General features: G+C 35.0%; 20 protein-coding genes across 37 annotated transcripts; 10 read left to right on the top strand and 10 right to left on the bottom strand.

Annotated features, from left to right (window-relative positions):
- Window positions 1-11,089: 11,089 nt before the first annotated feature.
- On the bottom strand, window positions 11,090-15,229 carry LOC118032300 (protein NLP2). 3 transcript variants are annotated; one of them, XM_035036976.2, is made up of 6 exons: window positions 14,880-15,229; window positions 14,623-14,660; window positions 13,687-14,540; window positions 13,374-13,421; window positions 12,316-13,279; window positions 11,090-12,053 (listed from the first exon to the last, which is right to left on the bottom strand). In XM_035036976.2, the coding sequence occupies exons 3-6, from the start codon at window positions 14,515-14,517 to the stop codon at window positions 11,167-11,169; spliced, it is 2,730 nt and encodes a 909-aa protein (XP_034892867.1). In that variant the 5' UTR covers window positions 14,518-14,540; window positions 14,623-14,660; window positions 14,880-15,229; the 3' UTR covers window positions 11,090-11,166. The 3 variants fall into 3 exon arrangements, with proteins under 3 accessions (XP_034892867.1, XP_034892866.1, XP_034892865.1); XM_035036975.2 differs by lacking the exon at window positions 14,623-14,660; XM_035036974.2 differs by having other exon boundaries at window positions 13,687-14,660; window positions 14,880-15,227.
- Window positions 15,230-21,744: 6,515 nt separating this feature from the next.
- LOC118032301 (zinc finger protein ZAT3) lies at window positions 21,745-23,273 on the bottom strand. Its single transcript, XM_035036977.2, has one exon. The coding sequence runs from the start codon at window positions 22,696-22,698 to the stop codon at window positions 21,745-21,747; it is 954 nt and encodes a 317-aa protein (XP_034892868.1). The 5' UTR covers window positions 22,699-23,273.
- A 240-nt stretch (window positions 23,274-23,513) lies between these two features.
- LOC118032303 (uncharacterized) lies at window positions 23,514-26,446 on the bottom strand. The gene is made up of 4 exons (XM_035036978.2): window positions 26,293-26,446; window positions 24,691-25,345; window positions 24,512-24,595; window positions 23,514-23,850 (listed from the first exon to the last, which is right to left on the bottom strand). The coding sequence occupies exons 2-4, from the start codon at window positions 25,343-25,345 to the stop codon at window positions 23,753-23,755; spliced, it is 837 nt and encodes a 278-aa protein (XP_034892869.1). The 5' UTR covers window positions 26,293-26,446; the 3' UTR covers window positions 23,514-23,752.
- Window positions 26,447-27,619: 1,173 nt separating this feature from the next.
- On the bottom strand, window positions 27,620-31,253 carry LOC118032304 (ubiquitin domain-containing protein DSK2a). Its single transcript, XM_035036979.2, has 8 exons — window positions 30,759-31,253; window positions 29,543-30,340; window positions 29,028-29,239; window positions 28,831-28,944; window positions 28,634-28,689; window positions 28,438-28,466; window positions 28,215-28,304; window positions 27,620-28,126 (listed from the first exon to the last, which is right to left on the bottom strand). The coding sequence occupies exons 1-8, from the start codon at window positions 31,006-31,008 to the stop codon at window positions 27,978-27,980; spliced, it is 1,698 nt and encodes a 565-aa protein (XP_034892870.1). The 5' UTR covers window positions 31,009-31,253; the 3' UTR covers window positions 27,620-27,977.
- Window positions 31,254-33,049: 1,796 nt separating this feature from the next.
- LOC118032305 (U-box domain-containing protein 15) lies at window positions 33,050-36,842 on the bottom strand. Its single transcript, XM_035036980.2, has 4 exons — window positions 36,028-36,842; window positions 35,793-35,909; window positions 34,558-34,983; window positions 33,050-34,391 (listed from the first exon to the last, which is right to left on the bottom strand). Exons 1-4 carry the CDS (start codon window positions 36,361-36,363, stop codon window positions 33,336-33,338), a joined length of 1,935 nt encoding a protein of 644 aa, XP_034892871.1. The 5' UTR covers window positions 36,364-36,842; the 3' UTR covers window positions 33,050-33,335.
- Window positions 36,843-39,215: 2,373 nt separating this feature from the next.
- LOC118032306 (G2/mitotic-specific cyclin-2) lies at window positions 39,216-42,722 on the top strand. The gene is made up of 11 exons (XM_035036982.2): window positions 39,216-39,343; window positions 39,525-39,589; window positions 39,675-39,810; window positions 39,992-40,037; window positions 40,139-40,252; window positions 40,347-40,466; window positions 41,270-41,359; window positions 41,629-41,850; window positions 41,939-42,037; window positions 42,143-42,321; window positions 42,408-42,722. The coding sequence occupies exons 2-11, from the start codon at window positions 39,535-39,537 to the stop codon at window positions 42,547-42,549; spliced, it is 1,203 nt and encodes a 400-aa protein (XP_034892873.1). The 5' UTR covers window positions 39,216-39,343; window positions 39,525-39,534; the 3' UTR covers window positions 42,550-42,722.
- A 778-nt stretch (window positions 42,723-43,500) lies between these two features.
- LOC118032307 (uncharacterized) lies at window positions 43,501-45,936 on the bottom strand. The gene is made up of 10 exons (XM_035036983.2): window positions 45,773-45,936; window positions 45,600-45,658; window positions 45,472-45,512; window positions 45,342-45,373; window positions 45,178-45,206; window positions 44,643-44,679; window positions 44,322-44,378; window positions 44,008-44,084; window positions 43,841-43,914; window positions 43,501-43,758 (listed from the first exon to the last, which is right to left on the bottom strand). The coding sequence occupies exons 1-10, from the start codon at window positions 45,854-45,856 to the stop codon at window positions 43,739-43,741; spliced, it is 510 nt and encodes a 169-aa protein (XP_034892874.1). The 5' UTR covers window positions 45,857-45,936; the 3' UTR covers window positions 43,501-43,738.
- Window positions 45,937-46,407: 471 nt separating this feature from the next.
- On the top strand, window positions 46,408-51,762 carry LOC118032309 (protein LAZ1). 4 transcript variants are annotated; one of them, XR_004684639.2, is made up of 9 exons: window positions 46,411-46,594; window positions 46,693-46,914; window positions 47,014-47,070; window positions 47,216-47,324; window positions 48,262-48,446; window positions 48,552-48,640; window positions 48,961-49,222; window positions 50,603-50,766; window positions 51,023-51,164. XR_004684639.2 is itself a non-coding variant. In XM_035036987.2 (9 exons), exons 2-9 carry the CDS (start codon window positions 46,723-46,725, stop codon window positions 51,380-51,382), a joined length of 1,506 nt encoding a protein of 501 aa, XP_034892878.1. In that variant the 5' UTR covers window positions 46,442-46,594; window positions 46,693-46,722; the 3' UTR covers window positions 51,383-51,762. The 4 variants fall into 4 exon arrangements, 3 of the variants coding, with proteins under 3 accessions (XP_073267472.1, XP_073267473.1, XP_034892878.1); XM_035036987.2 differs by having other exon boundaries at window positions 46,442-46,594; window positions 50,515-50,766; window positions 51,023-51,762; XM_073411371.1 differs by lacking the exon at window positions 51,023-51,164 and having other exon boundaries at window positions 46,408-46,594; window positions 50,492-50,723.
- Window positions 51,763-52,854: 1,092 nt separating this feature from the next.
- On the bottom strand, window positions 52,855-55,664 carry LOC118032312 (uncharacterized). The gene is made up of 6 exons (XM_035036989.2): window positions 55,530-55,664; window positions 55,359-55,439; window positions 54,023-54,151; window positions 53,738-53,800; window positions 53,421-53,545; window positions 52,855-53,190 (listed from the first exon to the last, which is right to left on the bottom strand). Exons 1-6 carry the CDS (start codon window positions 55,620-55,622, stop codon window positions 52,998-53,000), a joined length of 684 nt encoding a protein of 227 aa, XP_034892880.1. The 5' UTR covers window positions 55,623-55,664; the 3' UTR covers window positions 52,855-52,997.
- Window positions 55,665-55,880: 216 nt separating this feature from the next.
- On the top strand, window positions 55,881-60,793 carry LOC118032308 (SEC1 family transport protein SLY1). Of its 5 annotated transcripts, XR_012170737.1 has the most exons (4): window positions 55,881-56,039; window positions 56,314-58,156; window positions 58,691-58,959; window positions 59,046-59,186. XR_012170737.1 is itself a non-coding variant. In XM_073411370.1 (3 exons), exons 1-2 carry the CDS (start codon window positions 56,009-56,011, stop codon window positions 58,149-58,151), a joined length of 1,869 nt encoding a protein of 622 aa, XP_073267471.1. In that variant the 5' UTR covers window positions 55,881-56,008; the 3' UTR covers window positions 58,152-58,156; window positions 60,655-60,793. The 5 variants fall into 5 exon arrangements, 4 of the variants coding, with proteins under 4 accessions (XP_073267471.1, XP_034892877.1, XP_034892876.1 ...); XM_073411370.1 differs by lacking the exons at window positions 58,691-58,959; window positions 59,046-59,186 and adding an exon at window positions 60,655-60,793; XM_035036986.2 differs by having other exon boundaries at window positions 58,732-59,186.
- Window positions 59,586-62,128, top strand: LOC118032311 (isocitrate dehydrogenase [NAD] regulatory subunit 1, mitochondrial). The gene is made up of 4 exons (XM_035036988.2): window positions 59,586-60,254; window positions 60,655-60,894; window positions 61,341-61,419; window positions 61,607-62,128. The coding sequence occupies exons 1-4, from the start codon at window positions 59,733-59,735 to the stop codon at window positions 61,879-61,881; spliced, it is 1,116 nt and encodes a 371-aa protein (XP_034892879.1). The 5' UTR covers window positions 59,586-59,732; the 3' UTR covers window positions 61,882-62,128.
- Window positions 62,129-69,236: 7,108 nt separating this feature from the next.
- Window positions 69,237-70,679, top strand: LOC118032339 (CEN-like protein 2). The gene is made up of 4 exons (XM_035037018.2): window positions 69,237-69,513; window positions 69,649-69,710; window positions 70,024-70,064; window positions 70,189-70,679. Exons 1-4 carry the CDS (start codon window positions 69,313-69,315, stop codon window positions 70,404-70,406), a joined length of 522 nt encoding a protein of 173 aa, XP_034892909.1. The 5' UTR covers window positions 69,237-69,312; the 3' UTR covers window positions 70,407-70,679.
- A 2,829-nt stretch (window positions 70,680-73,508) lies between these two features.
- On the bottom strand, window positions 73,509-77,759 carry LOC118032267 (cytochrome c1-2, heme protein, mitochondrial). Its single transcript, XM_035036912.2, has 8 exons — window positions 77,591-77,759; window positions 76,446-76,523; window positions 75,946-76,166; window positions 75,060-75,339; window positions 74,890-74,961; window positions 74,140-74,256; window positions 73,959-74,024; window positions 73,509-73,875 (listed from the first exon to the last, which is right to left on the bottom strand). The coding sequence occupies exons 2-8, from the start codon at window positions 76,503-76,505 to the stop codon at window positions 73,759-73,761; spliced, it is 933 nt and encodes a 310-aa protein (XP_034892803.1). The 5' UTR covers window positions 76,506-76,523; window positions 77,591-77,759; the 3' UTR covers window positions 73,509-73,758.
- A 1,337-nt stretch (window positions 77,760-79,096) lies between these two features.
- On the top strand, window positions 79,097-81,876 carry LOC118032341 (uncharacterized). Of its 2 annotated transcripts, none has more exons than XM_035037020.2 (5): window positions 79,097-79,242; window positions 80,150-80,406; window positions 80,494-80,705; window positions 80,878-81,145; window positions 81,253-81,876. In XM_035037020.2, the coding sequence occupies exons 1-5, from the start codon at window positions 79,149-79,151 to the stop codon at window positions 81,550-81,552; spliced, it is 1,131 nt and encodes a 376-aa protein (XP_034892911.1). In that variant the 5' UTR covers window positions 79,097-79,148; the 3' UTR covers window positions 81,553-81,876. The 2 variants fall into 2 exon arrangements, with proteins under 2 accessions (XP_034892911.1, XP_073267414.1); XM_073411313.1 differs by lacking the exon at window positions 79,097-79,242 and adding an exon at window positions 79,494-79,614.
- Window positions 81,877-83,830: 1,954 nt separating this feature from the next.
- Window positions 83,831-86,246, top strand: LOC118032340 (uncharacterized). Its single transcript, XM_035037019.2, has 5 exons — window positions 83,831-84,075; window positions 84,231-84,439; window positions 84,891-85,102; window positions 85,198-85,459; window positions 85,789-86,246. The coding sequence occupies exons 1-5, from the start codon at window positions 84,000-84,002 to the stop codon at window positions 86,110-86,112; spliced, it is 1,083 nt and encodes a 360-aa protein (XP_034892910.1). The 5' UTR covers window positions 83,831-83,999; the 3' UTR covers window positions 86,113-86,246.
- A 4,137-nt stretch (window positions 86,247-90,383) lies between these two features.
- On the top strand, window positions 90,384-94,034 carry LOC118032314 (ABSCISIC ACID-INSENSITIVE 5-like protein 1). 3 transcript variants are annotated; one of them, XM_035036996.2, is made up of 5 exons: window positions 90,384-90,610; window positions 91,700-92,666; window positions 93,160-93,231; window positions 93,374-93,403; window positions 93,543-94,034. In XM_035036996.2, the coding sequence occupies exons 2-5, from the start codon at window positions 91,794-91,796 to the stop codon at window positions 93,627-93,629; spliced, it is 1,062 nt and encodes a 353-aa protein (XP_034892887.1). In that variant the 5' UTR covers window positions 90,384-90,610; window positions 91,700-91,793; the 3' UTR covers window positions 93,630-94,034. The 3 variants fall into 3 exon arrangements, with proteins under 3 accessions (XP_034892887.1, XP_034892888.1, XP_073267619.1); XM_035036997.2 differs by having other exon boundaries at window positions 90,384-90,621; window positions 93,543-94,033; XM_073411518.1 differs by lacking the exons at window positions 93,160-93,231; window positions 93,374-93,403; window positions 93,543-94,034 and adding an exon at window positions 93,018-93,074 and having other exon boundaries at window positions 90,384-90,621.
- Window positions 94,035-95,064: 1,030 nt separating this feature from the next.
- On the top strand, window positions 95,065-103,320 carry LOC118032266 (uncharacterized). Of its 3 annotated transcripts, none has more exons than XM_035036911.2 (16): window positions 95,065-95,200; window positions 95,628-95,850; window positions 96,315-96,555; window positions 96,780-97,057; window positions 97,347-97,514; window positions 97,629-98,393; window positions 98,511-98,605; window positions 99,027-99,089; window positions 99,179-99,267; window positions 99,370-99,435; window positions 99,681-100,301; window positions 100,406-100,474; window positions 100,661-100,731; window positions 100,817-100,874; window positions 101,964-102,231; window positions 102,464-103,320. In XM_035036911.2, the coding sequence occupies exons 2-16, from the start codon at window positions 95,630-95,632 to the stop codon at window positions 103,072-103,074; spliced, it is 3,684 nt and encodes a 1,227-aa protein (XP_034892802.1). In that variant the 5' UTR covers window positions 95,065-95,200; window positions 95,628-95,629; the 3' UTR covers window positions 103,075-103,320. The 3 variants fall into 3 exon arrangements, with proteins under 3 accessions (XP_034892802.1, XP_034892801.1, XP_034892800.1); XM_035036910.2 differs by having other exon boundaries at window positions 95,077-95,200; window positions 95,605-95,850; window positions 96,315-96,549; XM_035036909.2 differs by having other exon boundaries at window positions 95,077-95,200; window positions 95,605-95,850.
- Window positions 103,321-107,879: 4,559 nt separating this feature from the next.
- LOC118032337 (transcription factor TGA9) lies at window positions 107,880-115,605 on the bottom strand. Of its 2 annotated transcripts, none has more exons than XM_035037012.2 (13): window positions 115,024-115,605; window positions 114,724-114,892; window positions 114,551-114,642; window positions 114,102-114,187; window positions 113,533-113,790; window positions 112,802-112,840; window positions 112,638-112,697; window positions 112,468-112,545; window positions 112,320-112,368; window positions 111,164-111,435; window positions 110,491-110,712; window positions 108,405-108,547; window positions 107,880-108,119 (listed from the first exon to the last, which is right to left on the bottom strand). In XM_035037012.2, the coding sequence occupies exons 2-13, from the start codon at window positions 114,831-114,833 to the stop codon at window positions 108,032-108,034; spliced, it is 1,497 nt and encodes a 498-aa protein (XP_034892903.1). In that variant the 5' UTR covers window positions 114,834-114,892; window positions 115,024-115,605; the 3' UTR covers window positions 107,880-108,031. The 2 variants fall into 2 exon arrangements, with proteins under 2 accessions (XP_034892903.1, XP_034892904.1); XM_035037013.2 differs by having other exon boundaries at window positions 114,105-114,187; window positions 115,024-115,602.
- Window positions 115,606-123,398: 7,793 nt separating this feature from the next.
- LOC118032338 (F-box/LRR-repeat protein At1g67190) lies at window positions 123,399-125,662 on the bottom strand. The gene is made up of 2 exons (XM_035037016.2): window positions 125,503-125,662; window positions 123,399-124,853 (listed from the first exon to the last, which is right to left on the bottom strand). Exon 2 carries the CDS (start codon window positions 124,848-124,850, stop codon window positions 123,591-123,593), a length of 1,260 nt encoding a protein of 419 aa, XP_034892907.1. The 5' UTR covers window positions 124,851-124,853; window positions 125,503-125,662; the 3' UTR covers window positions 123,399-123,590.
- Window positions 125,663-126,773: 1,111 nt separating this feature from the next.
- Window positions 126,774-134,273, top strand: LOC118032342 (cell division protein FtsZ homolog 2-1, chloroplastic). 3 transcript variants are annotated; one of them, XM_035037023.2, is made up of 8 exons: window positions 126,774-127,170; window positions 127,692-128,441; window positions 129,236-129,535; window positions 130,493-130,583; window positions 131,842-131,966; window positions 132,803-132,895; window positions 133,846-133,902; window positions 133,986-134,273. In XM_035037023.2, the coding sequence occupies exons 2-8, from the start codon at window positions 127,803-127,805 to the stop codon at window positions 134,103-134,105; spliced, it is 1,425 nt and encodes a 474-aa protein (XP_034892914.1). In that variant the 5' UTR covers window positions 126,774-127,170; window positions 127,692-127,802; the 3' UTR covers window positions 134,106-134,273. The 3 variants fall into 3 exon arrangements, with proteins under 3 accessions (XP_034892914.1, XP_034892915.1, XP_034892912.1); XM_035037024.2 differs by having other exon boundaries at window positions 126,775-127,170; window positions 134,021-134,273; XM_035037021.2 differs by having other exon boundaries at window positions 126,776-127,170; window positions 133,977-134,273.
- The last annotated feature ends 2,256 nt before the right edge of the window (window positions 134,274-136,529 follow it).

Here is a 136,529-nt window from a genome sequence, read left to right as displayed (position 1 = left end):
AGTATCAATGGACGTTGTACTTTGTTAGGTAATATTCGAGGATGCGGATATTCGAGGAATAATTCCGCACAGATTCCATCCAAAAGAGTTTGCTCCTGCGCGCAGAGGCAGTGGGAGGAATAATTTACTCGGAAAAGAAATCAATAATGGAGACCTCTCTTAACAATATCGTTAGGTAGGATACCCTACCTTCCTTCTTATCACTGTCCACACCATTTTCAAACCAGCTTTATTTTCCTGCTCAGATCAACAGTGCTGAATATCCAATGATTTTATATTTTAGCTTTTCCTTCTAACATTAATTTTACATTTGAAATGATATATGTAGAGTACTGGATTGTGCATTCTCCTTAATTTATCACTCCATGTTTTGAGGTCTAAGAATCCTTTTATAATTCATCCTATGAACAAACACCGAGCTGTCCACGTTCAATTCCCCGGGGACGAATATATATGTTAAAATAAACTGTGCTGATCAACTAATCAATCAACTAGAGGAGGACCACTTCCATTTATGTATATATATATTATTAATTTTTTTATAGTGTGTTATTTTTATTTATTTATTTTAGTTTTATTGATGCTTTTTGATATAATTTAAATAAAGAAAGTTTATTTAATTGATGACACAATAGTTATTGGATTTGTTTTTGAAAAAAAAGTACTAGTAATATCTAAATATTTTAATAGAGAAATAATACGGATGTGCGGAATAGCACGGCATCATCCTAATCTCTCAACCACACCATCGTCTTTAGTCTTCTGTCTTCTGCGGTCCTGCTCTTGTTTTTGTAGCTCCACCAGCTTGATGGTTCCCTTTTTTCATTTATAAATATCGTCTTCTCTAAAACAGAAACGTCTAATCACTACGCGCGCGCCATTGGCCTTTGGCTATATACTGGATCAAAAGAATTCTCCAGTTAAAAAGTGATTGTTGAGAGTCTTTCAGTCTTGTTGGAACACGTGTGAGATGCTGCCTTGAAGGAAGATTGAAGTCAAGATAATGTCCTGTTTTTGTGTTTTTCAAATTTGAATTCAAATAGCAAATTGTGTGCTATTTTTTCGTAATTTCATTTCAATAAATCTCTCAGTGTAGTTGAGAGTTTAATTTTGATTATAATTCATGTTTTGTAAGCCTATATATTAGGCATTTCCATTTTGAATAACATTAAGCAAATACAATTCATCAATTCTGCTCATTATTGCAAGTCTTCAATTTCTTCAAATTTCGCATTTTCCAGAATTTAATCCAAACAGTAACTGTTATAAACAGTTACTGTTCAGATCATCAAATTTCAACAGTGATATCAGAGCAAAATTCCTACGGGACTGAGGGTGATTTTACTGAGTGAAACACGAGAGATTGTGAGTGTAAAACACTTGGGGGGTTGAGAGAAACACTGAGAGTTAACTTCTAAGAAATCAATGGCTTCATCATCCTCTGCACATTCACACTCTTCGGTTCCAATTTTTGATGGTGAGCACTATCACATTTGGGCTGTCAAAATGAGGTTTTTCCTGCGATCCCAAGGTTTATGGAACATTGTGGAGACGGATGCTGATCCATATCCACTACGTGCAAATCCAACTTTAGCTCAAATAAGGGCTCATGAAGAAGAAAAATTGAAGAAAGACAAGGCTATTACATGTTTGCATTCTGGAATTGCAAACCACATTTTCACCAAGATTATGAATCTTGAGACACCAAAACAGATTTGGGGACAAAACTTCAAGTTGAATTTGAAGGCAGCAATCGAGTCAAAACAGTCAAACTCCTTGCATTAAAGAGAGAATTTGAGCTAATGAAGATGAAGGACAATGAAAATGTCAAGTCCTATTCCGGCAGATTGATGAACACTGTCAACCAAATGAGACTCCTTGGGGAGACATTTGAAGATCATAAGATAGTGGAGAAGCTTATGATGTCAATTCCAGAAAGATTTGAGGCTAAAATCTCTGCAATAGAAGAGTCTTGTGATTTGCAAACTCTATCTATTGCAGAGTTAATCAGCAAGCTTCAAATTCAGGAGCAAAGGGTTCAAATGAGAGATAATGAAGCTGTTGAAGGAGCATTTCAAGCAAGCTTTAAAGGGAAAAAATCTGGAATTTTTCCCAAGAAAAAATTTCAGTACTGGGTAAATCAAACCTGTCAAAAGGTAAAGCTATTGTCCCTACCAGTAGACATTTTTCTCCTTGTTCTTATTGTAAGAGAACAAATCACGCAGAGGCTAACTGCTGGTTCAAAGGCAAAACTCTCATTCACTGTGATTTTTGCAAGAGAAATGGCCATAGTGAAAAGTTTTGCAGGCTGAAGAAGAAACAGCCGCAGCAAGGATTTCAGCAGCAAGCAAATGTATCTGAAGAAGACAAGGACCCTAAAGAAACTGAGGAGCAGCTATTCATGGCCTTGCAGACCAGTACCATCTCCAAGAAGAACACTTGGCTTATTGACAGTGGCTGCACCAGCCACATGACAAAAGCATTTGTCAATTTTTTCCTCAATTGATCGATCAATAAAAGCCAAAAAATTAAATTGGGAAATGGTGACTTTGTGCAAGCTAAAGGAAGAGGCACTGTCACAGTCAACACTTCAAGAGGTACAAAAACTATCAAAAATGTCCTCTTCATTCCTGAGTTAGATCAAAATTTGTTGAGTGTTCCTCAAATGCTTAGGAATGGTTATGAAGTAACCTTTAAGGATAATTGCTGCTTCATTGTTGACACAAAGGATTCTGCTGTAGCAAAGATAAAAATGGATGGAAATAGTTTTTATCTTGATTTAAATGTCATTGAAGGTCATGCATTAAGTGCAAATTCTGATATGAGTGTTGTTTGGCACAAGAGGTTTGGGCACTACAATTTCGATTCTTTGAAATTGTTGCATGACAGATGCATGATAGAGGGGATGCCTGCCATTTCTGAATGTGCACATTTGTGTGAAGGTTGTGAGTTGGGGAAGCACCATAGGGTTTCATTCCCTCGTGCAACAACCAATAGAGCAAAATCAAGGCTGGAATTGGTCCATTCTGACATTTGTGGACCAATGAGGACAACCTCCTTGAACAATAACTTTTACTTTATTTTGTTCATTGATGACCATAGCAGAATGATTTGGATCCAGTTTCTGGAAAACAAGTCTCAAGCACTATCAAAGTTCAAGAGTTTCAAAAGCATGGTTGAAACACAAAGTGGACAAAGAATTAAGGTGCTGAGAACCGACAATGGTGGAGAATATACTTCAAGGGATTTCCAGAATTTTTGCCTTCAAACTGGAATTGTGCACCAGTTGACAGTGCCCTATTCTCCTCAGCAGAATGGTGTCTCGGAGAGGAAGAATAGGACAATCATGGAAATGTCAAGGTGCATGATGTTTGAGAAGAGGTTGCCTAAGTTTCTATGGGCAGAGGCAGTAAACACCTCAGTTTACTTGCTAAACAGGCTTCCCACAAAGTCTGTCAATGGAAAAACACCCATAGAAGCTTGGTCAGGAAGAAAGCCAACTGCCAACCATCTAAGGGTGTTTGGTTCTTTGTGTTATTTTCATGTGCCCACTGTCAAAAGAGGGAAGCTAGATGAAACAGCAGTCAAGGGAATTTTTTGTGGGATATTCAACTGAATCCAAAGGTTACAGGATTTACAACCTGAATGAGTCCAAAATTTCAGATCAGTAGAGACGTGCACTTTGATGAAATTGCATGCTGGAATTGGGACTTGAAGGAGGTGGATCAGAAGAGCACAATCCTTGATGCTGCAGCAGGAAAAACAAGCACTGAAACTGAGTTTGATGTTGATGGAACTTCAGATGCAGATGTTCTTAAAGTTAGGCCCCTAGCTGAGATATATGAGAGGTGTAACTTGGTGCATGCCGAGCCAACAAGCTATGCTAAAGCAGCAAAGGATGCAGCTTGGATAGAAGCCATGAAATCAGAAATTGATTCCATTGAAAGGAATCAAACCTGGAGCTTGACAGTGCTGCCTCACAACAAGAAAGAAATTGGTGTTAAGTGGGTATTCAGGACTAAATTCAATCCTGATGGTTCTGTATTTAAACACAAAGCTAGATTGGTGGTCAAAGGATTTGCACAAGTGGCTGGGGTTGATTATGGGGACACATTTGCCCCAGTTGCTAGGCATGATACAATTCGGCTCCTTCTTGCAATTGCTGGTCAACTTGGATGGAAGGTATACCATTTAGATGTTAAATCAGCTTTTTTAAATGGTATATTAGTTGAAGACATATATGTGCAGCAACCCGAAGGATTCAAAGTGGCAGGCCATGAGCATAAGGTGTACAAGCTACACAAAGCTCTTTATGGCTTGAAACAAGCCCCAAGGGCTTGGTATAGTAGGATTGATTCCTATTTAATCCAATTGGGGTTTAGAAGGAGTGAAAATGAAGCTACATTGTACTTAAAGAAAGAAGGAGATGAAGTGCAGTTAGTAATTTCACTTTATGTAGATGACATGTTGGTGACTGGAAGCAATACTTCATTGCTGGCAAAGTTCAAAAAGGAAATGGAGGATGTATTTGAAATGAGTGACTTGGGGATGATGAATTATTTTCTTGGAATGGAGATACAACAAAGACAACTTAGGGATTTTTTTGTCACAAAAGAAGTATGCTATTGATTGTGCTTAAAAGGTTCAAACTGGAATCATGCAAAGAAGTAGCTACACCTTTGGCACAAAATGAAAGAATTTCGAAGAATGATGGTGAGAAGCTAGAAGATCCTTCTGTTTTTAGAAGCTTGGTGGGCAGTTTGCTATACTTGACAGCAACTAGACCAGACTTGATGTTCCCTGCTGGTTTGCTGTCAAGATTCATGAGTTCACCTAGTAGTGTTCACATGGGAGTGGCTAAAAGAGTACTGAAATACATCAAAGGCACAGCTGACTTAGGCCTAAGGTACTCAAAAACAGGAGGAGTATGCTTGATTGGCTATGCAGATAGTGATTGGGCTGGAAGTGTTGATGATATGAAGAGTACTTCTGGTTATGTTTTTAGCATTGGTTCAGGTGCAATTTGCTGGAATGCAAGGAAGCAAGATGTGGTTGCTCAATCGACAGCAGAGGCTGAGTACATCTCCATGGCAGCTGCTGCAAATCAGGCTATATGGTTGAGCAAAGTTTTGGCAGATTTGGGTCATAAGCAAAGCTCACCAACCGAGCTTTATTGTGACAACAAGTCAGCAATAGCAATTGCACAAAATCCAGTCCAGCATGGGAGAACAAAGCACATTAATGTCAAGTTTCATGCATTGAGGGAAGCTGAGAAGAATTTGTTCATCAAAATTCTTCACTGTCCAACTGAAGTCCAATTGGCAGATTTAATGACTAAAGGACTTCCAAGATCAAGGTTGGAGATGCTTAGGATGAAGCTAGGAATGTTCAAGGCAAGTCTCAAGGAGGAGTGTTGGAACACGTGTGAGATGCTGCCTTGAAGGAAGATTGAAGTCAAGATAATGTCCTGTTTTTGTGTTTTTCAAATTTGAATTCAAATAGCAAATTGTGTGCTATTTTTTCGTAATTTCATTTCAATAAATCTCTCAGTGTAGTTGAGAGTTTAATTTTGATTATAATTCATGTTTTGTAAGCCTATATATTAGGCATTTCCATTTTGAATAACATTAAGCAAATACAATTCATCAATTCTGCTCATTATTGCAAGTCTTCAATTTCTTCAAATTTCGCATTTTCCAGAATTTAATCCAAACAGTAACTGTTATAAACAGTTACTGTTCAGATCATCAAATTTCAACAAGTCTTAATTCACCATTGGATTTCAAGTGCATTAATGGCTATGAAAAGAACATTCTTATCTTATCCAAATTCTGTTGTTGTTCATTACATTAAGCATTTACAAAGCAAATTCAGTAATTAAAGAATATCAGTATTCCTCTTTTAATCATTTTCATTCCTGGCAGGTTGCTAGTGGCATGTTGCTGCTTTGCTTGAGCAGAACAGCAGGTACTTGAGCAAGAGCACTTACTGCCAGAACTTCTAGACTTAGGTGGAGAGTTTGAATGCTTTAAATTGTCAATCATCTTGAATGATGATGAAGGAGATTGAAATGAAAATTTTGAAGAGCATAGTTCAGGGAAGGCTGAAGAGAAAGATTCAATCTGAATGGAACCCTCAACACCTTGGGCCGAGGCAATCATCTTTTGGAGTTTTCTTAAGGAGTGGTCAGCCTTCTTGATCTTCCGAGAAGGCCATCGTGTGATACCGTGTTGCCTGCATATCGTTTTTAGAGTTTTAGGGTAGGGAAAACGGCAATTAGAGCAAACAGTGTAAGCACCTTGTTGTCTGTATAGCTTAATCCTAACACACACACGCACAGCAGGGTCTGATAACTGATGACAGCAACGTAGATGAAACAAATGAAACAGTTTTTAAGGTTTCGAATGGTTACATCTTTCATTGAAATGCTAGAGGTTACTTGTAATAAGAGGTATAATGAAATGTAAGGGCTTCTCCATTTCTTCTCATCTCATTGACTATTATCATAATTCTTGTGTGATAATCAGAAATAGATTTCAATGACTTCATTTGCAATAATTTAAATTTACCTCGTAAAGGTTGGAGACGGATCTTCTTGATTCTGTCAGCACCTTTAAAGGCTTGGCTCAAATATGGCGAGCGCACAATCCAATCGTCATCTACCTCTAGGCGCGTAGGCTGAGAGTGGGCTACAGTGTTGTACTTTCAAGCAGCGCGTGTTGTCCACCTCTTGCTCCGATGAATCTAATTTTTGCACCTTTGAGTTTGGATTGATGAACCCTACATGATGGAATGATCAAAATAGGTTTTGGACCACTTTGAAAAAATAGGTGTATCCTAACAATGCCTCTGTTTTTGTTAAGAACAAGGCTTTGATTTCAATTGTTGGTGGGAGAGACCACTGATGGTAGCTTTGAAACACGCAGAGGGGATAAAACACACTGTTTTATTTCAACAACAAGAAGCTTACAAAATAAACAAAAGCTCTTTAAACACATCTTCTTTTTCTCTCTAGTGTTTCTCTCTTATATCTCCCACACACAATAACATAAACTTAGCAGCTTAATTATACACAAATTGAAAGTAAAAAAAAAAAAATCAAATTTCAAGTTTGAGCATACATAGTTGGTGGTGGTGTGAATGTGGTGGCGATTTTTGAAGGCGGCTGGCGATGGCTGTAGGCAGTGACTGCAAGTGGTGGTTGTCCCCTTTGACTTTCTTAAATTGAGTTTAAATATTCAACACAAGCCTATTTATAGGCATTAAGTCCTATAAAATCAAGGAATTAAACTAATTAAATCCTATATAATTAAGGAATTAAACTATTTAAAGAAAATCTCAATCTAACAAGGATAAGGAATTAAACTATTTAAAGAAAATCTCAATCTAACAAGGATTCTAATAAACTAGTTTATTATAAATCCTTCTTCATCAAGGAATCTTGTATCAACTAGGATTCCTCCTTTAACTACTATTAATTGAAACTCCTACAAACTTTATATCCTGCTAGCCTAAATTCTAGTTGATATTGAATTTCAATAGCAAGTCCCTGAAACCCCAGTTTGGTTTCAAGTCTAGCCGGCTTTTTTCTTCTCCAAAAATGGCTGACTCTGAAGACAACTTCCTCTCGCAAATTCTGGCCAAATTGTGGAGGTTCTAGCTGACTTTGGAGCTCACTCACTGTTTTGTGAATTTGGGATATAACCTTTTGATTCAAGGCACGTAATCCTGCTTCATTGCAAGTTCTTTTTAATATCAAATTTGACTTTTCTACTGTTAAAGCATTTCCATTACTCGCAGCAAGAACCAATTAGACTAGGAATAAAAAGACATAGGAATACAGAATTCATAAAAAGTACTGTTAAAAAAGAATGCTAGTTGTAAAGTTATTTTCTGAATAAAAATCTCCTGCTAAAAAATCTCCAAAGTGATTTACAACATTTAGAAATTTTTTAAAAAAATGTCAAATTAAAAGTGGATTTCATTTATTTTTAGAGTTAACTTTGTTGAAAATTATTCTCCAACAACAAAAGTATATTAACTTGTTTAAAACAAATTTAATGTCATTGGAAAAATTCATTGTCCAAGCTGAAAGAGGTAAACCAGTAATCTCAACCCAGCAAAAGTAGTTAATAGCCATTTCCAAAGCACTCCAAGGAGCTTGAGAAGCAGGTACTTGAACAAGAACTCTTGCTGCCATTAATGCTAGTCTCAGGTGCGGAGTTTGAGTGCTTGAATTGTCAATCATCTTGAATGATGAAGAACGAGATTGACATGAAAATTTTGGAGAGCTTATTCGAGAGAAGGCAGAATAGAAAGATTAAATATGAATGGAATCCTTAGCATCTAGGATTGATTCGATGACCTTTTGGAGATTTCTTAAAGAGTGGTCAACGCCTTCTTGATCTTTCGAGAAGGCTATCATATGACGCCTTGTTGTCTGCATATCCTTTTGAGAGTCGTAGGTAGGCTGACATTAGAACAAACAGTGTAAGCACCCTGTTGTCTATATAGCTTAATTAACCCTAACACTCACAGCAGGAACTGATCACTGAAGACAGCAAACATAGACGGACGAACAAATGAAACAGTGTTTTTATTATATTACGCTCCAAAGAGAAAAGGTCCAGGTCCTCAAGTCCACGGGATTAAAGCTTTATTTGTTGTTGTGACTTTGTAAAAAGTACAACAGCCCCATCAGCACCTGGTTCCTGGCACGCATTCAGTGCTACGTCTAGTTAATCAAAGATTAATTTGAGTGTAGAATTCCCATTTGTTATACTTTATAGAGAAAGGAAATCGTGCTACTCACATTTATCCTTTTCAAAGTAAGATGCAGTTAAAAAAAATGACATGATTATATATGAATATGTAATGTTTTGAAATTAATAAGATAGGAAATTACAACAAAGCCTTTGGAGGCTTAAAGAGTAAGTATATTTAAATGAGGGGTATAGTTGTAATTGGATAAATAGTTGATATATAAATACAAAAAAAAAAAAAAAAGAGATCTGAAAATTTTGAGAGAGAATCGGCAGGAGAGAAGGGAGGAAGAAGAAGAAGAGAAAAGAGGGGAAAATAAGGGAAAAAGGAAAGGAGTTGAGGAAATAAGTTAAAAAGGTAAGATTTAGGTTGTTTAATGTGTATAATATGTTAATTAAGCTTTAATTTCAGTTTTGATGAATGTTCGGGTTTTGAGAATTTGTGTTTTGGTTTAAATTGATGAATTAAATTGAATGTTAGGGGTTGATTGTTGTGTTTAATTGATGATTTAGTTGATTATGGAAGATTGTGATGATTTTGAGTTATGAATTGTGTAAATGGTGAAATTTGAGTGAGAAATCAGGGGAGAACAGTGGGTTCCTGTTAAAATTCTGGAATGGAGGTTGAAGATGACAAAAATTCAATTTGGTCCCTCAATTTGTGAAAATTACAGTTTAGTCCCCGAACTTTGGAAAATTACAAATTAGTCCTTGGAGCATATTCCGAGATTCTGAACAGAATAACATATGAATTATGGGTAGAATTACTGTATAGATAAGAGAATTTAACACTTTCAATTTGGTCCTCCAATTTAACAAAAATTACAATTTGACCCTAAAAATTTGGTAAAATTCCAGAATGGTCCCTAGAGCATAATGATACATCCTGGACATAATTGAGGATTAATTAAGGTCATAATTTCAGTATATTCATGGATTTATGACAAATTTCAGTGTGGTCCTCCATTAGATGAAAATTACAATTTGGCCTTAAAAATATGGAAAAATTCCAGATTAGTCCCTAGCTATAATATTAGCTTTTTCAGATTATTTTGATGAATAATTAAGGGTTATTTAGTGAATTATTACCAATTTTATTAGTTGTTTTTATTATGGATTAGATTTCGGAGAAACCGTTAGATTTTGGGTTTTTGAAAAAATTAACTAGTTAGTTCAAAAACATATAGGGTTACGGTATATACCCTTAACTAATTGTATTAAATAGGTTAAATGTTCTTTTGAGTCGTTTTTGAATATATCTCCTTTGTATTCAGATAATCCTGATATTCTACCGGCAGGACGTCAGTAGGATTTCCTTCGGTTTCAGCTTGTGAGTGCTGTTTGCTTTTGAGTCAGGTGAGTAGATAATTTTCCATATGCATGAGAAATAATATAAATATTTGATTTGTTAATATGAATTGAATCATGCTTCTTGATAATATATATGCTGATTATTATCCTTGTTATGATAAAGCATGATCAATTATTGAATTTGAATTCTTGATATAAACCAACATATATTTTGAATTGACTTCTGAATTGATAGCTCCTCATTTGATTGATGTAATGAGTTGAGCTTTGAGATATGAATATGTTTGTTTGATTACGATTATGAACCTATGGTATGTCAGTCAGAATACTCATGCTAACAGGGTAGTGTTAGTCTTTGTGCACATCGTATTTGAACCCTAGTTGGTCGGGGGAGTCACCAACCTGTGTGGACTGATCATCCCACAGTACGGAGCCTCATGCTAATTGCATTTTGATTTTCTGACGAACTTTACCATATAATTTTCTTGTTATGACCTATTTGAGAAACCTTTCTATAAGAACCTAGAGCCATATTTGTATATATAATTCTCATTGTTATATTACCTCGTTTGTGTATATTGAACGTTATCTACTCACTGAGTTGTTGAACTCACCCCCCTCATTATTTATCCTTTTCAGGCTTATAGCTTGATAACAGGTCACTTTTGTTGAATCTTCTGAACCTGCTTTTTGGTTGTAATTTGTACATTTCTTTTTGTCAAGTTAGTGCTCCAAAACTATGAATATATATGAACTCTTGTATTAAGACAATCGAATTATGTTATAAAATTTGTTTTATTGTTACTACTGCGTTGAACAACTCTGATTGAGTTTTGAAGGATAAGTTTGTATGTAAGTTTGGGTTCGTATAGGTTTGGAACCTTGGAGGGGAACCTTGCCTATGTGCCGGTCATGGATCTGGGATTCGGGTCGTGAGAAAGTATAATCTTGTTTATTCCTCATGGATGGCTTGTTTTTCTTAGTAAGACTTTCCAACAGAATAGAAATCTCAGAAAACACTTCTACGTGCTATGTCGTAAGTCCAAACCAATCATGTATGTGGTAGAGACTAGCAAGAAAATCAATGGAAGCCTTAGAATGAACATCGGAAACCACATGGAGAAGGATATTTGTGAAGGGATATCTTGATCGTGTTTCTTTGACAGATTCTGTGTATCTCTTTGCACTCCTCAAGATCACTATCACAAGTCAAACGAACCCAATCCCCATCATCATCCATGTACTTGAGACCAATGCATGTGAAATCATCTATCTCGAAACGCATACCAATCTCTTGTTGCAAGTCTGTTACACCCGACTTTGGTTGCAAGCAAAACCTAACCTTTTCTACTCCATAAATGGCTTTGACTCCGAAGACACCTCCTTCTCGTAAACTCTGGCCAAAACGTGGAGGACTTTCTAGCTCACTTAGATGAACATGATCACTGACTGTCCTTGTTTTGTGAATTTGTGATCTTACAATAAAGTCCGGTCCACCTTGGTCATTCAAGGAATGCAATTCTGCTAATTCACTACTGCAAGTCCTCTTAGAAATCCCATTCGAGGTTTCTGCAAGTAAAGAGCCATTTCCATTGCTTGAGCCAGTTATGGCGGTGGCAGCATGCTGTTGTGCTCGTCCAGAACAGCAGTTACTTGAACAAGAGCTCCTACTACACGGAGAAGAATGGGATTTCGAGGCAATGCCAGAAGGGCAAGAATCATCAGGTGGAGAGTCCAAGTGCTTTGAATTATCAATACTCCTGAATGATGAATAAGAAGTATGACTTGAAAGTTTTGGAGAGCTCAGTCCTGGGAAGGCTGGATAGAAAGATTCATTTTGGACGGCACCCTTGTCACCCTGGACTGTATCCATCACCTGCTGGAGTTTTCGCAAGGAATGGTCAACCATCTTGATCTTTCGAGAAGGCCATCGTTTGATACCGTGATGTCTGCATATCCTTTTCAGAGTAGTCGAGCAAACTGCAATTAGAACAAATTGTGTGAGCACACCATTGATTAGCTAACAATTGATATTTTAAGAAAGCGAACTAGCTGAACAAAGGAAAATGATGATACAGGTTTAGGAAGATTAAGATCAAGTTGGTCTCCAGCAAATGTTCGTCTGTGTAATGATAATCATCTAATCTAATAGAGGAGGCCTCAAATCCAACATTGAAATGCTACTCATTAATTACTTCAAATATAAACATGTGGTTTCAGTTGAGATAGGACATTTTCATACCGCCGAGGCTTTGAGCAGCATCATTGAGGCTACCGGCAAAGTATTGTTGAAGAACTCCCAAGCTGATTGTCTGAATCTCTCTCTTGGTGCGTCTCTTCTTACTTGTTTTTGTGCTACCTAACAAGCAACGTCCGCCAAAAGCAGAAGAAACTCCATCACCCTCGATACTGCTATTAGGTCTAGGATTTTGCTGAAGTTGACCCAACTCTGAAATTTCTTGCTTATTGTCTAACTCCTCCTCGGAGTCGTCCCCATGAGTTATCATCTTGAGCTCTTCTTTAGGTTCTTTGGGATAGTCCCATGTGATGCAGCAACTTTTACCCTTCTTTTGGGCCTCCACCATGCGGGCAATCCAAGATGATTTGTCGGGTGGAGCTTCTTTCGAAGGTGATGATACAAAACTCTTATTTTCTTCTATATCAAGCTCCTTGTCCATGACAACTTGTAGACTCCTGCAAACCTGTTTTATGGAAACTGGCAATAAATCCCACATCTCCTTTTTCTCTTCGGTATCTTGGCAATCTTTTGGCAAGAATAACTCCAACACAAATTCAACGAATCCGGTAGAAATGCTTCTCAGGGGAATCGCTATGGCAGCATGAAGACCAAATATCTTAGCATGGTGAGCTAAAGGATAATCTTTCTTGCTGAAGGAAGTCATATCATTCGTGAAACATTGCCTTTGTGTTGTGAATGCTCTCCCCACAATCCCTTGTCCTAGGAAAAGGTATTGCTCAAAACTCGCCATGTGAAAACCTGAAAAACCTCTGTCGGCTAAAAAGCAAGCAGAATCCACAGTGGAAATACAAGAGCTAAACCTCTCGGGAAACTGCTGGCGTCCACTTTTACCTTGGCGGCTACATAAGGCCCATGTTAGAGCCAAGGGCAATCTATATGTCTTGCAGACAGATTTCACAATATCTGAAATCTCAGGCACCGCAGCTTGATTTAATCGATTGCAAGTCTGTGATGAAAGGAACACAATTGTGATCTTGGTTATGAATGCTAAAATTTCAGAAACCTTGAGTCTGTCTTTAAAATGTCTAGTATCTACGTACCTCCGCACCAGGAGAGCAGAAGTCTTCAGAACTTCTTAGATCAACAGCCTGCAAATCAACATGCATATAAAGACCAAAAAACGAGGAAAGTTCTCTGCTTATTTCACAGGCTTGAAGAAATTGATAGCCATTGTTACTTTTGAAAGGCATTCGATCATTAAAAAATCTGAAAGTTAAATGCAAGTCAAGGGATATGAAATGAAAGAAACATGAAGCCTATATGCAACTAACATAAAATAATATAACAACAGTCTCATTGTAAAACTTGATAGCTAATTGAAACCTTTGCAAGATACGTAGGAAACGAATAAACCTGGAGTGCTTTGCAGATGTCTTCTAGTTCTGGACGATAGCTTATCTTCTGAATGGTAGTCGCAATCTCAACTATGCCCAAGCAAGTCTCGCTGCCTTGTTTGAAAAGTGGGAGTGCAAGAGACCCTCTAATGTTATGTTGTATTGCATGATCTTTATGTGGATATTCTTCACTTCTGAAGAGACGTACGTCAGGAGTCCACTCAGGCAGCTTCTCCAAGAAAACCCGACAGGGGAACCCTACAGGACTTCTTGCATCCTCTTCTGCTTGGAAATGATAGGCAGTTGAAACCTTTCTATAACTTGCAAGGCTCTTGCAACTCGGATTGACAGAGTATGGCTGATCAATAGTAGCAAGGACTCTTTTCCCTTCTTTCTCCATGGGTAGCCAAATCTGGATACGAATATCTCTATCTTGTATACGATTTTTCAAGCATCCAAGGGCTTGCATTACTCTCTCCTTCACGGAACATGAATTCCCAGGATTTACTCTCTGCACCATCTGCCATTCGAAACCCGATCCAGCAGCTTCTACTCGACAGCTTTTGGGGTGCGACAAAGGTGTGGAAGTCTCCACAGAATCTCCATCCTGAAGTTCAGTCTGAACAAGTTCCGTGCTGTTTTGATAATCTAGTGGTGGATTTCCATGGCAATGCCTTTTTGTTTCTTCTTGATAGTCCTGCTGGTTTGAGGCAATGCTCAAATTAGGAGTCCCCATAACAGGAATATATAGTGAAGAGTCGTGTAGAACATTAGAGGTGGAGAGACCTTGCTGCAGAAAGTTGAACCCTCCATCCTTCTCAAACCACCCTTGATACAAGATTTCATCCATGAAATCCCAGTTCGTGACATTTCCTGAGAAAATATCCAATGTAGAATTAGGGGTAGAGGAACTATGGTCATCCATATAGTCAACTTGCTTGGAACTTGCACCAACCGAAGCTTATATATACTCCAAATTAGGAATGTTTCAACCTGAAACACAGAAGTACAACTCAAAAACATGAACAAAAGGAGAAAAATCCAGGATTACCACGTACTTTACGGTAAAACTGTACTCTGAAATGCATTTCAAAGCAAATCATAAACTAACATGCTTTGTTTCTATGAAAACTAACAGGATTGGACCGTCATCTATGATAAGCCATGTATTAAAATAACAGAAGAGAAACATGAAGCAAGAAAGAAACTCACTTTCTGAAGACTCTTGATTCAGATAGGCCAGATTCTCCAGTCGGTGTACCATGCCTTGCTGAAAGCAGAGAGCTGTGAACCTTTATCAAACTCAAGAGCAGCTGCAGTACAAAAATAACCAAGACTGTTTTCTGGGTGAAACTAGCTTCTGTTTCTCTTGTTAGACATCATGCATCCCCGAATTTGGTAGATGAGAGGGCTACTATATATATCTTCTAGTTTTTTACACAGGGTACTGCTATGGTTTCACAAACAGAAGATTGGGTACTCAACAAAAAAGGGACGTTGTACAACAGTATCAATGGACGTTGTACTTTGTTAGGTAATATTCTATAACCCACGGAAGTGATCAGATGTGGATATTCGAGGAATAATTCCGCACTGATTGCATACAAAAGAGTTTGCTCCTGCGCGCAGAGGCAGTGGGAGGAATAATTTACTCGGAAAAGAAATCAATAATGGAGACCTCTCTTAACGATATTCTCAAGTAAAAAAATAGATTGGAGTCCATCAATCGTTAGGTAGGATACCCTACCTTCCTTCTTATCACTGTGCACGCCATTTTCAGACCAGCTTTATTTTCCTGCTCAGATCAACAGTACTGAATATCCAATGATTTTATATTTTAGCTTTTCCTTCTAACATTAATTTTACTTTTGAAATGATATATTTAGAGTACTGGATTGTACATTCCCCTTAATTTATCTCCATGTTTTGAGGTCTAAGAATCCTTTTATAATTTATCCTATGAACAAACACCAAGCTGTCCACGTTCACTTCCCCGGGGACGAATATATATCTTAAAATATATACTGTGCTGATCAACTAATCAATCAACCAGAGGAGGACCACTTCCATTTATATATATTCTAGTTACATGACCCGCGATACCACGGGTTAATTTTTTTTAATATAAAAAAAATTAAAATTTAATTAAAAGTATTAGGTCTTTCTGCAAAGTTATACCCAAGAGTCTTGGATTTGGTTGTAGCGCTTGACCCTGGAGTAATATTATAATATTAATAATAATATTAAACTTACATGCCTTAAGTTTAAATGAGTCTGGTTGCAACACTGGACCCAAAAGCATTGGATGTGGGTCTGGTTATAAGGTCGTGTCATAAAAGCGTGATAATTAAATAGATAATTAAAAAAAAAAAATCAATAGGAAGAAAAAAAAACTAATGAAGAAAAAGAAAAAAATCTGAATTAACTGGATTAACCCTTCAAACCAAGTTAACCCGTCAAACCTGAGATCCGCATCATGAAAGTTTGATAGCTAAATAGGAAAAAAAAAATTGACGGGTTTACCCAGAATTAATGTGGTTAACCCGTCAAACCAGGGATCCGTATCATGAAAGTTTGATAACTAAATAGGAAAAAAAATTGACGGGTTTACCCAGAATTAATGTAGTTAACCCGTCAAACCAAGTTAACATGTCAAGCCCGGGATACGTGTCATGAAAGTCTGATAATTAAATAAAAAAAAATTTAACATTAACAAACTAAACTAAACGAAAAAATTAATTAAAAAGAAAAACAATTCCGGGGTAACCTGTCAAACCAGGTTAAGCCATCAAACCCGGAATCCGTATCATGAAAGTTTGATAACTAAATAGAAAAAATAAATTGATGGGTTTACCCAAAATTAACTGAGTTAACCCGTCAAACCAAGTTAACCCGTCAAGGCCAGGATACGTGTCATGAAAGTCATAATTAAATAGAAAGAAATTTAACATTAACAAACTAAACTAAATGAAAAAAATTAATTAAAAAAAAAAACAATTCTGGGTTAACCAGTTAAACCAAGTTAAGCCATCAAACCTGGGAATTATGAAAGTCTAATATCTAAATAATAAAAAAGACAAAAAATTAGTATATGTTATAATATAATATAATAATTATAATTATAATATAATAATTATAATAATATAATATATTAATGATAGGAAAAGTTAAAAAGGCGTGGGAAAGCTACAATACTTTGCCCACGCCTTTTAAATTATTACTTAATATATATAGCTTATCATCATATTCAATGCATCCAGTGACCTGAGTAACCACAATAGCCAAAGCAAAACCATTTGCATATATTATTAATTTATCTGGAAAACTAGAATCCTCTTTTTTTTTTTCTTTTGTTTTATAGGTGGAGTAGAGAAAGAGTGCTAGATTCCAGTTTAAAACAAAATTTATTATTAGGAAAGATATTGGCCATTAAAACAATTGATTTTTATGTTAAAAGATTTCATATGATGAGAGGGTTAATATTAGGTGTTCTTTTTAATCTTGAAAATGCCTAAAAAAAACATATTTGGACTCGGAAAGATTTTTAATTTTTGGTTTTGGGTCCTTTTTGAATTTTTATTTTTTTAGGTCATGAATTGGTTTAATAAGATTTCTAGAATGTTTACTAGGTATTTTTGGTCAATTATGGGTTGAAAATATATTTTTATATTAAAAAATAAAAAACAACCTTTGTCTTTCTGGCCACACTAGTGGTTGAATTATTGAATTTTCAGATGACACGTTATTTTTTTATTCCAAGCAACTAGAACGAACACAACATCGTCCACCCCTATTAAACTGAAAACTATATATTAAAGGCCTGCACGAGGGCCTTTTCTTGATTGGGCCAAGCGCAGGCCCACCAGCACTTAGCCTCATTGTGTTTTTTTTTTTTTCAAAGTTTTTATTTTTTATATTAATGGTTTTTCTATATGTTTTATTTAAAATAATTTTAAAATTTATGTTTTAATTAATATCACTTCTTTATGATTTTTTTTTGGATTTTTTAGCCTTTGTTAAATAACAATTGTTTTTTAATTATATTATGTGTGTTTAATTTTTTTCATAGGTTATTATGATTCATCTGTAATTTTTTTGTATATTTTATATAGATTAAATATTTATTTTTTATAATATTTTTAATATGTGCAACCCTGCATGGTATTTATTTTTCCTTTTATTTTAAATTTTATGTGTGTTTTAATCTTTTTTTCAAATTGGTTTTCATATACAAATTCATTAAACACAACGAAGTAAATGACTCATATTGCAATATTAAATATCTTAATTTACATTACTCTCTTAATTTTTCTAATTATGTTTTTATTTATCATTAATAATTTCTTTTTCATTTACTTATACAATGGTTTGTGATTTATTTAATTAGATATATGCATAATGTTTTCAATTTATATTTATAATTTTTTTATGAAAAAAAGGCGTTGAAAAATTCTATATATTTATGTTTTTTTTTTTTGAAAGAAGTTGACTTATTAAAAGGATTGATCATGTATTGGCGTGTTATTTTTATAATTTTTTATAGTGTGTTATTTTTTTATTTATTTTAGTTTTTATTGATGTTTTTTATATAATTTAAATAAAGCAAGTTTATTTAATTGATGACACCATAATTATTGGATTTTTTTTTGAAAAAAAAAGTACTGATAATATCTAAATATTTTAATAGAGAAATAATACGAATGCGGGCATCAATCTAATTTATTAACTATACATTGTCCGTTTGTTTTTGCATTTCAAAAATGTTTTTAAAAATTTAAATTTTTTATTTTTTTATTTACTTCAAATTAATATATTTTTAGTATTTTTAAATATTTTAATATACTAATATTAAAAATAATTTTTAAAAAATAAAAAAATATATTATTAACATATAATTTAATACGTAAAATTATTAAAAAGTAATCGTAACCACAAGAGTTATTCTTCTGTCTTCTGCGGTCCTGCTCTTGTTTTTGTAGCCCCCACCAGCTTGATGGCTTCCTTTTTTTCATTTATAAATATCGTCTTCTCAAAAGCAGAAACTTCTAATCACTACGCGCGCGCTATTGGCCTTTGGCTATATATTGGATCAAAAGAATTCTCCAGTTAAAAAGTGATTGTTGAGAGTGTTTCAGTCTTAATTCACCATTGGATTTCAAGTGCATTAATGGCTATGAAAAGAACATGCTTATCTTATCCAAAGTCTATTGTTGTTCATCACATTAAGCATTTACAAAGCAAATTCAGCAATTAAAGAATATCAGGATTCCTCTTTTAATCATTTTCATTCCTCGGTGACTTCTTTTTCTGAAGTCAAACTTCAAAAGTTTCGAACAAACTCATGATTTTGTAGCATATACGTTCAGTGTCCAAACTCCAGACCAGTCATGTCACGCAGATACAAGACATTAGAAAGTAAGAACTAGAAACCAATCATGGGATTAGACCGAACCTCAGCAACCAAATGCAGTAAGAGAATAGTGAAGGGATATCTTGATTGTGATGCTTTGAGAGGATCTACTGTGTCTCTCTTTGCACTCCTCAAGGTCACCATCACAGGTCTAGCGACCTCACTAACATCATCATCCACATACCTGAGATCAGTGCCATTGAAAATCATCTATCTTGAAACGCTTGCCATTTTCTCGTTGCAAGTCCCTGAAATCCCAGTTTGGTTTCAAGCCTAGCAGGACCTTTTCTTCTCCGAAAATGGCTGACTTCTGAAGACACCTTCCTCTCGCATACTCTGGCCAAATTGTGCAGGTTCTTGCTGAATTTGGAGCTCACGCACTGTTTTGTGAATCTGGGATATAACCTTTTGATTCAAGGCACATAATTCTGATTCTGCAAGTTTTTATAACACCAAATTTGAGTTTTCTATTGCTCGATCCTGGCAGGTTGCTAGTGGCATGCGCTGGTTTGCTTGAGCAGAACAGCAGGTACTTGAACAAGAGCACTTACTGCCAGAACTTCTAGACTTAGGTGGAGAGTTTGAATGCTTTAAATTGTCCATCATCTTGAATGATGATGAAGGAGATTGAAATGAAAATTTTGGAGAGCTTAGTTCAGGGAAGGCTGAATAGAAAGATTCAATCTGAATGGAACCCTCAACACCTTGGGCCGAGTCAATCATCTTTTGGAGTTTTCTTAAGGAGTGGTCAGCCTTCTTGATCTTTCGAGAAGGCCATCGTGTGATACCGTGTTGCCTGCATATCCTTTTTAGAGTTTTAGGGTAGGGAAAACGGCAATTAGAGCAAACAGTGTAAGCACCTTGTTGTCTGTATAGCTTAATCCTAACACACACACACACACAGCAGGGTCTGATAACTGATGACAGCAACGTAGATGAAACAAATGAAACAGTTTTAAGGTTTCTAATGGTTACATCTTTCATTGAAATGCTAGATGTTACTTGTAATAATAGGTATAATGAAATGTGTGATTTCAGTTGTAATAAGCGATTTGTTTACCACCACTGCTTTGAGCATCATCTTGAAGGCTTTATGCAAAATATTGTCGAATAACTTGCAGGATGATTTTCTGCATCTCTTTCTTGGTCTGTCTCTTCTTAAATTTTCCTCTGCCTAATGAGCGACGTCTACCAAAAAACAGAAAAAACTCCATGACCCTCAATATTGCTTTTGGGTCTAGAATATTTTTGAAGCTGACCCAACTCTGAAAGTAGTTGCTTATGGTCTAATTCCACCTGAGAGTCATCCTAATCAATTATCACCTTGAACTCTTATTTAGGTTTTTGTGCAGAGTTCCATGTAACAGCCACTTTTTCCCCCTTTTTTTGGGCCTCCACCATATGGGCAGTCCAAGATGATTCGTCTTGTGGAGGAGATGATGCAAAACTCTGATTTTCTCCTGTATTAAGTCTTCCATCAGAAGCAGCTATGATTTTCCAGTTCGGTTCTTCCTTGAGCTCCTTGTCCATGACAAATTCTAAGCTCCAGCAAGCCTATTGTATAGCAATGGGCAATATCTCCCACATTCAGTTTTGTTCTTCAATGTCATGGAAATCCTTTGGAGAGAATAACTCCAACACAAATTCGGTACGTATAAATGCTTTGGAGGGGAATCACTATGGCAGCACGCTAACCAAATATCATAGCATGGTGAGCTGGATGATAATTTGTCTTTGCTGAAAGCAGTTTTATACATCTCAAAACATTTTTTTTTGTATTTTGAATGCTCTGCCCACTAATCATTGGCCTAGGAATAGCTTATAAAAGCACTGCAGCTTTGTTATGATACTCTAATTTATCAATTTCGTTGCGATCCTTGTGTTTTATCCTTCTGATATACACTTTTTGGTGTCCGTAGAGATCCTTAGAAGCTAGCGCAGATAAGTGGGTTTGCTCTTCACGTTATATATAGGTAGTCATTCAGAGAGACTATGAGAAATAAATTTCTTATATATGAACTTCAGGCTGCATGTTTCGTGCACTCGTCTTCATATCTATCACTTACAAGCTAAATGTTCAGGCAACTAACAAATATTGGGCTGTCCGCAAATCCAGATGCCACGTACCAAGTGTTAAACTGTACAGTGCTGGTCAACAACTAACCTGACCACTTGTATATGTTGCTGCTCATCATCGGAATCAATACGACGATGGTCAGTCTGGTGTCTTTGTTTTCTAAAGCATGACCTAATAACTAATTACCTCTAAAAAAACTCGCATATTTTAACAGGAAATCAGTTGCCATTTGTAAAATAAATAGATTATATGCACATGAAACTTCAAGGGGAGGATCTACCTGAGGGAGGGAGGGAGGGGAACATGGTTCGTCAGTGTTTCCATAATCAGTTCTCGTGGTTAAATAAATCTTCATTTGTGTTCTATAAAAATTATGGATTGAATTCCGAAAAATACTATTGATAAGCAGTAGTGAAGAGTTTTTGCATACTTGTAAGTGCATACATATAACGCCTCCCAAATTTGGGGCAGCAGCATCAATGATACAGATTACTAGTATATCCTAATTAAGCTAAGGTTACAAGTCAGTTACATACCAAATTTTTAGTGAAAGAACCCTTACAAGGAAAGAACCCAGATCATGACTTCCTTCAGAGGCACAATCTCAAGTCCAAAGTCAGACCTGATGAATAAGAGGAGGATGATTCATCTTCCATTGGGGCAGGCAAATTGAGGTCCAACCCACAACCTTCCTTTGCTGTAAGAAAATGAAGTCCTTGATTCATGGATGATGAGTTCTCTTCGCCTTTCTCCCAATGGCACCTCATGTGTCCACCTAGTGCCTGTCCACTGGAAAACATCCTCAAGCAAATACTGCACTTGTGCCCTAACACCAACAATGCCTTGCTGTTATCATCCACGTTCTCCTTCACATCACCACTCCCACTATGATCCTCGACAACCTCACAACCATCACTCCTTGTTAATGCAAAGCAACCCTTCACATTCTTATGACTTGCCCTATGACCCCCTAGTGCCTGGTGTGACCCAAAAACCTTCCTGCAACTTGAGCACTCGAAACGAGTACAGTTCACTTGATCATGATCTTGAACTTGATGAGAACTACTAGCACCAACCCCGCCGCCAAAATCATTACATTCCAACATTGCTGCACCATCACTATCAGCCAACATTAACAAACAAGAAGCCACCTCATGATCCTCTGCAGTCATCATGTCTTCCCAGTTAGTAGGACTAACAATACTTACTGGCTGAATAGGCGAAACAGGCCTACGATAATTGGGAGGTGGATTAATGCCACGCCATTGTCTTTCAGGGTGACATCTCATGTGACCAAAGAGTGCTTTCCATGACCAAAACTTCTTGCCACACTCACTACAAGGTCTTGTGATCTTTGGTGCAGAAGGGTCAGGTTTACTGTAATATTTTGGCCTACATATTGTACTAGAAGGAAGCAAACTTGGTTCAATCTTGATCAGCCTAGTCCTTTTTTTACGTGGGTTTTGATGGTGGTATGTGGTAGGGATTGAAGAAGATGATGGAAGGCAGAAATCAGGGTCGGGATCAGTATTATGGTCTGTCATCACTGTTTGAGAAGTAAGGGTTATGGAGATTGAACGAGAAAGAGGAAGAAAGAAAGATTACAAAAAATGTAACGACAGGAGAAGAGGTTGCTTATGTAGATGTAATGGCAGTTAAAGGCAGTTAATACAATGTGAGGAAGTGGCGGTTTCTATGTGTTTTGTTTGTTGTAGTTATCCACAAGGTGCTTGAAACATGGTGACTCTTTGTTAGCACTAATCAAACTGCCTAACCCACACTAATCTCTCACGTTGAGATTATGGCCATAAAAAGGATTTTCTGCTAATTAATCTAACACTAGAATACCAGTAATTTACTCTTGGAAAAATTGCGTTTGTCTCCAATTGAGGCTAATTATTGGTGATTTCTGTTGTGTTTGGAGGGTGGAGGTGGGAAAATGTGGGTGATGCTACGCAAGTTGAACCCCCTTTAATTATTAAAAATATAATATTGAATATTAAAAAATAATTTCATTTTAGAAACTTAAGCCAGCATTAATTTTCTAATAATATTTGCCGAGTTTTTTGACATATAAATGGGGAATCTCACGTAGTTTAGATTTTGAATTAAAATGATGTCTTTTGAACATTCCCCAACCCCTGCCCCCCCCCCCCAAGTACAGATCTCCCCAACATTAGACCACATAGGTTTACAAAGTAAGGTGGAATAATTAGCCATTAACAGTTGGACACAATAATTCAACAGAAGTAATTTAGCGATTAACTTCTGCAAAAGGATATGAATTCCCATCCATATGTTTAGATACTTGTGAATAGAACATTGCTGTTAGAATTGGATTGGAATTGGAAGGCAGGGAGAAACAAAAACAAACAATTAAGATGAACATTACTAAACATTATATTACAACACGGTTAGAATTCAGTACTCTCAATAGATTTTGGAGCTAGAGATTGAAGTATGGCTGATGCTGCCAGAGCAATATTACAGCAAATGTCGACAGCCACTGCAGTAGAGTCAAAATAAGTGCAGACGGGTCCTTTTTCACCCATCTTTAGTCAAAGAGTATATAACACAGTAAGGTATTCCAACATCCTCTTATTTCTCTGACTGGCTTTGATGAGTTGAGGGTGCTTTAAAATTCTTCAATGATTTCCCCAAGACATTTAATATTGCAACACGTTGCAACTCCTTTGCTGTAAAAGTTGGGAATGAATTAGAGTGATGTATTGGCCTCCAATAATCTCAAAATAGTGAAAGAGACTAGAATTTATCAAGCATGAACAGACATCATAGTTAGCAACAAATGCCTATTTTAATGGGACCGAGAAAAAGTAGAATTGAAAGTTGAAACAGTTATGGACCTCAGAATAGGTAATGGCACCACCTGTTACAACTTGTGCAGTTACTGTGAAGAAGACATGGCTGGCAAATATAATATGACAATGCGCAGAAAACTTGCTCAAAACTAAAGCAAAGCACACAATCCTACAATAGCATAACTAATGGTAAATTATGGAATTAAGTGTAAAATTTGACAGTCACAAAAGCATAATGAAACTCTAGAGAAGATATAGTTGGCAATCGGGCAACGAGTTCAAGAGGTAAATTATATAATGGTCTTCAAAATTAGAGAGATTTTGCTATCCATTTCGAATCTCATTGTGCAACTCATGCAACACAATGCCTATGCAGGCCACATTCATTTACATGTGGTGCTCATTAAGCCCACCTCAAACATGCAGACTCCCCAAATCATATCCATATTACAGTTTATGAGGGTTGTGTTTGACCTTACCTTACCATACACACATTCAAAGGAAAACAAAAGGCACACAGAACGGAAATTCATGTTACCTTCCTCCAGTGAAAGTTGAATTGATCTCTTTTCCAACTCAATTGCGTGTCTGCTAAGCTCAACTGAGGAAACTGACCGAAGCTCTGCAGCAGGGAAAAAAAAAACATTGAGAGAGAAAGGAAATCAATGCTTAGCAGTGGTTAAATAGATTATCTCAATTTGAAACTCCAAGACTTACTCTGGGCATATTCCTCTTGATCAGATTCATCCAATTTCTTCAATAAAATCTGCAATTGACAATACCGCTCTTCCCAATGCATATTTTTATCTGCCATAAGATTAGATGTAGGGACAGTGGAACCAACAGGATGACAACTAGATTCTGCTGGTGCAAACCTTATGCTAGACTGTCCAAGAGGAAGAGGAACTGAAGGTTTTCCAAATGAACTTATAGGGGGAGCCACAGGCATAGGTGCCAAAGCTTGAAAGGAAGAGACTGTTGGCTCATTTATCTGGGAGGGTTTTGGTTGAACAGTCTCCTCATGATGACCAAGCTTGCCTGTTTCTGCTTCAGATTTCCTGCGGACATAAACAAGATGAGAATTTGGAGCACCACTAGTTGAAGATTCATATCGGAGAACTGGAGGGTTCATCAGGCCCTCAGACGATGGTCTCTTGGCTCCAGAAACCTTAAAGCTGTTCATAGTCTGTCCTCTGTCCTTTGATAATGGAGAATTTCCAACAGATTTGGGAATTCTATTTTCATTCTGCACATCTCTTAATGCTGTCTTCTTTAAAACAAGTGGGAATTGCTTATCGTGTGTGGACAAGTTAGTATCAGTATTGCTGAGCCCATACTCACTAAATTTTGAATCTATCGTTTGTTGAACCATCTGAAGTAAAGACAAACGTGAGAGATTCAGAACTTAACTATACAAGAAGTCTAATGATCAGAAACCTTTGGAAACTAAAACTAATAAATGATACAAGCCAAACACAATGAAAGAATTCATTGTGTTAAGTATAATCACCCATGCAAGTTAAATAAAGGACAGAAGCTTCAGATTTCTTAACACTAAGTCAATGAACATCGAACCCAAGAAAGCAGATCCAACAAATACAAGTTCTTTTTCTTTTTTAATTCTGATTGAATGACCATTTCCTGAACACTCATCCAATATACTTACTATAAACAAAGCCATAAGGCAGCATTTTCCTTTTGCATTAGATTCACAAGTAAATCCTAACAAATCATGTAACTCAAAAGAAAAAAAGAAATTGACATATCCTTCTTCATTATCTAGAGCACACTATATACATATCACCTTGAAATTTCTACTTAACAGCCACATTACACAATTAGGGCATTTATTAAGCATAATCAGAAAAAGCTGAGCTCAAAATAACTTAACATTACAGCAACAACAATACCAACAACCAAATCAAGAGAATCCCGCAGGTAATAACCAAATAAACTCAATAATTCCTATTCCTCTTACATAAAACCTTAATCTTTGAGCAACATTGAAGATAAATCAAGCAGAAGTGGCAAAAAAACAGAAACCCAGAATATTAAATACAGCAATTTTGAAACATGGGTTCTGTTTATCACCTAGAGAAACAAGACCCATCAAATAAAAATGCAAAATTTACAATAATAACCTAGTTTACACGTAGTTACAAAAATTGATCCATTTTGCTTAAAATTTCACCATTAATCTCCAAAAACAAAAAAACTTCACAGAAAACAAATAAATGAGAGATTAAGAGTAATATACTAAGGAGAAAAGGGGTTAGTGAAAATTTGGAATTCAAATCAGAGAGGGGAAGGCATTATTACCTTAGCTCATCGAAACGCAGTGTGAGAAAGCGAGTGAAAGACAGAAAGAGAGGGGTTTCAAAAGCCAAAGAAGCTTTGGCTCTAAAAAAATAGTTAAGAGATTTATTATTTAGCTCTCTAACGTTTTAGTATCTCATTTTAACCACAGTAGGTTTGGCTATTTATGTTTTGTCCCAACTTTGAGTTCTCTTTTTTTTCCATAAAGTACCCCGAAGCTACTTCAATTTTTAGAATTTGGTCCAGCACTTCCTCTTAAGAGCCTTTTAGTGGGACCGAAAAACAACTAAAAGGTGATTAATTTGTGCTATAAAGTTGTTTTTCTATTCTTTTTATTGATTAATCTGTTTATTATGGGGACTTGTCAAGGATTTGTACACATTTCCAATGAAGACACATTCACATGATTATTTGTTTCCCTTTAGGAAGTGTAAAATTGAGACTTGGGGCATTTACTATTGGATATATTTCGATATTGCTATAAAGGAATATAGAATAATGAGGATTGAAAAATCAAGATTAGAGCTAGTGAGGTGAAGGAGCATTGGCGCTTTTTATTAGACTCTGTTTTAGCAACTGAATTTTTATGCCATGAGTTTGATTCTTGAGGTAACTGAAGTTAATCTTAATTGAGGAATTAGAACTGCAAAACCACCACCAAACTAGTGCATGTGTTAGGATTCCATGAAGCCTAGGCTTGCTGAAATGGAGAATCCAGTAGAGTGCCTCAAATTGCTTCTGCTTCCATGGTCATCATATACGATAATACTCCTCTGTTTTCCGTGCTGAGTTTTACAGTTGACTCTTGAGGGAATGCCAACCCTGGCTGCTCTTAATTTCCTCGTATGGCTCACACTGGTTCAAGTTCAATGTTCATGTCTTAATGTTCCACCAGCCGCATAGCAGAGAGTATTATTTCCAACACAAATACCTTGATGAGGTATTTAGCTTTGAAATGTTCCCAGCTATCCCTCCTTATTTCAAGAAAATATAGGTCGCCACTTATCTCTAGACCTTGTCACAGGCCTACCCGTTTCGAAGCTCGTGAAGCTTGGACATCTGATAAACTTAAGCCACAAAGCGTTCTGCTTTACACAAGCCCACGGCCACGGGTTTAAGCTTGTACATCAACACTTCTTACCACAAGTTACACATGAGGAAGCTAGGCATGCACCAGACGGGCCACCTCATGGAATCTACGAAGGCACAGCTCTAGAATGCACTCAACTTACCGACAAAGCTTTCAAAGCAAGCAAGTTATGGCATGGCTTGACAAAAGAGAAACGGTAAACATAAACAAAATCTAAAAACTAGGAGGAAAATGATCACCTCACAGTTTAATCCAACAATGGTATTCTTAATGGCCAAATGAAAAAGATCATAGATCAACCAAGTAATTTGAGCTGTAAAATACATCCACTGTCGATCATTAATAAAATTTTCTACATTGAGAAAGGAGGTTTCGAAGAAACTGAAGAAGAGGGAAGAGAAGAAAAGGTGGATCAAATGCAGTTGCCATATGAAAGAATACCAATTTGTACATTTTTTTTATTTTTTTTCTACTTTTGCGTCCTAGCAGCGGCAATTCTGCTATAGTCGGTTTTCAGAGACTTAAACATGGAAAAATATGAACCCTTGCTCAGAAAGATCCCTTCTTTCATTTCCAAGGTTTTGCTTTCAAAAACAACTCATTGGCCAAGATTCCCCAGAAGTCGCTCTACTGCTGCGTGTACATTTCCAGCTGTAGCCCGCAATGCCCTGATATTCTCTTGGGTATCAAAGAAACCCATTTCTTGTAGTTGTGATAGTTGAGTTGCATAGAGTTCTTCTGGGGGTACTACAAAAGCAACAAAAATTTCAGTGACGTTGAGTAATCGCCATGAGGTAATATTACATAAATAGAAAAAAGGTGGAAAGAAACTAACCATCGGGTTGGTTAGGTACTAATAAGCTGCCTGCTCCCAGACCACCAAACATGTTCATCAACATGTCCAGCCCAGTATTATTTGGTGTTCCTGTTAATTCAAGAAAACTTTAGCATAATCTTAATAAGGGAAACAGACAAATCTGCCAAGGTCATAGAAGCGCTCATGAAATGCTTAAGAAAATTCTAAATGCATTCACTAGATTTCTTGCTTCCTTGGGTACCTGTAGGGGCGCCAGGCTGTGCTGATTCCCTGAAAGTGAACAAATACAGGATAAGCAATGACTAAATAGAGATCTGATTTTGTCGAGCAATGGAAGCATAAATTATAGGTCCTTTAATGATCTCAACACTAATATAATTATAGGCAAATAAGATTTCAGCCATGGAAAATAACCAAAAACAAATGTCCTCGCTTACTGAGTAGCCTGCTGTCGAAGCTGCGGAAGAAGTGACTGTTGTAAAGTTAGCATTTGCTGTTGCAAATAGAGGAGTAACAAAGGGTCAAAGGCAGAAAAGAAATTTAACCTAATGCAGCAAATATCGCGCATATATATATATATAGAGAGAGAGAGGGGGGGGGTTATTCCATGTTTGGACTGCTCAAAGTAGCATACCTGCATTGTTTCAGGAGAAGTTAATTGGCGAAGAAGCTCAGGATTTTGCATCATCTCTCTCAACTGAGGATTTGAATCAACCATGCCACGTAGTTGGGGATTAAAGTTGAGCATCTAAAATTCAAAAGCAAATTGTCAAAACTGAACCCAGACAATGAATATCATATAAGCTAAAACCCTTTCGATAACAATAGTACCTGGTTCATATATTCAGGATTGGAGAGTAGGCTTTGCATCATCTGTGATACAGCTGGATTTTGCAACAACTGAGTCATTTGATTCGAATCAGGCATGCTATTGAACAAATTGTCCATTCCTGGGAGACCAAGCCCTCCCAGACCCAAACCACCAAGACCTGATGCCCTCCCAGCAGGATTTGGCCTTGCAGTAGAGTTTGTCTGGGTTCCTCCTAGCAATTCACCATTTTAAACATCAAGAATAATTCAATTATCATTTAAAAACAGTAACTTTACAAGAGTTTCTTCCAGCAAAGTGCAATTCAAGATATTCAAGATCAACTAAATAAATGTGCAAGTGCAAGAATTCCTCGAGACAAGGAACTACGTTTCTCAACCTAAAAGTTTCACAGGCATCTAAATATGATTATCATTTCTCTGTTAGAACTTCCTGAATTGGATCTCAGAGTATGACTTTCGAGCAAAAAAAAAGATATCTAGATGATTTTCCAGAAGCAAAGAGGTGTGAAGCTCACCAGCAGCATTGTTCCAAGGGTTGGGCAGAGGGTTTGTATTAGGAGCAGCAAGCCCTGTCATTGTTTCAGAACCAGTGGCTGAAGGGTTGTTTGAAGCATCCCTGACTTGAGTCCCACCTTGGTTCCCCAGTAGGGTTGCAAATGGATTTGATCCCAAATCATTGCCAGCATTTCCACCCATTGTTGTGGCATTTAAAAATGGTTCTTGAACATTTTCATACATTCTCCGGAGCATGTTAAATCCTTCAGGAGTTGATTCAATATTACTCATAGCCCTGTCAGTGTGTCGCATCATCTCACGCATGAGCTCAGGGTTTCTAGCAGATTCTAATGTCTGTCTAAGAATGCTTGGATCATTAAGAACATGTGCAAGCTCAGGGTTTCGGTCCATAATCTCACGCATCTGAGGATTGCTCATCATCATGGACCGTATTAACTCAGGGTTATTCATCAGGCTCTGCATAGCAGGTGCATTCATTATTTCCCTCATCATGTCGGGATTCTGAGCCAGCCGTTGCTGTACTTGTTCCAATTCAGGAAGCCCATCTCCAAATAGACCAGATGGGCTGCCACCGCCTAGCGAGCCAAGTCCAGGGAACAAAGATGCCCCAATACCAGCACCCCCAAGTCCAAAGGCCCTACCTTCATTGGAACCAACACCCCGTGTAACCCCTGTTGTAGTATCAGGATTTTCAGGGTTAGCAGCAGCGACAGGAGCAGGAGCAGGAGCAGGAGCAGGAGTTGATGGAGCAGGGGAAAAACCACGAACCATATGAATGGTGTGATCAGCTTGCAGACCTTCAGCAAAAGTAAAGAACAAACAATTTAATCGTCAACCCTAGGATATGGAGAAGCAATTGCATTAGGATGTTCACTACTTTAATAACTAAATCATTTTTCAATTCATCATGGAAAAATTATCAGTCAGAAAATAAAAATACCCAAATCTTTAATTTTCTAATCAAGCAAATCAATCAATAGGAGGCTCTTATCATCATCATCTAGCAATTAAACAGATAGAAGCACTGCCGCATTTTTCTTTTCTTTCCCCTTTTAATGTAAATCAACCACACAAGGACGAAAAATCCTACCTTTTTCTTTTCAAAATTCTTGCCCATTCATTATCAGACCCAACAATTGCTAAGAGTCCCATTTCTCACTCAAAAATATATAAAACAAAAAAAAAAACGATAATACAAGAAAGAAATGAACTCACCATAGCTATGGAGGGTCTGGTCATCCTTCAAAATCCGACCTTTATAAATCAACCTCTGCTGATCAGGTGGGACATCACAATTTTGAGCCAAGAGAGATTTGAAAACCCCAACCGTTGATTCCAAGCTCGTCCTCACAGTAAATTTTGTACCATTAGAGCACCGAATATTAATCACCACAGCACCCTCCTCTCCCTTCCCTTGCTGTTCATTACTCACTTTTGACTCGCTCGAATCGCCAGCAGCTCCCATATTATTGTTATACAGAATAATCAATCAAAAACCCTAACCCTACAATCAATCAATTAATTTTCTTTTAAGAAAAAAAAAAAAAAGGAGTGCGATTCCGTTTCTGTGTAATGTGAGATCGAAGTAAGAGAAATCAAAGAGGAATTGGAAATCAGAGTAATTGAAATCAAAGTAAATTGGGAAGGGCGGAGAGGGAGATGGGGCGATCGAGGGTTTCGAGTTGTTATGGGGTTTTTTTTATATAATAAATGTAGAATGTTCTTTTCTTTTGCAGGAAGTTTACTGTTTTTTATACTTGTTATATGTAGGTATATACACATACGTATTTGCTTTATTGCTGCTACGAAGGGGCTTTATTCCGTTTTATAAAATCCGGCTCGCGTAGTCTATCGACCCGATACTTGGTAAGGCTGAGGTTTTATAACGTGTGTTTGGCTTGAAAGTCTGGTAATTTTTTTCTAAAAATACATCCCTCTTAAAACATAAACTATACCTTACAAAAACAAAAAATACAATCCTTTTATGTCGGTTCCACCAAAATAAACCAACCACACCTTTAAACCAAACACCTCTTATCAAGTTAAAGCCAACCTTATAAATCTATAATTTAATTTATCATGTTAAAACTTATATAATGAACAATGCAATTCTAACTTTTTTTAAAAAAATAAATTTTTAAACAATAATTCAAATCAATTTAAATTAATACTTTAAATTTTTAATTTTTTTTAACATGAATATTTAAACTAGCTTGTGTACATTTTAATTAATCTTTTAAATTTTAAAATTAATAATTATATAAGTCTCAATTATTTAATATTAAATTCAATTATGAAATCATGGGCCGGGGGTTTATAAATATAGTTTGGTTTTTATTTGGACTTATAATTAATCGGGTCTAAATAATGATTCAATCGAAACCTTGTTAGAAGCTTACTTTTTTTTCCGATATGGTGAACAACAAATAGTCGCGTAAAATATCCATCTAGATAATGATTACTGGGATAACTCAAAAATCTAATCGATATTTACTATATGATTTTGACCATATCAATCCATCCTTGCAATAAATTAAACCAAAGCAATCCCTCTACTCCTAATTCTGTCATGTATAAACCTGTTCATCTGTCATCCTCGTTTAAGTTTGATCAACCCAATAAATTGATAGTTTTTAGTCGACCTAAACGAAGATGATGGAAGGAGCGGTTTATACTCATCAAAATTAGAAGTGAAGGAGTTGATTTGGACAGATTTATTATAAAGAAGTTGATTTGATCATAATCATATAGCAGATGGCATCTTTTTTTCTTTCTTTTTTCTACTATGATTTACGGATCTGATAATAAATTTGAGGTGCGATTTCTTACATATAAAAGAACACTACTCACAAAAATAGATTTGGTCTAATACTATATTTGAATTATCCAAATTTGAATAAGGGTTGGAAGCTTCAATAAGAAGAAGATCAAAGGAGTGTGATTCTTTACAGTCTTCTTCTTCTTGATCAGGAACCATTATAGCCATGGAACTTGAGGAGTAACATTGTCTGCGACAGCTTTCAGAGCTTCTTCTTGATGAAGAACCATTAGCCTGGTAGCTTCTTTTGAGGAGTAACCTCCTTCTAGCTTGCAGGTAGCCGTCCTCTACGAATTAATGATAATTTATCACCAAAAAGAAGAGGTAACTATTGAATGCCGAATTCCTTATGGAGGGGGAGAGGGAGATTTCTTTGGAGAAAAATAAAATACGAGACCAGTTATACATGCAAATATACAGGGAAGAGAGCACACATCCGGCAGGGTTTAGCCCAATTAAAGCAGGAATATGAATTCCTTTCTGTGTTAGGATTTTGAGATTTTATAGTCTGCTCTAAATATTTTGACAGGCATGGGTATGCATGTATCCATAATATCAGCATTTTTTTTTATCTTACGTTAAAGATTAACCTGGAATCCTAGTTACAGCTTAGCACGGGTTATATAATTAATTTATGGAGTAGCCAGACATCAACTGAATCAACAAACAAGTACCAAACGAGTTGTCTCTCATTTGTCAGATAAAAAAGCTTTGTTAAAATTACTAGATGGGCAGCCATTTATTTGCTTTTGGCAGCCTTTTATAAACATTTCTATCATCACCAGAATTGTAAGAATTTCTTACGCTGGTGTATTCACAGTACATACACAGTCCTACATAATGGTGCAAAAAAAAAACCATATTGGGTGCTGGACACACAGAAAAAGGTTGTGCTATATACCCTCATACACACAAGCAGGCATCTCTCTATAGGAAGCTAGATATGATCGATCTATTAATTTGCTGCAAGAATTTCATGGAATGTGTCCGTACTTACTCATATGCTGTAATATAGAATTTGCTTTCCTTTGAGCCCTGTTGGTTCCACTTTTTGTAAGCTCTACCAAATGTTCATACACACCATACTGAAGTGCTGCTAGGATGATGGATGAATTGTGCAACCCCAGCTGGAGAAGGACCGATAGGGCGCATTCCTTGTTCTTGGGAGTCCCGTTTCTTATGATATCAACAAGGGTTTTGATGAAAGATAGTTTGCCGATTTCATTTCTCCCTTCAGGATGTGATGCAAGGAGTAAAAATATGGAGAGGGCTTCATCGATCATGCCAAGGTTTTTCTCCTCGAGCAAATGGAGCAGTGCTGGTATGATACCTGCTTTAATGGCCCTGGACTTGTTGGTTTGGTTCAAAGACAAGTTGAAGAGTGCAGTTGCAGCATCCTTTTTACCTCGTATAGTCCCATTCTGCAAAAGGTGTACCAAGGGACGGATTCCATTCGAAGCTCCTATTAGAACTTTGTTCTCATCAAGCATTGACAAGCTAAACAAAGCTGCAGCAGAGTTTTCTCTAGCTTCATTTGTTCCATGCTGCAAAATTTCAACTATAGCAGGAATTGCCCCCTCTCTGGCTACAAGTATTTTGTTTGTTTCATCAATTGACAAGTTCAAAAGAGCTGTTACAGTGTGTTCTTGAATGTTGGGGTCTTGATAGGACAAGAGCTGAACCAACGGAGGAATCCCTCCATAGTTGGCAATCAAAATTCTGTTGTCTGGGTTCTCCTTTGCAAGCATACGGATCTTCTTGATGGCCTCTCGTCGCACTTCAAACTCACTGGAGGACAGATTTTGAACCAAGGAAGAGATTTCCTCTTTAAGCTCAGCAGAAATGCCATCAGAGCCTAAACAAGCATCCTTCTTGTGCAGTTCATAGTTATTTTTCTCACACCATTCCTGTATAAGATTCCTGAGTGCAAAATTCGATGCTAGAGACAAATGACCCAAAGTTTGACCAGTCTTCGGGCAGGTTCGATGATTAGAATTTAGCCACTTCTGTATGCTCTCTCTTTCATAAGTCTTTTGAAACAAAAGAAAAATCTGGTTCAGCTTCCATATAATAGTTACTGGAATATTTAAAATTTCTACTTCAGTTTCTGTAGCCTTAAAACTTTCTTAAAAAACTTGTTTATTCAACGGTGACATGTCTGATCAAAAGGATCTTAGTCGTTTAATGTGAGATTACCTGCCCAGTTGCCACAATGACAGGATCCACCATGATCTCCAGAGTAATTGGGCATAGGAATTCATGAGGGATAAGCAAAGACCGACACCTCTGAAGGCTTTTCGAAGAAAAAGGGCCATCAAGAACAACGGCTTCATCAACCCCAGCAATCTGTTTGAATTTTCCCAAAAGGTCTTTAATTTGCTGGATGCTTTCAGCATTCTGAACTCCTCTCTCGTTAACTAGTTTCCTGACTGCTACTTCTTCTGCTTTCAAGTCTGGAACAGCATGCAGCTCTAACTTGATGGCCAGTCTCTCTAGGATTGCATTGTCTGCATTTCTGTCATCCTTTTTAGAAAATACAACCATCATATCCATTGCCAGTTCTATATCCTGGGTGTCGGATCGCTTCTTTGCTCTTTTAAGTTGCATCCGTGTTAGCTCAACCTGAATCACATCAATAGCACAATCACACATGTAAAACTGGAGATGTGATTCAATTGGAATTTCAACAAACAGCTCAAAATGTATTTCTCAATTATCAATAACAAAGTCCAATTTTCTACGAAAAGTTTCTACTCCTTGAATCACAACATCTGCATTGTTATGTGAAAGATGAAAGCGGTTATACCGTTTGGCAACATAATAGACGATTCACCCGACAACTTCTGATAATGCTTTGAAACAGAACCGTTAACAACTGTCACAAACCCACGATTGCGAAAGGGACATGAGACTACATGATATTTTACATAAGCAACATGGCATGCCTATGCAAGGACATCGCTAAAATCAATCTGGTAGTAAATCATCATGACTCCTTTAGAAGATGAGAACAAAATCGGTTGTTCACCCCATCTTCTGTCAAAGGAGGCTACTAGACTCATGCAATATTACTCTGCATAACTCGGTGCCAAAGCTCGATTCACAACGATTATTTCACAATCGAAATATGGGCCAAAAGGCCAGTGCTCCATAAATATGTACCCTTTTTCCTTTTTGACATCAAAAATGAAATGACAGAAGGGAGAACTAAATTTTGAGCATTCCTAGCTTCCCATTTCAGATTCAATCACAAAATTTGAAGTATGCGACAAGATTTAGAACTGTGAAAAAAGAAACCATAACCATAGTCTGCCAAATCTTTCTCTGAACTGTAGCCCTCACCAAATGGGGACTTAACTAATTACTCCAGAATCCTCAAGAAACACCAAGGCAAAAGGGGAAAAAAAGACAAGAAGGAGAAGTAGACTTACTTGCTCTTTAACTTCAACTGAGATCCCTATCTCATCATAGGGCAAATCATCCAAAGCCTGATTTAATTTTTCATAGACAGCGTGAAAGCTACTCATCACTGCTTCACTCTCCATTGCCTAATTGAGTTAAACACAATCCATAAACACTTTTTGATCACCCACAACAAGAAACACAAATCCACTAGGAAAAACCAAGAGAGAGACAAGAATGCAAAAGACAAAAATGAACACTGACCAGATAAATCTTGCTTCCACAGCTACATTTCTTCAACAACTTCTTAGCAGCCAAAAGGGCCTTCTTGAAATTATCCAAACTAGTTTTCAAACCCTCACTAGGAACCAATTTATAATTACCAATCTCCTTTATCTCCTCCAAAAGAGGAAGTAGTAGCTTCAATCTCCTCACCAAGTTCAAGCACTCCTTTCTTTGTGTCCTCCTGTACCCCACATACAATCCAACGGCCTCAATCACATCCATCATTTCCACCACAACATCAACTTCACCTCCACCATTGGATGAACTTGACACGCCTGCCTTCTCTCCTCTTTCCATCACTCTCTGCCTCTCCATTTCTCGCTAGCCACACAAGCTAAGCTTAATGTCCTAAAGGGGATCCTTAACTTTCTAAATATATCTTAAATCAATCAACCCAGTTACTGAAAAACACACTCATATTAGTATAATAAACACGGATTGATCCGGGGAAAAAAATACAAATATGTCAATCAACACATGGCTGGAACCAAAAACAGATGCATAGATTCCTCAAGAAAAGAATGCAAGAAACAGAAGCAGCTAGCTAGGGAGCTTGAAACAAGGATTAATGCTTTGGAAATTTGCAAAGATACAGTTAAATCTAGGAAGATATACGCGTGTATGTTCATGTGCTATGTCTATATCCAATCTGTATGGCCTGTTAATGTTACTGTGAGTTACATGCACGAGAGAGCCTACATTACATGCTTTGATTTTTTCGGCGGCCCTTTGGCAAGGTTATTTAACCGAGCCGGTTTGGTAGGTTAAACCCCGATCTAATTTATATAATTTAAATTGACTAATAATTTAATTAAAATATAATTAAAAAATTGCTTATTATTTTTTTAAAAAAATTAAAATTATATCATTTTAACCTTCTTAAATCTGAGATTAACCCGCTCGAGCCTTGCACAAGATCTGGATCTGGAATGAGTTTTTTTTCTTTTACGTAAACACGCCCAACATATAAGGGGTTTTTCTTGTTTTAATGATTCTCTATTGTTTTTTCTTATTTCAGCCATTAATCATAGGATGGTTTGTTTGAGTTTCTTTATGTTACATTACATCCATTTAGAATGACGACATAGGAACTGATCACGTGTTTTTCTAACACATGAACAAAGAATCATTAATAAATTGCAGTAAGAGATTAAGCTATAGCATCACCAGAAAAGATTTAAGGATTTATTTCATTGTGATGTTTTATTATACCAATATATCCGCTGAAATAACTTATTCTCTAAATAGGTTATGTTAATTAACAATTAAATCTTGTGAGTTTTCTTGGAATGGGATTAACATACACAGACGTGTTTCTTAGGGTTGCAGAGACTTATAAAATAAAAGTAAACGAGTTACTGTGAGGGTAATTTATGAAGTTTATATATTAATGAAATTATATAATTCAAATTGCGAATAAAATGCATGAGGAGCTGACGCGGTTTTAAGACAAGGAGACGCGTTTTCACGTGCGACTTTTTATCTGATGTGTGGATCCAAGGATCCCTCCCCACTTTGTTTTTTTGTTTTTTTTTTTTTTTCCCCGGATGGGTCCCCTTTTTTAATCGCCTTTTGTATGATTTTCAAGGAAAGAACATTAAGTGGATTTGAAGGTGAAAAATATCTTGATTAAAGGATCAAGGATTGAGAATATATATCTTTTGTTATATAAATTTAAAGATATTTGATAGCTTTTAAAAAAGAAGCAAGCCTCCTTAATGCTTTAGGATTATATTTATTTATTTATATATATATATATATATATATATATATATATATATAATGAGTCCATTTATAATCTTTATAAGGTAATAAGAAAGTACTGTTACGTGAATAAATATTGAACAACGTCAAGCTCACATAATATATCACTGAGATGTGAGAACTAGACTCATAAAGCTTGCTTGAGACTATACAGAGATTTATACAATCTGCAAAGAGGAGAAGGGTAGTGGGGGTGAACAAAGCCTTGTGGTTGATATATAGAGACCTTCTCCTCTAACCTGTCTTGTAGGAAAGCATTATGTATATCTATTTGTTTAAGCGTCCATTGCATGGAGACAACCAAGGACAAGACTATATGAATGGTCAGATGTTTGATTTTGTATCCCCGGCGGCAGCCCACAATGCTGACATTAGGAGGAAGAGCAACCAGGGACCATGTTCCTTTGTGTAAAAGAGCATCAAACTCGTCGTTCATTGATTATGGATGATGAAATAAAATTCATGTTCAAATTTCAAAGATTATGGATGGTATTGTCTATAAAGATAGGCAGACGAAAGACTTTCTGAAGTCTTTTTTATTCATTTACATAATATTTTAAAAATGAGTTAGTTGAATTTATATGACTCATTGAAATCAAAATTAAAAACAAGTAAAAGATTTAATTGGATTTGTTGGAGGGTACTAACAAAACTGAGTGTTAATTCCTATTTTTTATTGAATCAATATCGCTGAATAAAAAAAGGGAGAAGGGTAATATAATTCAAGAAACATAGTAAGGATCATCTATATCACGGGTGGCAAATTTAATTATCTAATTTAAGGTAATTTGGGATCATCGTAAGGAACACTAATTCAACAACAACAACAAAATAAAATAAAATTGGAAGCACAAACACTCCAGGAGGGCAAATAATGTTGGAAGTCCTGTTGAACTGTCATCGGGGGGTAGACTCTTGATGAGTGCCAGCTCAAGTTGCCTGCTGCTGCCATCTTTTGCTCAATTAATTGTTTGTTTTTTTGTATCGATTTTGTCTCTTAAGGTATGATCACAACTCTTAACTAAATCTTTATATCCATGTCTTTATCATAAATTCCATCTGAGTTGTACTTTTTTATAAGAAAATAACTTTGTTTTGCAGGAAACTTAATATTTTCTATTAATAAATCTTAATAGAATAAATCCAAATTGCTTGATATAAAATAGATTTGTATTATTTCATTGATATCACTCTAAATATTTGAGTTCCGTTAAAAATAATAATAATAATAAAAATAGAAATGTTGTAATCCAACGGTCACTACTTACTTGGGAAGCTTCCACGAATTAGGAGCGGACCTGGGCTTTTTTTTTTAATGCTTAGAAACTGCCCGCTCCAATTATGGCCCAAAGATTCCTTATTTTAACCGTTGACAGACCAACGTAACTTTTCATCTTATTATAATCCAACGGTCACTTCTTACTAGCCGTTATTTTCAAAACTCTTTCCTTTTTGTTCTTCTAGACCCCGGAGCTCAGAGAGAGAGAGCGAGTTTCTCTTTCTTGTTCTTGCTTGGAGATTGGAATTAAAGGTGAATAAGATTAAATACATGCCCTTTGATCCAGTTTGATCCAATGCTGAACTGGGTTTTTTTTGCTTCTTGCAGTTTAGTATCATAAAATCTTTGGTTTTCTTTACTATATGGTGGATCATGAATGTGTTTTGATTTTCTATGATTTTTAAAGGGATTTTTCTTTTATTGTTGATTCCAGTTTCTTGAAGATGGGTGGATCAAACGAGAACAATCCTGGTCTCTTTGTACCTTTAAACCTTCAAGGTAACTTGGCAATATTGCTTGTCTTTCTTGCAGCTTTTCAGTTGAAGTATTTATTTATTTAGATCAATCTTTCTTGGTCTTGTAGAGGGACCAAGAATGAGGGGTTCGAAGTTTGTGAAGGACATGGGGCTGAATCAAAGGAGGGCATTAGCCAGCATCAATCAGAACGTTGTTGGGGCTGCTCACTTCCCATGTGTGGTCAACAAGAGAGATAGCTCAGAGTAACTCCTATAACATCAACTTCATTTTTATTGGATTTATTTCCTTAATTGAAACAACTATGTCATCACACCTGTTTATCTGAGTTGTATTATGCGTAGGAAACAAAAAATATGTGAAAAGAACTCAGTATTTGTTATGCTTTCCAAAGTTGCAAGTAATTCACTTAAATTTTTTGTTTAGGGAGATGGCAGCAGAAATGGTCAGCAACAAGCAACAATGCTATGAAGTAAATTTATATAGTTTTAATTATTTCTTAAGCAAATTGAATTGATGTTTCGGTGAAAACATGAAATTGACTTGAACTGTTGGGATTGATCATGATATCAGGAGACTAGGAAATCTAAAGACTGTTCAGTAATAGAAGTGGAAGAGTATGATGATGCTGCGATACCGATGTTTGTGAAGCACACAGAGGCTATGCTAGATGAAATTGATAGGATGGTATATCTTTTTATCAAGCCTAAACATTCAAATAAGATTTTTAAGTGCGCGTGGGCTAAAGGAAACTATCACTAACTCCATTGAATTTTCGTAGGAGGTTGAAATGGAGGATGCAGAGGACTCAATTGTGGATATTGACTGTGGCGATTTGAAAGATACATTGGCAGTTGTTGAGTATATAGATGACATATATGCCTACTACAAGAAAACTGAGGTAATCGAATCTGCATTAGGAATTCATTCCTTATACTTGTTCGCAGCTTTTGTACATTGAGACTACCTTGTGTTAGTCTCAATGTTGAGTAAAAATGCCATCAATCTAAAATGTCACTAGAGTTGATTGTATCAGCAATAAAAGATGGGATTTATTAGCCTCAATGTGTGATGGGCATAATTGTATGAAGACAATACACAGAAAAAGAAAAACCTTTCAACTCATAGGATTTACTTTTACGAAGCTCATGTGTGTTGGATGATCCTTTGCATATGTTCCAAATGAAGTAAAAGGTTTTTCTTTTATCTGGATCCAAAGCAGCATTAAGCTTGAATTAGCTACTGAAAGTACTAGTCAATTTACTAGTGAGGTTTGTATAGTAGAAACATCACACACGTGTGTGCAATGACTTTGATTAGATATGCTATGAGTCTAATCCATTTGTTGATTTATTCAACAATGGTTCTTTCTAACTGTGGAAAGTAACATCTGATTGATTAGTCATGATTGATATCCACGCTAGAAATATGTAACTGATGAGTCATTCTGTATTGGTATTACTTTGTTTCTTAACAAATGCATCTAAGGCTTATTTGTTTTTTCTTGAATTTTTGAAAGATGTGGATTCTTGAGAAAAAAAGACGAAATTTTAATTAAAATTCTATTGTGATACCACTTGATTTCCAAAAGGCTAAGTATCCTTTCGGCATGAATTTCCTCCAAAACAAGTAGCTCATTGGATGCAGCAATCTTCTGTGGGACATGGATCAATCTTGTTTATTGAATATTATTCATTTATGCAGAGCTCTGGCTGTGTCTCTCCAACTTACATGGATCGTCAATTTGACATCAACGAGAAGATGAGGGCCATCCTTATCGACTGGCTTATTGAGGTATATTCCTCTGACATTGTGTTGTTTCTTTGAAGGAAAATGTTGGAATTCACTTTTTGATTCGTTTAACAGCACTTCTGTGGACAGAATTTTCCGTGGAAATTGAAACAATTGCCATATGTTTAACCAGTATCCTTAATGACAATTCACCATCTTACTAATTCACCATCTAATGCTACATCAAATAGAAACAGCTAGTCCATCTCTAATTTTTGGTTTTCAAACCTTGTCATCCTTTATCTAATAAAAGAAGTCTGGTTGTTCAATAGGTCCACTACAAATTTGAGCTTATGGACGAGACATTGTTCTTAGCCATCAATCTTATTGACCGATTCTTGGAGCGTTGCACAGTGGTCAGAAAGAAACTTCAACTTGTTGGTGTGACAGCAATGCTATTAGCATGCAAGTATGAGGAGGTCTCAGTCCCACTCGTGGAAGATTTTGTGCTGATATCAGACAACGCTTACACAAGGATAGAAGTCCTCGATATGGTATTTTTTCTTCGTAGTCATTACTTGCCTTCTCCCTTTCCATCAGTGGCATTTAAAAAAAAAAAACTATTTTTAATGTTTCTTGTAGGAGAAACTAATGGTGAACACTTTACAATTCAAAATGTCTGTGCCAACCCCTTATATGTTCATGAAGAGATTCCTCAAGGCAGCTCTATCTGACAAGAAGGTAACTCACTAGTGATGGTTTTTATCGAATTAGAAGTTCTTGGGGAAAAACAAATTCAACTTTAAAATTATTGATGTGTAATGGCTTTACTCATGAATTGAACAGCTTGAGCTTCTCTCCTTCTTCATAATTGAGGTGTGCCTAGTTGAGTACGAGATGCTTAGGTTCCCCCCATCTTTACTAGCTGCTGCAGCGATTTACACTGCTCAGTGTAGTCTGTACCAGTTTAAGCAGTGGTCTAAAACCAGCGAGTGGCACACCAGCTACACAGAAGATCAGCTTTTGTGAGTATTTTGCATCATTGATTACTACCTCAACTTTGTAACCAGACTAATTCTCCTACTGATGAATTGCTCTTACATGCCGGTAGGGAATGCTCAAGAATGATGGTTAGTTTCCATCAGAAAGCTGGATATGGGAAACTCACTGGAGTTCATAGGAAGTACAGCACATCCAAGTTTGGTTATGCAGCAAAAGCTGAACCAGCCCTATTTCTCTTAGGGGGGCTCTGAACGCCTATTTGAGGAGTTCTTTCTGCTTGCAACTGAGAAACAACTCGAGTCTCTCTTCGTTCATATATATACATACTTTTGTATATTACCGGTCCAATATCGTACCTCTAATTCGCAAGTTGTGGGTTTGAATGACAGAAAAATTTGGTTATTTCTTTCTTGTGGGGTGAAAAGTTGCACTGTTCATTTTAACTAGTACAGCTCTGTTTATAACTAGATAAAAGATAGCTTATCTAATTTTTCCACGGTCGACAAAAACATATTTAGTCGTAGCGATAAAAATAAAGCTATAAAATAAATTATATTTTTAAAATGGCTTTTAAAATAAATTTATATCCTTTTAAAATTTAAAAGACACGAGAATATGTTATCTTTGTTCCCATTTCTCTTCTGTCTCGACATAAAATAAATTTATATTATTTTAGAATCGGAAAAATTAACATAAGACATGTCTCTTATGTCTCTCGACATAGCAACCTAAGAGTGTATCCTTGTGGATTTCTTAACGTTATGAGTTTTTCATTTAAAAATCCTTCCCTAACTACCAGGTTCGTGAAAATTACGAAATAAATCGTTTTTTTCCTATCATAAATATATAAAACAAGATGGTAGTCGTCTCTCAAAAACTCTCAAGATACCATTGATCACAAACAAACTCTAAATTTCTAGCAGAACTATAATCCTTTGCTGATACATCTTCTTAGATCCCCATTGCATGATTTCAATAACATAAATTTGAACGAAAAATATTGGCTCTTCTGTAGAAAGAAAGAACGGTAAAAAAGAGCACTATCCACAGTCTACACAGGCTCTTCTGTAGAAGCCAATCATGCCACGGGTAACAATGAGCTTAAAAAACACAAGGCCAGTTGGGGTTTGGATTCTGGAGAGCATCTTCTCACATGTTTCAGTTATTGGACTATAATTTTGCATGGCTCCTAGTCAAAGCTGTGACAATGAAATAGCTATCATGGCAACGTTATTATCAACATATGTACTTTCAACTATTATCATACATAAGAATAAAACTGACAATGGCCTCGTCCCAAAAATAAACACCAGGGAAGAAAATTTTAGTGCCCAAGACCACAATGTTTTACATTGTTAAAGAACATGCAGTCCTGCTCATCAATCATTATTAACTTGGAAGTATGAACGGGCATGGAAGTTTTGAGCACTGCTGGTGATTTCATATTCTACAATTTGCAGCTGCACGACAGAGAAATAACCTTAACAAATTGCACCATGATATCAAGTAGTTTATGTTGATATTGAATTGGTTTTTACTTACTACAGTACACCAACTGATTGAAATCAAGAGTAACTCTGCCTTGCTTTGTTGTATCAAATGAATTAAAAAGATTCCTGCAGCAAAAGAAATGACAAATTATCTGTAAGAGCTTAATGTAGACTATTCGATCTAAAGAATGCATCATAAATGATCAAGGGGACACACACCGAGCAGACTGTACAAAGATGCAGAGACATATGAAGTCATCTAGATGAATTTTTCCATTCTTCTTTTGGTCAAAGCTCTGAGCAACAAAGGGCAGATTTCACATTTCAGCACTTGTAACAAGATCAAGAGAATGGCAGGAATACGTTCCCCACTGATAGGGTTATCAAACAAAAGTAAATTAAATATACAATTCCATATACAACCATGCTACATAACATCAAGCCAGATCTTTAAAGAATGAAGGTTGCATATAATATCTGTGACATAATTTTATGATCTCACCCATAATATAGGAGAGAGAAAAGGCCTTTACCTCACAAACTGTGTAAAAAGAAGGAGAGTCCAATGAGAAACCAATCTTCACCAATCCCTGCAACAAGTTTGAGTCATGAGAAACCAGATAATCAAGAAACGAAGAGGAGAATAGAAACTGAAGAAACCCATGTACTCTATTTCAAGTATATCTCATGAAACAAGAACAATCTAAACAGAAGCATGGAGATTATGATTAGGTAAACTATATAATAAATGTAGGAATATATTTTCCATAAGACATATTGTGCCAAGAATCATGGGCAGCATTTAAAAGTATATTTATTCAGTCGCAGCTAAATAACATTCTTCAAAAAACTACCTTGTAGACATCATCAGGAACAAGATATCCAAGGCCCCTGTAACAATAAGATAGAAGCAAAGACCAGTTACTTATTTTAACACAAGCAAATCCAACCTTTTCCAATTTAGGAAAAGAGAGACAGGAAAAAAATGTAGAGTTCAAGCACTTGCTCATCATTGCAGATATTAGCATTGACTCAAACACAACATTTCAAAAGCTCAGATTTTGTAAAGCCAAACAAACTCAAAGCTGAAAACAGTCCATGAATCCAGAAGATTTTATTGCTAAACAATGCCCTCACACCAACCAAATACCAGAACCAATGACTAACCATACTAAAATGACTAGAGAACCAAATGATAATCACATTTCATTTCAGCCTCTACCAAAGCTAACATTCATCATTAATGTGGAAACAAAGATAGCTATCTTATCTATTCCTATTTTAATGCTTTTATATGGCTAGACTACATCAAACCATGAAAACAGTTTAAAAGGCAGGAGACAAAACAATCAAAGTCTACTTTCTAGCAGAAAAGCCACTAAAATTTACCTCTCGAGATCCGAGAAAGCTTGTTGAACCTGCAAAGAACACGAGTGCAAAACTCAAATACAGACATCACAAGAGTATTTCATAATTAGCTAGATAAGAACATAACGCACAAAAATATAGCCTTTTACTTCTTGAAATGGACAATTCATGATGAAAGCACAAACCTTTAAAAGGAACTTATTAAGCCCAACAAATTCTGCATTTAGAAAAAGAAAGACATTTGACAAATCAGGAAAAAATAAACAAAACCCAATTCAAAATTCTAAAACTTGAAGCCGAAAAAGTGAAATTCACCATCAAAACTCATAGTTCCATTCCTATCAAAATCATACATCCTACAACACAAAAATTGAATAACTTTGTTAAATCAATTGATTTGTATTAAAAGAGAGATTAAAGAAGAGAGTCGGGAAGTGGGTTACCTGATCATTTGCTGGACAACAGAGAGAGGGAATTCAAGATTACCAACAGCAAGGGCACTCTGATTATCATTAATAATAAGATGGTTAATTAATTAAGTTGATCAAAGAGTTAACCTTTTTAAGCTACAAAAAAGAAGAAGAGAAACAGAAGACAGAGGGAGAAGGAGAATGACCTTGAGCTGAGTTGCAGTGATGTTTCCAGTTTTCTCAGAGTCAACTCGCTCGAACCATTCTCTCAGCATACTCGTGTTCTCCATTTTCCTAGCTGCCTGCAACTGGAATAGCTATTGCTATTCCTTGAATTTGTCCTCAACTTAAAAAGTTTTGGGCAAACCTCAATATCGTCCCTAAGATATTACCAGAATCACAACTTCATTTGAAATCGAAAGACTCTTTTTAGATAAGTCACTAATATGTATGGTTTTATTTTATTTAATTGTTATTTTGAGATAAAAGAAATTAATATAGTTCGGATAAAAAAGATTATTTTTATTTTAAAAAATAAAAATTTATTTTAGATTTATTTTAGATATTTATCTTCATCATTTTAATTAATTGTAATTTTATTTCATTTATATTTATCATTTTTATCTTAAAACACTAACGTTGAAACAAAAACTATATATAATCAAATCACATTTGTTTATTAAATGATTTAATCGTAAGTATTCAAATAAGTCTCATTTTTATTTTAATTGCAAATTATGATAAAGATTTTTGAAGAAAAACTATATAAAGATATCACCTGCTCCTAAAATGGAAACAACAAAAATATTCACTGGCAAGTGAATTGTTATAATCATTAATCAGAAATATATTGTAGTAGGGACCAAAGTAGCTGAATGGCTGCGATTTTTTTTTATGAAAGTCTTTCCTCCCTACACCATAATGTAGTGAATTAAAATCCTTCTTTGTCGCGGAGCAGAATCATTTCGCCTAACTCCCACTCACCCCTCCAATTTCCTTGCCTTGTTCAATTCATTTTGGACTCAGCTGTAAGTAAATTATTTTCAACTTTCATTGATTTGGATTCTCTATTACGATTGATGAATGAGTTGATTAGAAATTTAATTCAAAATCTCATCTTTTTTAGATTGATTATGGATATTGGGAAATTCAAATTATGCTGTATGATATTTCGCATTTGAGAGAGAAGCAGGCGATGAAGTATTTACAGGAGCTCATAGTTTATTATCTTTTGACATTCTCAATTCCCTTATGGGATACTTTGATTGCTGGTGCTTTTGTACTTGTAACCTTGTCTTCGTCTTTCTACCTCTTGTTCGAGCATCTTTCCGCGTACAGGAATCCTGAGGTGACTATTTGTTTCCTTGTTTGATTGCCCTGCTTTCGGTTTTGAATGAGTTTGCTGATATTTGTTGGTTGACTGTTTGACACTCTTTTTACCTCTCAGGAGCAGAAGTTTTTGATCGGGGTTATCCTTATGGTTCCTTGCTATGCTGTAGAATCGGTGAGTAAGTGATTGTTCTGCTTGATTGAGGTTTATTCTGTGAAAATTTTGAATTTTGAATGATGGGTTGTTTGAGTTTTTGAATTTTGAGAGGTGGATGGAAGTTTTTTTTTTTTTTTTTTCTAACTTGGGTTATTTTGAATAGTTTGTTTCATTGCTGGACCCGTCAATTAGTGTTGATATCGAAATACTGCGGGATTGCTATGAATCATTTGCTATGTATTGCTTTGGAAGATACCTTGTTGCTTGCTTAGGTATGTTTCTTACTAAAAGTTGTGTGTGCAATGAAGGGTTTTATCCGAAATTCAGTTTAATTCATCTCGTATAATTTTGTCATTTCCTAGATTCTGTAGCGGTAGTTCTTTGAAGTTGTTTACTAATTCTGGATGGTCTGATATATTCCTCTTCATGGAATTGACATTTCCATGCTTTTGTCCATGAATCCTCTTATGGAAGTCAGAATCTTGGGGTTTTTTTAGCAGCCGAAGACAGTTTCCTTCTATGGTTTGTAGTCAAGCTTTTTGGTCCTAAGGCCCCAGATGGTCATGATGGAGTTTTCTTGAATACAAGCTGCCATGAAACAAAAAAAAAAACTTGTTGAACATGGCTTATGTATTTGTTCCTGTTCTGACAATTTCAAGGGTGTGCTAGTTTCTTTTGAAATGTGCAAAAATTAAAACATGTGCCCATGTATTTAAATAATCTATGGGTAAAGTGATATAAGATGTGAAATTGGCAAGTTTGGCTGGAAGAAATTCTCTGGCATTGTTATTATGATGTATTGGATTCATTTGTTCATGCTTCTTCCGTACACATTCAGAGAAATATGTGAACATAGTCAAATACATTCTACATTGCACGTGTGGTAATGCACGTCTGGCTGGGTGCCATTCTAGTTTGAAATGTCATCTTACAGCATTTATGTCAAATTGCAAGCTATAATCATGTTTATAAGTGGATGTTTTGTTCTATATAAAGAAGTAAAAGTTTGATCTAGTTGCTGTATGATTTTTAGTATTGTTTATTAACAAGACATACTGGTCTTCTATGATTTTATAGTTTTGTATTTATACATATGGATGAGGTATTTTCCTATGGTTTTATTTAATTATTTTCCTGATTTCATTTTGTTTATTCTTCTGGTGTTGATATTGTTATTGATAGTTGTTTTCTTTTGTCTACTTCTTAAAGGTGGGGAAGAAAGAACTATTGAGTTTTTGGAAAGAGAAGGTCGCTCAAGTTCTAAGGCACCCCTTTTAGAACATAATCACGAAAGGGGAATTATAAAACACCCTTTTCCAATGAATTATATCTTTAAACCATGGAAGCTTGGTCAGTGGTTTTACCAAGTTGTAAAGTTCGGTATTGTTCAATATGTATGTTTTCTTTTGAGAAGTTCTATGTTTTGCAGCTCTTTTTACATTTCCCAATTCCAGCATTCTTGGATTGGAAAAGATTATGATCTGTATCTTTTTTGGCAGATGTTAATAAAGTCTTTGACAGCAGTTTTAGCAGTACTTCTTGAAGCCTTTGGTGTATATTGTGAAGGAGATTTTAAATTGAGATGCGGGTAAAGCTGATCTTGATTTTTACATTTGTGGTCCATTGCTTCTTTTCTTTATTGAAACTTGAACCTTTTGTTTTCTGTAAAGGTTTTCATGGGAATGATTGAGGTTGAGAATTATCATCCTTATGCCAATGTACCTGTTGGTTCATAGTTTAATTGCATATTCTTTAAAATGGTCATTCCATGTGGACTCGTTGTCTTATCTGCGAGTGTGTATATAATGATTCCTACTTCTAAACTGGCCCAATTGATGTGTACTCTTTTTTAACACATATCTCTTGTCAAAAATCACTGAATACCTTAGCATTCCCCTGGTTTTGTAGGTATCCTTACATGGCGGTGGTTCTAAATTTCAGTCAATCTTGGGCTTTGTACTGTTTGGTGCAATTTTATGCTGCCACAAAGGATGAACTGGCTCACATAAAACCTTTATACAAGTTCCTGACGTTTAAATCAATTGTATTTTTGACTTGGTGGCAAGGAGTGGCAATTGCTCTTCTCTACTCTCTTGGTTTATTCAAAAGTCCTATAGCTCAAGGCTTGCAATTGAAGTCAAGTATCCAAGACTTCATCATTTGTATAGAGGTAGATAGCTTCCATTCCATAGTATCTCCTTTTCTGTTCTGTTCCATACGTATATTATTCTTGCTCTTGGTGGTGCAAGATAATCTGTTGCCGTAAGTGAATAGGTTAATGTCTTGGGTGAATCAAAATTCTGAACTACTTAAATGCCACCAGGTTTTTTTCATGGACAAGTCAAGATTTTATCACAAGATAAATGCAAAAGTTATGTAATTCCAACTTGAGTGTTGGAATTCTTATGACAGAGCAAAAGCAAGATTTTGTTTTTCAATAAAACATCCCTGCATGTTCGTGTGCCTTCTATTATTTGTGGATGGTTATATGAGAAAATTAAGCATTCTGGGAACTGGAAATGCTTGTCTAGTTGCTTCTCCAGAGAGGAAACTATGGCATGTTGCTGATTGATGAGCTTTAGGGCAAGGGTCAAGTAAAAAGTAAATTGGCAGTGTTCTGCAATTTAGGGCCAGTGCAGCCTGTCTCAAGTTGTTGAAATAAGGGGATGCAGTGAGGAGAGGAGCAGATAATGGTCGTAGATGTCGCAGTTCAGAAGGAGGGTGGTAAGGAGTTGGATGCAGTGCCCTTGGGCTTTAGCTTAAGTGGTGAAGGGCAGAGGAAGAGTTTGAATAAAGTAGACTTGAGCCTAATCTTATCATTCAAGAAAAAGGACAAAATAAAAGGTGTTCAAGTGGATGTACTGTTTGGTTGCTCATGTAGCATATCTAGGATGTCATTTCTCAAGGACTTAGCAATCTGAAATGCTGGACACATCAACTTTGCATTATTTGGCAGGGCCAGACTGATAATTTCTGTTATATGGCTGTTTAAACTTGCTTATAGAATTTTTTATGGGGCAATTCGTTTTGTTTTGTTGTTCTGGGGATTTCTGCCTTGTCATTTGCTTTAGAACTACGTGAAAAAAATATGTTATTCTACTAGTATGGGTGTTCTGCAGTAGGTTTAGCGATGGAATAGATGAGAGGCATCTGATACAAAGTTACAGTGATTATTCACCGAGACATGCTGGTGAACTTTGCCATTTGGCCTCCTGTTTAATGGTTATGGTGTAATCAAATTTATGAACTATGGTTGGTCCTGTGTCTTTCACTGCAATGTGCTACATATGTGTTAATGGTTAAATTTGATTGGTGAAGTTTTCTTGTAGCTATTGTTACAATATTCCTGGGGAGTGCAACAGTCACCAATGTCTAGATCTCTTCAATAAAGTTTATAGCTGCCTTTTTTTTTCTCATTCAAAATATTGAAGTTTAACAGGTCAATGTATCCATCCAGCACAGATGGGCATTGCTTCTATTGTTCATCTGTATGTGTTCCCTGCCAAGCCTTATGAGCTAATGGGAGACCGATTTCCTGGAAGTGTTGCAGTTCTTGGAGATTATGTATCTGTTGATTGCCCCATAGATCCTGATGAGGTTAGAGACAGTGAGCGGCCAACAAAGTTACGCCTTCCTCAACCCGACATTGATGTTAGGAGTGGAATGACCATAAAAGAAAGTGTACGAGATGTTGTCGTTGGTGGTGGTGGATTTGTAAGTTTCTTTCATTTAGCTTATAATAAGAATGCAATTGGAGTATAGCTGTGCAGTCACTAACCTGAAACTTTATTGATACTGTAAACAGTCTAGTAATAAATTAAACTGAAGGCCAGTCAATGTCCATATGTGAAAATGTGATAAAATTACAGTGTAAAACACAAATCTGGAAATGTGCACTGTTAATTTGGTTTGGTGAAGCACGTGACATCACATTTATCTCCTGCTGAATCAGCTGTTGCCTCCCATGCAGATTGTGAATGATGTGAGGTTCACAGTAAACCAAGCAGTGGAGCCTGTGGAGAAGGGAATTATAAAGTTCAACGAGAAACTGCATAGAATTTCTCAAAATATGAAGCAGCACAACAAAGACAAGAGAAGAACAAAGGATGATAGTTGCATAGCAACATCTTCACCCACACGGAGGGTCATTCGTGGAATTGATGACCCTCTTTTAAATGGGAGCTTCAGTGACACTGGGTTAGCAAGGGGGAAGAAGCACCACCGCAGGAAATCAGGATATATCAGTGGAGAAAGCGGGGGAGAAAGTAGCAGCGATCAAAGCTATGGTGCATATCAGGTCAGGGGTCGTAGATGGGTCACTAAAGATTAGAGTCCTTTTTCTTTATTCCATTTTTTACGGAAACAAATTCAGGGGTATCAGATCAGGGGTCAAAGAACAACCGGAGGAAACTCAAGTCAAAAAGATGTCTTGTCCTGGCACCCCAATCACATGAGCTGTTAATTTTCTCCGATGGGATGGTTTTTGGCTGACATGCATGAGAACATCTCAAATTTTCATCTGAATCCATCTTTACATCAACTGTAAGATCCTTCATGATGGGGTTGCTAGGCATGTATCACATATTTGGTTTTCGAAATGTTGTATTAAAGTTTTAAAAGCCCTGATTGTGAAAACCAACACAGCTATTGAGTTACTTTAACGTTTTACTGTTGTTAAATTAACGTTTATGTACTTCAATATTTGGACTTCACGTGCTGTTTTACTTAATGGCCATAAAAGATGAGAGATCATCTATCATTTAGTCTGCCTGTTCCATCACGAAGAAATGATTAAAAAAAACCCAGCAATGCATGACTACGACTCCATGCGTTGTTTATTCCTTGTACGTGTAGCTCCTCCACCAATCAAGCTCCCGAATCGGCGAAATCTCAACCACCAGGTCATTACACAAAACCTTGAACAATAGGTCCACCACCAAAAACGTGAAATTAAAACTCAACAGAGCCACCACCTTGTATGTCCTTATCGATCCCATGCAAGGCTCACCCATCAAATATCTTACCATCTAATTGGGACTCCAACTAGGGTCTTGCTTAATGGAAGGCTTCATTGGCTTAGTTGGATTCGCATGCATTATAAACTTCCCGTTATTCTCTCTTTTCATCTTGCAGATGATCGATTGCAAGTAGTCCCAAAACCTAATGGTTGTGGCTCCAATGGGTGTGGCTATCAACTTGTTATTCTAGGAGATTGTCTTCTGCAACATCATTGTGCAACCAAGGAGAATTTGAGTTATGGTTATGGAATATGGAGTGGTGGAGTCTTGGGTCAAGAAGTACAACATGGGAGCTTACTTGCCAAGGGGTTTGGAACAAGATAAATCATTCAAGGTTTCTAAGTTCTATTTGAACAGCGGATTTGTTAAAGTTTTATGCTTGTTGAAGAACGGTGAGATGTTGTTGGAGTATGAATGCAGAGCTCTCTTCTGTCCCAAAGCATGGGACGTTCAAGGATCTTATGTATCATGGGGTGCCAGGGTTATATGAAGCAGTTCTTCATGCTGGGAACCTCCGTTGGATTGACTCAGTTACTGAGACTTGGTGTGCAGAAAAACAAGGAAGAGTTTGCTTCTCATAAACTCTGTTTACTCTGTTCTTTTTGTTATTGCTGCAGTCCTTGTGTCTGTTTGGAACTGTGTTATTGTGTGAAATCACAAATATGTGACCCAAGCTTCGGTGCTTGCCAATTATACCATCAGTTTGGTGTTGGCCAATATACTGCAAACCATTTCATTTATGGCAAAATCCTCTACCTATCAAGTATATTTTATCCAAAACACATTGAAACAGAATGGATCTTTTATTAAGCAGAGTATGCTACTGCTCATCAGAAGAATCATTGTTGCTTCAGGGGATATTTTTCAAGTCTAAACAAAATCAAATCACTGAAGTCTCAAACCACATCACTCAACATGAGTTGCAAATTATTCTACCGGCCTAAGTTCTCCAGTAACCAGTGCAAATTTCCGGTGCTGAGACAAGACAGAAGGGACCTTGACTGCTTGAATTATTGATGCCAAGTCATTAGAGGACGACTCTGTGTTTTGCTTGGTTGCATTTAGTACTGTTTGCAAGATTTGCAAGGGGTCACCATGGCTCACAATCAAGACGGCACACCTGCACAGCAATTGATAATTAAAACAAAGCCTTTACAGCCAATGCCAACGTTCACATTAAAATGCAACTTGAAAAAGAATGGGTTTCTTTTATATGTTCCCAGAAACGTTCAATATTTCCTAAAAACACTTTGATGGATTATAAGGTGATAATACTGAGGATACTAAAACTGTTTCCTCATTTTCTGGATCATACTTTTCATAATACCATAGAAACATGGACATGCTTACCCTTGAAATTCTGACTCGATAATTGCCAGAGCACTTGCAAGTCTAGTAGCGACATCATTAACACTTTCTCCACCTTCTGGTCGTGTGAATGGATCTTTCTCATCAAGTGCCCATATCTCAGCATACTGTCGATTGAGAAAGAAAAAAGGTAAGCCTCAATTGCTAGGGTGAAGGGCTGTGCTTCTTTGGCTTAGATGGTGTGGGTTATTGAGTGAGACCATTGTTGCAGTGAGTGCTCCATCTTACCATATACATGTACAAAAGACCCTTAATCTAGTAGCCTTATGGCAAGAAAAAAAAATCCACGAATGTGTTACCTTATCATGTGAAAAAAGTTCAAATGAAGGACCAAAATAGCGTTCTCGAAGATCTCCCATCATCTGCCAAGTAGCATTTACTTTATAATGAGTATGAGGAATAACAACAAACACACAAGAAAAAACTCATTATATTTAATTGACTGAACACAGGTTTCTGATAGAAAAGAGACCAGAAGTTCAGCAGATTATTTTCTTCAGATGTACAACACTTTTCAAGCACTTCGGTGCAGCAGATAAGTAGATGCACTAAATAAAGAATGCTCATTGGGTTAGGTAACTCACTTTACATTGAGGACCTTCAAAAGGAAGATTCAAAACAGATGCAACAACTTTGGCAGTGTGGCTTGTTCTTGCAAATGGAGAGTAGCAGATGCGAACACTTTCAAGTGGTATGTTTCTCTCTTTCAATTCCTGCACAGATTATACAGTTAGCTGGATATGCAGCGGACTCTTAAATTTGCTGAAGGGGGGAATCAACAACTGTAGTTAAAGAAAGCCAATTACTAAGGGATAAAAAAGAGTTCCATCAAGCCATTAGCAATTGCAGCTTTCTCCTCACGTATACCGCCAACCTTGATATCATTGGCAAAAGGAATTCACAAAATCATAAACAAAGTTATTTGATGCTCAGCATGATATGCCCTTGTATGCTACCAAGTGCCAACTCCCCACCCAGAGGCTCCAATCTCATTTTCCATATTGTTCAGTCTTTACTTTCTCCTTGTTTATTGAAAACCTTTTGTCAACCCATCCTCTATAACAACATCAAGCATTTTAAAAAATTGGCTTTTCAAATTCTTTCCTTAAACTCTCTCACACGTCAATTATCTCTACAACAACATCCTAGAAATCTTTCATTTTTGGTCTCTTTGTCATCCACAAATGCTTCCAACAAAGTGATACCACAGCCTATCCAAATTCAGAATACCATCATTTTCCAATGTACCCCATTCTTGCATAATTCTTAGAGTGATATTCCCAGCTGACATGCATACGTTTATATTCTCTTGCAAATAGTAATTGATTGTCCACCCTCAAAAAAACTCCTACAGGAAACAACTACTTTCTTCCCATAATCTCTTGTCAATTTTAAGACACGCCAAACTTTGATTTCTTTGGTCCTTTTATGTCTTTACAGTACAAAGTTCGCAAAAGTGTTGGGTAGTGCTCAAACAGGGATAGAAAGCAAGTTGAAGTACATAATTTTGAAAACTCACATAATCAACTCAGCTATTCCATCTCGTCCCAAGGTCTGGCATCTTCAAAAGTTTTGAATATTCAAACCATCATCAGAAACCTGAACTTCTTAGTTTTTCTAAAGGACCTTCCATGCTTTGCTGCTTATGAAATTGAAAAACCTCAAGTCATAGACTATAACATCCTAAACCTCTCTAACTCTAGGAATTCAAGGATTTGTCCGAAAAGGTGTCAATTTTTTTCAAAATACAATCAGAACTGCCCTTTTATTTTGTGAATTACGATGCCCATAAAATTAGAACAAAGCCTAAGAACCAGCTAGTCTATGCAAATAGAATACATAGGAACAGCAGATAAGAAGGATAAAACATGAAAGATGTTATCTTTTTGAAAAATGCAATCTTCACACTGAAATACACACCTTAAGGAACAATTCTCCAGCCAACTGTGCCTGACCAACACCTTCATCTGCTAATTGGTATTCTTCCTTGATCCCATTTTCCTGTTATAAAATCACCCACTGGTTATAAACAAGCATTGAAACAGGTTTAGGAATAAAAGGTAGAGTTTTTAAAAAGATAGGTAGTAACACCATAGAGGAAACAATGAGACCCTTTTCATTAGGAATGCTCTTTCCATGCCTTAAAACCCAATATTTGTTTCTCAAAAACATTTTTTTTTCCATAGCCAGAATCTCTCTCTCTTCTCCTCCACACTCCCCTCCCTCTTCTTCTGCCTGTTTCTAAAAATCGGGCAGATGACCACATATTTAATGCTTCATGTCAATGACGTGGCAGTTCCTCATTGGTCAGCTCCAGTAATAGTCAACCAAAGTCAAGAAAATGAATTCTAAACATATGACGTGTTATAATTCTATCGGATAATCAAGATCACACTATAATGAAGCCGACGTCATTGAATCCAACATATATAGCCAAACCCCTGATCTCACCATTTTAGACAGGGAAGCTAACAATGAAGGGATAAATTGAAGAGAGAGAGACTAGAGAGTGACAAATTTACACTCCGAGATTTCACTAAGTTCAGATTTTTTTTCTTTTTCCTACTGTTATGGCTCTCAATCTGCGTCAAAAACAGACAGGTCAGTGCCTTTTCTCCCTCTCTCTTTGGATCTCTTGTGGAATGAAGCAATAACCCATTTTTTATTACCTAGTTTTAAGCCCAAATAACCTCTTAAGTTCATTCCTTTTTGCTTAATTTCGTGTATTTAGTGAGTAAGTTTTGATTTTGATGTGAACCCATTTTCTGTTATTTAGATTTGATCCCAAATTACACTTACAAGTTTTTTTCCTTTTTTTTTAATCTGATGTGTTTTTTGATCAAGTTTTGTAATTTCATTTTTTTGGGGGCTGCAGAATGTATAATCCGGATGCTAAATCTGAACCAACCTTTGAATGCAACTGGTACTGCTAATGAAGAGATTTACAAGATCTTGATCTATGATAAATTTTGTCAAAATATATTATCTCCATTGATTCATGTCAAGGATCTGAGAAAACATGGGGTTACTCTTTATTTCCTTATTGACAAGGATCGAAAGCCTGTCCATGATGTCCCTGCTGTGTACTTTGTTCAACCAAGTCAAGTTAATGTTCAGAGGATTGTTGCTGATGCGTCACGCTCGCTTTATGATAGCTTGCACCTTAATTTTTCTTCATCTATTCCTCGTCCGCTTCTTGAGGATCTTGCATCCGGGACATTGAATTCGGAGTCCATAGATAAGATTTTGAAGGTGCATGACCAGTATTTGGAGTTTGTGACTTTGGAGCATAACTTGTTTTCGTTGGCGCAGAAGTCTTGTTATGTTCAGTTGAATGATCCATCTGCTGGTGATAGAGAGATTGAGGAGATTGTTGAGAAGGTTGCTAGTGGGTTATTTTGTGTGTTGGCAACACTCGCTGTTGTGCCAGTTATTAGGTGTCCAAGTGGAGGGCCAGCAGAGATGGTGGCGTCGGTGTTAGATCAGAAGTTGAGAGATCATTTATTGTCAAAGAACAATTTGTTTACAGAAGGTGGGGGTTTTGCGAGCTCATTTCAGAGGCCAGTTTTGTGTATATTTGATCGAAATTTTGAATTGTCAGTTGGAATACAACATGATTTTAGGTATCTTCCTCTTGTTCATGATGTTCTTGGCTTGAGGCTTAACAGGTTGAGTGTGCCAGGGGAAAAGGGTGGGATGAGGTCATATGAATTGGATAGTTCTGATCCATTTTGGGTGGCAAATGGGTCCCTGGAGTTTCCTGAAGTTGCAGTGGAAATTGAGACTCAATTGAACAAGTATAAGAAGGATGTTGATGAGCTTAATAGGAGGACTGGAGGAACTGATGGGGCTGAGTTTGAGGGGACGGACTTGATTGGGAACACCAAGCATTTGATGAATGCTGTGAACTCTCTGCCTGAATTGACAGAGCGGAAGCAGGTGATTGATAAGCACACAAACATTGCAACTGTTTTGTTGGGTGAGATCAAGGAGAGGTCTCTTGATTCCTATGCAAAAAAAGAGGATGACATGATGGTCAGAGGAGGGATTGATCGGAATGAACTTTTGGGTGTGCTTAGAGGGAAAGGAACCAAGATGGATAAGCTCAGATTTGCAATCATTTACCTTATATGTTCTGAAAGTATTAATCCGTCAGAAGTGGAAGCCATTGAAACTTCTCTAAGGGAGTCTGAGGTTGATACTTGTGCATTCCAGTATGTGAAGAAAATGAAGTCCTTAAATGTGTCATTGGCATCATCAAATTCTGCCAGTCGAAGTAACATTGTTGATTGGGCTGAAAAACTTTATGGGCAGTCAATTAGCGCTGTGACAGCTGGTGTGAAGAATTTATTATCTAGTGATAGGCAGCTGGCATTAACGAGGATTGTGGAAGCTTTGATGGAGGGGAGGCCAAATCCTGATGTGGATTCTTACCTTGTGTTTGATCCTCGAGCTCCCAAGTCAGGCTCTGGGACCAGTGGCAGCCATCTGAAAGGGCCATTTAAAGAAGCTATAGTGTTTATGATCGGTGGTGGTAATTATATGGAGTATGGAAGCTTGCAAGAATTTGCACAGCGTCAGCAGCCTGTCAAGCATGTTATATATGGAACAACAGAAATCCTCACTGGAATTGAGTTCGTTGAGCAGCTTACAGTGTTGGGGCAGAAGATGGGATTGGGTAGTACTGTGGCTTCTCCTGCTCCAACCCTCTAGTTCAGGTATTTTTGTATATGCATTATAAGGCCAGTTGTTTCATGGTTGATGCGTGAAAAAAAGGAGCTTCGAATGTTGATTCAGCATGAATGGATTGTTGGCAGAAAAGGTTTTGAAGCTGGTTAATAGCTGAGAATTAGGTTTTCGTATTTCTTGGGTATAACGCTATATGGAGGCTTTTTCAAATAGAACTCTGACTTTCTTTGACACTGAAAGGATCCCTTTTATGTTCATTATATTGAGAGATGGTATCCGCCATTAAAAAACGTTTTCTGAGCTTCATTGAAGTTAATCTTTGTATGGTTAGAAAAAGAATATTTCATTTCTTCTTTCGAAAATGTGATTGCTAGAGAATTATTTGTTAGTTTTAATCCGTACATTGTATGCATGACCGTTCAATTATTTCAACCTTTGTGAGATGAAGAATTGAGTGCTTGATAATCGCCTGTGGAGGCGATCTATCAGGATGCCTATGGTTTTGCCGTCATTGTCTTTTAATCCACCCTTCCTTTTATCTGATCTGTTTTTTGATGAGTTAGGCATCAGACGTTGGCATTTCCTTGTCATTGTTCATTATCAGGCTGCAAAACATTGGAAGAAATAGCTACTGGTGACAGCTAGGGGTGGGTGCTCATTGTATATTTCATCATCTTCTGAAGTCGACTGTTTGAGTTTGAGGATCACCGAATTTACGTACTCTGTTCCGAGTAATATCCTGGTTCCGATGCAGAATGATAAACCAAACTGCTATATTCAGGGTGCCAAGTGAGCTCTATAATTGCCCTAATCATCGTCGTAGCCTTAAAAGGTTCAAATATCCCATCACCTTCCAAGAGAAATTGTTGAGAGGGAAGCTTTCCAAATTAAGAACTCCTGATGTGATGTAATTTACAGGCAATTACGATGCAGATTGGTCGACCAAAGACAAGGCAGCAGGTAAACGGTTTTATAGGTGTCAGCTTCTCTAGCTGTTGATGAACCTTTGAAGGCCCGAAGCTGATTTTAGCTGACCTTAGTTGAGTTATATTATGCTGAGAGATTTCTTTTCTGAGCCTTTCAATATGAGATGGTCCAAAAATGTTCAAAAATCAAAATCCCTAAGAAATATTTCATAAGTCATTACAGGGCAATAAAATAAAATAAACATGTGATAATATTTATTCATAAATCTGAGTTCCTATTTTATTATTATTTATTGAGTAAAAATCTAAATATTCATAATAGCAAAGTAGTTAAACAAAAACATGCCCCAAATCTTTCCTACATTTATTGACAACAGCATCCTTTATCAATATTTATATTTATTAGATGGAAAATATTAACAAATATTCTCCGAAGGACCTAACCGAAAATTTTCAAAACATTTGATATCTGATTGATAGTCTTTTGTTTTAGACTCTAACTGAGAATAAATATATACAATAGGGACTACAATTAAGCTTTCCGCAACATCTTCACTTTCCTCTTCCTTTCTATTCTAGTCTCCTCGATTACCAAATTACGCGCTCTTTTCTCCCTCTCCTTTGATGGCCTCCTAGCCCTAATTTCCAAAAATCAAACGCAAAAAATCCATAAGCCTCCATGGCTCGCCGGTCTTTCTCCCTCCTCAAAGCCCTAACCAAACCCACCACCTCCTTCTCTCTAACCCCCATCCCAACTTCCCGGTCCGTTACCTACATGCCGCGACCCGGAGACGGAACACCACGCGCAGTCACCCTCATCCCCGGAGACGGAATCGGGCCTTTAGTCACCAACGCAGTAGAACAAGTAATGCAAGCGATGCACGCACCGGTTTACTTCGAGAAATACGAAGTCCACGGCGACATGAATCGCATTCCGGCAGAAGTTATCGAATCGATTAAGAAAAACAAAGTTTGTCTGAAAGGAGGATTGAGGACTCCGGTCGGTGGTGGTGTCAGCTCGCTGAATGTTTCGTTAAGGAAGGAATTGGATTTGTATGCTTCGCTGGTGAATTGTTTTAATTTGCCAGGGTTACCTACACGGCACGAAAATGTTGATATTGTTGTTATTAGAGAGAATACTGAAGGGGAATACGCTGGGCTTGAGCATGAAGTGGTTCCTGGTGTTGTTGAAAGCCTTAAAGTAATCAACCTTTATTGTTTGTTTGACTTAGTGAATTGTTCTGTTGTTTATTGTGTTTATCATTAGTTAATGATTTGCTAATTGTTTTGTTAATAATCATGATCATTGAATATTTGTGACCCACTAAAGGGACATGTTGATTTGATGGATGGGATTTTCCCGGAAGTGATTCCGGGAAGAACCTAAACTAGTATTATTCTATCGCCCCCCATGAACAATAGTTTCTCTTGTGATAATTATGTTTTGCATATTCAAGTTCGAGTTTTAGGTAGATTGAAATCTTATAAAACTGATTTGACGATTGTTTGTTTCATTTTGAATAATTACTTTTTGTTGTTTGTGATTTGTTCCTTTTTTTATATATATAATGGTGTGTTGATGGTGACGAATATGTTTTTAGGTGATAACGAAGTTTTGCTCGGAGAGAATTGCGAAATATGCATTTGAGTATGCGTATTTGAATAATAGGAAGACAGTGACGGCAGTGCATAAGGCAAATATTATGAAACTTGCAGATGGATTGTTTTTGGAGTCTTGCAGAGAGGTTGCGAAGAAATATCCGAGTATAAAGTATACTGAGATTATTGTGGATAATTGCTGTATGCAGCTGGTTTCGAAACCTGAGCAATTTGATGTGATGGTTAGTGATTTTTTGAAAACTTTTGTTCATTATTGTTTGAATTGATGTCTATGGAGGATATTATTCATTATTAGTTGATTTCTATGTATTTATGGTGTTGGTATGCAACCTCAGTTTTGACGTGTTGGAACAAGGCTGTTGTTCAGCAGCAGGTCTCTCGGTAGCATTTGCTGTCGTGAGAGAATTATCAATTCATATGGTTAGGAAAGAAATTGTCTTGTGATTAAATGTAGCACCCTATTTAATAATACAAGGATGCTAAAACCATGGTGTAAACTAATTGAGAATTGGACTTGCAGTTTTTGTCTTTTCATGTCTCCTCACTGAGCTTCTTGCAGTGGCTACTGTCTGCAATCAATAGTCTTGTGCATGCTTGATTGTCAACTGTTTAGCTCTTTTGACTTTAGACCTTTTCACTAATGAAAGCTCTGTTATTTTCTGTACAGGTTACTCCTAATCTCTATGGCAATCTTGTGGCAAATACAGCTGCTGGTATAGCTGGAGGCACTGGTGTCATGCCAGGAGGTATGAATTTGGTTAAAGTTGTAATTATGCAAAAGACTTTTCCCTACCTTCTTTATTGGAGTTATCAGTTAAGGAATCCTGAATCTTGAAGCTTGTTAGGGGCTTGATTGTTTCACGTCCTTTGTACCTTTTCTGTTATTATTAGCTCTATAAGCTTGCCTTATAAAAAAAAAATTGGCCACTACAGGTAATGTGGGAGCTGATTATGCTGTTTTTGAGCAAGGTGCTTCTGCTGGAAACGTGGGAAAAGAAAAAATGGTAGAACTAAAGAAGGCAAATCCAGTGGCCTTGCTCCTCTCGTCCGCCATGATGCTGAGACACCTTCAGTTTCCTTCATTTGCTGATAGACTTGAGACTGCAGTGAAGCATGTAATATCTGAGGGGAAGTGTCGAACCAAAGACCTTGGTGGAGACAGCACCACACAAGAGGTGGTTGATGCTGTCATTGCTAATCTGGACTGATCCGTACCAGGAATTCTGCCCCCTGATTGTCAGCCATTGTTTCATACTATCATGTCTTCCTGTGCAAGTATCGTGCCACCGTTCTTCCCCCCTCCCCTGCTATACAAGTTAATCCTATTCTACTGCAGGATTATCTTATAGTGTCTGTTATTCATTTTCTTTTCCTCCCAAATAAGATAAGGCTTTTCTTTTCTGGTTGTGATGGAATCAGGGAACGTTTTAATAAGAACCTGCCCCTGATTGTTCAGCTATATTGCTCCATCCTTTATTGGAATCTTGAGCTCTGGAACAGGCAATTGGCTTTGAGTTCTCAAAGGTAGGCACCACTAAATGGCTACAAAGACTAATTAATTACTAAACGTTAATAATCACTATTAGGTCGAGGCAACCCACCTACAAAAAATCCCAGGTACCTTGCCTAAAACAGCAAAATAAATATGAATCTTGACCTTTAGCATATAAATTGTCAATGGAATAGATGATGGAGATCAAATTTATCCCAAATTGAAAATTCAAGGACTCAAAAAGTCCTGCACCAGAATTTGAGTATATACCTAGTTAAATCTAAATTAAATTAAAAATGTACACACTCTCTGTGTTCAGCGAGGGGACACCCAGTCTTGAAAAGCAAGATTTGGAGGAACGTGGTGGTGAAAAGGTAAAAGTTGGTGTTGGAGACGTCATGGATGGGGAAGGAACGGGCTTTGTCAGAGAGGACGAGGAGCCTGTGAATACGGAGGAGCCGAAGTGCAAGTCGTGTAAGGATACTCTTATGGGGGACAGAGTCAATGGGGAAGGACTGTTTGAAGGATACTGTTCCGAGGAGGAATCTGACCAGGAAGATGATGGTGACGAGGAGGAGGATTGTCCTGCGATCTGTTTGTCCGCTGCTGAGAAAAGGAGGTTACATAAAAAGTAGGAAGAAACCCTAATTATTAAGGTGTTGGGGAAGATAGTAGGGTACCTCTACTAGCAAGCCTACTCGGTCAGTACTGGAAGCAAAAGGATGGAGCGAAATCCGGGCAATGATTTTGTATCTGGATGACTATAGGACAGTATTATTTGGAGGGTTTTGGATCATGTTCTTACTGTGCGCCAATGGCATCCACATTTGATCCTGATCGATGAAGCCATCATTGATAAAGCAGTTTGCGTTCGTACAGGCTCCATCTAGAATACCATGACGAGGGCTTGTTGACTCGGATAGGCAAATACTTTTGGCGCCAGAACTGTGCACGTGGATGTTACTACTCTTGAAGGTACCTGAACTTTATTCAATTTGCACTTTGCTTCTTCTTCATCTCCTAGGTGCCGACTTCTCCACCTTGTTCAATTTTCAAGTTGCTTTCCAACATTGATTAGTTAAACTATTTAGGTCTGTTCAAATTTCATTTGCCGGAAAGTAGTTGTATTTTTAAAAGTAAATTTTTAAAAAATAAATTCTAGAAAAATAAATTATTTTTTTATATTTAGTAGTGTAATAAAAAATAAATTAAAAAATATTTTCTAGTATTTGATTATGTTATGAAAAATAAGCTGAAAAATAACTTATTAATATTTAATTTTTTTTAAAATTTATTAAAATAATGAGGAACAAATCTTATAAATTAAAATGTTAAATGAGAATGAAATTGAAAAAAATATATATAATTTCATAAATTATCTCAAATAAATAAATAATAATCAAAATAAAAATAAAAATAAAAAAAAAAAAAAAGATGAAGAAATTAAAATAATAATAATTAACATTTCATAACTTATTTTAAATAAAATAAATAACAATCAAAAGAATGAGGATCAAATTTAATAGATAAAAAATTTCAATTAAAAATGATAAGAAAAAAGCAAATAATAATTATAAAAATAAGAATCAAAATTAATATAAAAATTAAATTCTAATGGATGAAATTGAAAAATAAATATTGAAGATAAAATATATATAGCAATCAAAAGTTTGAGGATCAAATTTGATATAATCAATAAATAATATGGTATTTCTAAATTTTTCACAACTTTCAAAAAATGTTTTCTGCTCAAAATAAAAGGAAAACACTTTATTAAAAACCAAACCAAATTTTTATTTGATTGGAAAGTATTTTCCATTAACCAGAAAGCATTTTTCGTTAATCAATTTTTCTAATAGCAAACAAAAACATGAAAGTTTGAAAAATAGTTTTCCGGAAATCAATTTTTAAGAAACAAATGCAGCCTTAAAATGAAAGATACATGTTTTGGGCCAATAAACTTCAGTTCAAATTTTAGTTCTAAACCCAACCCTTAGATATTTTTAAAAAGAAATATATATATATATATATATATATATAGACACACACACTTTTTATTCAAAAAAGTTGTATAAACAAGCAAGTGATTTCCTTTTTTTGTTATTTTCTATTAGAAAATTGATTATGAAAGGATTTAAAAAGTATTTAGGGTTTTACTTTGAATTGATGATTGAATGATTTAAGGAATTTAATTGAAGCATTAGCGTGTTAGTTAGTATAAAACAAATTGATTTGATTAATGAAATCATGAGCTTATTGAAGAATAGATTGTATCCATTACAGTTCTATTAACGTTCTTTCCTAATGATTTTCAATAGCCTCCAGTTCCGTATTTGTTTGTTTTTTTTTGTTTTTGTTTTTTGAGTGAGTGGGATAAATCTTTAATATGCATGTTATATATATATATATATATATATATGATGAGTATAATTAATTATTTTATTGAATATTTATATATGTTGTTTTATTTTTTTGAGTATTTATATTAAACTAAATTTTATTCGATATGATATATATTATTTTGATAATTACATGAGTATCTATTATATCTTAATATTGATATACTTATTAGTAACTCCATGTTAACAAAAATAATAATTAATATATATACATATAGTATATATACTTAGCTTGCTCATTCAGTAATATGTTTTTCAGGCCGAGCAAGAGGGGATCCTGAAAAATAGACAAAATTCAGATTCCTTGCTTCCACGGGATGAGCACAAATCAATGGCTTTACATTTCGAGGTTTTAGGTCTTAATTATACGCCCTAGATGCTACATCCTATATCTATTAATTGTGAAGCACTTGTTATTTTTTTTTATTTATTTAATTAATTTCTTAATTTGCAAGGAATCTCTCTGAATAATATATTGTTTGATTGGCAAGGAAGCTATGTGAATATATATGACTCTTGAGGAATAATTGGACGGTTAAAGTCCATCCATTTCTCATTAATTATATTATTATACAAAGTAACTTCAAGAAATAATTTCATGGTTAAAGAAATCTACCTTCCTTTTAACATTTATTTATTAAAAAGATTTGATTACAAGTCTTTAATTTAACTAACAAGGTTCCAACAGTACTCTAAATTATACTTTAAAACAAAGAAAATAGATTGATTGGCCACTAAAATTTATTTGAATGTGCGTTGACTAGGTATCTAATGCCATTTCTTCTTTTTATCTGCTTGCCATCGTCCTTGAGAGAAACGAAAGGTTATCCGGCCGGCAGGGTCCTTTTTTCATATATATATATATAAGGGTGGATTGACGCCATTAATTTCCGGTTTCTTATTGTATTTTCGACTATTGTTTTATAAATATTTATTTAAAATAATTTTTGATTTATTTAATTACATGCATATAAATTTTTATTGGAATTTAAATTTTTTAAACTACAGAAATACATTAAAAAAATCTTTATATAATTCTTTTTATAAAAAATAAAAATATTTTATCCACGGCCCGCACTGCATATCACATAATTACTGAATATATATATATATATATATATATATATAGGGCGTATTTTCTTAACATAAATTTAAAAAAAAAAAAATCACTTGGATAATAAAAGGAAAGGAAAACGGCATGATCGATGTACGCTGACAAGATGGTCTGTAGGAAATTCGAAATTATTCCTTTTCTCACACATGGAAAATAGTATGGCCAGTAGAATCATGAACCAAGAGAAGCTTTAAATTTCCCTATGAATATTCGCTCCTTGCCTTCCTTTTCCTTGGTAAAAAAAATATCAGGGAAACATCGATAATACCTTTTATTGGCTAGCTATTATGTATACAAATTTATACTGCAGCAACAGAAGAAATATATCACGAAATGCTTTCCAGCTATAAGGTTGCTGATTTTAGGGGTGATATTGGATATAATGGGTTGTATTTTGATTCATAATTATAATCAACTTAAATTTTGATATGTTACAAAATATAAATTCAATCAATTCAGTTTTTTTGGACCTGAATAACTTTAATATATCATGTTGGACTAAAATTTTTATGGATATTATAAATATTCACAAGTTGAGCATATTAATTTTCTTATTATTCAATGATCTTTTAAAAAAAAAATCAGGTTGAAATTGTTAGAACTAGATAAACCTCTTAAAATGCATATATTAAGAACAACTTAAAAATTATCACAATTTTCATATAAAAATAAAACAAAACAAAAATCACAGTAAAGTATTTTATCAAATAGTTAGGGAATAATATGATAGAAAGAAAAACTAGTAGGAATAAATTGTAAAGTGTTTTTAGATTTGTGATTTGACTGAGAAAATAAAAGATTTGATCTGTATTCTTGAAATTTTTATTTTTTTGTATAATTTCTTGGTTATCGAACAAAAAGATTGGAATATATTGTTACATTATCATATCAAACTTAAAAAAAGAGCAATTATAATTTATGTGAAAGTGGAGAATTAAGAGAAGGGAAAGAGATTAAACGAATGAGAGATGACTATGAGTGTGAAAATGAGAGAGAAAAGAAAAAATAATATTCATATGAAGGATTTTTATTAATTATTTACATTGAGTTGTACAAATTAGATCAAATTGAGTGGGTTTTAAAATTTTTAACCTTAACGCAACTTATGATATTTATTTATTAGATATATATTTTTAAGTAATTATTTATTTTTATATGTTTGTTTTCATTTTTTAATTAAATATGTTTTTATTTTACCTGTTTTAGTTTTTTTTTGCCTCTAACTTAAAATATTCTAAAAAATATCTAAATCATTAATAATAAACATATAGAATAACATCAATAAATAATATATATATATATATATATATATATATATATATAAAATTTCAGCTTCTCAATCATTATTCTAGATTTTTATAATGAGATGATTCAAGTCCAGTTTTATCTAGATTAAATCGTTGATTCTTCCCCCCCCCCCGGTTTAATTAATGGTCAATATTAATTCTGGATTTATTTCAAAACCTTCATTAATTAGGTGGGAATACGAAGAAGAAACCATTCGTTTGTATAATTAATTCTGATGAAAGCTAAATTACCTTTATTTTATTTTATATTTTTTAAAAAACAAATCTTAGATTGGATGGTGAAAAAAATTCAAGAAATTCACAAGCTATTAATTTGAGGCTATAATTAATACTTAAACACAAGACTTTAAACTGTCCTTAGGCCAAATCTTAGTCATTTGTGGGTTTATTAGTGACAGCATCATTTGATTATTATTTTCTTATAGGCAATTATTAATTTCTTACATGTTTTTTTCGTACTAAACAGTGGATCGAGACGTATTGCCATGAGTGATCAATATATTTAAAACAAATTCCCATTGAATGCTCGCATGTTAGGTTATCAAATGAAATGACAGAAGTAGTACTTGTCATCGTATAATTGATCACAAAGCCTCCACTTGGACACCATGAGAACCCATGATTCTAAAAGCATGAATAGGCTTTTTGAACAGCGTGAAACCTAGCTAGCTACTAGCTACTAGAGGTGGCACAAATCCTGGAAAATAGAAAGAATACATGTATAGTGGCAGAAGGAGAAGGAGAAGGAGAGAAGAAAACGGTAAGAGTGTGGAATATGAAGAAAAAGATGAGTGCTTGAACTTCCATTTAGGGCAATCCAACTTCAACTTACTTGATTTGCTTAGAAACGAAAACAGAAGGACCCCAACAATGAATCTCTTTACATGAAATGACCCCAAAGCACTAGCAGTCTTCGTTACAGGCTCATGCATGGTGGAGTTGCTTTATGCGCTAAACCTTCATTAAAAAAAAAGAAAAAATACGTCCAAATAGGGTAAGCAAACTCATAAGTGATGGCAAATCTTGGAAAGGTTCTAGCAACACTCATCTCAGGAATTTTACCTTTTGATATAAAAGATCACAAGTATTTCCTAGCTTGAGAATGTCTTAGCAGGATCTGCTTAATAAATTCTATCTGTCTTCTTCTAAGTTCAAAAAAAAAAAAACCCAAAAAAAGAGTGGGAGTTGCTTCAGTGGATACCTACATCACACTTTAAACTCTTCAGCTCTGCCATGCACATAGAGATATAATAATCACATGTAGCAGAGTTGTTAATTTGGAAGAATATTACTGCTTAATTATCTATTGGTTTTTGGCTAATCAAGGATCAATGTGAGTGCGTAATTAATTTATAGATTTCAAAGAGTCATAAACTAAAATATTAAATAATCCAATTATTTTCTTTTATGAAAGAATAATCCAATTAATTATGTGTGTACAGCTAGGTAGCATGATCTAGTCGTATAGATGAGTAAAACCAAGTCAAGAGTTATTTTGTACGTATTGAATACCGTCTTTGTTTCTGAATTACAATGATTAATCTTGATTGATACATAATTAATTAAACTATTTGAACGACTTCGTTTTGGAACTTTGAATTTTGCACTTTGATCATTTTTGTTTGTGGAGCTAATCAAAAATGAATGTAACGAATTAGATATGTGTTTCATGTTTTTAGAGCATTTAAAAAATCCTTTTATTTTAAAACTATATATTGTAAAAACTAATTTATTTTATATATTTACTTTGAAAAACAACATATATGGACACTTTGAAAAACAACATATATAACCCTTTCCAACAATCTTCTAAAACAAAACACACACACACACACATTTAGTGAATTAATGATGATGTTCCACAATTATCTATCTATTATGGATATACAGAGTCGTCTTGTACCTCTGTTGCAAGTAATGGTCTCCCGCACATCCGCTAAGAATTTTTATTTTTTTTCCCAGCTTTACCGCCCTTGTGCTGATGCTTAGTTTGTTTTAAAGGCTTGAAAAAATATATTCTTTATCACGTGGACAAACGTAGCTTTAGTACGTACACGCCCATTTTCTTAAAGTCCCACTTTTTAATTTTTAATTTTTTTTTTATAACCCCACCTCCCTTGAGGCTCACGAGTTTCCATGGATCCAAAGCAGCACATCTGAGCACTATAAGTAGGAGAGGCTACCACCCTCAATCCGCAGCACGAGTCCTTCCAAAGCTGAAGAAAACAGAGTCGTATTATTATTATTTGCTTATTTACTACTCTCTTCACAGCTTAACTCCTTTATTCTACAGCTACCACTGATCTAGCTATATATATCTACTTGTTATGGCAAAACTGTCGGATCCTCTTGTGGTTGGGAGAGTGATTGGAGATGTAATTGATTATTTCACTCCAAATGTGAAAATGACTGTCACTTACAACTCCAACAAGCAGGTTTATAATGGCCATGAGCTTTTCCCATCTGCTGTCACTCAAAAACCTAAAGTTGAGGTCCATGGTGGTGATATGAGATCTTTTTTCACCCTGGTAGGGTTTTGTAATTTCCTGTTACTTCCCAGTTAATATGCCCACGAATTTCATTTTTCTTTGATGTTTGTATGTATACCATGATCAATTTTATTCTAACTAGCTATATATATATACACACCTTGATGACTGCAGGTCATGACAGACCCAGATGTTCCAGGACCTAGTGATCCGTACCTGAGGGAGCACCTACACTGGTATATATATGAATTCCTCTAATTTTGCTCACTTTATATAGGACTGAAGCTAGGAAAGAATTATCTCCATAAACGAAAAGTGAAAAAGCAGTAGTAACAATTGAATTCTAGTAACAATCCGAGAGGAGATCGATCGAGTTAAAAAGGCTGATTCTATCGTTTCCAGATTTCTTCGTAAAACTTGTGAGTGGAAAAGGTGTGCTCGTAGCACCAAAATAGTAGAAAAAAGAAAGGTTAAGATCACTTGTATACATTTTTAGCAAAATACATGCTCGTTACTTACTTGATCTCGATTTGGCCAATATGTTTACAGGATAGTGACTGATATCCCAGGCACCACAGATGCCTCATTCGGTATGATTCCTCACCCTAATCTAGAAAGAAAAATCATCATAATATATATGTGAATGGTTTTTTAATTTGGGGGATGAAAATAAACCATATATATATATATATATACACACACACACTCTTGCAGGAAGGGAAGTGGTGAGCTATGAGATGCCAAGGCCTAACATCGGGATCCACAGGTTTGTTTACCTTCTTTTCAGGCAGAAAGGAAGACAAACGGTGAGCGCACCATCCTCAAGGGACAAATTTAACACGAGGAAATTTGCAGAAGAAAATGAGCTTGACCTGCCGGTAGCAGCTGTCTTCTTCAATGCTCAAAGGGAAACAGCTGCAAGGAGACGTTGAGATCTAAAGGGTACTCCCAAGAAGAAGATTCAATAATAACCATGCATATTTGTCATGCCCTACTACTGTACTTCATGCAGCAGGAGAGGGTTAAAAAAAAAACTTAATTAATTAATTAGTATTTATGGATGGTTTAAGCTATGAATAATAAACAGTTCAGATCAATATTGCAATATTATCGTTGAGTGAATTGGTTACCCTAAGAGTAAGACCTCTTATATGTTATCTTTGTATTCTTAGCAATCTCTACTGATAATAAAAATAGAGGGAAACCTCAAGCATATACATGATTTCATTATCAATTATTTTTGTATGCCTTTGCGTTGTTGTCGGGGTGAAATAAATATTTTGTTTGTTTGATTATTCGCTTATAATGATTCATTGGTGATTTAATTATATTATTATAATCTTTTTTATTATTAACATGAGTGTTCGGGCCAGCTTGTATATAGTTCGACTAATTCCATGGATCCTGAAGTAAACGACCATGTAAACCTCTAGTGATCATCATATTAGCAACCACATGACTCGAACTTAAGACCACAAAGGGAGCAAATTTCTTGGTCTCAATCTCTTGCCACTACACCACCTATTAGATAGTTTATATTATCATAATCTTGTTTGTGCACTACATTTTCATATTGATTTTATTTATGTTTTTCTTATTGGGTTTGAATAAAAGTAAAAATAGATCTCATTTTCATTAAAAATTGCTTAATCCAAATTTATATAGTAATTTTTAAAAAGTTGGAATCAATGTTTAATGTGTTTTATTGATTGAAATTGAATTAAAAAAAATTACTATATCATAAATCTTAAAAATATAAAACATATCTATTTTCTCGATGCTTATAATCAAATTTAAGCTCTTAATTAGTGCCAGTTTTTAAAATAAATACAAGTGTATTACTTGATTTTGCAATGTTTTAAGGAAAAATTAAAACTTAATTAAAAAGTAATTAGAATTAAAACAATACATAATTAATTCATCAACTCATATACGATCATAATTTCCTTAACAATTTGAAGGATGTTGACGTGGATTGGTCCAGTTTAGCAAGTAGTTTTCTTGAATTTTTATAAATAAATAAAAAATTAACTTGGTACATAAGTTTAAAATTTTCACTTTCTTGTGTGCATGGTTAATGGCAAGAGCTAGGGACTCAATTTATGCGTTAATCTTATAATATATGAAAAAAATATTATTGGTTAAAATTTAAATACATCAATACGCAAGGAATTTATGTGTCTCAACTATAGATTATACTTAGAATTACATAAGTTTTACTATACTGACTCTAAAATCTTATGATTTTATTAATTTTAATTTGTTCTAAATGTAATCTAGACAATATTACTTTTACATTCATAATTGACGGTAAATAACATATATATTTTTTGTTAATTTGCACATGATTCTATGTAATCATTAATTACTCACAAATTAAGAGACTCAATAAACCCTAATATATATACAGCTTTAGTTTCAAAATAATAATAATAAAGAAAAATGTTTTACATCAAAATACATAAAATCTCTATTTATTTTTAGAGCATCCAATAGTCAAGCTAAAAACGCATATATATTAAAGCTTATTAGAATTTCATTTTTGACATATTTTTGGAGAATTAATAAGCACATACAAACCACAACATATATAATCTTTTAATTGTTATTATTCATTTCATTTGTGAAAAAAATTGAAGAGAAAAAAGAAGAAGAGAGATTCGTAATTATTTATTAACAATGAGAGAGGCCTGAAATTAATCTTGCCATGATGGGTATTTGTGTGCTCTCTAACTATGGGTAAAAAGATTGCACACACCAACAGCCTCTTTTGGGTATGAAATTAGGATAAGATGGAAAATCAAATAACAAAGGATATAAACCTGAGTTGGAAGGGTATAATTAATAATTTTAATAAATACTAAGACTAAAATGTAAATTGCTCAAAGTTTAAGAGGTTGCCATAATATTGTTTTTAATTAGGTACAAAGTTTGGCCCTATTAAAAATCACAGTGGTCCCTCTAGTTTAACATTTTTTTTTTATCAAATTTATCCCTCTACTACTACAAATCTGGGTGCGATCGATCTTAAACTTTCGTTGATGCATGATTTCTCCAAGTTGATCTATAAGTTAACCGAAGATGGATGGACAGATTCATGATACGTGACTGATAGAAAAAAAATACAAGTGAATACAGTGAATTATATATATATATATATATATATATGAGAAATAAATGAAAAATATTCTCTCTCCAAATCTTAATACAGTGAATATCTTACCAAGAATTTGTTTCCCCAAACCCCTTTTTGTGTATGAGGTAAAAAAAAAATCATTTCCCCAAAAAATATTTGGGTAATTATTTTTGTATTTTTGGAATTTTTTCAAGGAGAACTATTTTTGGGTTTGGGAGGAATCGGAATTACAGCATGTTTGGAATCATATGTATTAAATTCAATCCAAATATTCTAATAAAATCTCATATTTAAAATACTTTTGAGTATTAAGAATTGAATTTCAAATGAGATTTTATCTCTAAAAATACTTCCAAAGTAAATCACAAAAGCAACTAATTTTTCTAAAATACTCATCTCACTTTTTTTAAAGATATTTGAAGAAATAACATGAAGATAATAAGGATATTATAAAAAATAAAATGAATTGAATCTTATCTCTTCTAAAAATATAAATTCAATTTATTTATTAATTAAATTCAAATCAAACACTATAATGAAATCATTATTTTTTGGCTTTTCAAGAATATTTTTTTTAGGGTTTGAAGGGATATAATATTTTCCTCTGTTTAGAGCGAATATATATATAGTGTATAATAGTTTTCAATCCATGCCTCTTTCAATCTCCATCACCACCCACCTATCACATATTTCACCATCCATAATTACTGAAAGTTTAAGCTCTCAAAGCTAGTTTGATCAGGTGTGCTTGGTGAGACCATAGGAGCGTGGCACCAAGTAAATGCTATATAATTATCAACATTAAATATGGTGATGGCAATTCTCAAGGGCCTTGTAGCCTCCAAAACCAAAAACATCAAAGATCCTTTCAAAGCAAGCATGAGAAGATAGCCATCACTCAAGAAAGAAATTTAACAAAACTTCATATGTCCGAGTAGCAGCAGCATTAATGTGTTACAATTATGAGCATTAATGGTATGGAGTAGCTTATTTTCTACCTCAATTTCACAGAGGACTCTTTGGGTCACTCCATCACCATTGTAAATTTGTAATAGAACAACCAATCACAGCAAAAAATAAAACCTAGTTTACCAGGCAATTATTGCCAGCCAAGTCCTCAAAAAATAGGAATGCGAAACCAAAAGAAGCTAATTGACAACATCAAGAACCAGCTTGCGAGACTTGAGAACAGACCACTTCAAACGCCGGTAATATCCAGCTTGAAGCAACGCCAAGGAGAGTACAAATATCCACTTAAAACCCATCTGCATCAGAAAGCACATGTTGTTGGCTACAGTTAAATCTTAAGGGCATAAGGTGATGAAAACATGTTTTTAAACAAAGATACCAGTTTCCTCTCTTCCATTTCTGGTTCTGCAGCCCATGACAAAAACGACACAACATCTTTTCCCATCTGCAACACAATCAATAACATTTAAATTATGAAATTACCTGATAAAAAGTATATTCCAATCCTACAGCTAATGCCTATTCTGAAACCCGGCAACAATTATAACAAAGAAACCAACCTGAGCTTCTGTTGCAGGGGTACCATCTTCATACTCAACAGCACCATCAATGAGCATCTTTGGCATGGCAATAGCTCCCCCAGGAAAGTAAGGATTGTAGTGCAAACCCTCTCGGATCTACAGTAACATTTTGAAAACACGTTTGGGTTAAATGAGGAAAACAAAATCATCAAGTACACACAGAGCATAATAATCTTTTATTGAAGCAGAATGAAAACAAGATATTTGTAACTTTGAACATGGACAAATAAACTTCATGATAAAGCATCATTTCAACAAAAGGCAGATAAGCCTGTAAAAGAACATGGTCCATAACATCAAGAATGACCAAAAACAGACTCTTCCTTTTGAAGAAGAAGATGGATTTACAAGCATTTCAGAGTCTTAACTGAGAAATTTAAAAAAGAAGGATGATAAATAGCAAACACCTATGAATAGCTCCTTCCAGCAGAGAAAAGGGACTTTTCCACCAATAATAAAAGACTTCTACAAGTGAAGAGGAGCACCAAATGCATAATGCATCACAATAAAGTTTTTTCTTAAACAAAGTTGCAATCAATTAAGTATTTTTTTTCTATACCGAAGTTGTCAATCAGCAAAGCATCCATTCACTAAATTATTAGCCGAAGAACTTCTGAGTATCTTATATAAGATTGTTGTTCATACTTTTCTCTCAGCTATATAAAGAACAATAACACGTGCCATGTAAAACTTGCGTTGTAAAAGAAACTTGAGTGGAATAGAAAATACCGAAACACCAGCAGGAGGATCACGATAACCAGTTAAAAGAGCAAACACATAGTTTTGACCATTGTGACGAGCCTGAAAAAACCAAAGTGTAAGAGATTTCTATAATAGACCATTACACCTTTTGGATTACACCTTCCAAAAAAACCCCTAAACAAGAAGGTAGGTATTACTTTTGTAATAAGACTTAAATCTGGAGGATATGCTCCTCCATTAGCAAATCTAGCTGCTTGTTCATTCGCATATGGCTGAGGAAAACGGTCACTGAGTTTACCCGGACGAGTAAACATCTCACCCTCATCATTAGGTCCATCAACCACCTCAATCTCTGCCGCCATAGCCTTGGTCTCCTCTTCTGTATATGCAACACCCACCAAATCACGGTATGAAACCAGGGACATGGAGTGGCAAGATGCACATACTTGCTGGTAAACCTGCTGACCACGACGAATCCTGCTCATGAAAAATTGATCTCGTTAAAACAGAGGTTGCATTTTATTGCAATATCCTAACAAGTTCATATGATAATGTCCAAAATTATCAAGGTAATTTTTTTGTCCATACACAGCCACTACCAGAGACTAGGAAGAAAGTAGAAGTTACATATTAACAATTTTTTTTCTTTCTACTAATAACACATGAAGAAAAAATTTAAAAGCAGGATATTTTACCGCTGCAAATTTATGATAATGTGCTCTTACGCACGTGCGCGCGCACACATATATATATAAAAAACCCAAAACAGTAGGAACCAGCATTATGGTCACACTGAATAGTCTTTAGATCATGGGAAAACCTTAGGTGTATATAAGCTAAATGGTGTAGCAACCATTAGGCTTCTTCCAAGTCAAGTTAAATTGTGCTCTTAATTACATTTTGTAAGTGGAAAAAAAAATGCTCAGGTACCATGGCATATGAACTTTGAAACCCTTTGTCGGACCAAGGATAGCATGGGCATATAGCTTAATGGATGTAATAACCATTAAGGCTTTTCTAAGTTGAGTTAAATTGTGGGCTTAAGCATTTTTTCTACTGGAAAGGATGGACAAATATACTCACGAAGAGTGGTCATATGAACTTAGAATCCCTTTGTGTGGCCAAGGATAGCTTGGACACTCTAACCCATGTTCAGCCTCATCCGCAGATGCTACTGATGCAAAACTCAGAAACCCTGAAAGTCCAGCTCCAAATAATGCAAATGCTCTTAGGGACTTCATACCCACAGATCCAGCATCACCATGAACTTTTTTTGAAGTGAAGGAAGATAAAACTGAAGTGGCCTGCAAAAATGTGAAAGCTACTTAGGAGCTGATATTGTAGTACCTAGATGCATAGTAAGAACATCCATTCCAAAGTCCAAACCAAAGCCTCTCTTCCTACTGTGGATCAAACGATTATAAGAAAGATGGAATCATCCCCAAAAAAATTCGATGTAAATATGTACACAAAAATGGAAATCCAAAGCACAAATGCACATGCAAAAGAGACCACAAGTTGACTAAACAACACATAAACCAACAGTGGAAGATCAGATTGAAATAAGGAAAGGAAAGTCTTACACCAGAGTGTGACTGAAGTTTTCTCCTCAGAAGCTGGTGGATCACCCCTCCTCCAGCCATTTCTGTTAATTAAATTCACTAGGAAAAAGAAAGGGAAAAAAAACAAGAAGAATTACAAACGCATATGAATAGACATACATGCAAGAGTCAAATGTTCAGTTTAGAAGAATGAAATCCTGATTACATATTTCTAATTTAGAATCCAATTCAGCCTCTAAACTAACCTACATTAAATTTTCATAAAAAAAAAAAATTAAAAAAAAAAAAAAACATGCCAACACAAATTCACTAGGGCAAATCCATTGCTTTTTCAGCAGAATCACAGGGAGAAAAAAAGGAAAAAGAAAAAAGCTCGCTTGCAACAAATATAAAGAATAATTCAGACCTGAATTATATCAGAAAAATAACTGAAGAAAGATGAGAGTAGAGAACCCCGACAAAGCCTTGAGACAATAGCTCAAGTTCTAATTTTGTAAATCACGAGCATTTTAGACTCTTCGTCCTAGAAATGTATAAATCCTTGTCTTTCAAACAGTGATTTCTTAGAAATTGGCAAGATATTAGCTTCTCCGCATATCACTCAAAACAATCTTTCCAACACTACAGAACTTACATGCATCAAAACTGGAATCTTCGCCACAAAAACACAAGTAAATAGGAGACGTTTTTGCATAAACACAAAACATGAAAAATTAGAATCCATTTTCGAGAGACACCCATAAACAGGGATGCCTAAACTAATCCACCCAGCTGCAAGAACAAGCTTACAAGAATCTACCTTCAACACTACGAATTGTATCTTTTTTCTCCAAACAAGACAAACACTAAATCTTTTTTAACATTCTGATTACAAACATTCATAAAAATCGAATCTTTTTTTTTCCTCCAAATCAGACAAAACACTAGGAGACCCTAAACCTTACTCTCCAACAGCAATATTAACAATATTCAAACACGACCGACCAACAAACATCTCATTCAAAAAACCTATTTTTTATTTTCACAAACTAATACAAACAACTCTAAATCATCACCTAATACAACATTAACCCCGCAAAAGAACACAAGCATCTCAACTGTAAAAGAAAAATAAACTAGTATTATTTACAGATCTAGGAAGCTTTGAGATGAAAAGATCAACTTACAAGAAGAGTAGAGATGGTCCGAAAAGTATAGGCAGATCCAAAATGGAGGAGCAGAAATAGCTTAAAACCACAACTGACTTTGTTTTGTGGTGATAATAAGAAAAGGAGAGGAGACGCCAACACCAAAAAAAAAAATCCACGCACACCCTTGCTCCTCTCTCCACACCCTTTCCTTCGATTCTTTGGGCTTTTGTTATGGCCGTTTATAAAGGCCCACAAACAATACCATAATTACCAATTAACACGGCAATTATTATTTTTTCCTTTTGGGACTTTTTTTTTTTTTTTTGTGATCTTCAATATTATTGTTATGGCCAGGGAAATTCGATCCCCGTTGACGGGCTTGTATGATTTGGGCCTTATATATGCAATCTGATGGATCGAGTCTATTCGTTACGACCTCTAGGCTAGTATTTCACTTTTCATGCTCCAATTAGGCCCCTATCCAGTAGGCTCGAGGACATGTTTGTAAGTTTCACAGCAATGAAATAAAGCATGTCTGCTGAAAATCATAAATACATGATCACGTTACATGTACATTTATTTTTTTATATGTAAAAATAACCTTTTTATTAAATATTCTTGTACCATGTATATACTAGCATGTAATTAGAATATGCTTTCTTTTCCTATCGAACCGGGGTTTTCCCCTTCTTTTATTATTTTTTTTCAAGGTAGAAGCTATTTATATGAGACATAATTCAAGTACACTCTACATGAAAAGATACAAATTTAATCATAACATGATGAATATAAACTCGACTTAACCTAGATAAATGATTACTTTTTTTACCTAATAGATAATAAATAGAATATAGATATTATTAAATTTATACTGAAATACACTCGAACATAACTCGAGATATATAAGCTCTTTCTGAATAAAAAATATGAATAATTCTCTTATGATTATAAAGAACCTCGTTGAATGATAATGAATATGAGATCATAAATGTGTTGTACATGTGTATTCTTTTATTGGTTTCATAATTTTGAGTATGACCAACCTTGTTATCTTTTAACACTGTCTCTGTTCTAATTTTATTGTATTTTAATGTATAAATTTATAATAAATATTTGATTTTTATATTAAGATGATTGATTTTTAAATATTTGAATTTTATATTAATTTAATCTTTTAATTATTTTCTATTTATGTTTAATAGATTTTTTTTAAAAAAATATTTTAAAATTATTATTGAAGTGGTTACCGATGGATTTTTTCCGTTGAGATATTTTAAAGAATTTAAAAAAAATTACAAAAAATATCAATATTATTATTAACTCACTGATAAAATCAGTCCGTCGATATATTTTAAAAAATTAAAAAAAATTGACTGCAATTCATTGATGGAATTACACATGGTTCTACCAGCGTACCAAAACTTATCAACAACTATTTTTTTATAGACATTTTCCGTGATGATATAATTACAAATGAAATATTAGTGTAAATACTAATAAAAAATTTAATCGGTAAAATTATTAAATCGGGTGGTGGTGAACAGGACCACAAGATAGTCCTTTTTAGTGTGTGTTACTGTAGTTTTAGAGCAGAATGGTTGGTGGTGGCAAGAAGATATCGGCTGTATCAGCAAGAGCTCGTACTAGAAGAAACAAAGCTAGATCCTCTTCCTTTCCGCTCTTTCCAGGTGTGTTTTCTCTCATCTTTCTAAAAGTTCTTGTCAATAGGTTTTTGTTTTGATGGAATATTTGCATTTTTGTTTGACTGCATGAATTAAATTGTTTTTTTCTTCCTTTACATCAAATTAATTATTAAAACTGTTAGGTGATCTTGTGCCTATCTTCCCCGCAAAAGCTAGCTAGCTTATGAAATGAGATTCTCCTTCCCATTTATAATATCTTCACCTCCACTTTTACAACCGACGAGGGATAACGGTAATATGTGTGGCGAAGGACGGTCATGCATTTCGTGGCTTTGTTGTGGTCAAACATTTTTATCCGTAAAGAAGAATTTCTGGAGATTTCCTAACAAGAACAGAGATTTGATTGATAGGATTGAGGTTCGTCTGATAATGTTTAGTTGAAGTTGATGTAATTTGCATAATATAATATTCAAGATTAGTTTAATATTAAGAGATGCAATAAATTCATCTAAATATATATTTGCACAAACATAATATATGCAAAATAGCTTTATAATATTAAAAAAAAAAAATACAGTTTTATGAACAAAGCATGCATTGAATATACATGTTGATGCTATTAAAATATAAAAAAAGCACAGATTAAGTTGCATATGTTAATGAACTTGAATGATTGAAGAAAAACATGGTAGAAAATGCTGGAAAAAAGGTAAAAGAGGTACTACTTGCTCCGTAGAACATCTCCCCTTCAAATCTTTTTTATACTATTTCTTAAAACCAAAACTGAGACAGTCGCTTTGTCTTAATTACACGCCATAAATAGATTAAAAACTTGACGTTTTTTTGCTTTAAAAACCAAACATTTTTACTAATAAAATAAAATCGCAGGCACTGATTGAATGATTTACAGGATGGTATTCCTACTCTGATATAGATTTGAATGTTGTGACAGATATGTTTACCAAGGCAGTGATTGTGTTGTTGATTAGTCTTCTGGTATGGACTTATCAGACTATAATACAGCCTCCCCCTCCGAATATTTGTGGACTTCCAGGCGGTCCTCCTGTTACTTCTCCTCGAATCAAACTCAGCGATGGAAGGTATCTGGCTTATAGAGAGAGAGGGGTTGCCAAAGAGAAATCTGAATTCAAAATCATCATGGTTCATGGCTTTGACAACTCCAAGGACATGGCTCTTGTAGCCTCTCAGGTACAATGATGATAAATTCTTTTATATCCGTTGGAAGATTTTGTCACTCTTTTAGAGTAGAATTGTTTCTGTATTTGTTGTTTGCAGGAACTAATTCTTGAGTTGAGGATATATTTTCTCTCCTTCGACCGCGCAGGGTACGGAGAGAGTGATCCGAATCCAAATCGCTCGGTAAAGAGCGACACATTTGATATTCAAGAGCTTGCAGACAAATTACAGCTAGGATCAAATTTCTATGTGGTTGGAATCTCCATGGGAGGCTATCCCACTTGGGGATGCCTCAAGTATATACCAAACAGGCATGAAAATCGAACTTGTTTTTGTTGTGTTGTCAAAACCTTTTTTTATCAATATTGCAAAATACTTGATACCGAACTCATTAATGCAATAGGATTGTTGTGGTTCTACATAAGAATTAGGCTAAAATCACCGACAAAATTTGCTGATGTTCTTGAATATGAGCCATTGCAGGCTAGCAGGTGCAGCTCTTGTGGTTCCAATTGTCAATTACTGGTGGCCTTCCTTTCCTTGTCATCTATCCAGGGAGGCCTACAAGAGACAGCTTCGGCGAGACCAATGGAAACTTCGGATAGCCCATTACGTTCCTGGACTGCTATACTGGTGGATGAGCCAGAAATGGTTCCCGTCATCTTCTTATGTGGAGATAGTGCCGGAAGTATATGGCAATAGAGACAAACAAATCTTGAAGATGATGTCAGGAACATTGACTCATAATCAGGTGGGCAACATTCACAAGAGTGCCTAGTACATCTAAATTGACACGACAACATTGTTACCAAGGATTTCCTGATATCTAGAATGAATGTTTTTCTTCCCTGATTGCAGACAGTGATAAGACAACAAGGTGTTTTTGAATCTCTTCATCGAGACCTGATGGTGGGTTTTGGAAGTTGGGATTTTGATCCTATGGAACTAAGTAATCCATTCCCACACAATGAGAGTTTTGTTCACATCTGGCAAGGTTTTGAGGATCCATTAGTGCCAGTTAAACTCCAGCAATATGTTTGCAGGAAGCTGCAGTGGATTCGCTATCATGAAGTCACCGATGGAGGACACCTGATCATGTATGACACTAATTTGTTCGAAGCCATCCTGAGGGAACTCTTGCTTCCCTCCGGTGTATGAGCTCGCAAGTGTCTGTTCCAAGTCCCTGACAAATAACGTTGCTGGTAGGAAATGATTGGAGGTTCCACCTAATCGTACGATGGAGAACCGGTAAAGATGGTAGACTAATTCAGCCACCAGCATGCTCCCTTGTAATCATATTTTCTAATAACCCTCGTAAATCCACATGATCTCCTAATTAATCTGGTAAGTATCAAGAACTGGACGAACTATTTGTGACGATGACTCAACAGAACTCTACATGGTGTGGAAACGTGTTTTTGCTATAGCCCATGGATTCCATGTGCCCCAAATTAAGGTATGCTAACTCCTTTATTATCGTGGTCTCGATTTCTTCAATATGGAGTTTCAAAAACCATGAAGAGACCTTATTCGAATTTGGACAAGATTGTAAAGATCAAGCAGAAATCCCTGGCATGGCTTTGCACACCAAAGAGCTCTTCATCTGCAAAGAAAGCTTCGGGTTCTCAGACAAGTCTACCCCAAAATCACTAGGAACCCACTCGAAGCTCTGAAGCAACCGAGCAAGCCAAGGCTCAACAGTGGCTATCCCCATAGCTCTGCCTGGACAAACCCTTCACCTAAGATCGGAACCCATGATGTTAGCTTCCTCCTCCATGAACCTCTCTGGGTTGAATTTTTCAGGTTCTGACCAGATCTTCTCATCATAACATCTAAATCTTTTCAGGTTCAGACCAGGTCCCCTTCTTTCTTGGGCTAGGCTGGCAATCCATGATACTCAAGTGGGACCCCATTTTATCCCTGCTGGCATCACTGCCATGGTCAATACGTGGTCGATAACCCATGATGAGAAGATTTGATCTTATATAAATTAGGGGTACGAGACGTGCAGTCTAATTGATTAAAATTTATATTATTTTTTAAAAATTATTAATTTAAATTTCATAAATTTCAGAATTATTAAATATTTATCAAATTGTTAATTTCAGAATCTATAAAATTAATTATTATACATAAACTGATATAAATATTCATATTCATAATAATAAAAAAAATTGATCAAATAAAAATATTATACCTACCGTCAGAATTTACAATCAATAAAAACTAAAATTTTAGTAAGTACCGCACATTCGTTACACTCCAAGATTTTAGTAATCAGAGTGAGATTATTTAGAAGTCCGTCTTTGAACTTTGAAGCCAACACTCTTCTTTCTTTCTTAAATACGGGGGAGGAGAAGGGTAGTGCAGTCCAACACGGCATATCGGAATATTCTCGCATCTGGGTATAAACCACCCTGTGTTATAGAGAAAAAATACTTGTTTTATAGTAAATATAATACCTGCATTTTGCATCACTTCACGACGGTTCAAGTGAACTAACTCATACTAATTTTTAAATGTTCTTATAAAATAAAATAAAATCAACTCAATAAAATTATGATAGATCAAATTGACCCGTCGAGTTATCGGGACATACCGGTGATAAGACCAGTTTGTTAATAAAGGTTCACAGGCACCGCGTATTCTTGCTTTCCATTGTAAGCAATAAGGTTTTGGTCTGCACATGGATAACATAATAAACGAAAGCTGGTGCTGTAATATTTACCAGATTAATGCATAAACTGACAACAACCCAGCGAAGCATGCTTGTATTTTTGTCATGTCTTGCAAAAACATATTCTATCTGTCAGTAGCCAGCTATGCCCAGGGGGTTATTACTCTCTCTTTCTTCTTCTATTTATTTTCTTTCAAATACACTGTAAATAATCAAGTAACCCTCACTCTCCTCAAAGGAATATATATAAACATTAATTTAATTTTTTTTAATGAAAAACATGATTTTAAAACACTTTCAAATACAAAAAAAAAAACAACAATACAATACTATACAAGTTTCAAGATAATAAAAATATTAAAAAAAACATTTTAATTTAAAAATTTAAACTGTTAGGTATGATTACAAGATATTATTATTCAACACTATTATTTAAATGAAAGCCTTTTGAATTTGAAACTTGCACAAACTCATATTAACTTGTGTTATTAATTAGAAAAAAAAAAGACTCTAATACCATAATAAATAACAATCTTAATCTAGATGAGATACTAATTAATATATTATTTATATTATTTACTAATAAAAAAAATAAACATAATTCCTTGTAAAGTTAAACAATTCAATGAATTTTTATACTTTGCTAGAAAAGGAATATCCATATCTTTTTGCTAATGAAGGAATATCCAACTAAGGCAATGGCATATAGTCAGCATACCCCTTTAGCCAAAGGGACTCAATATTTTAATCATCAATTGCAGCAGCGGCAGCAGAAACCCCACTTGCGATATCTACATAATTTAAAAGTTGCAAGCAATCAAGAATTATATTTTTTTTTCTTTCTAAGCGGTCAAAATTATTGCTGTAGCTGGCTTGCTACCTTTAAAAAGCCAGAGCTACTATATGGTAAGAGTCGATAATAAGATTAATGAAAAAGAAATTATACATCAACTCAACCTTGGGACTTCTGAAACTCAGCATAGCACCTCGAAGGATTCAGCCAGGTGAGCTCAATTGTACTGGATCTTTCCTTCTGGGATATTGCTGTTACGGATGAATTTGAACTGTGTTTGCAAGATCTAACCTTTTTTTTTTTATTATTTTTATTATTGAGGATTTCTCAAAAACACTAGTTTTCTTCATGATTTGTGTCTTGTAGCAATGGTTTATCAGGCAACAGAACTTCCTCCACCACAGAGTGATCAGTCACCAGACAATCCTCCTGGAAACGCACCAAGAATCAAACTTAGAGATGGAAGATATCTGGCTTACAGGGAGCAAGGAGTTCCCAAGAACCAATCTAAGTACAACGTTATTATTGTTCATGGTTTTGGAAGCTCCAAAGAAATGAATTTTCTGGCACCTCAAGTACATATATAACTTTCTCCTCTAGTTCTTTTACATTCATCATAAGCTTTAGACATTCTTATTGGGAATTGCATCAAAGTAGAGCACAGGGAAAGGGATATGAAAGGGGAAGGGAACTTGACCTAGTAATATACACTGGTATATGGGTTAACGATGAGCATTTGAATGACCAGTCTATGATGGGTTTGAACTGATGGAATTACCCAATACGCTGTGCAGAGAATCAATCAGGATGTTTGCATAACAAGAATGAACCTTTTGAGTTTTCAAAGGAGCTTCTTAAATAACTTTGTGTAGACAAGAGATGGAAGTGATTCTGATCACATACTTATTATGCATGTTTGAATTTATTCATTTAAGAATTATCATAATCCAGTCCTTGATGACCAAATTGGTGGCTTGCAATTGAAAATGCCAAATAAGAAGAAGTTCTCATTGCTTTAGTTTTCAGGGGATGATCGAAGAGTTGGGGATATATTTTCTGCTATATGACCGGGCTGGGTATGGAGAAAGTGATCCGAACCTAAGGCGATCAGTCAAGAGTGAAGCACTTGACATTCAAGAACTTGCTGATCAATTAGAGATAGGATCCAAGTTTTATGTGATAGGAGTCTCAATGGGATCATACCCCATCTGGAGTTGCCTCAAACACATACCACACAGGCAAAGCAGTCAATAATCCTAGTTAATTTCATGGTTTTTGCTTTCGAATCCTGTGTTATAAGAGTTTGTTACTTACCTCAAAGAGTTCTGTGCAGGTTAGCAGGTGCAGCTCTAATAGTCCCGGTTGTGAATTATAATTGGCCTTCTCTTCCCAAAAAGCTGATAAGAGAGGACTATAGAAGGAATCTTGTCCAGTGGACATGCCGGTTTGCAAAATATGCTCCTGGACTCCTGCACTGGTGGGTTACGCAGAAGTGGACCCCTTCAACTTCTGTACTGGAAAAAAACCCTGCATTCTTTAACACTCACGACATGGAAGTCTTGAAGAAGATACCAGGATTCTCAATGCTAAGCCAGGTAACTATAACACTATGCTCCATTATGCATGAAAGGGGGAAAGAGAATGACCTTCAGGTGATAAACTAGAGTGATGTTATAACAAGACTTGTTTACATCATGAAAACATGGCTCTAAGCATCCTCAAAGGAAATGATTGATATATCATCTATCTTTAACCTCCACATCAGTTTGTAAAACAAGTATTAGTAAGAGTGTTATCTATAGCAGGATTCAACTGAAAAACGATAAAAATCAATCATGCTCAGTTGTATTTACATGTAGGCATTTAAATAAATGTGCTGAATTAAGTGTCATCTCATAATAATGCTATTCTTTTCAATTTACAGGAAAAAATACGGCAACGAGATGTTTTCGATACTCTCCGTCATGACTTTATAGTGGCTTTTGGAGACTGGGAATTTGATCCAATGGAACTAAGTAACCCATTCCTGCAGAATGAAGGCTCTGTTCACATCTGGCAAGGTTATGAAGACAAGGTTGTGCCATTTCAACTTCAAAGATGTATTTCAAAAAAGCTACCCTGGATTCAGTATCATGAAGTTCCTGGAGGTGGACATCTAATTGTGCATTATACTGGTTTGTGCGAGGCTGTTTTGAGAGCACTTTTGCTAGGAGAAGAGCCTCTTACATTAGACCAAATACATCCATAATTTGTACCTTAAATTTGTCACATCATTATTTCATTGTTCAACATGTTCAAGTAAGTAGATTGACTTTTAGGGGTTGTAAACATGTCAGTTACATTTGTCATTTTAATGATTTAAGATTATATGATTCTTTCCTTTGTGCGCGCGCGCAAAATATAGATGCCAGAATCTTCCCCTTTGAACTAATCACTGGAAATTTGAAAGGCTTGGTGGAAGTTGAAGGGCTGAAAAGAAAATTCTCACACAATTGAACAAGGTTTGCACTTTTTTAATTGGAAGTCATTCAAGCAAGAACCGACAAGAAGAGCGATAAATCAAGGAATCATAAGAGACAAGAAAGCATATGCTTTATTTTCAGAGTGGTGGTGTATATAAGTTGAAAACTTAGGGCAAGCACATCACCATCACAACTCGTATCTTAAAGTAAGAAGCAGAGAGAGCTACCCCGCTCTACTTGGTTGTTGAAACCATCGGACCTGCAATTTTACTTAGATGCTGAAACAAAAGAATCCTAGCTCTTATTACCTCGAAGGAATACCCCCCTAGTCTTTGACACTAAATGCTTCGTGTCTAGAGTTGGAGACTCTGGTGGCTATTAAAATCCATCAATCGAGATGAGGACAAATTCTGGTATGTAGTTCTTGTTCAAAAGAAGATTTTCATTCCATGGATAAAAAAGGATCACGAGTCAGCAGAAAAATGTTTCCCCACAGAAGAGATTTGTCATTGAGAGGTAAGGATAAAATACCAGACACAAAGCAAAATGCTTACTGAAAAACAAATGTACAGGTTGCTCAACAGAGTAGCTGTTTGTACAAGCTACTGTTTCTTGATTTAACAAGACTACTCGCTCCATCATATGTTCTTATAGATTCATCACTCTCTTTCTCCAAACCATGAGCATAAATGGGAAACATATTTAACCCCATAAAAAAGACGTTCTTGCACAGCATATATACAACGTTGAACCCTCAGACTAAGTTAAAAATCTTGGTTTTGTCGGTACCTTATAGCATTGGGAGCTGTCCTGGAAGGAGTTCAAAAACCAAGGATGCTGGTGAAGAGATTTTTGCGAACAGAGATAAAAGCAAGCTCTTCCAAGAAGGTTGCAAATCCACTGATCTTACATGCATATCGAAGCTTGATAAGGATGAAAGACCTATCAAATGTGGTATGCTATAACTGGGTAACAACCTTGGTACCTGGGCTACCACTCAAGCAAGGATTGTCTTGCAACCTAAGAACTTGCTTGGCGTTTGTCGAAAACGTTGCAGACCGAAGACAGCCTTTACAGTGATTTAATCAGAACCGTGCTTCTTAAACGGGCCCGGCCCAATAGGTTAAAACTAACTTGCAGTTAGCACTATTTTGAATCAGTTTTAAGGTTAACCTAATGACTCGACTAAACTCGAATGAGAATTAACGGGTGGATTTCAATTATTTTTAAGAATTTTCTTTATTTATTGAAAACAAGAGAGTACAAGAGTTAAGAATACAAACCAGTAGGATCGGAACTAGAGAAACAACATGAGCATAAATTTTAGAAGTGATTATTTTTTGGTTTGATTTTTATCAAAAAAAATAAAATTAAACTAAATATATTTTTTTAAAAAAAAATCCAAAACTAGTTCAAATCGATTGGTTTTGGTTCGGTTTGGTTTTTTTAAAACAAAAAACCGGTTCAGACCGGTTTGACTCGGTTTTTTTTGTTTGACTCGGTTTTTTTATATATTTTTTTTATTTCTATCAGTTTTTTTGGTTTCGGACTTATAAAACCAAAATCAAACCAAATCGGTTAGTTTTTTTTAAAATTTTAATCGGTTTTTTTTACGGTTTAATTTTTTTAATTATTTTTTTCTGGTTTTCTTGATTTAATTAGTTTTTTAACTCGCACCTAATAAAATAATGAGAAATCAAAACAATATTAAGAGAAACGAAGACAGTAGTGATTAAGGGTATAACTTAGTCCTCGTACTTGAACTATTCCATGACTAGTATTGATTATTCTTAATTCAATAGTTTTTTGTTTTAAAAATATCTTGTTTTTTCTTTAATGTTTTACTTAATTCTCTTTACTTCGTTCTATTTTTTCAAGAAAAAGAATTAAATAAATTTAAAAAGAATAAGAGGGTAAGTTGTAAAATAAAAATAAAAGGTAGGCTTAAATATGCAGTTTCTAAAACTATATATAAAGGTATTAATCAACTAGATTTATTAAAGTAAATAGACTAGGTTAAAAATAGCACTAGTGCAAATTTTGGGCACACAAGTGTGTGTGGAAACAAGCCTAGGATGGCATGATAAAAGAGTCGACATGACATTAAAGATACCGAAGACAAGAAAGTACTGCTGAGAGTACATGAAAACGTTTTTTTTGTTTTTACGAAAGCCAATAAAAGTATACATGTACGTCCGAAATGAAAATAAATAAACAAATAAGAATAGCATTTACTGTAAGTTGAGATTGAAGAGGAGTGATTTAAGAAATTCAAAAATATAAAAATTAAAGAAATACAATGACAATGATGAATTCGTGCATGATAATGCCATAATTTTGTGCAAATGCCTTAGATTAGTTCTTCGTGATTTGAATTAGTAACCAAAACAAAATAGTTTTTTTTGTTACCACAAGCAGATTTTAATTGACTTGAAGTCAAATATATATATGTCCAAAAAATAAAAAGAAGAAGAAGAAGATGTGATTACATCATGAATAAACCATGTGCTTGACTATGTATAAAAACTAGGGGTAAGAAAAAAATTGATAAACTAATTAAACCAAGAAAATAAAAAAAATAATCGAAAAAACCGAACTGTGAAAAAAATTGATTAAACCGATTAAAATTTTAAAAAAACTGACCAATTTGATTTTGATTTTATAAATCCAAAAAAAAAAAAAAAAAAAAACCAAATCCAAAAAAACCAAGCCGAACAATAAAAAATTGAGCCCAAATTGAAAAAAACAAGCCAACTAGTCTAAAATGATTTTTGTCCTAAAAAATAAACCAAACTAAAACCGATCGGTTTAAACTTAAAAAAAAAAAAATTGATTTGATTATTATTTTTTTAATAAAAACCGAATTGAATATGATCACACCTAATAATATTAGATCAAAATTTGACTATAAAAAATAAACAAAAAATAATGCATGTATTATTTATTTATAAATTATTTTTTTTAACCACGTATAGAACATTGTAACTTCAACCTGGATAAAAGATTTTAGGGTACACAGAAATGTTTTTCTAACATAAAATTGAGGTACACGGTAAGAATAAAACAACTATTATTGTTAGATGAAACCGAAAAAGGAAGAACAATCTTGAATTGATGTTTTCGAGATCCGTGATTTCTTTCCAGATTTGGAAATCTAAAAGGTTTGTTTAAATTAGTAAAAATACATTAATCACTTTAATTAAAAAATAATAATCATACATCAATGGATAACGTCAGGCATTGACCAAGACAAGCCAAATGAGATTGACTTGACTGCTTGAAAAGTTAAATTACCTCGTTAACTTTCTAATAATAGTGATTTAAAGTGATTTTTATTTAAAAATTATTATTATTATTTATTTTTTAAAAATTATTTTTAATATTAATATATCAAAATAATAAAAAACACAAAAAAAACTAAATTCAAGCAAAAAAAATTTAAAAATAAAATCATGAAACGAGATTTTAACCACAAAAATAAAAAATCCTTTACTATTTCGTCTTAAAAAATAAATCTAAAAATATATAATTATTTTAATAAATTCAAACAATAGTACTAAAAATAAACAAAACCTATAAAGATGTCGATAATGTTATAATTTTTTTTGAAATATAGTTCAATTATGATCCAAAATATTACTTTTAAATATAAATTTTTTAAAAAATTACTAAAAACACAGTATATTTTGATAACTCATGTTTAAAATATATAGATTCACAAAAGAAATTATAAATATAACTGTGAAAATTCAGATTAATTTAATAAATACATGACTCAAAACTTAATCCGGTTGATGGTAAAAAATATATTTTTTTAAAATAAAATAAAATGATATAACTGTAGATAAAAATATAGAGATTTTTGAGAGTCAAAACCATACCCAAATCTACCTTTCCAGAGAAAAGCCAAAGCCATGCATGGATGGTAAGGTGAGAAAAGGGAGTTTGTTTTATATGGCAGAAAAAGAAAAAAAGAGGCAAGTGGCACAGACGTGTCAAAGAAACCCGAACAGCATGGAGGGGGCCACTTCTGCCATGTATTAAGGGTGGCCTTGTACTGAGGTATTGGCCATGGCAGTTACACCAAAACTAAACCCCCCACCACTCCTCCCTCTCCTCCCCTCTCCAGTCTCTCTACCTACAGATCCACTGGTTTAAGCAACTCATTCTTTCCCTCTTCATAGCCATAGATTCCCATTTCTCCCTTAGCAAAGACAGCAAGTACAAAATGACGAGGAGAACTCCCCGGCTCTGGTTCTTTTAGTGCCCTCTCTCTATCTTCCGGTCAGTTTCAGGTGATCTTTTAGTTTGGAAATGGCATTAACTTCTTCTCCTCTCGCCAGACATGTTATTCTGTGTGTGTATTTGGTCATGTCTTGAGTGTGATTTTTTATTAATTACATGGTAGATTAATTGCTGCATGCAAATGTGCTAGAGCCTCGAGCTCCGTTTGTCTTCGCGGTGGAGATTCTGGAACTCCGACCGTCACTTCAAGAGTTTCTATCTTAAATTACGGTCAAGATTTTATAGCTTTTTTAAAACTTGCTTACTCTTAATTATCAAGTATTGATTTAGGATAACAATTTGTTTAATCATCTACTCTGTCTAATCATCTTTATTATATATACATATATATAATTGCAATTTCTTAATCGGGTTTTAAAGACTGTTTAATTAGTGGGCATGCATAGGGATTCGACCCTTGCATGCATCTTGTTCATGACACTGGCAGCAGAGTACTGTATTATTTACTTACTGAATAAATATCACTAGAAACTCCCCCCCCCCTTTCTTTTTTCACTGTTAATTTCAATAAGAATATTTTCTTTTGAAAATAAAAAAATAAAAGAATTTTTATTTATTTATTTTAGAATTATCAAATTCTGTTATTAGCATAGTTGTAAAATCCATGAGTTGTAACTTGACCCGGATGGCCTGATAAAATCCGGCACTAAGATGGGATAAGAGAAGAGAGTCGCAGAGAGATTCCAATCGACATAATTTATATGCATGCATGTGCATTTTATTAGTTAGCTCATCTTTTTTTATTATTTAAACAGAAGTTCTCTATCAAATTACTTTTATATATATATATATATATATATATATATATATATAAAATGAACTGGTTGTCGTCTTGTTCTATAACCCTTTCATATATGCACGAACTTCAGGTATATATGCAGTTGTTACTAATTAGTGTTTGATTAGTTTATAATTAAGCAGATCTTCTCACCATAATAATACTTTGTTTAAGAAAGTAGATTGTCCCTTCAATTTATTTTTGAAGGTGAAAGTGATGGTACTGCGCTGTAATCCCTGTATAAGAATTTTACCTGCTAAATATTAATTTGAACAGATTTTCTTGTTCAGGGACTTGAACCGCTGCAACGTTTACAAGCTCAAAATTCCTAGTTCAGCAATCATCTCCACTGGTCAAGACTGCCTCTAGACAACCTGCTGTTCGATGCAAGGAATGGTATCTGAAAATATTGCCTATGGCAATGCCATACAAGAATCTCCAGTGCTACAACCACAAGATCACCAAGATCAGACAATGAAGGACGCCCCATTTTCTCCATTAGACGGGCAAAGTTCTCTCTTGTCACTTACCCTCAATGAAATCCAGCTCAAGAGAGGGAAGAGCTTTGGCTCTATGAACATGGATGAATTTTTTGTTAACCTGTGGAATTCCGATGATAATCAAGTTCCATCACAACCCAACCAAAATGTTAGGCCTGATAATGATCACGGTGGTGTAACGAAGCAATGCCCGAATTTAGCACGACAAGGCTCTTTCTCTATCCCTGCTCCCCTTTGCAAGAAAACTGTCGACGAGGTATTGTTTGAGATACAAAATGAAGAACCACAGCAACATAATCCCAACAGCATTGGTGCTGATCATGAACCTCCTCAACGCCAACAAACACTGGGTGAGATAACATTAGAAGATTTCCTAATAAAAGCCGGTGTAGTTCAAGAGGCTCCGGCAGGGTCCTCGCAACAAAAGAAGGTGACACCAATTCAGGACAGAAACAATGCATGTTTGGACATGAACTTTGGAATGGGGCATATGATGGGGTTAGGATACCAAAATTTATCTGCTGGCAATGGTTTCGCAGCTTACCAAATGTTCCCACAAGGCAAATTAGGGTATAATGTGGGATCGGTTGTACCAAATAATGCTAAGAATGAGAAGTGTCAGAGCATAATGGAATTAGGAGCACAATCGAGCAAGAAGAGGATGAACGATGGTCCGCCTGAGGTGGTCGTGGAGCGGAGGCAACGCCGGATGATAAAGAATAGAGAGTCAGCAGCACGATCACGTGCTAGGAAGCAGGTTTTTGTCTTCTTATAATTCTCTACCTTAATTCACACACATAAAAGCATACATGATTTGGAAACCCACGACATATATAGAAGAATCTGATTCAGGTTGATTTTAAGTTGAACTAAGAAACACATTGACCCATTGAAACCTCCCAGATAAATATCAAAGATTTTTTTTTTCAAAAAAAACGAAATAATAACATGTTAGATCACTCATAACCGTGGTTCTTCTCTTAGAATTAATGGTTCATTTTATATGTTTAATTTTTAAAAAAATTTATATAGTACTTCAAATGTTATTAATCTCAAGGAATTCTTTACTTCTTTGTTCTTGATTTTTGAATTAAATGATGCACTGCAGGGACTTGAACTTGAGTCTCCACCTCATGTTTTGCAGACATGAAGGCCAGTAGTGTTTCAAGAAATCATTTTTTTCCATGATAGACACACCACTACTGTAGTTAATATTCTGACCAAAATCTCTTACATGTATTATACTGCAGGCATATACAGTGGAGTTGGAACTCGAGTTGAATCAACTCAAAGAAGAGAATGCTAAGCTTAAGCAAATTGTGGTAATTAATTAAAACTAGAGATAGTCTTTCATTAATTATAACACATATATAATATCTCCCCTGATCAGTATTATCAGCACCCTAATAAAAGCTAGCCCTTTTGATTTCTTTTTATTTTTTTCTCAAATATAATTTGAAACAGGAGGAAATAGAGGAGAAGCGAAAGGAAGAGGTACAGCACTCATTATTTACGATTTTTGTCTAAGTTCTTTAAACCCTACTCTTCTACTACCTTGACAAACAAACACACACACAAAAGTAGAAAAGGAAAAAAGAAAATTTCTTTCATGGCTAATTCCCCACAATTACAGGTTACGAGAAGGAAATCATCAAAGATGACACAAAAGAAAGATGATAAGTTGAGGGGCATAAGGAGGACAGTGAGCCTGGCATGGTGAGGCAATGAAGACGAATGCTAAGGTGGCCAGTCGTATGTATAGTGATGGTTATATGTGTTAAAACCATATATTAATTTAGTTTCATTACTGTCCTAGCTAGCTAGATCTTCTCACTATATTCATAAATAAGCCGGGGTACCATAAGGAATTCACTTTTTTTTTTTTTTTTTTTTTAAATATGAATAACAAGTATGAATTGCGTAGGCAATCTTTGCTTAATTTCTTATATAAAAGCAAAACAATACCTTACTAATATCTTGATTCTCAAGTGATCATGCTTTTAATATCTTGGGAAAAGAAATTGTTATTTAACCCAAGAGGTAGGAATCGAGGTAAGACTCTGAATTCATCATTTTTCAGCACATCAACATAGCCAGCCATTATCTAGCTAGGATCCTGAAACTCCAAATCCAGTGCTTTTAACAGTGAGGAACTCACTGAGTCATCTTGAATATTTGATGGATATATATGGTTGTGTTTATGAAGGATAACATTGAAGAAGGGGGCTTGAACGCCAAAAAAAAAGAAAAGAAAATAGTTGTAGAATTTAAGGGTGAAATTGTGGTTGTTTTTCAAAATACTTTTTGTTCTAAAATATATCAAAATAATGGTTTTTTTTAAAAAAAAATTAATTTTGAAATCAGTATATCAAAACAATCTAAAATACACACACATATATAATTTTAATTTTTAACAAAAAAATTCATTTTTTTAAAAATACAAATACAACCATATTTCTAAATTCTCTTATTATTGTTTTTGTTTTACCTTTCATGAACCGTGGAACTACCAACATGATCTGTTATAAAAAAAAAAAAAAAAAATCAAATTCAAAAAATATTTACTTAAAAAATATATTTAAAATAATATTTAAAAATCTCATCTATCCATTTAAACTTTTAAGTTTTCAATTTAATTCTATAAACTAATAAATTGTACAATTTTAGTTTCCTCCAATATATTAGATATACGGTTAGCGGAATCAAATTATAAATTGAAATTTTGTTTATATTCAAAATATTTTGTAAAATTTCAACTTGATGTCATTTTAAGTTTTACAAATTCATAAGTATGAATTTTTTTTTTCTCATGAGTAAAGCACATATTTTTATTCATATTATTCTAATTTTTTATTACATTTTTTTTATTGAGGTTTTTGTTTTTTAATTTTTTTTGGATAGGTTATATGTTTATTTGAGTAGAAGAGCACTACAACTTTAATATCCAATAATTTCTTCTTAAATTATAGCATTTTCCTTTTTAATACAAAAGAGTGTGTGATACAATTCTAAAAACTTTTCATCTCATTAGGGATTCAATTATTACTAATTTAAAAATAGAGGACCCAATCGGACTAAATATAAAATAAGCGTATCGATTCGATAAAAATACCAATACTCCAGGGATCATATAAATCATTGTTTTTATCATCCTCCTCTCCCACTCCCGCGAGCCTTTTACATTTCTTTTTCTCTCTAAAATAATTAAACGATCTTTCTCTCTCCAAAATAATAATTAATAATAATAATAATATATTTTTTTAATCGAAGCTTGACTTCAACGATTCTGAGGTAATCTAAGCTTTTCTCTTTTAATTTCTCATAATTCCTACTGTATTTAGTAGCTAGGGTGGTTTTTCTTAATCTTTTATGAAATTCTCTAGTTCTCTAATCATTTCATGTAATTCAATCAATAATTGGTGTATTTACTTAGTATTAGCAGCTGATTACTTAGGATTAATATTAATATGGGAATCTTGATTTTTCTGGGCTGTTTTTTCTATTTAAAATTGATGGTTTTAAGGGTAAATTTGACAAAAATGAGAGTTTTAGTTTATGGAAGTTTTGATATTTTCTGTTTGGTTCTGAGAAAATGTTGAGGAGAGAAAATAAATTGAGGGATGTTCTGTGTTATTAAGTTACTTGTTTCGAGCAGCTTAAGACGAAATTTTAAGTTGAGATTATAATTTAAATAGAGGAAGTTCTGCCATGTCACCAGATATGCCACCATTTCCACAATGTGTGCCTTTGGAGCCAATTACGTTAGGCAATCAGAAATATACTCGGTCCGGAGAGGTGAGGAGGGTTTTGGGAGTTCCTCCCAGTAGTGCGTCAGATGATCATTCGTTTGGAGTTGCACATCCCAAGCCGATGCCGCCAGTAGCAACAGAGGAGCTAAAGCATTTTAAACAAAGTGTGCAAGATACTTCTAGGAAGGCCAAGTATGTTGTTCATCAGATTTCAACTTCCTGCTGCATGTTATGGTTGTTTGGGATTTTACTCGTATAAGTCATTATGTGATTGTTTTTGCAATTGAAGTGTAATGGCTGTGCATCGCTATTGACATGGCAATGCCATGGGATATTGTTGTTATGGAAAAATTAGTTGCTTGTATTTCATGTTATAAACAAGATGATGACATATCTTTGTAGTCCTTAACAAGTTTTCTGTCCCCTGATATTTTATCTGCTTGTATATTTTGGAAAACCTTTGTCAACCCCTGCATATTATTGCAATTCAAAATTCTTCCTTTGATGCTGTTTCTGTCTTTAAGCATGTATAGTATCCTTGTTTTGCTTTAGATTTTCGTGTTGAAGATGTAGTTCAATTTATTGATTTATTTACATGTTTCTGGAGAGCTCAAACCTCTTGAGTAGTTATTAAAGATGTCATGTATTTATAACAGGGACAGAGCAAAACTGTTGCATGAATCCTTATCTAAATTGGAAAGGTATAGAGAAGCCTTGAGCTCAAACAAACGACAAAGGAGTGAGCTTTCATTGAATGAGAAGTCAAATTTAGTGAATGCAGCAAAGGCAGGGGGTCAGATTCATAGGAATCCTCATGATATGACTCAAAGATTGAAGGACAGGACCAAGAGTATTGGGCTGAATAAGCGTGTTCGTACTTCAGTGGCAGATGTGCGGGTTTGTACTTAGACATTGATCTTGATATCTTTTCTTCTTTTTTACATCTTCATAATGTTTGAGACGTGATTGATTTCTGAACCAGATATTTGATTATAGATTAGGAAGTTTAGTTTATTAGATGCTTTGTTGAATCTGCCTCCCGCTTTGATCATAGGGATTATTTATGTTCTCTATGTGGCTTACACAAGCTTTAACTTTGTTTATATTACTTGTGCTATCAGGCAGATGGTAGGTCCACAATGCCCTCAAGGCAACAGATGGTAACAGATAAGGGTGGAGATATGCTCCAGGATGTTGGTGCTGCTGCTGTTCGGTTTGAAGAAAAGATTCGCAGATTGCCTGCTGCGGGTGAAAGATGGGATACAAAAAATAAAAAAAAGCGTTCTGTTGGACTAATGAGTAATAGAGTTATAAATGGTGATCGAGAACAAAAACAAGCTATGCCTTCCAAGATGAGTGCTGACTCTAAGTTGCGATTATGTGATGCTCAGGGTTTCAGGTAATTATGTTTGTATTATTGCTGGTTTTTTGGTTATGTTGTGATTGTTGTTTAATATCAGGAATCTGCTACTGCGTTCTTTTGAGTACAACTGTGGAGACATCATGTTTAGAAAGCTTGTATCTTTATTGTTTGTTTGGGTTCTCCTTTCCAAAGCAGCCATCTATAATTGACATGCTAGTGCATTGCTTCTCTGATTGAATCATGTTCATACCTTTTCCCACATTCATGATAAAGGAAGAAATTCAAAGAGATTTTGTTATATAAATGGTTTTCTAATATATTACAGATCAAAGTCGTCTGCTGGAATCAGTGGAATGAACAAATTGGATGGTTCTTTCGAACCTAGTAGTTCAGATACTGGCTCAGTCCTTAAGAAGGAAATGGAAAGTGGTCCTCTTCCAAGAGACTGTAAAGCTCTTTCAGAGCATAAGGCTGTGACAAAAGGAACAAATAAGTAGGTATTTTCATTTTTAATATCACTCTGTAGTAAAGGTGCATCAATACATTACATCAGGTTGTTTGTTTTGACGTGTGAGGCTATTAATTTTTATATGGTGCTGTTTATCAGGTCAAATACTCATGAGGATAATTTAGCAAGCACTCCTATTACAGTGATAAAAGCAAAGGTTTCTCGAGCATCACGTACTGGGTCCATCATGCTGCTGGATTCATCACTTAAAGTTCACCCATCGCCCACATCCCTTCAAGGTTTGGAACAGCCTACAAGTTCAAATAAAGTCCCATTGCCTGGAGTGGTAAATAACCACAGGGGTCAAATGTCGGCAGGCTCATCTTCACATGCTATGGCTAAGTGGGTTGGTCAGAGACCACACAAAAACTTGCGTTCACGGAGGGCAAATGTAATTTCTCCTGGTTCAAACCATATTGAAGCTCAGATGTCATCTCAAGGTTTTCCCACTTCTGATTTTAGTGTCAGAAGTTCTTCCATTGGAATCAATGGACCTCTGATTGCCAGCAATCTAGATACTAACACTCCAAAGTTCAAGAGGGAACTTGAGAGCGTTCAATCTCCCTTTGGGCTATCTGAAAGTGAAGAATCAGGAGCTGGAGAGAATAAACCAAAGGATAAAGGAACTGATAGTAGTGAGCTTTCTCTTTCTGCAACTCAAAAAGTTGGAACTTCTGTATTGCCTACTAAGAAGAATAAATCATCAACTAATGAAATTGGGGATGGCATACGGAGACAAGGAAGGAGTGGACGAGTTTCATCCTTAACAAGGCCAGCTAGTCATCCAGTGAGGGAGAAGTTAGAGAATCTTCCAGCTGCAAAGCCTTTTCAGAGTACAAAGGGTGCTTCTGATAAAAATAAAAGGTATCTTCCCTAACTGCCTCTACTCCAAAGCAACCTATTGGTTGGTCAAATTATATTGTGAACTTATTTTCGATACTGTTCTGAATTTTGAAGCTTTTATATATTTCTCTGAATCAGTAAAACTGGCCGTCCACCTTCCAAAAAGCTGAAAGATCAGAAAGCTTTAAATCATGCTGGACTGGTGCCCAACAGTGGTTCCTTAGATTTTACAGGTACTATTCATTGTTACCTGTACAATAAATTTGGAGTTTTATTTTTTAGATTTGTGATATGTGTAGAAAGACTCTGTTCTTCATGATGAGCATTGCATATCTTAAAACTATGCTGCAAGGATGAAATTTATGTTAGTGTTTTTTTTCCACTGGACAAAACTCTCTTCTTGGCATGACCAAGATACTCAGCTCGAATATAAATCACATGGACATCAACATCTTCCGGTGAATTTGTGCCTTTTTTGTGAAGTTGCTGGTTTTATTATTTAGATTGACAAATTTTATGTATTTATTTTTGTTTGTCTATGCGTATGCAAGGAATTTAAAACAGTAAAAATTTACTCTAGAGCTTGTAAAAATTCCATTTGATGCAAGTCTTGGCTGCAATTTATTTTAACACGCATTGGTATATTATTCTTAGGTGAATCTGGTGATGATCATGAAGAACTATTTTCAGCTGCTAATTCTGCTTGGAAAGCTAGTGGTAAGCATTTTTACCTTTTTCTTAAGCTTATCCTGAAAAGCCAGCTCTGTTTATTGCATAAACTGTCTTTAAAATGCTTGTTTCTGTAGACCTTGCCTGTTCCGGTCCTTTTTGGAAGAAGATGGACTCTATTTTTGCTTCTGTCAGCTTAGAGGATCTTTCCTACTTGAAGCAACAGGTAATAAGTGGGATGCTTTGATAGATTTGGGATGTTGTGAACTTTCATGGATCAGAGACTAACAATTTCTCTTTGCGTTGCTATTTTTTGCGAATTGTTCAGCTAACTTCTGCGCAAGGGCTTGATGAGTGTTTTTCTCAAATGCTTGGCACCACATATAATGTTTTGGTACTGTTTGAATTATATTCTTTAATTATTTAATCAGTCTCTCTCATGCATTCCTGTAATTTGTGGTGTGGTTTGCCTCCAATTTGTTAAGTTTTGTTATGGACTTTCAACTGTCAGAAATCAGTTTTATTTTAATCTTAAATATATTCAGATGAGACCCAAGAAAGAAAAAGAAAAGAAGAAAGAAAGAAAATAAAAGGAAAATGCAAGAATGAAGTTTGATAAAAAGGATCTGTTTCTTTCAGGGCGCTGTTGTGCATAAAAAAGTACGTTCTGGCAGAATTCAAGCGGAGGACCTTAATCAAGAATCAGTCAAGACAACTTTATGTGGAAGAGCTGACATGGGAAGTTTGGACAAGGGTGCTCTGTTATACCATAGAGTTCTTTCTGCTTTAATTGAAGAAGATGAAAGTGAAGAATTTTACCTACAAAGTGAATCGAAGAATATGTCTCTTAACTATGCTAGTGATGACTCTCATTGTGGTTCATGTAATCTGATTGATATCGAATCTAGAGATAGAGACAGAATGGAATCTGAAGTTGAGTCAGAAGTGAATTTTCAGACACAGAAGAACTGCTTCTTGGATAGACTTTCATGTGATAAGAGTGTTATATCAAATGCAATTAGGAATCCAAGCATGTCCAGTTCTTTGCATAGCAATGAACAGTGGCTAGTAGATGATGACTTTTCACAGTCAGATGCTGGGCATGCCAGTGAAATATGTTCTAATGATCCAGGTGTTCTGCAGATGAGGGAATTAAATATGCCAGGCTTCTCTTCCTCTGATGGCCACTATCAGCTGATGTGTCTGGATGAACGACTTTTGCTTGAGCTACAAAGTATTGGTTTATGCCCAGAAACACCGGTAAACATTCTATCATATACTTTGATGTTTTCTTTCTCAAGGGATAGCATATCATGTTCCTCAATTTTATTCATTTTTTATATGCTTCTTATGCCTTCATGCAGCCTGATCTAGCAGAGAGAGAAGTGATTATTCAAAATATAATGGAGCTTAAAGAAGGGCTGCACCAGCAGGTTCTGTGCCTCCGAGTTTCTTTTTCTCTATCTAGTTGTTCTTAATGCAGAAAGTGTTTGCACAATTTCTTCCTCTTCTCTCTTTTTTTTTCTTTGATTTTTTTTTTGACACTTCAAGTTGTTTCTTTTAAATTCACCTTTTTTTTTTGGCTTGTTATCTCTTGTAACATCTTTCATTACTGACAGATTGGAATAATGAAAAACAAGTTAGGGAAACTTGGTAGAGCTGTGCAGAAAGGAAGAGATATGGAAAAAAGGTAGGTTTCACAGTGGTTGTGAGGTCCTGCTGTCATGAAATCCATAGATATTGCTTGGATCAAAGTAACATGGTTTCATTTGCAGGAACGCTGAACATGTTGCAATGGACCATCTTATACAGATGGCTTACAAAAAACAATTGGTATTTGTTTTATTCTTCCATTGAGCCATGGTTTCTTTTTGTCAACTTCTTAGCAATCAAGGAATACTATTATTATGTAAACCTTTAGCCTGCAGAGGTATAATTTTGCTTCCCATCTTATCAGATAACCTTTGATTGAAATAGGAAATAAACAGTTTTGGAAAAAAAACCTACACTTATGGACAGGCATATATGGCTTGCATTTGTCAACAATTTCTTTTCGACCTTTGAATTTCTCAAATAGCTTGAGGATACAGCCATGTATCTCAGGTGTGTGAGTGTGATCTAGAAAACTAGGATGTTTGGGCATTCCTACTTACACAACATGTATACTTGTTTCCTGCACTCCTAAAAGTACTTTTCTTGTAACATAGACAAATCATTAAAAGAACCTATTGGAGGATAGCCATGTGCATGAGGTGTAATTTTAGTGTCCTGGAATGAAACCTGTGCCTTTTGTATGTACTTCTTGTGATAGTAAGAAGTTTTTAATTTTGTAACAAGTCTCATGCATATATATATATATATATATATATATTTATTTATTTATTAAAAAAAGACAGCTCATTTCTTTTGGGGAATAAGGAAAAATCGTTCCCAGTGTGTTTGCTCATATTTTGTGTTTGCAAGTAGTTTTCATGCTATTTACTGAAATACGTTTCTCGGTTGTTCAACCTACATATGGTTTAGCAGTCTAATCCCTAAGAATTTGTGGGTGATCCTGAGGTCGAATAGCAATTGTATTTACCTGTCATACATACCAGGCTTATGCCATAATGTTTATGCATGTCAATATAAGGATAAAATCAAATTGCACCTGCATAAAACTGGAAAACTTGGACATCTATGTTTTACTGCAGTTTTCCAATAAATCCAATGTGCAAGAGTAGAATTTGGAGATCAAAGGCTTAAAACATGTGTAACATTTGGGAGATCAAAGGCTTAAAACATACGTAACATTTGGGAGTTTAAACATGGTGTAATTTGGTCTCTTCCAGATTGGTCATACAAAATATTCCATGTAATTATGGGAATCAAGGCCCTTTCATCAGTTCTATACCATTGACAGTCTGTTATCGACTTCTACAGGCTTGTCGTGGGAATAGTACCTCAAAAAGTACTGTCCGCAAGGCTTCAAGGCAAGTTGCATTGGCTTTTATCAAGCGCACTCTTGCTAGATGTCATAAATTTGAAGATACTGGCAGCAGTTGTTTCAGCGAGCCTGCACTGCAGCGGGTCATCTTCTCTGCACCTATATGCAACAACGACACCAAATCTGTGGGTTGTGTGGGCTCAGTAACTGCTAGGAACACATGCAATGAAGTCTCTAACACTCATGCTGAAGCCAGAGGATCAGGTATGTCAAGTTAAATTTTTTCATTTTCTTTAATGATGCTCATTAATCATCTCTTAGAATAGACTTTAGAATGGCTATATGCATTTCTCAAGATTCTCGGACTTTCTTGGGAAGTGTCAGAATATCAATAGTATACTAAGACAATTTTGACTCGATTTTTTGCAATTTTTAAGTTGCTTTTATGTTCCAACAGCAGTATATGATTCTGTGTGTTTCCATATCTTGCCACTAGGTGCTGTTTCTAGCACTTTCGAGAGATACGATTCTCATAGTGATAACTTTGAAAGAAGTAAGAAGAGGGAAGTGCTTATAGATGATGTTATTGGCAGCGCTTCATCAAGGGTAACATCCACTCTTGACAGTACTGTTCTTGGTGGAGTAAAAGGTAGGAGAAACGATAGAGATAGAGAACAAGGCAAGGATAATTCAAGAAGTAATTCTGTTTCTGGAGGCAGTCACTCATCATTGGACGGAGTCAAAGGCGAGCGCAAAACAAAGTCAAAGCCCAAGCAAAAGAGTACTCATTTATTGAATTCAGGAAACGGACCTCGTGGATCTTATCATTCAGTAGCTAATGCTAGCAATAAAATAGAGCAAGTGGGATCAATGTTTCTTGGCAACATTCCTCAGGACACCACTAAAGAAGTTGATGAACCCAGTGATTTTCCACACTCGCAGCTAAACGAGTTTGATACAATTGAACTAGGAGGATCTACTGACCTCTGTGGGCCTCAAGATCTTGGCTCTTGGTTGAATATTGGTGAGGATGGATTGCAAGGCCATGATTCCATAGGTCTTGAAATACCAATGGATGACCTTATGGAGTTGAACATGCTTATGTAGAGAGCTTTGTGCTTCACGCTGGTGAAGTTGGATCACGGAAACCAATTTTGAGATCAAATCTAACCGGCCTGGTTGAGGTAAGCAAAAAACAATTGTAATTACGATCGATTCTCCTGTATATGATCTGCAAGCAAGTATACTGATTCAGATTGTACGAACCAAGGAACTTGCTTCAGTCCAAAGGGATTCATGTCTCCTTCAGAATTGCAATGTATAGATGTGGTTGTGCGTGGATTTTTTCTTTTCCCTCGTTTCTTGCTCCCTTATTTTGAAATGCATCTGCATCCGACTCCTGTTCTTATTCATAGTTTCCGTTCTGATCGCCAGAGGAAGCTTTTCTCCTACTACGCTTCCACCTTGTTAAACATGGATGAAGCATCAATGCACCTGATCACTATTTAACAGGAATTACCTCTAGACATTGAATGCTAATTGATTAGTAGAGGTAATATACAAGTGGACTAACCCTTTTTTTCATCAGTTACCCATTTCTTTTTACGAATGATTGGGGGTGAGAGGAAGCAATCATGCTAGTCAATGTCAAACAAGCTTTTATTTTAAAAAAGAAAAGATGAACAGAAGATATGCTATTGTTTAGTGCCAGTTCTTATAAATGCATTCATTCAATCTACTTTGGAAACAATTTGATTTATTTGTTGTGGCATTTGATTCTTGCACTGATCAAGATTCCGGTGCACGTTTAGTTCAAGCCTAATGTTGTGTCATTCTTTAACTTGAAATCATATATAGTTTGCAAGTGATTAATCTTAGTTTAATACATAGAGTTATAATAAACCCTTTAGCTAAAGCATGATGCATAACTTCATGATGATCTGATCATGACAAAAAAGCAGCAGCAGCAGCATTCCTCTTAGATAATTAAATTAAAACCTAATCTAAGAAAAGGGTGCTTGGCAATGGCATCTATGAAGTAAACAAAACAAAGAAAAGGTAATCGCTTTGCAAGTATCCTATGCACCTAAAAGGGTTTATAAAGTCAACCCCTGAGTTTTGAAACCCGGCAGGTTAATCCAGGGTTGGAATCAGGCCGGTTGAAGAAAAAATAGGAGAAGAAAAAACTCGGTGTGACCTGGTGTGAACCTGGTCAAGACCTGACTACAAACTTGTTGACTTATTTTTTTTTTTTTTTTTACTAAAAACATGTTATTTTGATTTTTTTTTTTTAAAAAAAAATTTGACCCGGCCAAAACTCGGTGACCCTGTCAAAACCCGGAATCCAAATCTTGGACCGGGCTAGCCACCATGCCCGGGTTTTAAAACTATGCTAACCCCAATACCCAAGGTTTCTAATAGCATCTTTGATTTTGTGTTAGTTAAAAAAGTAATTTTTTTATATAATTTTTTATGGTTTTATTCTACTGATTTTAAAAATAAAAAAAATATCATTTTAATATATTTTTAAATAAATAGCACTTTAAAAAATAATTCCTACTACAATGTCAAACACTATCTAAATCCTAGAGGTTGATTAACATGGTCAATTCAGATTGACATTGTTTTATTTAAAAAATATTAAAATTATATTATTTTTTAAAATAAAATAAAAGAAGAATATAATTTTACAGAATTTATGAATTGATGTATCAAGTTAATCTAGTCCAACTAAATTAATTTTCATCAAATTTAATTTAAAACTCAATCCACTAAGTGTAGGGCAGGTTAGCGAGCAATCTGTAGAGCATGAGAAAAAAATTATAATTTAGGCAGGCAATTAATGGGTCCAAAAGCGGAGAGGCAAAAGGCAATATTAACAAAATTAAACAATTAATTAAGGAATCCAACAATGAATTGATAAGTACGAAGGTTAATCAATGTAATTAATAAATAAACAAACTACAGGAGCATGATACGGTATTTGATTTATACGTCCACCCATCCATTGTTAACGCAATCAAATTAGATATGCTACAAAATCTTATGTGTGTGTCTATATATATATGAGAAACATGTTGACACCTGCTCCGCTTTGTTGTCGGCCTAGCCCTTGTCTTGAGTCGATAGTGTTAAAACATATAATTAAAAAATATTTGAAACTATCTAATAGATGGTTTAGTAATAAGAATTAAGAACTTGAAATCAAGATATATTATTTTTTTATTTTAATAATTTTAGGTTTAAGTTTATAATTGCTAATATGATAATCACTGAAAATTTACATATGGTCATAAATTTTAAAATTTATAGAATTAATTAAGATATGTGCAAGTTAATTCGTGAAATAATTTATTCACAATCATGTTAATAAAAAGAAAAAACACTTGTAATTCGTGAATTAATAATCTTTTATGTGCCTAGACCACCAGTTGGCCATGTTTTTTTTTTTAATTATTATTAAATGTCATCCATCTTTACAAAAAGTTAAAAAAAAAAAAAAAATAGCCCCTTGCATGCGTGCTTGCTTTAGTCGAACAACGTGCCTAAGTTTTTTTTTTATTTATTATTATTATTTAAGTCAAGCCATGCTAGCTCACTCAGGCTGGTAGGTCCAGCGTTTGAGTTTTTATTTATTTATTTAATATTAATTTTTTATTGAATTTTATTTTTTAATATTGAATTGATTGTAAATAAATTTATTATTTTTTTATTATATAATAAAATATAAAATTAATCTCAGGTTTAGCGGTTGATTAAGGCTAACACCCCCCCCTCTCTCTATATATATATATATATATATAGAAGAGAAACATGTCGGCAACTGCTCCGCTTTGCTGTCGGCCTAGCCTTGTCTCGACTTGAAAGCGTTAAAACGTGTAATTAAGAAGCGCTTGTAATTCGTGAACTAATAATCTTGATCCAATGTGTCCCTGTGAGGGAATAAACTAACTAATTAATTAATTAATTACAGCCATCCAATGTGTTCCAGTGTCCCATATATTTATGAAATGAGTTTGCATTAAGAATTTATATTTATATCGAAATCAAAGTTTAATTTTTTACCGTAATGTTCTTTAAATATTCCATACAACTAGCTTTATTTTGTAAATTTATTAAATCCAATCTGGCACACGATAGAGAACTTGCATGGTTTATAATAGTTTATCTTCTCGGGTTGATTTGTCACTGTTCAAGATGATATTATTTTAATATTTAAAAAATATTATTTAAAAAAACCAACTAGATTGCAAAGACGGGGCCACTTGTTCCACCGAATTCAACTTTACATGGTTTAATAGATCTGAAGCAGGAGTTGGATTTACAATTAGTAAACAAGTTTAGCTGATGGATTGGGCCTGGCAACGCTGATTAACACTGCTGATTTTTCACAAGTTTAGCAAACATATTCTTTATAGAAATTAACGAACAGTACTCCTTTGATCTGAGAGAAGATATATATATATATATATACAACGACCTTTCTCTCTCTATCTGTAAGATGTAGACGTAAAAGGTTAAGCATGCATGCTGTGAACACATGTAACATGAAGAATGCCCTCTGCTGAAGGCACCTGTACAGATGCTAGAAGCTACCCCTCCCTTCAGTAACAAACACAGATATCTTCATCGCGCCTTGTTAGTATCGCACTCTCTGTGGTCCTTTCTTTCTCCTGTACTGCTACTGCCAATAAATAAACAAATCCCTCAGGGCTACCTCACCTTTAATTTATGTATATTTTTGAGCTGCTTTTATCATATAATTACGTGAAGAGTTGAAAAGTGACTCCCATTTATTTTATTGTACGGTCGATGGAGCTAGCTAGCTAGCCCGGCCCCTGTACAGCATCATATCTCAGAGAGTAAACACAGCAGCGTAGCCGTGGAGTGGATGGATGGCGAAGATATTCGACGACGAGTAGTTCTCTTCGATTCTGGAGTGGATGGATGGCAAGTCGAGTTCTTCTGCGAATTATCTGTCAAAACTATGTTACGTTACCATACTTTTACAGGAAAAAAACGAAGCATATATATGATGATGATGATGATGATGATGCATGCGTCTTTTGGAGTGCATGTATGTACCTTAATCCAAACCTTAAACTGTTGGGAAGTAAGCAAATAAACAACATCAAGTGTCATAATTAAGAAATTGATTAAAAGCTGAACTGTTGGTGTCCAGTACCACTCATGCAAGTTGCTCGCTCCTTAGTCGTCAACCTTCTTTTAAGCATGTTGCTTTTGGCTCCTTCCTCCATGTTTGTTAGGTCAAAGCAACAACTTAATTTGTCTCTCTCCCTCTCGCACCTTTTTTTTATCGGCCCTTTTGCATTATCATGATAAATAAATAGATATTTTCTTATTAATTGATTAATTGTCATAACCACTTCAAATAAATGAAGAGTTGTAAACCAGCTTTTCCCTCTCTCTCTTTCACTATAAATTTTGTAATAAAACCTTTCAAGAAAAGGCAATGCACTTCTAGCCCTTCCTATACACCTCTACCTCTCCCTTGTCTTCTATATATTAGAATAATCCATGGCTTCCTCTTCTTCACAACCACTTCGCATAAATGAATTCCTACCGTCCGATCTCCGGCCTTATACCATCTTGTTCCTTTATTATTATTATTATTATTATTAGGGTTTTTTCTTTGATTATTACCATTCTATAAAACCCATTAATTAAAAGCAACGCAGTTTGTAGCTCTTTAAATATTCTATATATTTATATTTACAATACATCTCTACCCTTTTGCATGATTCAAGAGTCATTAGAAGATAACACGTGTGATCTCTCTTCTTTAAGCAAGCGGGAAGCCTCCACATGCATATAAAATCGATTTGCATTTACAAGATAACACAGTGAATAATAACATCAAGATAGCGAAGAAGGCGAAGGAGAGGCAAAAAAAAAAAAAAAAAAAAAAAAAAAAAAAAAAACCTAGCTTCCGAATTCTAACAGCCCGTTAACATTTGCCACAACACAGGTGAAGTCAATCACTAGGCAGCTGCTGTCATCTGGCTCCATTTGTATCACTTTTTTTTTTATATATATATATATATTAAAAGTTGGAGAAATGATTTTGTGAAGGTTGAACCATTTGTAGATCAGTTGTGGTTTGGCATGAGTTATCTTCACTGATCATTGTCCTGCAAGAGAAAAAAAATAATCCAAAAAGTTGAGTATAATTATCAAACACCATGCATAGATTTATTATATGTTACTGAAAATATTTATAAATAAATATATATAATATAAGCTACTCATAGGTAAGAAAAAAGTTTAATGCACTGACTTGTCAACAAAAAATAATGATGATGAAAAAAGTCTTACACAATATGATTTCTCCATTAGAAACCTCCATGGTAGTCAATATTAGACACCACCTTAAAAGTTCAAAGACTAATAATTAATTTCTCTTGGAAAACACTTACTCTCGAGGACGAGATGCCCAGAGGGAACTTAGTGCCCGTAATCTCCCATAATATTCTCCGATCACCAGAAAACACCGTGCTGCCTGTCTTACAGTCAATATTCGACGGAGTTGGTGAAGGGTTTGTTGTCTCAAGTTATCAGCCTGTATAGTGCCAAAAACATATATAGTTCCTTGAGAAAAGAAGGGAGGGGGGGGCAAAATACATGCTGGTGTGAAGAACAAATCAAGTAAAAGCTATGATGGGTCCAAGTGCAACGGCATATGGGGACAAATTAACCCTAAACATTTCAAAGAGGTTGAAATTCTTGAGCTTGTCTTATCTATCAGATTTGTACCATTCAAATCATAATAAAATAAAATAAAATAATAATTACAAAACTCTTTCTATAGTTTCTTTCTCTCTATATATACTCTCATGAACTTCACTTTTTATCATATAGTTTATATGTTTTAATAATAATTTATAATTTACATGCTCAACAATATATTTTATTTAAATTTTTTATTCGATTCAAGATGTGAAGTATAATTTATAAAAATACAAAGAGAAAATAAAATTTACATTAAATAATAATAAGACAAGGTAATTAATTGTTAATTGATTAATAATTAAAGAGTTTCTAGAATTAATTGTTTAATGTTGTTGATAGGTCTAGCTAGGGTTTTTATTTCAACAAACATCATTTTTCTAACCACCCTTCTGATAGCAACATTTTATTAGATGAAAAACCAACATCGAAACCCTAGCAATCAACATTGAGGAAATGGACCTCTTAGCTGAAAAATAAAGATATATTCTCCTCAAAATGATTGGATATAATAAAACTAAAATAAGTGATGGTACAAGTCAAGGCACCATCCACCCTACAGGTGGCAAAAAAGCAGTGGCAATGATCAGTTTTGATGTATAGAACTATGTTAAATCATTAGCACGTTGACCAAAAGCTTAAGACACAACAATCAGTAGATGTCTCGAGGTATACTAATTTTGTAAATAATCTGCGGCACCATTTAACGCAGATATTTATAGGACGGGGAAATCCATGTTAAATGCATCGGGCATGATGACTGTAGCGTATCTTCTTGACTAAATTATATTAAATAAAACTCAATATGTGTATACATGCATACATATATAATTAATATATATACTTAATATTTTGGTTTAAAAAGTCAATAAATATTTCTAAATCAAGTTCTATCTCTAAAGAAGTAGTGTAAGCTCCGGGACTCTTAGCCTTCAGGTGTCAGGTAGAAATGGCGGCGCAAATCAAGCTGGATATAATGGAATAGACGACTAGCTAGATGGGAACATTAGAGCTACTAGTCTCCTCCATATATTTCACAGCTACTTTAAGTTTCTTTGCTTGACCTCTGTATGTTGCATGTGATCACACGCATGATATATATATATATATATATATATATATATATATATATATATATATATATATATATATGGTGATATAATAATCAACTCCTAATCTTATCTCGCCAAATCAAATGAGAGGTGGCCATATATAGGCTAATATAGGTTATATAGAAGAAGATATGTTTCTAATATTGGTGGGGGAGGGGCTGGCAGGGACCGCAACCTTCTAAAGAAAAGGAAAAAAATTCTACTCTTTGACACCTACCCCGATAAAAAATAAAAAAAAAAACTCCCGACTCTGCGACTCCATGCATCCTGTCCCTATGCCAATTAAATAACTTCTGCTATGATTTTTGTATGTGTTATTACCTTGACGTGAATATCAAGGCGCATCACCTAGTTGCTAATTAATTAGGATAGCATGGAATTTGGGAGCTTCCATCATGAAATCAAGTGAGATAGATCTTAGGCTTTATTTCAACCTCTAAGAATTGAGAGCAGCTTTTCTATATCATTGTCAGAAAGCACTATACTTTACTTGCAAATGAAGTTCAAACTATTTTCTAATTCTTCTGATATAACTGAAAGTGGTGTTTTTGGACTCTCCTCATAAGTCCCTCTCCTGTTACTGTGGATGTTGTTCCTCTTAAATAATGATCTTTCCTCTAAAAAATGGCTTAATCAATGTAAAGAAGGTTAATGGTATGTTTACCTGGCGAACGAACCCTTCAAGATTGGAAAGCTTGCCTAACGCCATCGCCATCTGCTGCATTCCACCAATGACCGGTCCGCCGGCAATGGTGTCAACAAGAGACTGTTGGAGCTGCTCTAGGCCTTGGGAGAGAGCCTCTTCTGCTTGCTGTGAAGATTGTTGCAGGCTGTAAATCCCCATGACCTGCTGTTCTGTTAAAGGGTCTAGCTGGGATATTAACATCTGCTTGACAGAAAAAAGAAAAAACAAAAGACAAATGTTTTTGTTAGAGTAAGGTATTTTAGTCATTTTACATTAGGTGCATGTGCGTGTTGCTCTATTAGGGCCAAAAGTCTCCCATGACTTAAAGAATGGTCAATGAGAAAAAGGATATTGTCAACAATTTTATTTTTCTTTTTGTGCCAAGGAGAGGACACTCCTGTAGGACACTTTAGCTGTCCCAATCTCTCTTTTAAATGGATAGTGTGCCCTTTATAAGGGTATATTTCATCTCCTTGTACACACCGTCTCTCACTGTGCCTCTCTTTTTCCTTAAATGACTAGAATAACCCTTGTATACTACACAAATCCCTGTGCTCAGTAAATTTCCAATGATGACCACTATAATGGCAGCGATATCTAGAGTAGAAAGCAAGCAATGCGATGTAATTTAAATGCATTAGGAAATTTAAACCTTGATGAGTTCTGAGGGCCTAAAACCACCCATCCACAGGAAGCAACGCTCGGCTGGAGTGGACCACATTCCGGTAATCAGGTGAAAGACATCAGATTTTGCAGCCACTACCTTGAGCCGGAAAATTTCATCGTAATGTGAAATATACCCATCTACTATAACCCTAAGGTCACCGTCCGATAAATGTGCTTGCAATCCTGTCTGGAGCTTCGACATGTGCCGGTGGTCGTCTTCTAGCCATCTTGCATACTCCATATCAAATATTGCAGCTCCTGTAACAGCAAGAACAACAACGATGATGATGAATGAAAATTAATGGTTGGGGTTATAATGAACATGACCCGTTTGCACTTTTAATCCATGGTTAATCACATGGTGGACCAATGTGACATACCACTGAAAATAAACTACACTTTTTTTTTTTTGTAAAGATTGTGTTGCATCCCTTTTTAGTCTTTAACTAAAACAGATGTTATTTCCGCTTGAAAGAGGAAAAGGATGATTGAGTTAGTGCCAAAGAGAGTAGCTTTGTGCGAGGAAAAAGTCCAGCAATATTCCTATCATTATTGTGACTGTGTGGGTAAGACTATTTGGATTAAAAGAGTTTTGAGAAAGATTTTGTCACGAGATTTGATTGAAGGGATTTTTAGGACTTTTTAATTAAAATTTCAGCAAGTTTCTAAATTTTGTTATGGAGAAAGCTAAGATATTAAACTCAGTCCTAGAACTAATAACTTGCGATTAGGATAATTTTAAATTCTGAAATTTACTAGGGGTGAAAGCAACCACCATTTTTTTTTTAACCAATTCAGCTACTGAAAAGAGAATTGAAAACCAGGACATGTCTTAGCAACAATATTTTATAGATTTTTGCATTTTTTCCAAAAGGACTAAAACAGCAAAATATATTATATATGAATTTTATTCTTAGAAATAAATAAGTATACCTAATCAAAGTTTGGATTGTGATCTAGAACACCACTTATGTCACACATTCCCCTTGACAAATCAGCAAATGTCACATGAAGATTTTACAATATAGAGAAAACTCGATAAAAGTTTCAGTCTTTTCCTCTTATTTCCTTTTTTTTTTTTTTTTTTTGTAAATTTATTGACCCTTTTGCTACTTCATTACGAAAAATTCAAGAGAACTCACCAGAGCTGATATTGCCACCGGCACCACCGCAGCCACCCAAGAACAGCCCCTGTAAAGCAACCCAGAATTAAAATATATATATTGAAAATTTTAAAAGATTCTGCATTGATTGCTAAAATGTTGTATAAATTTGTACAAAGTTAAAGACCTGCTGTCTTGCACGCTGAAGATCTTGTTCTAACTGAGTAAGTTTTATTCTACTAGTCTCTAGCTGCTGGACATATGCCTGTTTTGGGACACAACACAAGACAACATTAAGGAAAAAAAATTACATGAATTGAAGTCACCAAGTTGTTGGAGAAGGAAAATGACCCTTGCCTTTTTCCTCAGTCGACTCTTCTTTGCAGCTTCCCTGTTTTGAGCTAAACGTCTCAATGTCTGGAACCAAAAGCAAAGTAAAGTTTTCTTTTTTAGTTATAGAAGGCAACAAATTGTGAACTCCGGACATTGTTAAGGTGGTAAAGAAAAGAAGAGAAAAATACCTTAGCATCAAGTTGTTTCTCTGATGTTGAACCTTTTCTCTGCAACAGGACATAAAACACAAGTAAAACATTGTCCTAAAACCCCCACAAACAAGAACTAATTAATGAACCCAAGTAAGAAAATTTATGCAAGTCGTCTTAAATGTAGCATATTTTAAGATAAAATGATAAAAGAGATCTCTCACAGAATTCCCAGGAAGAAATTCTGGTTGCTGATCATTTTCATGTAAGTCTTCTTCTAGAAATTGGTAGTCAAGAACAATGTCTGGGTGGCAATAATCGCCATTATCTTCCATTTTGTGGAGGGGCTTTGGCTAATTTCCTGATTTCAAAGCTGATTTTCAAGGCTAAAAAGTAAAGACAAGAGGCTTAAGTGATAGTTATGGGGATTGAGTAAAGTGGGTCATTGTTATTGTACAAGAAAAAAAATAACAGTGTAATGATTCTCATTTTGACCTTATATATTTATTCACAAGTCTCCCTCCCTCCCTCTCCCTGTCTCTCTCCCTCTGATTTCATGTCAGTCATTTGAACAGGAAATCGTTCAGTAATCAGGGAAGGCTCTGGCCGAGTAGTTGGGATCTGTGCTTGTGGATATTGAAGATATGGAGAGAGGGAGCAATAAAGATACAAACTTTTTCCGGAGTTTGGGATTTGGGAGAGAAATTAGGGGGGGGGGGGGGGTCGTCTAAGAGAGACAAATTATTAAGCAAAACAGTTGTGTTAAGAACCTTTTCTTGGGGAGATTTGGCAGGTGATTGATTCTGTTGAGAGGGCCCCCCTGTTCTTGATGTATCATTAGCCATATCTACTTGTTCCTGTTCTTGAAACTGTAGATGCTTCTGATAAAAAGCCTGATTGTAATGATCTGAAGAAGAAACTTTTTTACTGATGGGAGATTCTGGTTCCAGATGGGCTTCAGCTTTGCTTGAAAGAGTGTTTAATGCTGATCCTGAGTCAGTACTCTCCCCTCCTGACTTTGAACTTCCCTGAACGTTTAATTTAAACCAAAACAGAAGGCAAGCCCAACAAGAATTATTCAAAAGGGCAGTAAAGAATCAAGAATCATTTAAAAAATTGAGCTAAATTCTGGAAATGGGAAAGCACCCAAGAACCATAAAGAAAGTTCAAAACTTTTCAATCTGAGCACAGGAATCACTTTCAGGAAAATTTGTTGATATGAAAAAAGTGCGAGATGTTTGCTTTGCTCGGACTTACAAAGGCTGTTGTTTTTATCAATTACTGATATCAAAAGACAAAAGACATGGTCAAAGATAAAGAAAGGAAGCTAAGAAACTACTACTCTTGGGGTTTCCTGGAATCTCATTGGCCATGAAGGAAACATTTCCAGTGTAGCTGCAGGTCTGCCTGTTACTGTAAATAAAGCTGCAAGAATCAACAAAAGCAAAATCTCAGAAGATCAGATCACCTCAGAATAAAGACGATAAAGATTTTAATACTATTTTCTTTGCCACCTAATCCCCATCTTTTCTGCAGTTATATGCGGACAAAGTCAGTAAATCATGCCAAGGTGGTCAGGTTACTATGTTTGTAGCCTTACACCATTGATTTCTCTAGCCTCAGAATGATTACAGTATTGGAAATGGAAACCCCCCCTGTGCTGTCCTTCTCTTTAGATTAGACATATTCAAACCTCTCTGTGCTTTTTGTAGAGTTGGTTATACTTATCAAACGTCACAAAAGGAAAAATGATAGAAAGAGAGAGAGAGGAAAAGGGTGGTAGCATACGTGCTTTAGCTTCATCGTTCCTAATCTTAACTCCTTCCAGCACAATTGCTTCTTCTAGCTCTCCAAAATCAAAAGCAGATCCTTCTTGATTACTATAGGCAAAGATACAACTATCCCATGTCAGCCATACTTGTAAGAATTGTAAGAAATTTGAAAGCTGATAAGCAACATACATGAAACTGGTTGATGGGGTGTTGATTCCACGGAGAAGTGCATAAGGGAGATGCTGATTAGAGGGGCCTGAGTCTGACAAACCAGTCTCTCCAATTCTGTGGCTAGCCATGCAAGCTCTATCTTTTTTAGACCATTCTACTCATCATTTATTTCTCCAACAAGAATTAACTGATCATCAAACGTTAAAAAAGATGTTGCGAATCAGACAACAACAAGAAGCAGAAGTGGTAAGAAACAGAGGAATTGGACAGCAAGTAAACTATTGTCAAAACAAATTCAAATCCACTAATTTTGTTTACCTCAGTTTGGTATTGAATTTAGAGCTGGAAATTAAGTTGTGCTTGAAGAAGAGCACAACTGGGAGGGAGGAAGGGAGGGAGGGAGGGAGGGAGGGAAATCAAAGCTAGCTTTCTTGTCAAAGTGTATATCTAGGTTTCTACAACAAGGGACAAAGTCTTTTTCTTCAGAAATCTCTATCCACTCTTTCCACCTTTTGCTCTTTCATGGCTGTCTCTATCTCTTGCTTTTCTTTCTCTCTTTCTCTCCTTCTATGTGAAGAAAACTAACCTAATTTGATTAGTTTGTTTTCCTTTTTGCCCTTTTCTCTTCTTTTCTATTTGGAGTTTGCTTTAGTTCTATCAACAAGCAGGGTTTTTGAAAGTTGAAACTCATCCCCCCTATGTAGCAAACCAAAACTCTTGTCCTTGCAAGCAAGAGCTGTCTCAAGCCCTCTGGGTAGCGTGGAGGGTTTTTGCCAAAAATAAACACATAAAAAAACAGTAACAAAATTCAATGATCAAATAAATAATTAAACAAAACCAGCAGAAGAGGAGGTGGGGTCTCTAGCAGGAACCCACTAGAATCACTAAATGACTCCTACTCCACTCTTCTCTCTCTTCTAACCGCCTGTGCTTTCCCATTGGTCCTTTTTATGGGGCTCTTCAAGGATTCAAGTACTTTGCTGCAGGGAAAAAAAAATCAAGATTTATTTATCTAGCAGTAAATTCAACATGGAAGATGAGACAAGGTTTTTTCTTTCACAAAATATGGTAATAGGAGAATTCTTTCTTGTACTGTCTCTTGATGGCCCAGAAGAGAATTGAGTTTCCTTTTGACACCTCAAGGGGGCAGGGTCGCAAGAGGGAGGGAGATTAAATTTTTATTATTTTTGTAGGACTAATTTGAATTATCTCAGAGTGTTGTTACACCATTTCAACCAAAACAATAGAATAATGATCCCAAACAAAACCCCTCTTGTAATATATTAATCCAAGTTCCAGAGATGGATTTGTTTGGTATTATCTCCCTTGTTGATAGGTCAACATCCATTCCCTGTCATCACCTAAAACCATGCCACATGAAGATTCCTTTCCCTTAATAGAAGAGGTCTCAGAGTAACAGGGAATTCATCTTATCTCCTCGTTAGGGTCTTAATCCCTTCATTAGGTAAGGTTTTTTGTGTTGTCAATGCCTCGAAACCTTTTTTTCTTTTGAGCAGATATGGCCGATCGTGAAAAACTACCCTTTTGTAATCGTCTGAACAAAAAAGAAGAGTTAAAGAGTCAATTGATGGATTATAAAGCTGTTTAAACAGTACTTTTGAGGGTTTAATAAGATAGCCATGTCAAGCATCATTGACGATATATGTGTTATTTAGGAGGAGGTGTCTAGAGAGGGAGAGAGAGGGGTGTTGGACCCATGATCTTTCATCAGGATAGGTAGAAACAAATATTTTATGCTGTGCGCATCTGCTACTTTTGTGCCCTTGCACCGATTATTCCTTCATGATCCCAATGATTGGCCTAAAAAAGGGTTTTGGCTCAAACATATATAGAGGTAGGGTTCATGGATTAGGTAAGAACATGCGTTCAAACCCTATATACTTTATCCAACCTTGTTCCCAATAAGCCTTACAACATGTTCTTCATATGGAAGATTTTCAGAGTCTTCTTTTAGATTATAGATTCCATGAATCTTGCATCCCCCCGGACTGCGGTTCTTTCATAAGTTCCTTTGCTTCTATGCTTGTAGAGAGGTTATTGGTCTAGATCAAATCCAAGTATATTTAAGATTCTGGTTAACTAATTAAGCCATTGCTTGTCACTTAAGCATGAAACTAAAACATATTTATGTATATTGATTGATTCATTGATATTGCTTCTACATATAAAGTATTGACTTCAATAATCCCACTTGCATCCTTTCTAGTTTTCTATCATTATTAGAGTTGCGTGAGCAAGGCTTACAAGTTTATCTCCCACGGTTTCTCACCAATCAATTGAGACAGGAACTTAGCTGAAAATTCTATGAAGAGAAGCAATTCATAGCCAAGTTCTTGACCTTTATCTTAAAGAATGGTTGAACAAGGTCAGAGTCATAATGGGAAATCATTATTAATTATACTTCCGCTAAGGATACTCTGCGGCTAATTCGAGAGTGCTCTTGACCATCGAATTAAAAAACGCTCCAAGCATCAATTATCAGTGGTATGCACAACAAGCTCACTATCTGATCCTGCTTTACTTGTGAGAAAGATTATTGAAATAATTGTATCGGTTGCTTAGATCCCTTCTCTCTGTAAGTAAATAAAATCTTCACCCCAAACATACTACTGAAGCAACCTAAACAGCTTTAATGGTCTCCTCAACTACATAATAGACTTGATCACTAAATCCAAAACAGTGCAGAAAGTTTATAAACTTCCCTCTAACTTGGAGTGTCCTCTCAGATTCTGGCATTCTCGGTGCCAAAATCTTCCAAATTGGCTATCAATAATTTACCAGATGCTGCAACAGCTCCTGAAATCGGCTGCTGGTTTGAAGTAGATATACATTATTGAAACTTAAACACTCATTTGGTAGTTAGAATTGGTGGAATATTTGCCAAAGCCAACTAATACAAGTAGTTGGTGCTGGGCTGCTGCCCATTTTGATTCTGACAAGAAGTTCATGCACACAGCAAAGGTTTATTTCAGATACAAGAAAGTTGACTTTATTCTCTTACAAAAGAGCTGGCAACACAGTTTCCACCTCCAATAACACAGAACTAAACAAGCTTAAATTCCTTGAAATCAGAACATTTGTACGAGGTCTACTTCAACTTACATTTGTCGACTTTCTTCACAGAAAAAAAGAACATCACATGTAATGAAAAATCTGGCACTTACGAGGGATCTTCTCTTCCAACACTGCAACCTATTCAAATACCCTAAAGAGGAAAAAAGAAAACACACATTGATAATGAAAAATAACCTCCACGGGAGACGGTGGGGGCTGCAATTGTTACCGGCATGACCATCTTAAGATCAGTGGTAAAACATTAAGAGCAACCTAACTGAATGACCATGATTGCTTGACATGGAATCAATCATAACCCCCACAATTCCATACTGAAAAATGATTTATCCCAAGACCAACCAAAAAAAAAAACAAAAAAGTGTTCTACGTATAGCAGTAGATTGAAAGTGATCTTTCATATCGAAGATTGTCACCCCTCTTAACAGTATCAACATCATGATCCTCAAAATTCAACGTTTTGGACATACAGGGCTCTACTTGTATATAACATCTTAATTCTTAGGATGTTATGACCTTGCAGTTGGACAAAGTTCAAACAGATTACTGCAAGATCTTCAGACATAATCCGGGCTTTTTCCTAGGTGACTCCGGATAAGGAAGAATCTAAGAACAGCAATTCAGAAAGCACAGATGTTCCCTTCATGATCTCCTCCTATAACTGAAGGAAACCTGAGACAACAGTATTTTGAAGAGTTATAAAAGCCGGCCGTGCGTGGTAGGTGTCGATCTAGAGCCTAGTCAAGTCGGGTTTCATTTCAAACTGTATTTTTGCACCATCGCCTAACCTATACGATTTGATAGAAAACTGTTGCAATTAAATAGTTTCTAAGAATCAAATCTGTCCCTATCTGAATTTCGCATCCATCTTCAATAACGAAGAAGCGGTATTGGAAGGACATTTTATTTATACTAAATCTATATATCATAAAATAAATTATATAAAAATTTCACAATATTTCAATATCTTTTAAAATATTATATTCTTTAAAACCAATAAAATCAAATAACATTTCAAAAATTATTATCATCAAATAAAGCAAAATAAATTCATAATTCACAATACCTATTGTTAAAATCCGAGCTTAATTAAAACAATGTAATAGTAAAGCGTCTAAAATATCGAATCAAAACAAAACCTAAAAGGAAGTCTCACGAAACAAATAAGACATCAACCAAAACTGAAGAAGCAAGAACACTTAATAGAGTCAACTTGCTAATAGAAACTAAAAAATTGAAATAATATTAAAAAAATAAAAAAGGGTGAGTTCAACTAACTCAATGAAGGAATAACATTTAGCATTTAACATAAATCTTAGATATTAATAGTTTGTAAGTCGATATATCTTAATATAAATATAAATACTAAGCATATTAATATAAAGATTATCTATAACATGTGTATTAATAGTTTGCATATTAACATGGATCATAGAAAATAATATTTAACATAAATCTTAGATATTAATAGTTTTCAAGAATTAATCAATTGTGCAAATCATATAATCAACATACTTATATTATTTATATTGCATGTATATTAAAGATTATCTCACTCACCCTGAAAACAAAGCAAAATACAAATGGATGTAGAACTTGATCAGACTACTAAAGATCATTAAAAGGAATGTCAGTAGAACGTATAACGGATATGAAAAACACTCAAAAGAAACTCGAAACAAAGTAACATAAAAGATTAAAAACTTAGCTTAGAGACCAAAACGTAAATATAAAGTCAAACTGAATCACTTGATCAATTTCGAACATAGCTCAAACTAATCAAACCATATAAAACTCTACTCTCAGGTCAACTAATCGACCAAAATGACTAGCCAATCGACCCGAATGATCAATCGATCGACCATTATCACATGCCAACTAGTCAACCGGCAGCAATTAGCCAACAAGTCGACCGAATTTAGAACAACTAGTCTATTGGCAATAACCGATTCGTCGGTTCAACCAACCGATTGATCAGGATTTCTAAAATATTGATATGTTAGTCATCAAATCTACAGATTTCACAATATAACAATTTATTCTTGTAATATTTTGAAATAAAGAAGGAAGGTTTAATAGAAAATAATAACAATGCCCTTAGAAGAGCATATATGGATGAATGGCATTTTAGTAATTGAACAAAAAGTTAGTAAATATAAAATGAAGAAAAAAAAAGGACTTGAATTTGAAGAGAGGAAGCTATAAGAAAAGGAAGCGAAAGAAAAAAAAGATAAATAAAGGAGTAGAGATTTAGAGAAAATAAGTTTAAAATGTAAGATTTATGTTTTGATATGTATAATTGTTGGTATTAATTAAGATTGTGAATTTTTTAAAGATTAGGGTTTTGAAGATTTTGATTTGGGTTTGATTGATGAGTTGGTTGAAATATTATGGGTTAATTTTTATGGATAATGGTTTATTAAGTTGATTTTGAGTATGGATGATGATTTTGAATTATAATTTGTTTAAATAATAAATTTAAGCTAGAGATTTTAGTAGATTAGTAAGTGATTTGTGGAAAAATCTGGGTTTGAGGTTTAAGATAATAAAATTTTAGTTTTGTCCCTCAATTTGTGAAAATTATAGTTTAGTGTCAAAACTTTGGAAAAAATTACAATATTGAGGATGTATTATAGGCAAAATTTCAGTATAGTTATAAATTTATGATATTTTTAGTTTGATCCTCCAATTTGATAAAATTACAATTTGACCCCTAAAAATTTGATAAAATTCCATATTGGTCCCTAACTATAATTTTAGTTTTTCAGATTTTTTTGATGAGTGATTGAGGTTTATTTTGTAAAATATTATCAAGTTTTATGATTTTTTTTTAATTAGATTTTGAGAAAACAATTTGATTTTTTGGTTTTTTTTCCTCGAAAAAGGACTAGTTTGGTCATAAATATATTGGGTTATGATTTGGACCCTTACTTGAGTGTATTAAATAGATTTTACATTTTTTTTAGTCCTTTTTTAGTATGTCTCATTTTCTATTCAAATAATCTTGATATTTTACCTGCGGAATATTAGTAGGATTGCTTTTGGCATCTCTTTCCGTGTTATTTCGACTTTTGAGTCAAGTGAGTAGATAATTTTTCATATGATAGATGGTTAATATAAATACTTGAATTGTTAATATGAAATTGATTTTGCTTCTTGGTAAATCTTATATTGTTATTTTTTTTTATTTATGATTAAACATGATCACTTATTGAAATTGAATATTTGATATGAACCATTATCTATTTTCGAATTGATAGTTACTCATTCAATTGATATCACGAGCTAAGCCTTGACATATGAATCTGTTTATTTGATTATGATATAATGGTATGCTATTCAAAATACCAATGCTAACATGGTAGTGCTAGTCTTTGTGCACACTGTATTTGAATTATATTTGGTTGGGAGAGTTACCAACCTATAGCGACTGATCATCTCACGTCACGGAGCATCATACTTATTGCATTTTGATTTTCTGACAAGCCTTACTTTATAATATTCATGTTATGATCTATTTGAAAAACTTTCCTTTAAGAACTTAAAGTCATATTTGTATATGCATTCCTTATTGTTGAATTACTTCGTGTATGTATATTAAACGTTATTTACTCATTGAGTTATTGAACTCGTCTTTTTGTTATTTATCTTTTTCAGGCTTATAGCTTATTAGTAGGTTACTTTTGTTAGACCTTCAAAACTTGTTTTTTTAGTTGTTATTGTATTTTTTTTTGTCTATTTAGTGCTCCACAACTACAATATTTGTATTAACTCTTGTATTATGATAATCAATTGATATTATAGAGTTAGTTATGTTATCTTGTTGCGTAGATCTCTGTTTGGGTATATGAGTTTGGATTCACATAAATATAGAAATCTGGAAGGGAACATTATGGCTATGTTTGTTTCCCAGAAATCACTTTCCAAACTTTTCTATGTTTGTTTGTCATTAGAAAAGTTGATCAACGAAAAATACTTTCCAGTCAAAGAAAAATTTGGCTTGGTTTCCAGAAAAGTGTTTTCCTGAAAATTTGGGTGGAAAACACTTTCCGGAAGTTATGAAAAATTTAGAAATGTCATATTATTTGCTGATTATATCAAATTTGGTCCTCAAACTTTTGATTGCTATATATATTTTGTTTTGAATATTTATTTTCAATTTCATCTCTTAAAATTTAATTTTTTATATTAATTTTGGTCCTCATTTTTATAATTATTATTTGCTTTTCCCTTATCATTTTTTTATTGAAATTTTTTATCTATCAAATTTGGTCCTCATTTCTTTTGATTATTACTTATTTTATTTGAAATAATTTATGAAATGTTAATTATTATTATTTTTAATTTCTTCATCTTTTTTTTTTTTTAGATTTGATCTCTATTATTTATTTTATTTGAGATAATTTATGAAATTATATATATATTTTTAATTTCATTCACATTCAACCTTTTAATTTGTAAGATTTGTTCCTTATTATTTTAATAAACTTGAAAAAAAAATAAAATATTAATAAGTTATTTTTTAGCTCATTTTCTATGACATAACCAAATACTGAAAAATGTTTTTCAACTTATTTTTCATTACACTATCAAACATTAAAAAATAATTCACTTTTCCGGAATTCACCTTCTAATAAAAAACTACTTTTTTAGCAAACAAACAAGGCGCATGTGCTAATAATGGATTAAAAAATCAGGCCCTACAATTCTTCCAAACAATTTAAAAACCCTAATACATCAATTTAAGAACCCTTAAATCATTCAATTAACAAGTCTTAATAAAACTCTAACTTTTCCTTAATCCTTCCACAAACAAACTCCTAATCAAAAAATGACAACAAAAAAAAGTTACTTGTATGTTTCTTCAACTTTTCTTAAACCAGACTAAAACTTAAAACCGAAATATACCAACTTAAAACCGAATTACTTGGTGTTGTTTAAAGAAAAAAGTCACGACGAGAAGAGGAAAACGAGGGGAAGAGAGAAAAAATCAATTCTCTTACAACCCTTTTCTATCTAGATTAGTTGGGTTAGATTTGGACTGTATCTTGAGATTAGGTTGGGCGAAGAATATGTATCTTACAAAATCACATTTTCAATACTTTCGTTCATAATGGTTGCATCCCTCAATTGACAAAAAAAAATGAGCCTTACGTGACTACGTCTTGCTAGCCTGCAGCAATTAAATAGTTTCCAAGGAATCTAACGAAACTGTAAGTGCCTGTGAACAATACTTTCCATCCAAATCCAGAATTGCTAAGTTATGTCCAGAGATTCTCCTGTCATTCGTGGGTGTTACAAGAATACTGGTGATGTTTGCAATTCCTCTCTTCAAGGGGTTGAACGGTGTCAATGCTCCAAACAATACTCCATTTATTGAAGGCATAATGAGCCATGGACACTCAGTCCTTGTATAGCTTCTGTCCCTCATAAATAAAAGACCTGCATATTTCTACCGCAAGATCCTCAGCCCGGGGCCATTCTTGTTTCACCAAGCTGGACAGTGTATCTGTGTGTGAGTATGTGAGAGGGAGAGCAAACTTTTCAACCTGACAGTAGAAAAGCTTGAATACAGCTATTGAGTAAAAATGACAACAAAGTGAAAAGAAAACACGTTTCTATTGTAAAAGCAAGTAATTTTCCGTGATAAGGAAGAATTCAGAGATCATTTACAGGACATGAAAAGGGATGCTCGGGTTCTAAAATGCTGTAAATCTTACCCAGAACATGTTCGTATACGACTCATTTTTTAGGCAAAACTTGAATATTGACCAAAAGTAATCACAAGATTTCTATTCATAATCGAACTGCACATCTACATGCATGTATTTTCTCATGAGCTGAACTATGGATGATGTAAAATTGGCCAACATTTGGCATTCTTCAGGACTTTTGGCCTCTGAAACAACACCATGAATTACCAGCTTCCTGAGATTTGGACAAAGTTTTAGCAGCCCCTCAACCCAATGAGAGAAGAGATCATTAATTATAGTCCATCCGAGCTCCAATACAAAGACATTCTCCAAGTGGGAAGACCCTTGCAGGCCATAGTTAACCACTCCATCTCTCAAGTCATAACTTAATGCAAGATGGCTGAGATGCGGGAAACAAACAGCAATAGTTTCTAAATCCACAATCTCATCCTCGTCATCGAAGACCACATCCCAAAGACGAAGTTTTGTCAACTTTGATGATTTGGAGATCATTTGGTAGAACTTTGGCCACATAATAGTGAAGTTGCTGACATCTATGATCTCAAGATTATCAACAGTGTCACCAATATCAAGATGAATAACACTTACGTCATCAATTTTGAAATGCTTCAAAGTACCCTTTCCAATGAGTTCAAATAGCTCAAGAGCACAATCCTTCAAGTGCAAGCATTCAATGCTATCTGCCTCCAAGATAAACTTGTCCAAACTGATTGCTTCAACATAAACTCTCTTTAATGTTGGACTGCTCAGTTCAACAGTCACCTGTGCATCAGACATTGCAATCTCTGGATTGATAAGTTCCAAGGTCTCAATCTTTGGGCAAGCAGTGAGCAAAAGATTGAGATCCAATGCTGAGATACTGACATAACTCAAAGAAAGGGATTTTAAACAAGGGAATCTCTGAAAGTTGGGTTCAACCCCTGTTATCGAGTTGTGGGATAGTTCCAATATTTCCATCTTCTGCCTGCCACAAATCTCAAGAATATTAACATTCGGAGTAGTCCGGACATTATAAATCAATCGGTGCAATGTTTCCCTGGTGTACATAAGCCAAGCAATAACTGTTGAGGCAGAGAACTCGTCAACATCATCCATCAAAATCGACAAGCCTTGTAACCCAGTGGTTTGAAATATTGTCTGAGTTATCAGTATCTCTAGTCGGCTAGTCGTGATATCTTGATAAACATGCCAATCATTGGAATTAAATGAAAGAGTGTGAAGATGTTTGCGCCAAGCTTCCCGCCACTTCCGACATGTTGCAGAAGCTATCACCACATCTCGAGCTCCTCCTAGCCGTGACAGAATGTTCCCAATAACTTCAACTGGAAGATGTTCCATTACCTGAAAAACAAATACCTGAAGTTTCATATCCACAACTAGGACTTCATATGAGAAATATCAGAAAAATTGATGCAGCTCAATTTATAACACACTAACTAATAAACCATTCAACAATATTTGGATCCTGTGCATAGCTTCTTGTTCAGCAACACCAAAGTTTGATCTAGTACACAAACATTAAAGCTACTCAGCACATAGAAACAACCAATTGGCACTAGCTAAAAACTAAGAGGAAAAAATTCAAACTTTAAAAAGGTCTCAGTCATTGAATCACAAAGCAAGCAACAAAAATTATATGCAAACCCAGATAATCCAAAATCCATCAACAGAAAACGAAAAACTAAAACTCCAGCATCAGGGTACCAACTACATTGATTTCAACGACAAAAAAACCAACCTTTTGACTTGGTAATAAAAAAATTGCAGCAAATCCAGCAAACCATCAAGTAATCAGGCAATAACCCAAAAATCAATGAGCGAAACCCATAAAAAACACAAAATCTGACATCTGGGTACAAACAAACAAATTCAAACATTCACACTGCAACGTTAATTAACCAAATAGAATATTGAAAAGAATGAGATTCGATAAATGATACCCTGAATTCAAAAGCACTAAAAAACGCAAAAGGGTCGTCAAAGATCTTACCAGACAATACAATCAACAAGAGATTAGAGAAGAACAGGGAGACAATCGAGAGAGAGAAGTAGATTCCAGGCGTGACTTTGATAAAGATCCGCCACCCTGGAGAATAGAGAGAGAGAGAGCCTATTATAAGTTGGACGAATCCATGATGAGCTAGGCTGTTCGGAACTGTAAATTGAATTTAATTCAGAAATTTTAATGAAATCAAACCATTTAAAAATTCTTTGATTTTTAAAAATTATATTTAAAATTATTTTTTTAAAAAGTATTTTTATATATATTTTTTTTAAAAGACCATACATTATTTAGAACTAATTTTTTACTGTAATTAAATTGTAGATTTAATTTGAATTGAATTGATAAATAAATTAAATTTATATTTTTGAAAATGATATAATATATATATTTTTATATTATTAAATTATCTATTATAATTGAATTTAATTATAGTATTTATATCTTTGATAAATAAGTTAAATTCACACACTTGAAAAATATATAATTCAATTTATTTTATTTTTTTATATTATCTTGAATTCAATTACAATATTCAATTTGAATTTAATTAATAAATAAGTTAAATGCACATACTTGAAAAAAATAAAATTCAAATTATTTTATTTTCTATATTACTCAATTCTCTACTATAATTGAATTTGATAAGGGTAGTATAAAAAATAAAATAAATTGAGCTATATTTTTTTAATTATATAAATTTAATTTATTTATCAATCACATAAATTTAACTTGTTTATTAATTAAATTTAAATTGTACATTATAATTGATAACTGAATTTAATTATAATAGAGAATTTGCTTAAACAAGTAGAATAAAAAAGATTGGTTCTTTAATTTGTAATCATTTGCTAATGATTTATTTTTTAAAGGGCCAACCTTGAAAAAGTCGTTGATCTATAGAAGATATCTTAATTAGATATCTCAATCCCCATTCTATTTTTTATCTGGATTAGTTTCTCAATATATCAATCAATTCTCAATTAGATCCTTTTATTGGGTTTGGTTAAAAAAGCTGTCTCTTTTCATGTGAAAAATATAAATTTACTAAGACTTTCCTCATCACCTGATAGGGAGAATTCTGTGAAGAAACATAAGGAATTGATGATTTTGTATGAGAAAAAGAAAATCGAGCGAGTTTTGTTCGTATTTACAGGAAAGGCCTTGTGGTTTGGGTTAATTTCAAGAATAACCCTAACTATACTGCTACAATTCCTTATCAGTATTTTGACTTGCACCTTGGATTCAGTTCCATATACGAGGGAGAAACCTCTACTGATAAGGCGTTGCTCTTGTCTTGTTTCATCTTATTGGTCCATGTCAACCCTAGCAGTAGCTTCTTGTTACACTGTCATGCTGTATGAAACTTCAATATGACTTGCTGTCTCTTGTACTTGTCCGTCCAAGGATTTGTGGTCTCGCGTGTCAAGGGTTTTAAAAAATACAAATTAATTTTTTTATAAAAATATATTTAAAAATAACCGCAATTTCAATACACCCTCTCTAGCAAATCTTTTCAGTTACCGACAAGACAAAAAACCTCAGCAACACAAAAGCCACGCTCTCCACTCTTCTATTCAAGTACTAACTTCGGCTCATTATCATCCCAGTCGCATAATAAAACCTTAGTTATACCTAAATTGTCAGCATTTGCAGGTAACTCCCTAACTCTACCTTGCTCCCAACTTGTTTTTTATAATGCTTGGATTGGTGTTTTTGGTCATTCTATTCTTGGGTTTGTTTTATGTTTTAATTATTTTTTTCTTAAAACGTAGTCTTACTTCTTCCCAGATGTTATTTTCTCCATTTTTTGCCCCTATTTGATGCAGTAATGAGTGGTCTGGGGTTCTGAATGCGGTAATTTTTTTTATCTTACCTGATTATTCCAGGCATATTTGATTGCTACATTGATGAATTATATGTGTTTTGTTGCTAATTTCTTGTGTATATATAGTTTTTTTTTTTTTTAAAAAAAAAGGAGTTGGAAAGTGCGTGTTGTTTTCTAAGTGAAATGTGGGGTGAGTTTGGCATATGGGATCCTTGATTTGTTTTTCAATGTTGATTTGTTTTCCTAACCCAAGATGAATTCTTTGAAGGCCAAATCTTTTTCTGTAATGCTAGTGTTTTCTGTGTGTATCTTGATGGTTTAACTTGTTATGACTTATGATCTGGTTAAGGAGGAACGGAAGGAAGCAGAACAGTTCGATTTGGGCAGCTTGGGCTCTAAAGTTCTAAGCTTCTCGACTACCGAATCATAATTTAAAGAATTTTGTTCTTGCCCTTCTCGTATGGCGACTTGTGTGTCTCCACCTTTCACTCCATCTGGTACTCAAATTTCAGTGGGACGAAGGATTTCAACAGAAAACCGAACTGGTAAAACAGTTACCTTCAAAAGGTTTGACAAGAAGAATGGTGCATGTGGTGCATATGAAAGGAATGTCTTCAGCATCCCACAAATTAGGTGTTCGGTTAACTCTCACAATATCAGCCCAAATCATAGCAAAGACTCTTTCCTGGATTTGCACCCCGAGGTTTCAATGCTCAGAAGTGATGCAAATGACACATACTCTTGTCTGAGAAAGGAGACATCTGGAGTAAATGTCACTGAGAGCTCAGGGGATTCCTCTTTTATGAGCAACTACAATGAAGCCAAGATCAAGGTTATTGGTGTCGGGGGTGGTGGGTCTAACGCTGTTAATAGAATGATTGAGAGTTCCCTGACCGGGGTGGATTTTTGGATAGTGAACACAGATATTCAGGCAATGAAGATGTCACCAGTGCTCCCAGAGAACCGTTTGCAAGTTGGAAAAGAGCTAACTAGGGGTCTGGGTGCTGGTGGAAACCCAGATGTAGGGATGAATGCTGCCAATGAAAGTAAAGCAGCAATAGAGGAGGCACTTTATGGTGCAGACATGGTCTTCATAACAGTACGCCTTTGTTTTTTTCCTATATGTTAATTGCTTGAATAAATTAAAAGAATGGAAGTAGATCCTGAGATATACAACTCCTTTTCTATCATCTTTTTGAAAAGTAGAATACATTAGTTTAGCATAGCTCAGTAGAGTATTGAGATCAAAGGCATACATCTGTGTACGTGGCATGTGCTTGTATACGCCTATTTGCTGTGGATAGATTTGGTCACTTGGTTTTGCACATTCAAAGCAGACCTTAACACATCAAACTCCTTTCCTTGGATTGATTTAGATCTGCCAACGATTAAAAATCAGAGGCCTTTCTTGCAAATAAAATGAAAGCCCGAGTTCTCCATAATAATTTCAATTTGACCCACTAGATATGGGGTCTTGCAGGAGGTAGATACTTGTTTTGCAGAAGTGCAAAGGTGAAATTCAGATAAGGCTTTCTCTTTCATCCTGGCTGATGTCTTGTTAACTAGTAATGCCAATGGATATGGGAGTTCAACTGTAGTCAAATGTTGGCAATGCCTTAATTTTTTTTCTGAACTGGAAATGATGGGGGGAAGATTATCTTTGTTGAAGGAAATGCAGAACTACAAGTCCAAAGCATTAGGACATAGCTATATATCATGTTAAATCAGGCCTGAACTATTGCTGTACATCTTCTTTATTCGATTGAGGGTTCCCTTTATTGTTTTTCTCCGTGTAGCTCTTCCTAAGTCTTACAAATAGATCACAGTATTTCCTGATAATTGCTACTCTTTTTCATTTTGTTATGATATCTCACTGATGCCTTAAATCTGCAGGCTGGGATGGGTGGAGGAACTGGCACTGGTGGGGCTCCAGTGATTGCTAGTGTTGCAAAGTCCATGGGAATATTGACTGTTGGTATTGTTACCACACCATTCTCCTTTGAGGGCCGAAGACGTGCTGTTCAAGCTCAGGAGGGAATTGCTGCTCTGAGAAACAATGTTGACACATTAATTGTTATTCCTAATGACAAGTTACTGACTGCTGTTTCTCTATCAACCCCAGTGACAGAGGCATTTAATTTGGCTGATGATATACTTCGGCAAGGTGTTCGTGGCATCTCTGACATCATTATGGTATGGAATGACTAAAGAGAAATGTTAAATTAGTTTGTATCTTTGGCTTCATATGATTTCTTTTCTGGTTGTTAAAATTAATTCTCAGTCATATGTGGTGCTTATGTGCTAACACGCCACTCCATGACCATGAGGTTGTGAATCATGCACAATTCAGTATTTATTTACTGTTTTGAATGTCAATTTGCTTTGCCAATGTTGAAGGCCTTAATTTTGTAAATATAAAGACCTTTTTTTCTGAACTAACATCTGTAGTCTTTTCTCTCTACTTCTGCATTTTTTCCCACCCAAACTTGTAGAATTCTCTCAAGTGGAGGATTTGAACCTGAAACCTTCACTTGGGGAACAAGATCTACTCCATCCATTCTATCTTAAAATCTTTGTATTTTTTATCACGTAGATGGTCATCACCCATTGTTTTTGGTTTCATGGTTTGTCATTGTCGATAATGTGTTTAAATGCTTTCATAATTGATTGTTGCATCTCTTCTTACGGCTATCATTCTTCTTATTTCATACCATCAAATTATAACATGTATTAGTGTGGTCTTCATACAGATATAGGTGCTTGTGTTTATAGAGTTGTATTGGGACGCAAGCATTCACATGAATATGCAAATTCCATGTATGTGGGTAGGTGGGTTTGTGTGTGGTGTATTATTCTTTGAAGTGAACACTTGTTCTGGTAAATTTGTCTTCTGCCTTCCATATATCCTTACATTCACCTTCATATATGGTAATTCTAGCAGCATGTTCTATTGAATAAGGTTTATACTTATCAAATCCCCCCCAAAAGATTATTTTTCCAGGTTGCTACAGTCATCTGATAAGGTTTTTTGGTTTTATCCCATGTCTCTAGGCCTCTGTCTCCTGTCCCTTATTCCTTTCCTTTGTCAATCATATTCAGCAGTGTTTTTGCCTTTTCCTTTCATAATGGTGAGAAATTTTTCTTCTACAGGTGCCAGGTCTGGTGAATGTAGATTTTGCTGATGTTCGAGCTATTATGAAAGATGCAGGCTCTTCTCTTTTGGGAATAGGAACTGCAACCGGTAAGTAAAAGATCCCAACGACAGAACTTGCTATTTTCAACTATTTTTAGTTTTAGCTATTTATGGATTATATTCGATGAGGTCCTGATACAATGTCCGATGGAGATGAGTGTTAAACGGTTTTATAGGCCATGCCCCACAAGTGATTTGGTAGAGATTGTGGTGGTTCTCGTTTGAGAGCTGTGAGCAAGTTGCTGCAGCTCCTGTATGTTAGGGTTCCTTTTGTCTGTTATGAGTAAAAGTTCCTTTGATTAGGGATTAATCTATTATATCTTCTTGCTTATTTCTTCTCGTCTTCTTTGTTCATTCCCAACATGCTTGTTGTTTCCCACTTCAAGGTGAACAAATATGAATCCTCGAGTAAAACCATCAAACAGCTCCTGAATCTCTAATTCTACTTCCAAAGCCCTGGTTCCATCAATTCCTAGATTTATTTTGGGTAACATTTACAAATGGAAAATGAATTGTTACAAAACCACAGCAAAAGTAATTAAAGACAAAGCATCAATATTTTTTTTTCTTTGATCAAATGAGAAAAGGGGTTTCATGTCTCAATTTTTTGCCTCTTTTATTTGATATTGGATCTGTCATCATTTACAATCTTTTCTATATAAAGTGTGCTCTTGTTTTTTGATGAAAAATGGCAGGAGAATAATTTGGATTTTCAGCTTAAAATATAATGACTCTTTAAATTTTATTCAGTTTCGTATTATCTTTGAATGTCCTAGGCTAGGCTTATGATAACATGAGACACCTAGGCTTGGGCCACTTAAGAATGTCTTAATGCCTCATTAATTCTCTTCTATTGATTTTAAAGAAGTCAACTATGGAAACCAGCCTTTTATCTTTCTGAAGGGATGTAAAGAAGGCTATCCTAAACATTGTATGTTTTGGAATTGGCCATGCCCTGTTCTTTATTTAACTGAAGCCCCGATATTATTTTTTCTTATGCATGAATGTTAGTTTCTGTTGTTTTTCATGCCTATATTTACCTTGTAGCTGCCACCTTCTGAATTTCTTTGCAGCCATATGTCTTAAAAAGTAGAAAATGAGAAACATTGTTATGTCATCATATGCATTTCTTTTATCAATTTCTAGAGTTGTGGTACTTTCCATTTTGTTCTCTAAACAACTGCTTCATTTATGATATAATACTCGATTTCAGTGTTCTCATCAAAATTTTCTGCACAAAACTGTTTAATGTATCATGATCGCATGTTTAATTTTCTACCTGTATTAATTACTTTTTGATTAGCAGGGAAGGCAAGGGCAAGAGACGCTGCATTGAACGCCATCCAATCACCTTTGTTGGATATTGGCATTGAACGAGCTACTGGGATTGTGTGGAATATAACTGGTGGAACCGATTTAACTTTGTTTGAGGTGAGCCCTCTCTCTAGTGTAATGGCTGAACTCAATTCCATTACTATGCATCTTCTGCACATTTTATTAGTATTTTTTCAAGAGTATTGAGAATAGATAGTATCGTTCCCGCTGGAATGCAAGCATCATTGATTTGGGCTGCCACTCAGATTTACTATGATTCATGATTTTGCAACTGGACTCTGTGGAATCTCTGTATCAGTTGGAACATGCCACCTGTCTAGAGTCTAGGACTTGGGGAGTTGGAGCACTAAATTTTTAGGTTATTATTTCTTAAGTAAAACAAAAACACATTAATTGCGAAGCTACTTCTAATGCATGGCATGTTCTTAGCTCATGAAATGGTAGTGCTGTTCTTTCAGCTTTACATTTTCATCAGGTGTAAAATTCCTTAGAACTATCATGCTCATGGAGTTTGCATTTTCTGGACTTCTTGGTGGCTAGTTTTAAAGACGAGCATGGTTTATTAGCATCATGATATATTTTCACTCTTTATTATATGCCCTAATTTTTGTTATTAGATAAAGAAATTGAGGAGTTTGTACAAGTATCTCTTGAATCTTGGTTTTTGATTCTTCAGATAGGCACTTGCATCATTCTTTTATTTGCTTGAAAAATATTCAAGCAAGTTATCCAACCAGCTTGGCTGAGAATTTTGAGAAAACTATGACTTGTTTATATGTGACCACTCATCCCTACTGCCTAATAGATAACATACTTCTACTGTTCGAGATGAAGTTGGAGCAGCTTTTGGAAGAGACATGTGCATGACTAACTGGTTGTTATATACCTTTTAAACTAACTTTTGACATCAATTCTTGTCATATTTCTTGAAGGTGAATGCTGCTGCAGAGGTTATATATGACCTCGTGGATCCAACTGCAAACCTAATATTTGGAGCCGTGATAGATCCATCACTAACTGGTCAAGTAAGTTGGCAACGGAGAAATAACTGTAAAGCATGTTTATTTGTGATTACCATGGTAACATGTAATGTGGAGAGTATTCGTTTTCAAGAAAAATAAAAATAAAACAGAATAAGAAGAAAGGGAAAGGTCAAATTTCCGAGGATGAAATGGACAGTACAGATAAATTGATTACCCTTGCAGCATCACAACCTTGACCTTAGCAAAGCATTTTTCTTTTAAAGTGGCTGTGAACTGCTGGTTACTCTTTGTCAAAGATTGTTCTGCATCAAAACTTCGTAAGTGGGATATATGCCCTGTTATATACCTATGTTTCTCAGTCAAAAGTGAATGGAATTGCACATGAATTTCTGAATAACTCATCAGGTGAATTTACCAATCAATTTATGAAGCATAAAGCAGGGGATTTCAAACACTAAAGGACCGAGGAAACCCAACATATGCGGCTTCTAATTTCTCAGGAATGTCAATTATATAATCTTTCTAAAGTTATTATATTCCTTTTGTTTTCCCTTTTGAACTTCTATTTTTAATCCTATTGCATGAATGATTAAATTTCCTTCAAGTTAGTGATGTTAATGAACTTCTGGGTTACTGGAGAACCATAGTGTAGCAATTCAAGTTCCCTTCCCTTGTATGTCAGACGATACAATGCTTTTGCTTTAAGTTAAACAGCGACGATCACTAAACAATAAGTTCAAGTCGAGTTTTTAAAATGGTGATTAACAAACACAGAATCTGACATCACTAATTTAGTATGTGATCTTTCTTCTGTTCCAAGACTCTGGAAGCTGAAGTTCTATGATGTTTAGTTTGGATACGCAAGGTTGTTATAAGTATCATTCCTCGCCGCATGAGCTTTAAGTTTGATCACTTGATAATACCATCGCTTTCTCTTAATATAGTTATTGTACTTTAATTGCTCAAAGATGCGTCTTTTTATCATCATTTAGGTTAGCATAACCCTGATTGCCACTGGATTCAATCGCCGCAACGAAGGTGAAGGAAAGGTATGTCTTCAAGGTCCATCCTTTTATGATAGATTTGCATCTGTTTATATCCTTTTGATCGGCAAAAAATGCAGGGGACTCAGCGTGCTCATGGTGATGTTTCTCTTGGAATAAACAGACGCCCGTCCTACGCTGAAGGAGGCTCTGTGGAGATTCCTGAGTTCTTGAGGAAGAAGGGCCGCTCTCTCTTCCCACGAATATGACCTTTTGCTCGTTTATATCCTTGTATTGAGAAATGTATATTCTGCTTTCTCTTTGTTTTTTTTTATCTAAGATATTCTCCTCAAGCCCTTTAGAGTTGAGTGGAATACCAGAGATTCCCTCTGGAAATAATTTCTTCTAAAAATATATAATATATTTTTTTTTGTTAATTTGTTCATCGACTTTGACATATCTTATCATTGAATTATCTCACATTCCATGACAGAATGTTTCTCAATCCACAAGGTATTGGATTGTTGGCATATTATCTAGTGGTATCCAACAATATCTGAAACCAATATAGTTTTAACTTAATTTCAAAAATTATTATTTAGATTAAATCCTTTAAATTTGATTTTTTTGTCAATTTGCTCCTTCCCTTTTCCTTTAAACTGGTTGCTTACGTTTTGATTTCTGAATTTGCAATTTGTGGAGAGTAGAAGAAGCCTCCAATTCTTCTAGGAAACAATGGATTCTTGGTGCACCAAAGACAATGACCTATGACTTTTGGGTGATGTATAATGTAACCCTAATGAGATGCCACCTAATATTTAATTATTAGAAGGTGATTCTTTTTTTTTTTTTTTGATTTACATGGATATCTGGGTCAGCTTGCGTATACCATGACTAATCTCACGGCTCACTAAACATCCTGGCCAAGATCTCAAGTACTAGAAGGTGATTCTTCTTGCTTTGCCCCTTGTAAACTTTCTTGTCTCCTGTGCTAGTTGCTTATTTCCAATAATTTTAAAAAAAAGAATGAGAGTTTAAACATAGCATTAAGTAGGAGTGTTCAAAAAAACCGACCAACCGATTAAACCGAGAAAACCGAGAAAAAATTAACCGAAAAAACCGAACCGATAAAAAAACCGAATAAACCGATTAAAAATTTTAAAAAAATCATCCGGTCCGGTTCGGTTCCGGTTTTAAAAAGCTTAAACCGATTGAACCGGACTAAACCGAACCTCCCTCCCCTTTGGAACGCATTTCAACAATTTAATTAACTTATTTCAATAATTTAATCTGTCGTCCCCCCCTCCAATACATTTCACCTCACTCACCCTCCCCCTTCCCTTTTCCAAAACATTTCACCCCACTCACCCTCCCCCTTCCCTTTTCCCCAAAACATTTCACCCCACTCACCATCACTCACCCTCCCCCTTCCCTTTTCCCCAAAACATTTCACCCCACTCACCCTCCCCCTTCCCTCTTCCCCAAAAGTTTTCTTTTATTTTATTAGTTTTGGTTTTTCTGGTTTCTAAGGCTAAAAAACCGATCCGAACCGAACAAAACCGGTTCGGTTTGAACCGGTTTTCGGTTCGGTTCGGGTTATATTAACAAGAAATGATATTTTCCGGTTCGGTTGAATTTTTATGTTAAAACCGGACCGAACCGGACCGTGAACACCCCTAGCATTAAGTATGTTTCTCTCAAGAAATATCTCATCTTGTTTGTATACATGCCATAAAATCTTCGCCTCGAGAAATCAATTTCTGTGATCCCCTTCTATTCTTATACTCATCCACATGTTTGCTCCCTGGAAAATCAATCTTGGTGCTCATCCTCCCCCACCTTAATTAGATCCCAAATCAAATCCACCATCCCTGTTGGACCAAATTAGGGCACACCCTTGTTGGCCGCTTTCGACCATTCAACACACACACACACACACACACACCACTGCAGTATTCTATGGAAATCTACCTTTCTATGACAACTTAGACCACACAAATCTGACCCCATTAACAAGCATGAATGATGAGACGTAGGGTTGTCACATACCATGCAATAAAACTCACGCTTGTGACTTGTATTAACACTTGCCCTTTCATCCTCTCTTACACTCAATCAAGATTTTATAAACCTCAAGCCTTATAAAAACCTAGCTACCTCTCCCAAGCTTAGCAAACCCCATTACTTTGCTCCGAAATGGAGGGCACACCTTTCTCATCAATGGAAGAACAACCCACCTCAAAGCCAAGAGAACCCACCACCCGGATTCTTGCATTTTCTTTGCAGCCCAAGTCACCCTCTAGGGCAGAACCCTCAGTACAGACCATGAAGAAGTCTTCAATGAAAGAACACCATCAGCTGCTGCCACAAGCTCATCAAATTTTGGCTTCTTATACTAGAGTAGAAAATGTTAGTAACGAGGTGAAAGAGCAAGCTGAAGCATTGATATTAATGCACAAAGAAAGTTCCACTGGACGTGAGAGGCTAAAGAGGCATAGAGAAGAAGTGAGTGGTAAGGTTATGATACCAGAAACATGGGGTCAAGAGAATTTGCTTACAGATTGGATTGATTATTCTTCATTTGACAAGTTGTTAGCCCCTGATGGAATCACATCAGCTCGTGAAGCACTTGTTGCTGAGGGACGTAGAGCCTGCACTTCTCATCAACGACTCAGAGTATAAATTAGCTGTTA

This window comes from Populus alba, chromosome 9, assembly GCF_005239225.2.
Source record: "Populus alba chromosome 9, ASM523922v2, whole genome shotgun sequence".
NCBI classification, from domain to species: domain Eukaryota; kingdom Viridiplantae; phylum Streptophyta; class Magnoliopsida; order Malpighiales; family Salicaceae; genus Populus; species Populus alba.
This window is presented reverse-complemented; position numbering and strand designations above follow the sequence as displayed.

Bases quoted from the DNA above. Each gene is read 5' to 3' on its own strand.
- LOC118032300 (XM_035036975.2), bottom strand. From the start codon at position 14,931: ATGGTACACCGACTGGAGAATCTGGCCTATCTGAATCAAGAGTCTTCA. The intron at 13,280-13,373 runs GTACGTAGATAC...CTTTCATCACAG, and splicing joins TCTGCTCTCCTGGTGCGGAG to ACTTGCAATCGATTAAATCA. The intron at 12,054-12,315 runs GTATGAAAATGT...TTCTAATTGCAG, and splicing joins TGCTGCTCAAAGCCTCGGCG to TTTGCTCGACTACTCTGAAA.
- LOC118032301 (XM_035036977.2), bottom strand. From the start codon at position 22,698: ATGACAGACCATAATACTGATCCCGACCCTGATTTCTGCCTTCCATCA.
- LOC118032303 (XM_035036978.2), bottom strand. From the start codon at position 25,345: ATGGTTCAACAAACGATAGATTCAAAATTTAGTGAGTATGGGCTCAGC. The intron at 24,596-24,690 runs GTAAGTCTTGGA...TCCCTGCTGCAG, and splicing joins TCAAGAGGAATATGCCCAGA to AGCTTCGGTCAGTTTCCTCA. The intron at 23,851-24,511 runs GTAACATGAATT...CAACTTTTACAG, and splicing joins TCAACTTTCACTGGAGGAAG to CAAAGGAGTTGCAACGTGTT.
- LOC118032304 (XM_035036979.2), bottom strand. From the start codon at position 31,008: ATGGGAGCTGCTGGCGATTCGAGCGAGTCAAAAGTGAGTAATGAACAG. The intron at 29,240-29,542 runs GTGAGCTTCACA...GTGAATTGCTAG, and splicing joins CCCTTGGAACAATGCTGCTG to GAGGAACCCAGACAAACTCT. The intron at 28,945-29,027 runs GTACTATTGTTA...TTTGAATTTTAG, and splicing joins ATCCTGAATATATGAACCAG to ATGCTCAACTTTAATCCCCA.
- LOC118032305 (XM_035036980.2), bottom strand. From the start codon at position 36,363: ATGGAGAGGCAGAGAGTGATGGAAAGAGGAGAGAAGGCAGGCGTGTCA. The intron at 35,910-36,027 runs GTCAGTGTTCAT...TAACTCAATTAG, and splicing joins GTGGAAGCAAGATTTATCTG to GCAATGGAGAGTGAAGCAGT. The intron at 34,392-34,557 runs GTAATCTCACAT...TTGTTTCAAAAG, and splicing joins TCATTGTGGCAACTGGGCAG to ACTTATGAAAGAGAGAGCAT.
- LOC118032306 (XM_035036982.2), top strand. From the start codon at position 39,535: ATGGGTGGATCAAACGAGAACAATCCTGGTCTCTTTGTACCTTTAAAC. The intron at 40,253-40,346 runs GTATATCTTTTT...GAATTTTCGTAG, and splicing joins TAGATGAAATTGATAGGATG to GAGGTTGAAATGGAGGATGC. The intron at 42,322-42,407 runs GTGAGTATTTTG...ACATGCCGGTAG, and splicing joins TACACAGAAGATCAGCTTTT to GGAATGCTCAAGAATGATGG.
- LOC118032307 (XM_035036983.2), bottom strand. From the start codon at position 45,856: ATGGAGAACACGAGTATGCTGAGAGAATGGTTCGAGCGAGTTGACTCT. The intron at 45,659-45,772 runs GTCATTCTCCTT...AATGATAATCAG, and splicing joins TCACTGCAACTCAGCTCAAG to AGTGCCCTTGCTGTTGGTAA. The intron at 43,915-44,007 runs GTGTGTGTCCCC...CTTTTGCTGCAG, and splicing joins ATCTTTGTACAGTCTGCTCG to GAATCTTTTTAATTCATTTG.
- LOC118032309 (XM_035036987.2), top strand. From the start codon at position 46,723: ATGCTGTATGATATTTCGCATTTGAGAGAGAAGCAGGCGATGAAGTAT. The intron at 46,915-47,013 runs GTGACTATTTGT...TTTACCTCTCAG, and splicing joins CCGCGTACAGGAATCCTGAG to GAGCAGAAGTTTTTGATCGG. The intron at 47,071-47,215 runs GTGAGTAAGTGA...TATTTTGAATAG, and splicing joins CTTGCTATGCTGTAGAATCG to TTTGTTTCATTGCTGGACCC.
- LOC118032312 (XM_035036989.2), bottom strand. From the start codon at position 55,622: ATGGAAAAAAAAATGTTTTTGAGAAACAAATATTGGGTTTTAAGGCAT. The intron at 54,152-55,358 runs GTGTGTATTTCA...TAATCTGTGCAG, and splicing joins CTGGAGAATTGTTCCTTAAG to GAATTGAAAGAGAGAAACAT. The intron at 53,801-54,022 runs GTGAGTTACCTA...GCTACTTGGCAG, and splicing joins TTGAAGGTCCTCAATGTAAA to ATGATGGGAGATCTTCGAGA.
- LOC118032308 (XM_073411370.1), top strand. From the start codon at position 56,009: ATGGCTCTCAATCTGCGTCAAAAACAGACAG. The intron at 56,040-56,313 runs GTCAGTGCCTTT...TGGGGGCTGCAG, and splicing joins TCTGCGTCAAAAACAGACAG to AATGTATAATCCGGATGCTA.
- LOC118032311 (XM_035036988.2), top strand. From the start codon at position 59,733: ATGGCTCGCCGGTCTTTCTCCCTCCTCAAAGCCCTAACCAAACCCACC. The intron at 60,255-60,654 runs GTAATCAACCTT...ATATGTTTTTAG, and splicing joins GTGTTGTTGAAAGCCTTAAA to GTGATAACGAAGTTTTGCTC. The intron at 61,420-61,606 runs GTATGAATTTGG...TGGCCACTACAG, and splicing joins CACTGGTGTCATGCCAGGAG to GTAATGTGGGAGCTGATTAT.
- LOC118032339 (XM_035037018.2), top strand. From the start codon at position 69,313: ATGGCAAAACTGTCGGATCCTCTTGTGGTTGGGAGAGTGATTGGAGAT. The intron at 69,514-69,648 runs GTAGGGTTTTGT...TGATGACTGCAG, and splicing joins TGAGATCTTTTTTCACCCTG to GTCATGACAGACCCAGATGT. The intron at 69,711-70,023 runs GTATATATATGA...ATATGTTTACAG, and splicing joins CTGAGGGAGCACCTACACTG to GATAGTGACTGATATCCCAG.
- LOC118032267 (XM_035036912.2), bottom strand. From the start codon at position 76,505: ATGGCTGGAGGAGGGGTGATCCACCAGCTTCTGAGGAGAAAACTTCAG. The intron at 75,340-75,945 runs GTGAGTATATTT...TTTCATGAGCAG, and splicing joins AGTTCATATGACCACTCTTC to GATTCGTCGTGGTCAGCAGG. The intron at 73,876-73,958 runs GTATCTTTGTTT...TTTCTGATGCAG, and splicing joins AAATGGAAGAGAGGAAACTG to ATGGGTTTTAAGTGGATATT.
- LOC118032341 (XM_035037020.2), top strand. From the start codon at position 79,149: ATGGTTGGTGGTGGCAAGAAGATATCGGCTGTATCAGCAAGAGCTCGT. The intron at 79,243-80,149 runs GTGTGTTTTCTC...ATGTTGTGACAG, and splicing joins TTCCTTTCCGCTCTTTCCAG to ATATGTTTACCAAGGCAGTG. The intron at 80,407-80,493 runs GTACAATGATGA...TGTTGTTTGCAG, and splicing joins TGGCTCTTGTAGCCTCTCAG to GAACTAATTCTTGAGTTGAG.
- LOC118032340 (XM_035037019.2), top strand. From the start codon at position 84,000: ATGAAAAAGAAATTATACATCAACTCAACCTTGGGACTTCTGAAACTC. The intron at 84,076-84,230 runs GTGAGCTCAATT...TGTGTCTTGTAG, and splicing joins ACCTCGAAGGATTCAGCCAG to CAATGGTTTATCAGGCAACA. The intron at 84,440-84,890 runs GTACATATATAA...TTTAGTTTTCAG, and splicing joins TGAATTTTCTGGCACCTCAA to GGGATGATCGAAGAGTTGGG.
- LOC118032314 (XM_035036996.2), top strand. From the start codon at position 91,794: ATGCAAGGAATGGTATCTGAAAATATTGCCTATGGCAATGCCATACAA. The intron at 92,667-93,159 runs GTTTTTGTCTTC...ATTATACTGCAG, and splicing joins GATCACGTGCTAGGAAGCAG to GCATATACAGTGGAGTTGGA. The intron at 93,404-93,542 runs GTACAGCACTCA...CCACAATTACAG, and splicing joins AGGAGAAGCGAAAGGAAGAG to GTTACGAGAAGGAAATCATC.
- LOC118032266 (XM_035036909.2), top strand. From the start codon at position 95,618: ATGTCACCAGATATGCCACCATTTCCACAATGTGTGCCTTTGGAGCCA. The intron at 97,515-97,628 runs GTAGGTATTTTC...GCTGTTTATCAG, and splicing joins GTGACAAAAGGAACAAATAA to GTCAAATACTCATGAGGATA. The intron at 100,732-100,816 runs GTAGGTTTCACA...TTTCATTTGCAG, and splicing joins GGAAGAGATATGGAAAAAAG to GAACGCTGAACATGTTGCAA.
- LOC118032337 (XM_035037012.2), bottom strand. From the start codon at position 114,833: ATGGCTAGCCACAGAATTGGAGAGACTGGTTTGTCAGACTCAGGCCCC. The intron at 112,698-112,801 runs GTATTTTTCTCT...TTTTGGTTCCAG, and splicing joins AGAAACAACTTGATGCTAAG to ACATTGAGACGTTTAGCTCA. The intron at 108,120-108,404 runs GTAAGTGTTTTC...TTTCTCTTGCAG, and splicing joins TGGGCATCTCGTCCTCGAGA to GACAATGATCAGTGAAGATA.
- LOC118032338 (XM_035037016.2), bottom strand. From the start codon at position 124,850: ATGGAACATCTTCCAGTTGAAGTTATTGGGAACATTCTGTCACGGCTA.
- LOC118032342 (XM_035037021.2), top strand. From the start codon at position 127,803: ATGGCGACTTGTGTGTCTCCACCTTTCACTCCATCTGGTACTCAAATT. The intron at 128,442-129,235 runs GTACGCCTTTGT...TTAAATCTGCAG, and splicing joins CAGACATGGTCTTCATAACA to GCTGGGATGGGTGGAGGAAC. The intron at 131,967-132,802 runs GTGAGCCCTCTC...TATTTCTTGAAG, and splicing joins CCGATTTAACTTTGTTTGAG to GTGAATGCTGCTGCAGAGGT.